Consider the following 144,179-nt stretch of genomic DNA (forward strand, 5'->3'; position numbering starts at 1 on the left):
CAGACGCCCAGCGGCATATTAAGCCGCCCATCTCCCTTTACTCAAAGCCTGCTCAGTGCGCAAGATAGCGTAAACATCGGTAACATCGAGAACCATCGGACCCATTAGCATATTAGTGGTTAACCTGACCTGCTGCAGGATTTTGCCCACTTCCTCTGTAAGGCTTACAGTATGGCTGCATATGCCGCCGCACTGCCGTAATTATGCACGCCCTTGTGATAGGCATCCCAATGCACTGGCACGCCTGCGTTCGCCTGACCACCGCCCTGTCACCACCCACAAATGGCACTTCTTGTCAATCACTCTGCCTTGGGTCTGCATAGCCTCTGCTCATGCAGTTCCCACACACAGACAAAAAATAGGCGCTGGACTATAACCACCTCAGTGGACCAGGATAAATGTAGGGAGTGTGTAGAGGACCAGGGGATTAATTAGTATAAAGCAGCCGTCATAGAGGTGGAGGAATCTGGACCCTCCCAACAATTACCAAGAAATCGAAAGCACAGATAGACAGGCGCTAAAGATACTAATATTTAATAAGAAGACCACAGTAAATAGTAAAATGAAACACTCAAAAAATTAATAAAAATACATATAGGATAGAAAATGCTAAAATGACATATTAATGGGATAATGAAAATAAAATAAAAAATAAAGAGTAAAAATATATATAAATAAATTAGAGAATTACTTCAACTAAGACAATAAAAAATGAATAGGAAAATAAAAGCAATATTTGTTGTAATTGCATACAATCTGCACCAAGCAGAGAATAATAAACCTGCAAGATAAATTGTAAAAATGTAGCAACAATGGCAGTGTATAGTGGCTTGCATATAAACAATCACAAATAACATTAAAGGTGTTAATATTTACATAGCTCTTAGATGGTCCGTGTAGGCATATATATATTAATGTCTCTCACACATCTGAGACTGTAGGAGAATGTTAATTAGTACACCATAATAAAGGTATTCCAGCCTATGTGGCACAACGGATTTTTAGGGGGACTGTTGATGTCCAGTGATATTCTGAAAAAAAGTTGGAATATAAATTGAGCCCTTAGGAGCTGGGTTTATAGATTGTTCATCTAGGAGCATTGGCTGTTTCTAACATTTGAAGCCACTCCTAATACGTGTCAACCGCACAGCTGCAGACAGCTCTGTTCAATATATCAGAGAATAAAAATTAAAAATTTTTTTTTAGAATAGTGCACATTCAAGCATGCATGCTTTATAGGGTTTGTCACTCACAATCCAGTTGTGACCATAAGTCATACCGTACTCCCCACTTATCTTTCACATGCAGTGGCCTCACAGTAATCCACGGAGGAGAGGGATCGGCTCCGGTGCAGTCACCCGTCAGTGTGCAGTGTGCAGCGTTATTGTTCTTCCTCCATGTAAAGTGGTCAGTATAGAGTGGTCAGTGACTCACTTGCCCGGCTTGCGGTCTCACGTCCCGTCCTTCTCTCTACGCGTTTCTCCGCCTTAGAAACATCGGCGGCTTCTTCAGGAGACAGATTATAATCTTGGGCTCTGGTGCAGCCACCTCTAGTCGAATTCTTGACAGCAACTTTGGGTGTGTGACTGTTCAGGAGACCCATGCATTTAGCCTAAAATGGGATTGATTAGAATAAAAGGAAAGAAATCTGGGGAAAGCTTCTGCACCAGTAAATATTTATTTAGAAATAAGTGTGAAACCCCAATACAAAAGAGTAATGGATTCAATATTTATACGACGTCTGGGGCGTGCTGCCAAGGACAAGATACACCATGAAAGAAAAATAAAAAAAGAAGACAGAAATGTCCCTTGGTTGGCGCACTAGCAAGAAATGTGATTAAAATTTTACTTTTATTAAACAATCTTAAAATTATATATATAATAATCTCTCCAGTGAAATATAAAAAGTGAAAAAACGTCTCGGTGTGTTAATTACTGAAATGAATAGTGTTATTGGTACACCTGCGCGTGTAATGGCAACTCAAAAATGGACATTAATAAATAGAAAATCTCTCACAAATAAGTCATAGAATATATGCAAATCCAAAAATAGCAAATCAAAAAATGCATTTAATTGGGACCAATTATATGTGGCATGCTATAACATCCCTATAGATGGGATAATATTCTGCAATGTCCACTGCATGTCAGAATTGCCATGATATGCATATGAAAAGTGGCCACAATATACCCATATACTTGGGTTGCCACCTATAGCTGAAATGCACATGGAATCTCATACATATAAAAAAGGGTTAACTTAACTGCTGCAAAGCAAACAAATGACTTATAACATCTAAGGGGCTGGAGTTATATTCCGTATGGACCGACTAATATGATTGTAATCAGTCAATTGGCTCGATTTGTATAGATTTATATGCTACTCAACTCATATCACAAATGTCATATGGGAGTAGAAGATTGATATCCTATATTGTCACCTTATCCCCTCATATTATCCTACCATATTATTGGGCAATTATTGGCTGTTCATTAGGCTGCGGGTAAACATGCACATATACATATGTTGCATAAAATATGTAAAAACATAGAATCTGTGAATATAATATCAGCTTAATAATTAGTTGAAGTCTGACATTATAGATGCTATGAATATTATATTAATTCCAGCAGCAATAATTATAAGAGCATTACATTAGCTCTACTGCTGTCTGTCTGCAGTGTATTCAACAAATCTCTGGGAAGAGAGCCAAATCCTCAGATATACAAAGTTGCAGTATCACAGCGTATTGTTATAATTTTAGCAGCACATGTAGCCATTTAAATCATAAGGGTATTGCATTAGCTTTGACACTAAGAAAACCTATGCCCATATTAGGAGGTGTTTGGGAAAGAAGCCAAATCCTGAGAGTGCAGTGTTACAGTATTATAGTGTCTCAGTCTAATTTTAACAGCACACGAAGTGTGTATAAATGATTCCAAGCTCTCTGTTGTTCATGCAGCTATGAATAAATAGGATCTAACATAAGTAGTTGGTAACTAAGTGAGTCTAGCAACATCTCTAATCGGTCACATAGTATGCACTATCCGAAAAATGCAATCTCTGTCATGGATTATAAAAACAGTTAAAAATTGTAATTGTTACATATAATAAAAACGCATATATAACAAAATCATATACCTATATATTATAAAGAACTCAGGTAAGTAATGTAAAAAGTGTATATATATGCAAATTGCATAGAGCATCCATCCTGTGTGTACACTATATATGAAAAATAAAAATTTGAAAATATATAAATAAAATAAAAAATAAAATAAGATATATTAATAAAAAATGTGTAAGAGTGCTAATACCAAATCATACTTGTAATAATATACACATGGATCTCATATATACAACACTGAAGATTAATAAATACCTATAATGAGGAGAGGGCAAAAAAACACATATTTTATTTAGTGATATGTGAGCTGATGAGAAAAGTGTGTGCGAAATAATGTAATAATAAAAAAGAAAAATGTGATGAAGAACAAAGTGCTGACAATGTGAAATGGAGATGAAGATAAAAAATCCTCAAATAAAATCGTGCCAAGATAAAACACATGTGAAAAATATGTATATAAGAAAATAAATGTGTATACATGAAAAATTATGGAATATATTAGTGAAAGTGCATAAATGTGTTAAACACATAGATATATGTGAATACTATGAAATGCATTTCAGTGAAAATATTGGGTGAAAAAGAACGTGTGTCCCTGTCCTAAAATATAAATTTCCCAAAATAATTAATAACCAAAAATGATTTGTATAGCTATGTAATAATTAAAGAAATGGTAAATAACTATTCCATTCATTTAAACCTTTGGGATGCATGCTTTTATTCAAAAAAATCATTTTTGTCTCATATTTCAAAAGTTCATTATCCAAGTCTCCTCCTCTTCTTCCCAGTTGAATCTGCTTCATACCAAATGCTCGTAAGCCTTTCAGACTTCCTTCATGAAACTTCAAAAAATGATAAGCTACAGGAGATAATGTCTTGAACTTAAGTTTGTCATTGCTGGCATTTTTAATGCTTTTAACATGTTCAAGAAGTCTAGTTTTAAATGGTCTTATGGTCTTGCCAATATATTTTTTGCCACATGGGCATATTAGTTGGTATACAATCCCTGAGGAATTACAATTGATGTAATTTTCAATTTTCCACTTTTGTCAAAAATTATCAAAAAATTGCTTGGTAGGTGCCATATACTGGCAAGCTTTGCACTGCTTACAACTAAAGGAACCCTGAGTTGGAAAACCAGATTTTTTAGGGGAAGACAAGTGGCTATGTACTAAAAGGTCTTGTAAATTGCTTGACCTTCTCCAACTCATCGGCACTCGACTGGGAATTATTTTTGCCAAATCATGATCAGTATGAAGAATAGGCCAGTGTTGTAAGATGGTATTAATTTCTTGCCATTTTTTATTAAAGGTACCTATAAATCTCACTGGTTCCTCACTTTTAGTTTTAATTTTAGAAATCAATAATGTATCTCTAGCCTGTGTGTGTACATCCTTCTTCACCTTTTTCAGTAATCTATTACTATACCCCCTTGTCATGAGCCTATCACATAATTCACGTTCCCTTACTATATAATCATGATCTTCAGAACAATTTCTCCTGGTCCTAAGTAATTCACCCTTGGGGACTCCTTTAATAGTTGCCGGCAAATGGGAGCTTTTGGAGTGTAAGATGCTATTGGTTGATGTAGGTTTCCTAAAGACATCAGATGCTATTCGACCATTCTCCTCGATCTTGATTGTCAAATCCAGAAAGTTGACAGAATCTTGGCTGACTTCTCACCGTCAATTTTAAATTAAGATCATTCTCATTGAGTATGGTAATAAATAAATAAAGAGATCCCTCTCCCAAAAAATCAGGATATCATCTATGTATCTTAAATAGATGAGGACATGATTAGTATATATCTCATGATTGTCTGTAAAAACTTACTCACGCTCCCACCATCCCAGGTAGAGGCCAGCATATGTTGGGGCACATGCTGTCCCCATAGCTGTGCCTCTAACCTGGAGGTAGAAGTTATCGTTACACGTGAAAAAAAAATTGTGAGTACAAACTCCAACAAAGAAAGTAGGAAGGTTTTTAATGCCTGATCTCTACTCATATTCAGAAAGTATCACACAGCCTCTATACCCTTAGTATGGTTTATACTTGTATAAAGGCTCTCGACGTCATAGGTTGCTATCCATGTATGAGAATTGACCGTCAGATCTTGTATTTTTGTCAAGACGTCCATTGGTAAAGGTAAAGTTATGACGTAGTGTCTAAGATATTGATCAACGATAATACTTGCCTTTTCCATGATGCTGCCTTTACCCGATACAATCGGACATCCCGGTGGTACTAGGGGATCTTTATGGATTTTCGGAAGCCAATATAGAGTAGTTACTCTGGGATTATCTACCTTAAGAAAATTGTAATCTTTTCTAGTAATTGCTCCACCTGATAATCCATCAGCTATCAGCTTCATGTAACTTTGTAGATAATTTTGTGTGGGATTGAAAGTGAGTTTGGTATAACACTTGGTATCTCCCAGTTGTTTTTCTATCTCATCCAAATACATGGATCTAGGCCATAATACCACGTTGCCTCCTTTATCTGAAGGTTTTATTATGGTGTCACACCAGTGGGATATCTGGTACAATGCTGTTCTTTCACCTGGAGTGAGGTTGTCTGAATTACTGACAATACCCTGACTAGAAAAGAGTCTTTCAAAATCTTTTGACACTAGGTCTACAAAAACCTTAACTGGAGGGCAAATTTTGAAGTCTGGAAAAAAACTGGGATTTCGGTAATAAAGTGGATGGATTATTTTTCATATATAGTGTACACACAGGATGGATGCTCTATGCAATTTGCATATATATATACACTTTTTACATTACTTACCTGAGTTCTTTATAATATATAGGTATATGATTTTGTTATATATGCATATTATATGTAACAATTACAATTTTTAACTGTGTTCTTATAATCCATGACAGAGATTGCATTTTTCATCTCACACTGGTTTCAGTTCCACAATTTTCCTCCTTCTCTCTTCTCTCTTCTTTTTCTCTCTTCTTTTATCTATCTCCGTATTTCTTCACTTTTGGACTATAAATGATTTAATTGGCTGTCTAAATACATGTGACCTTTTGTGCAAGATATGATTGGCCTGTGAGCCCTTGCATTTATCATAGGTTCAGGATAACATGTGACCACAGAGGGATGCTATGATAGGCTACCTCTCCTAATAAAGATTAATTACAGAACATGCTCGGGTTGCCTTGAAAAAAACTCTCAATTGTGAAACGTACGTCGGCAGCAGCAGTGATTTTACCACTGCAATGAGCAGATATATCACTGCTCAAACGTCTGTAGTGATGTGATGTAAAAAGAAGATAATACTTCACTTAATATTCACCTGATATATGCGCTGTGTATATGAGACACTTATTTCTACTGAGCTGATGTAATGATCACATATATTATACTAATTAAGTCAAACCTAATATTCATATAAATTATACTGCTGAATTCAATTATCATTAGTGAGCTAGTGTAAGGCTCGGATAGTGCATAATATGTGACTGATTAGAGCTGTTGCTAGACTCACTTAGTTACCAACTACTTATGTTAGATCCTATTAATTCATGGCTGCATGAACAGCAGAGAGCTTGGAATCATTTATACACACTTTGTGTGCTGTTAAAATTAGACCGAGACGCTATAATACTGTAACACTGCACTCTCAGGATTTGGCTTCTTTCCCAGACACTTCCTAATATGGGCATAGGTTTTCTTAGTGTCAAAGCTAATGCAATACCCTTATGATTTAAATGGCTACATGTGCTGCTAACATTATAACAAGACGCTGTGATACTGCAACTTTGTATATCTGAGGATTTGGCTCTTTTCCCAGAGATTTGTTGAATACACTGCAGACAGAACGCAGTAGAGCTAATGTAATGCTCTTATAATTATTGCTGCTGGAATTAATATAATATTCATAGCATCTACAATGTCAGACTTCAACTAATTATTAAGCTGATATTATATTCACAGATTCTATGTTTTTACATATTTTATGCAACATATGCATATGTGCATGTTTACCCGCAGCCTAATGAACAGCCAATAATTGCCCAATAATATGGTAGGATAATATGAGGGGATAAGGTGACAATATAGGATATCAATCTCCTACTCCCATATGACATTTGTGATATTAGTTGAGTAGCATATAAATCTATACAAATTGAGCCAATTGACTGATTACAATCATATTAGTCGGTCCATACGGAATATAACTCCAGCCCCTTAGATGTTATAAGTCATTTGTTTGCTTTGCAGCAGTTAAGTTAACCCTTTTTTATATGTATGAGATTCCATGTGCATTTTAGCTATAGGTGGCAATCCAGGTATATGGGTATATTGTGGCCACTTTTCATATGCATATCATGGCAATTCTGACATGCAGTGGACATTGCAGAATATTATCTCATCTATAGGGATGTTATAGCATGCCACATATAATTGGTCCCAATTAAATGCATTTTTTGATTTGCTATTTTTGGATTAGCATATATTTTATGACTTATTTGTGAGAGATTTTCTATTTATTAATGTCCATTTTTGAGTTGCCATTACACGCGCAGGTGTACCAATAACACTATTCATTTCAGTAATTAACACACCGAGACGTTTTTTCACTTTTTATGTTTCACTGGAGAGATTATTATATATATATATAATTTTAAGATTGTTTAATAAAAGTAAAATTTTAATCACATTTCTTGTTAGTGCGCCAACCAAGGGACATTTCTGTCTTCTTTTTTTATTTTTCTAAAATGGGATTGACAATGTGGAGTAAACTCATACTTGTCTACTTTTGAAAAAGCATTTCAAGGAGATTGTGAAAGCACCACCTATGAGTGCAGCGGTAAAGTGGGCATGTACTGCTACATCTGAGAGGCGTGCCAAAAAAACTAACTTATATTCAAATGTAAATGATCCCCAAAGCAGTTAGTAAGATCCACTTGCTGATGAAAACACACTGATACTTTTCAAAAAATCCATGTAGCCATAGGGATCATTATACCTTATAATCAATGCAGGACATTATACTATTGATCCCATTTGAATGTATATATCTCTGTTTTTTTTTTATATATAACAGCTATGTATAGATTAATAGGCTTTTTAGAGTGTCAGGGAGATTGCTGTTATTTCAGGGAGTCTCCCTGACAATCAGGGAGAGTTGGCAAGTATGACCAAATTCTGCAATCACTTTCACTAGCATTTAATGTGGCTCAGATTGGGACATACCCTCCCCCCCTTGGCACCCCTGGAATTGAATCTGTACCTGCTTGAGATCTCTGATTAGTGACAAGTTATGTATGTGTGTCAGTGAAAGTCCCTCTGTGACTCTGCCATGAACCTTTGCATGTAATGACTTTGTTTTACTCTGCACAATAGCTTGACACCAATTTTCTGTGCTTTTGGTCCTGAAATTTAAAATGTAAATGATATTCATTGCAAAACAGGTTTGCATTTAATATTATTACTGTTTTAAATAACGGGGTTAACATCGCTGAGAATCGGGTTTAGAAAACCTAGCCCCTTGTTTGAGCCTCAATATTCTTGTGTCCATTGCAACAATATTATTATGAGTCAAATGTAATAGGGTGAGAGTTTAGAAAATGTGAGAGTTTAGCAGTAAACTCTCACATTGGTTGAGTTTTATCTGCAAAATGGGAAAACATCTGGAGGAGAGTTTAAAATTTTTTGGGTTCAATCCATTTAGCTGCGAGGGGTGTGAGTTGCCGATGCAACAACGTTAAAATGCAGGCAACGGAACAGCACCTTGCACCCTTTGCGGCCCGTTCTGAGTCCAAATTTACAGAATTTTTCAGTGACTCTAGGCTACCATAAAGTGCAACCATTGCCGCGATGACTCGCGCCGGCGAGATCATTACGGCTAATAGGATTGTCCCCTTTGAGTCTAGAAACATGCGAGTTTGCATGTTCTCGGACTCTATTACATTGGCCGAGTTTAAAAGTGTGAGAGTTTACTGCTAAACTGTCACATTTTCTAAACTCTCACCCTATTACATTTGGCCCTATAAGTCTGCCTAAAGAAAGACCTACTGTATGAAGCACGTATTTGTATGCTTTGCCTTGACCCACTCACTTCACTTTGTATTTTATGACTGTTGGATAGTGTCAAATATTAAAATCTCAATAAATTAGTTAAAAATGTTGCAAGCAGACTTCTTGTATATACCATTATTACCACAGTTGGGGCACATAGTGTAATACAAGCCCTAATTGCTGTAATATTTCCCAGGTTTCTTTCTAATCATCCATTTATAGACAAATGCAGAAAACATTTCATGCATGGAAAGTACAATGAATTTGATTTCTACTAGATTAATTATTTATGTGTATAGAAATGCCTATCTAAGAAATAACAGTATCTCAGACTTATCATACTATTTTATACAGATTGATATCTAATTGGTTTCTCATGGAATCCTCAATCCCAGTATATGTATATTACCCACAGGAAATAACTGAGGACAGTAGTACTGGAAAGTATTTTATTTCTTACATATTTTCAGTTTGCTATATGCATCTCTTTACATGTTTAGTTGGAAGCAACAGTCTGATCCAACCAGGTACGGAGCTCAGTGACACGAGCATAGACACCTGGGATAGAGGTAGAACATGTGCTGCTTCCCCAGGACACAATACCGACCAATGTCCAAGCATCATTACTCTCACAAATAAGGGGTCCACCGGAATCACCCTACATTGAAACAGAGAGAATTATTATTTAAATAAAGAATCTCTGAGATAATAGGAGAATACATATCAAATCTATAAAGAGGGAAGCACCTTCAGTTAGGCAAAGCTATTCAGTTGTCTCAGGCAGTTCTTGATGCAGAAGTATAAATTAGTGGCTAACATTATACATTAATGGTTAGAGAAGGTTATCTATGGGATAAGATGAATGCCTTTCCAGTTGCTAATGTAGGCCACAGCATGACTGAGCTCACCCCTGCATAAGCAGTATAATGTAGAATGTTCTCCAACAACATTGTTTTAGGATACTGTCCCTTTTATCTCTACCAATGTAGAGTGTCCCTACTGTCTGGAATAAATGCGAGTCTTCTGATATCTATTTTTTTTTCCTTAATTAGCACAAAGTCCATTTTTACTACCAAAGCAGAGAGAAAAACAGCTTATGTTTTCTATTGTGTTATTATTGAACTGTATTAAATAATTAATTTCATTAATTTGATTATAATCATTGTTTTGTTAATGACTTTCCTCTTTATTAGCTAATGACTTATTCACAGCCTGTTAGTCTCAGGGATGCAAGATTAATATCATTATATTTCCATAAACACTCCACTACTTCCAGCAAAATATACAGTGTGCAGATAATAACACCGTCCAACATAAAACATAATGCTTCCAAAATGTAAAATTGGGCCTTAATCTCAGATTCCTTGTCCTCATGAGTCCCGTTAGTGGAAACAGAGATGGCGCAGAACAGAAGCAGTCAGTCACCAGCACTTACCAGTACACTGAATAAGCCAATGTATATTTATCAAATTATTTTCACCATTGCCAAAATCATAGGGCCAAGCAGCAGAATTCTGTATTATGTGTAGAAAACAAAGGGCTTCATCATCAGGTAGCTGAGAAATCTTGGGGCTACTGTATGTATGTATATATATATATATATATATATATATATATATTAATATACTTATTTCTCTCCACATCTCTGATACATCTCGGACTCGCCCAACCCCAGTCCCCTCCCTCAGTCTTCAAACACTTTGACTTATCTGGAGTGATTTATAATCAGAAACTGCTATAAATTCTGCACCATATTGTAACTATTAAAGTACCAGTAACCCAAAATATCAACTATATTTTATTGAACCCTCATATCCCATAACAACAATGTCCCTCCTGCCAATACTATATGTACCAGAAGAGGGGCACAGACTTTGGTGCTGCAGCACACCAGGCACAGCCCCTGTTTCCCACCACACTGATCTACAGTATACACTGGAAAATGGAGAAGCACTTTCCCCTATCAGTCAGGTGAGAATATGCTCTAAGACCAAGCATGGGGAGAAGCTACTTGCATTAAGAAACTGGAAAAACATATATAGTCTCATTTCACTAGCGCTGGTCATACTTCTTGCTCTTTTAACAAATAGACTCATTAAAAAATTTTTTTAACTATAATAGATAAAATAGCAATAAAGAACTGTGTGTTATTAAGTACAAACCATGCAAGAAGAGGCTCCAGCAGCTCCAGCACAGATCATGATGTCAGTGATGTTGCTACCCCAATAGCTCATGCACTGAGATTTGGAAATCACAGGCAGAGCAGTCTGCTGCAGTTTGCTGGGGGTAGTCGCAGCTGTTTACAGAGAGAGTGACAACACTTTCAGCCATATAGTGATTTCCAGAAAGCTCAAAGCTGACATTCATCAATATATCATCATTTGGGAAAGACCCCAACCAAGTAGCTGAATAATTAATTTATTAAGAACAGGACAGTGTTTTTGATTATGTGAAGTTGGTCAATAAAATTTGAATGTAACCCATGGCAACAGTTATTCTACATATACTGTATATTTATATATATATATATATATATATATATATATATATATATATGTATATTAAACTGGACACACAATAAAGAGGGGAAGAGCTGCCCATGGAGCACACAACATTTTCCCATTGTATAAGCCATTTGGTAGGCTGCATCCTGACCATTGGGTGGATTTTTTGGCATCTACCTATAAATGACATCTCAGATAGTGTTACACTAGCAGTTTTGTCCCACAGCAAAATAGCCAGAGAAAATAAAATACAATTTATTACAATAACAAAAATGCTGCCGACAAATCTGTGCTTATAATCAGCTTGTGTGCAGCAAGGGCTTGTGTGACAGGTGCTGGAGAATGGCATAGGCTTCTATGAAGTATTTGTGTCAGTGGTGATCCAGTTGGACCTAAATGTTATAGGCTGCATTATTAAACCTGAGAATAAAATACAACATGTGTGACACCATCAAGGAGAGTCCCCTTTATGTCCACAAGAAATGGTCTAATCTCTGCTACATTTACCTGGAATAAAAATCAGTAAAAAGAAAAACCACTCCAGTGACAACAGCAGATGCTTTGAATGAGAGACTGCAGGGACACGGTTCTTTTAAGTCTCTTACAGGTGGTTAATGTAATATGTGACCAACTCTTCATATCCAGATATGTGTTACTGACAAGAGAACTATCACTGCAACTGGGAAAAAGATGTTCCTATCACCAACTTGGGATGGGGTCTCCAGAGTAAAAGGAGTCATCCTGTCAAGGAGAGTGGGGATGGCGGGTTCCCTGATTGGATGTAAAATTTAGTATATTTCTCATGTTGGGTTGTATTTTGCTCTGAAGCATAAGTGTCTATGAACAACATCATTCACTGCCAATATAGAGCTACTAATAGCACAGTGCACATACACCACTGGTTCTCACCATTGTATCTTGTCTTTCCCCATCCACTGGTAACACAGATACGACCATCATCATATATCTCACCAGGGTTGGCAAGGCACACTGGAGATACGGTGCTACCAAAGACAGCAGGAGTGGCCAGTTTAACCAGGGAAATGTCATTGTTGATGGTGTTGGAGTTCCAGTCGGGGTGAGTAAAGACCTTTAATTACAAAAACAAATAAGTCTCCTCATAATAGTGTAAATGAGAAATATTGAACAAGAATACAGCAAAGTAATATATGTGTTGTTTGTAATCACTGTGTATCAAATACTTATTGTTTAGTTTATAGTTTGACATAAGGAAATGGTGGGATCTGTTCCTGCACCATTCTGAATACATTGCAAAGGTTCCTTAGTAATATAATCTCTTATATAATCTCATATCTTTATTCGTAACTAAACTCTAAGGTCAGTTTTTGAAAGTTTAATTTACCACTAGATTTATAGATGCAAACTCTCCTTTAGCATGATTTTAATTGTTGCATACTTAGACATTATCCGCAGGGACCAAACAGTCTGATTAATCTTTAGGCATCTGAGTGCAACCACTGAAACAGTCATGTACTAGTTATACTCACACTTGAAACAGTCAGAGTCTGGATTGCCTCAGCACCTGAGCTTCTGTCATGTTCTCCAAGAATAATAAGGTCAGTGCTCCTATAGGCAAAAGCATAGCACCTCATGTAACAAACTACAACCAATCAACAGGTCATGTATCTCTTCACAATGTATTCTTCTTTCTGATAATTAGCTGAATGACAGTACATTAACAGGGGGATGTAGTCAGCATCCTGCCGTGCGGAATGCCCTGCTGGGATCTCATACCCAACCCCCTGTCAGGGCATAATGGTAGTAGGATCTATTTCAATAAATAGATGTCTTGTCTTAAAGCTAGACTATGATCTTATGTACTTGCACTTCATTAAATATCATATCTTCCCCTAATATTTACCAAGGGAAATTGATATATCCTAATGGAAAATTGATATATCCTAAAACCCTGATCAGCACAAACAATGCCCTCCAATTCGCCTAAACGCACTATAAGCTCTCAGGTCATACTCAGTTTCTGACAAAGACCCATCTTCTTGTCAGTAAATCCCGTCCAAAGAATTTCAGGATCTAGGAAACAGGATTGTGGGTTTGGGAAGGATGTAAAATGTGCTTCACTAAGTAGTTCTAGGGTCCAAGCAGCCTAATTCTTTGTTTCTTCCCCAGATAGTGTCAATTGTTATTCCAAATAAGTGAAGATATGTAAAACAAAACATTATACACATGATATGTTAAGAAACAACCTTTTTTTGTGAAAAGTAAATTGTAGTTAACAGACTGTGATTAGTTCTCCAAACCATTCACAGTGAATTCACATAGCAATAACTTTATTTTCTTTGAAATATTGACTTATGGGTTCTGCTGCATAATTAGCAATAATACCGGTTTAATTAACCTTAGAAAGTAAAACTGATGGCTTGTACACATTGGTAAAATGTATAAAACATTTAATAAAACATACATTGAATCATGAGATAAAATATATCACCGCTCACAATACATTACATCCATGTTATTTGGTTACCTTTGATTTTATCTAATGATTCATTGTATATTTTATTAAACATTTTATACATTTTACCAGTGTACACATGCCATCAGTTTTACCCTCGAATGTTAATTAAACCAGCATTACTGCTAGTTATGCAGTAAAACCCATAAATCAACATTGCATAGAAGCTAAAGTTATTGCTATGTGAATTCACTGTGATCGGTTAAAAGAACTAAACAGTCTGTTAACCACAAACTTCTTTTCACAAAGAAAGGGTTGTTCCTTTCTTTTCTTGTTTTACATATCTTCACTTCTGTGGAAGGACAACCGACACCTTCCAGGAACGAAGTATTGTTTTTTTTAATTATTTACTTTTCATTCTCAGAAATCTTGTGGCTATTAAAGGGAGCACTCATTTTTTCACCATCCTTCACCATATTAGGAATCAAGATAGTCCCTGATAAAATGGGATTATTGGGATGTATGGCATGCATAAATGCTGCATTCTGTATTAGTGCTATGTAGGCAGTTTATAATACAGACAACATCACACACACACACACACACACACACACACACACACACACACACACACACACACATATATATATTCCATAGACAAAAAACCTTACGCCTTAATGAACGTGTTCCTTGCACAATACAGATATGGTATGCCATCACACCATGTGGTTAACTGCAGATTCAGTACTCTCACAGAATAAAATTGCTGTCACTCACAAAATGGTGGAGCTGCTAATTCACAGAATTGTGTACTCATTGGAATACACACATGCAGTCTATGCAACTGAGGCCAAAGCAATTATGTGGCTCCCACATCCCACTCAGTGCCCACAATCTTCCTGGAGGGCGACGGCCTTTAAGCTCTTTTTCATGGCCGTCGCTCATCCATGGCGTCTGCTGCGTCTTCACCTGGATCGCGGCGGCCAGTAAGCTCTTTTGCACAGCCGCCACACATCCAGGGCTTCTGCAGCATCTTCACCTGGAGCGCGGCGGCCAGTAAGCTCTTTGCGTGGCCGCCGCACATCCAGGGCTTCTGCAGCATCTTCACCTGGAGCGCGGTGGCCAGTAAGCGGTGGTCAGTAAGCTCTATTTAAGCCAGCTGAGGGGGCGGGGCGATGACGTCGCAAGCCATGATTGGCTCGCGGTGGCCATCTTTGAATTTCATAAATGGCGCTGAGGTGCCATTTTTGAAAAGGGCACGCTCGGTTCTCACCATTGAATTCAATGGTGAGAACCACTCATTGACTGAGAGGCAGAAGGCTCGCCTCTCTCAGCCAATGAGCGCTCCGCAACGGGTTTTCTGTACTGAAATGCCAGACAGAGTGGTCATTCAGGTAGTAGTCTTCTTATAGAACACTACCAAAGTTCGTGGGTCTGGGTTCCTTGAGGAGGGGGACCCCTTTATTGGAGGGTCCCCAACTCCCCAGGGATCACCAGCCTGGGCTGACTAGCGGTCAGGGGTGATGCTGCGGCTGGGGTGACTGGTGAAAGGGCTTCCCTGGCTGTGGCATCACACCCCCGCTAGACAGAGTCCGGTGCTGGTTCTGGGAAATACAGGGGGAGCCCTGTATTTCCAGGACCAGCTCAGAGCCCTATGCTGGTTGCACTAAATACGGGGGACCCCTACATAATTTGTCCCCTGTATTTTGGCAACCAGGACAGGTTCTGAAAAGCCTGGTGCTGGTTGTGTTTAATACAGGGGACCCCCTACATTGTTTGTCCCCTGTATTTAGCACAACCAGTACTGGGGCTCCAAAGCTGTTTTTTTGGGGGGGCGTGGGGCCAAGCCATTTTTTTTTGTTGTTTTTTTTTTCAAACACAAGCAGCCAGTCCTGGTTGTGCTCAAATGCAGGGGACAAATGACATAAGGGTCCTCCATTATTAAGCACAACCAGCGCCAAGCTAGAACCAGCCCTGTTTGCCAAAATACGGGGGACAAATTAAGTAGGAGTCCCCCGTAAGGTGTGCAACCAGCACTGGGCTCTGATCTGGTCCTGGTTCTGGAAATACAGGGGAACAAATGAGTAGGGTCCCCCTGTATTCTCCAGGACCAGCACCGGACTATTTCTAATGGGGGCTGATGCCACAGTAGGGGAGCCCTTTCACCAGGCACCCCAGCCACAGCATCAGCTCTGACCACTAGTTAGTCCAGGCCGGGGATCCCTGAGGAGCTGGGCACACCCCCCAATAGAGGGGTCCCCCTCCTCAGGGCACCCCAGGCCTAGGCTGATAGCCCAGGGTTATCCCCAGCACCCCTGGGTGGTGGGTGCTGGGTTGATTGAGTGTTGTGGTGCATTTTAAAGAATATTTTATTTTGCAGGTGAACTATAGGTCCCAGCATGCCTCCCTGCATGCTGGTACTTGGAAAACCACAAGTACCAGCATGCTCACTGCCACCTGTAGTCCAACTATAAAAAAAATTAAAATAACACAACACACTTTAATATTGTAATATTTAATTTACAGGTCTTCACCTGAGGGAAGCAGGCTTTAAGCTCTTTAGCATGGCCACCACCACCCCAGGGCTTAGGCCTCTTTGCTTGGTGGGTGCCAAGCCGCCAGGGTATCAGCGACTTTGCCTGGCAGGCGCCAACCCGCCAGGGCTTTGCTGTCTTAGCCTGGTGGGCACCAACCCAATAGGGCTTCGGCATCTTTGCCTGGCAGGTGCCAACCTGCCAGGAATTCGACATCTACACCTAGTGGGCGGCAGCCTGTATCAGCTCTTTTTCATGGCTGCCATCCTCTAGGACTTCAAGTGTCTTCACCTGGCAGGCGCCAACCACCAGGGCTTCGGTGTCTTCACCTAGTGGGTGGCAGCCTGTGATAGCTCTTTTTTGTGGCTGCCTCCCACTAGGACTTCTGGCGTTTTCACCTGACGGATGCCAACCCACCAGGGCTTCGGTGTATTCGCCTGGCGGGCACCAACCCGCCAGGGCTTTGGCGTTTTCACCTAGTGGGCAGCAGCCTGTGACACTTTACTTGGCTGGCACCCACTAGAACTTCTGCGTCTGCACGTGGTGGGCGCCAACCCACCAGGACTTTAGCATCTTTGCCTGGCGGGCACCAACCCGCTAGGGCTTTGGCATCTTCGCCTGGCAGGCGTCAACCCACCAGGGCTTTGATGTCTTCACCAAGTGGGTGGCAGCGTGTGTCATCTCTTTTTCATGGCTGCCACCCACTAGAACTTCCGGCGTCTTCATCTGGTGGGCACCAACCCACCAGGGCTTCGGTATCTTCGCCTAGTGGGCGGCAGCCTGTGATAGCTCTTTTTCATGGCTGCCTCCAACTAGGACTTCCAGCGTCTTCACCTGGCAGGCGCCAACCAGCCAGGGCTTCGGCGTCTTCGCCTAGCGGGCGCCAACCCGCCATGGCTTTGACATCTTCACCTACTGGGCAGCAGCCTGTGTCAGCTCTTTTTCATGGCTGCCACCCACTAGGACTTCCAGCATCTTCACCTGGCAGGTGCCAACCCGCCAGGGCTTCGGCTCCTTCACCTGGTGGGTGGCAGCCTGTGTCATCTCTTTTTCATGGCTGCCGCCCACTAGGACTTCCGGTGTCTTCACCTGGCAGGCGCCAACCCGCCAGGGCTTCGGTGTCTTCACCTAGTGGGTGGCAGCCTGTGATAGCTCTTTTTCATGGCTGTCTCCCACTAGGACTTCCTGTGTCTTCACCTGGCGGGCGCCAACCAGCCAGGGCTTCGGTGTCTTCACCTGTTGGGCACCAACCAGCCAGGGCTTTGACATCTTCACCTAGTGGGCAGCAGCCTGTGTCAGCTCTTTTTCATGGCTTCTGCCCACTAGGACTTCTGGCGTCTTCACCTGGCAGGCGCCAACCCGCCAGGGCTTCGGTGTCTTCATCTACATAGGAAAGCCTTTTGTTAAAATTATCAGACTGTTTGCCAAGGTTTGCTCCACAATTGAGCAGGACAAATTCCATTGTTTGTCATTTTTTAGTTCAGACAGCAGTAATATTACTGTTTGGAGTTATGTGTGTATATATATATATATATATATATTAATATATTGGTATATATACATGTATATATACAGTTAAACGACCACATGGGTATCCACAATGCATGCACACATATATATACAGTTGCAATTATAAATAGAAACACATACAGTGCATGTTTTGCGCTGTAACACAAACCCTGCACACAGTGCACCTTTTACGCTGCATGTAGACACACAACGCATACTGACATATAATCCTAAATATACACACACCCATAAAAGGTTCCTACACATTATGGCTTATATTAAAGTTATTAATTATTATGTAAAATGTATGTATTTGATATTAATGGTATACAACATGATAGACATGGCATGTTTGGTACTAAACTGACACACTGTTTATTTCCAGATATCTGAATCTATCAGCGAGGGACTCGCATCTTGCGTTCGATGGTTATGGAATATAGTAAATTATTGGTTAGAATGTATACACTGTAATGTGGTGTCTCTATCTAGTTTAAATCAATTAAAGAAAGACAATGTAATCTGGAGAATTGGGACATACCCCTAGTGAACTATCTTATGAACTCCAGCATACTACAAAGACCAAGAGTAAGAACCAATGGAATTATGTTTGTCTGTCTACATTGTTGTTATCATGATCTGTAAGGGTATATAGCCTGTGTCCGGGTCCCAGTCAGTAGCCCTTCTTCTTGGATGACTGCAGGCTTCTGGATTGATGACTGTAACTGGGACCGGTGCACATGCATATGTATCGACTGTACCTTATGTATTTAATAATCCTTTGCGCTCATTGTTTAGATCAAAGCGCGTAATACTCTTTTATTGTAATAATAACTTTTTGTGCTTTGGAACCACACTCAAAGTCTGGAAAGCAATTATTTATTGTGCAACGTGCAACGCTAAATAGCGATATTTTTGTATAAAGGTTATTAGGTATTCATAGATGGGGCTCATACAGTGAAATCACGCTACCACAATTCACACGGTAACACACGTTTATCGATCTCTCACCAAAGGGTGGAGGCACCATACGCAGGAAAGAACACACTCCCTTCGAAAACCTGCTACCACTTGATGCTGAGAGACCACTATCCGTTATTGTGTGAGTTAAAGGAGCGCTGATTAGGACCTATGGACAAGGAAGGAAGAGTTGTTTTCTTTCATTGTTAAAATTTTGTGTTAGAGGGTAATTCGCACAATAACGTACGCATATTTCTTGTATTGCTGCCACGTGTTCAAACGGTCATTGTATTCATAGCATGATTACTTGTTAAACCTCTGAATTATACTGCTATACTTAGGGAGAAGGTTTTATTTTTTTTTCTGCACAGAAAAGGTGTATGTAATTGAAACGTGTGATTGTACAGTGGAGGGTACTGTCTAGTTAAGCCTCAGTGGAGGTTACTGTCTGTTAAACCTCAGTTGAAACTCGGTAGGTGCCTGACGTGGGGCCATACAAACTACTTGGCCAGAGTATAAATCAGGTACATTGTGGATATCAAGAAACTAAGGGGTTTCTTGGTCCGGCACCCATTAATCGCAAAGTCCATTGATCAGTTAGGTTCTTTGGGCAATGCAATCGAGCCACATAGTTATATAAACTGTGATTGTAGGTACAGAAACAAACAAATCTCAGGTGCACAACTCCAAATTATTAATAATATATATAAATGCAATAAAATGTTGCAATCAATAGAGGTTTTTAGCATAATCATGGCCAAGGTTATGGGCCTACCCACCATATCCAGGTAACCTCTTTCGGGTAGGTCCCTAACATACTAGGGTTCAAATCCAGAGCGCAGGACCCCCCAAAACTGGCCCAGCCAAGCCGCCCCAGGGCACCACCATAGTAAGAAAAGTGCAGTGTAAAGAGATAGTTAGGAGCAGCTGCAGCTGCATATAAAGAATGAAAATAAAAAAGTGAAGTACATATATATTAAACACACACAGTGAAGGGTTAAAATGTGTTATAAAGGAAAATGTGTTATAATGCGGTCCCCTGAGACAGATTAACCAACGCAATCCAGGGGGACCCACACCCCAAAAATGAACCAAAGTTGCACTACAGTATATAATTTGTAGTACTTATCTAGAATTGTGCCTAATACAGTGTGCATATACATTACCATACTCCATGCTTTTAAACCAAAAAGGAAGGGTGCTAGTCCAGAATGAGGGCGTCTCTTTTCCCTCAGAAGTGCAATAAAGCACATTAAATGGAGCATATGGGAAAGATTTCTGGACTGCACAACCTGACTATATATAAGATGGGAGGTGCTACCTGATAAGACTAATTGCAGGCACAGAAACAGACAAATCTCAGGTGCACAACTCCAAATTATTAATAATATATATAAATGCAATAAAATTTTGCAATCAATAGAGGTTTTTAGCATAATCATGGCCAAGGTTATGGGCCTAACCACCATATCCAGGTAACCTCTTTCTGGTAGGTCCCTAACATACTAGGGTTCAAATCCAGAGCGCAGGACCCCCCAAAACTGGCCCGGCCAAGCCGCCCCAGGGCACCACCATAGTAAGAAAAGTGCAGTGTAAAGAGATAGTTAGGAGCAGCTGCAGCTGCATATAAAGAATTAAAATAAAAAAATGAAGTACATATATATTAAACACACACAGTGAAGGGTTAAAATGTGTTATAAAGGAAAATGTGTTATAATGCGGTGCCCTGCGACAGATTAACCAACGCAATCCAGGGGGACCCACACCCCAAAAATGAACCAAAGTTGCACTACAGTATAAAATTTGTAGGACTTATCTAGAATTGTGCCTAATACAGTGTGCATATACATTACCATACTCCATGCTTTTAAACCAAAAAGGAAGGGTGCTAGTCCAGAATGAGGGTGTCTCTTTTCCCTCAGAAGTGCAATAAAGCACATTAAATGGAGCATATGGGAAAGATTTCTGGACTGCACAACCTGACTATATATATGATGGGAGGTGCTACCTGATGAGACTAATTGCAGGCACAGAAACAGACAAATCTCAGGTGCACAACTCCAAATTATTAATAATATATATAAATGCAATAAAATTTTGCAATCAATAGAGGTTTTTAGCATAATCATAGCCAAGGTTATGGGCCTACCCACCATATCCAGGTAACCTCTTTCGGGTAGGTCCCTAACATACTAGGGTTCAAATCCAGAGCGCAGGACCCCCCAAAACTGGCCCAGCCAAGCCGCCCCAGGGCACCACCATAGTAAGAAAAGTGCAGTGTAAAGAGATAGTTAGGAGCAGCTGCAGCTGCATATAAAGAATGAAAATAAAAAAGTGAAGTACATATATATTAAACACACACAGTGAAGGGTTAAAATGTCCTTTATAACACATTTTAACCCTTCACTGTGTGTGTTTAATATATATGTACTTCACTTTTTTATTTTCATTCTTTATATGCTGGATTTGAACCCTAGTATGTTAGGGACCTACCCGAAAGAGGTTACCTGGATATGGTGTGTAGGCCCAGAACCTTGGCCATGATTATGCTAAAAATCTCTATTGATTGCAAAATTTTATTGCATTTATATATATTATTAATAATTTGGAGTTGTGCATCTGAGATTTGTCTGTTTCTGTGCCTGCAATTAGTCTCATCAGGTAGCACCTCCCATCATATATATAGTCAGGTTGTGCAGTCCAGAAATCTTTCCCATATGCTCCATTTAATGTGCTTTATTGCACTTCTGAGGGAAAAGAGATGCCCTCATTCTGGACTAGCACCCTTCCTTATTGGTTTAAAAGCATGGAGTATGGTAATGTATATGCACACTGTATTAGGCACAATTCTAGATAAGTCCTACAAGTTATATACTGTAGTGCAACTTTGGTTCATTCTTGGGGTGTGGGTCCCCCTGGATTGCGTTGGTTAATCTGTCTCAGGGCACCGCATTATAACACATTTTCCTTTATAACACATTTTAACACTTCACTGTGTGTGTTTAATATATATGTACTTCACTTTTTTATTTTCATTCTTTATATGCAGCTGCAGCTGCTCCTAACTATCTCTTTACACTGCACTTTTCTTACTATGGTGGTGCCCTGGGGCAGCTTGGCTGGGCCAGTTTTGGGGGGTCCTGCGCTCTGGATTTGAACCCTAGTATGTTAGGGACCTACCCGAAAGAGGTTACCTGGATATGGTGGGTAGGCCCATAACCTTGGCCATGATTATGCTAAAAACCTGTAGTGATTGCAAAATGTTATTGCATTTATATATATTATTAATAATTTGGAGTTGTGCACCTGAGAATTGTCTGTTTCTGTGCCTGCAATTAGTCTCATCAGGTAGCACCTCCCATCATATATATAGTCAGGGCCGGATTAAGGTCTGTGGGGGCCCCTGGGCAACAAACATGTGGGGGCCCCATTCAATAAAAGTGTTTTTTTTTCTATTTTATATATATATATATATATATATATATATATACACACACATAAATATACATACATATACATATGTGTGTGTGTGTGTGTGTGTATATATATATGAAAAGTAATACATATTATATATTATAGATATTATAGATATCCGAGTATATCAGAGTGTGTGTGTATATAATAAATAAAAAAGAATCTTGTGTATATATATATATATATATATATATATATATACATATATATATAGATATATATATATATATATATATATGGATATATATATATATAGATATATCTATAGATATAGATATATATATAGATATATATATATATATATAAAATCTCATCTCACCCGTGGATGCTGGCAGCCTGGCATTGAAGCAGCTGGGCAGTGGGTGCAGGGATCCCTGGTGTTGTGTGAGGGAATGAAATAGATCCCCTTCCGTTTGTGAGGCTTCTATGGCCAGATGAAGACGGAGCATTCAGGCTGGAGGCTGGCAGAGGAGGATCTGGAGGCGGAGCCATCAGCGTGACTGCTCCGTGCTCCACAAAGTCTTATGGGTGGAGCTGCTGCGGCTGGGCATGCGATGCAGCTCCCCGTCGGCCATGTTTTTTTTTAACTAGCTGCCCGATCGGAGCTTAATATCCAATCGCGGAAGCCCGGCGAGGGGGGGGTCAGTAAATGAAAGGCTGGCTGTTTGGACACCGGCCACCAAAGGCACATGCCCAGCGGGAACTGGCCCGGGGTCTTGGTGGCTCTGTTAAGAAAAAAAAAGTTGATGTAGTTCGGGGACAGTGTGTGGGGGCCCCTTATGTGTGGGGGCCCCGGGACGATCGCCCCTGTCGCCCCGCCTATAATCCGGCCCTGTATATAGTCAGGTTGTGCAGTCCAGAAATCTTTCCCATAAACTGTGATTGTGAAGTGGGTTGCTGTGGGAGTGAAACTGCTGGCAAGGTTAGGAGTTATTGGAACTCCTAGATGTTACCAGCTGGGAGTAAACTCAAAGTAGGAAGCGAGTGGTGAAGCTAGGTGTTAAATTCATCAAGAAAAATAATTTGCTAGGCGGTTATTTTACTCCTCGTTTATGCACACGGAGCATATCGCCTAGCGGGAAAGTGGTGCATAGCGGGAAGAAGGGAGCGGCTGAAGCTTGGTTTGAATTTGCCGCAGGTAGAATAATTTACAATAGGTGGTTATTCTGCTCCTCATTGTGCAAGCCAACTGAAACGCCTAGCGGGCCAACTGTGCATAATGAAAGGGAGTGCGTGAACGTAGCTCTCTGAAAAGCGTTCACCAATCGAAATTCTCTAGAAATTGCTAAGCGTTTTCTCAGATGGGTGCGAGGCAATCTCTAGTAATGGTCGATGATGTGCTGCTAATGGAAGGGCTGCTTGCGTCGTATGTTATGTTTAAAAAGTATGGTGCGTACGCTACAGCTTACTGTGACGTATGGGTCAAGATGACCAAGAAATGGAGAACACCTTTTCTTAAGATTGGTAGCTTTGATTTGGAGGTTCTGAATAATGTCAGAGACAGTTTATGTTTAGTAAAGTCTCTGAAGAAAATGATAAAATTTAATGATTGCTTAAAGTTGTGGCAGCATGAGGGGAGTATGTGGCTTAGCAGTGTGCAGGCGATGTAACCTAGTGGTGCGCTCACGATGCAAGGAAGCACGTACGCAATGCAAAGTAGTGTTGCCAAAGGGAATGTTAATAGCGCAAGCGCACCACCTCCACCCTATGTGGATGGGGATGAAGGTACAGTCGATCTAAAAAATCATAAAAATGTAACAAGTAACTTGTACCCTCTCCTGAGTAACTATAAGGAACATGTTTATAATGCAGATGATGATGAACCTGTTGTAATGTCAGCTCTTTCCCATGTTGCCCAAATGTTAAATGTATCATCACAGCAAGCACAGGTAGCTGCCCCACCAGGGCCAGTAGTGAAGGTAGCTCCGCCATTGATAGTACAGGAAGTATTAACACCCGCTGTAACAGTAGCGGAGGTTGTTAATACTATACATAGTAGTAGTAGGCTGAACCCTCCACCAGGTAATCAGGCCAAAGGTAGCGGTGTGGCAGGCTTCCATCCCATCTGGACAATAACTGTTCCCACTGGGAATCCAGACACACTTGGTGTAGTAGCCACAAGGAATGTAGCGATGCATTGTCCATGGACGAGAGCAGAGCTACATTCCATAATGACAGATTTCCCTGACACTAGGAAAGAACTAGCAAAGTGCCAGAAATTTGCAAAAGATTTAGGTAATGCTCATGAGCCAACCAACAAAGTTTGTCGAGTGGTATTATGGGCATGTCTTCCACACAAAACTGACGTGAAAAAGTTTATCACGGCCTGTGTATTGGATGGAGACAGTCCCATAACTGATGAAGATAATCAAAACAACATAGCCCGCGTTGTCACCCAGTTGGCTGTATATTTCCCAGTAGTAGTTGACTGGAGTAAGATTTTTACAAATAAATAGAAAGATAGTGAGTCTGCAGCAGATTATTTCACCAGAGTGCTGCAGACTATTAGCTATAAAAGACAACACACACCACAGGGAAATGACAATCACGGTGCTTATGGATGGTCTTAAAGACACTCTAAAGGCCAGGGTTCAGACCTCACTTCCTGGATGGAGGGGAGTTACGGTAGACACACTCAGGGAATCTGCAATTGAACATTGAGAAAAACATTCTTAGGAAGAGAGAAATGCAGAGCAAAACACTAATGGCTGTTAGTATTCAAGCTCTGGAAAGAATGCAAATACCAACGCAACACTCTTATCACACACGGCCAAAATACACTCATCCCACACAACCTCCAAACCCATATCCCCATACACAACCACAATCCCCAACCCTTACAACAACAACCTTTCAATACACATCAACCATGAAGGTGTTATAGATGTAACAAGGAGGGGCACATAAGTAGGTTTTGTAAAGCTAGACAGTGGGAACCACCAAACCAGGGAACACCGAGATACCCACAGAAGGGACACCCACCACAATCAGGACAATTCTAGCCATCACCTGCTCACATTGTAGTAGTGAATGCTTTGCTGAAAGAATATAGTCAACTCTAGGGGCCAGGTCACACCTGTAGTCTACAGCCAGTCAGGTTAAACAGGGTATACTATGGAAGAACCTGTAATGATAGTTGATGTAGCTGGTACCAAACATTCTTTTCTTATAGACACAGGGGCGACCAGGTCAGTGTTAAATTCTTCATCCTGACTGTCAGTACCTATTCGCCTTCACATACAGGGGAGGTACAATACACATGGACATGATTTCCCCAGGGTTTTATAGACAGCCCCAGTATCTTCTCCCAGGCCTTACACAGCTGTTTACAATCTTTTCAACCTGTCAATGGGTCTATTCTAATACAATATGTGGATGATTTGTTGTTGTGCTCTGATTCATTTATGTCATGTTAAATGATACTAAACTTTTATTGCTTCATCTCTTGCAAACAGGGCAGAAGGTTGCAAAGGACTATTGACAGCTATCCAAATGCCTAAGGCAGTGGCCGTCATTAAGTGTAAAGCCCATACATGTGAAGATGATCCGGTGTCACTGGGCAATAACAGGGCAGATGAAGCTGCCAAATGAGCAGCAGGGTGAAAATTAATATACCAATTGATCAGATGATGATGCTTTCATACTATTGATATGCAGAAGTTAATTGAGATGCAAAATTTGTGTTCTATTCAGGAAAAGGCAGTCTGGAGATCCAAGGGATATGGACAGGAGTCCTCTGGACTCTGAAGAGATGAACAAGGTAAGCCGGTGGCACCCAAGGTATACTACCCAAGCTTGGCTGAGGCAGCGCACGGTCTGACTCACCTGGGAAAGCAAGGTTGTCTGACATATCGGTGGGAAGGTCCATATCAAGTGTTGCTGACAAGTACAACTTCCTTGAAAGTAGCATAGAGAGATACCTGGGTCCATTCCACTCACTGCAGGAAGGTCAAAAAACCGTGGGAGATACAAGGCGGAGTCGAGGCAGATAACGTAGACATGTCAATTGCGAGCTTGTTCTGGGAGAGTTAAAAGTTGCAGTGACAAACCTGAGCTAAAGAAATTTGTAGATCACTGTTCCAGCAATGGAGTGGTGTACTGGGGTTACATTTGTGTCGTCTTCCAGAGTTTTCATCATCCTAGTGTGTTTCGGGATTTCTGGTTTCTGTGACGGAAGACAGATGACGGAGAGAGGAGCTGATAGTGATATCGATGGAGTGGAGTCAGAAAAAGGAGTGCTAAACCAATTGAGGGATTATCTGACCAAACCCAGTACAGTAATTGCAAAGAGATCTGTTGTTTTGGGAACTTGGAGACAGTGTGAAGGTCTATCGTCTAAGGACTATTGTATTTGTGAGTTTTGTGGGTCCCTAGTCGATGAGAAATTGCCCTACTGTGCCAGCCTAAGTATAACCCATATTGGAGTGGGTATCCATTAGAGGATTATCATAACATAGTGGGCAAAGTTTTAAACCAAACTGACTATTGGGTGTGCTCTCACGTGCCTCAGGGACAGCATAATGTAGGGTTAGTGCCATTCCCATTGTATGTCTCTGAGGTTTTAGAATTGCAAAGAGGGGATGCACTGGATGGAAAATTTCTTATGTCCAAACCACCCCATTTTAAGCTCCACCAGTACCAGGTAGATAGATCACTTTTATGTTTAAACATCACTAACTCCAACAAACCAGGAAGTTGGGAGATGACTGGGAATAACCAGACGATGACCTTCTCACTAAGAGCTGATAATGAACCTATCAATTTTTAAACTTTTACACTCCTTTAGACTAGGTGGGAGACACTTACAGTATAAATATACACTTAGTTCCACCAAGGAAATGGTTGGTAGGGTACCAGAAGGGTACTGTGCCAGGATTATACAACCAGAAACATGTGTGTTAGTCAAATGGGAAAATCTGAAATAGGATTATTTGCTAGAGAATTACGTTTGACAATAATGATATATTCTATCCCTTATGTACTCCCTTTATATGTGGAAGGAAAGCGTATAAGTGCCTCTCCCCGAGTTCCGAAGGTTTATGTTATTTGGCAAGGATACTTCTAGACATTATGACCCTTACATATGGTGAAATGCTTGGTATCCATAAAAACACACCATCTCCATATCTTCAATCACATTATGAACGCTGGTAATCCCAAGGAGGTGATAGACCGGAAGATGGATGAAATTCTGCAGCTGAAATGGGAATTTCAAAAGAAACATAATGCTTCACTGGTTGAAGTAGAGGAAAAGGTAGAAGAGTGGTTCACTTGGTTGAACCCTGTGAAATGGTTCTCTGGTCTAGGAGAGTAGGTCCAGGAATTGGTTGATACTGTGGGTAAACTCCTGATCTTTATACTGATTGTCATCATAGTAATTGGCTTATGTGTCAGGTGTGTTCCTAATGTATTGAAGTGCAGAAAATGTACCAGGGCGAAATGAGGAAACCGAGATGATGGTGATAAGCAACGATATCATGGATACCAAGGTCAAGGAGGAACTGTATTACAATTCTGAATTAGAGTGTACAATATGATGATATAATCTGGATTTGTTTGGTCATGCAGAGATGTATTGTTGATGTTATTTTTAAAACATTCTAGATAATGCAGTCCCAATCCCCCTTCAAGACTTCCCTTATAGGTTAGGTGCATCCCCACATCTGTCCCATGATGCCTTATAGATCCGTGGTGTGCATATAAGGGCAGTTTTATGTCCCTTCCAGAGGCGCATTATTTAATGGTTCAAATTACCACACTGTGTCATACCATACATAACATTAATCAGTATATTATCATGCATAAGAAAATGATCCTGCGCACTGAGCTCTTTAAAGGAGGTAAGCTGCTAACAACTTATAGGTATCCCCACCTATATATATTAAACATGAATAAAAAGTATGTTGTAGCGCTCAACCTTCTCGTTCCGTCCAATAATATATGAATGGCTAATTGTCAAATGAATGACTAATTATCATTAAATTGTAACAAATAGATTCTGATGGTGTAAATTGAGTACCATGTACCAAGTTATAGTCAATGAAAAAGATAAGATAATGATAACTATCATTATGTTATCTTATCTTTTTCATTGACTATAACTTGGTACATGGTACTCAATTTAAACCATCAGAATCTATTTGTTTCAATTTAATGATAATTAGTCATTCATTTGACAATTAGCCATTCATATATTATTGGACAGAACGAGAAGGTTGAGCGCTACAACATACTTTTATTCATATTATCATGCATGGCTAAATAGATTCAGGACAGGTTGTGATAGCGCTTTATTTGCTATCAAAGGGTGGACTGACGAAGCCGGATGGTTGTCTAAGACAGAATTTGTTAAAATCAAAATCTGCAAGATGCCATTTTGCGAATGGCTACTCAGCGCCATTTTGCGAATCATATACAGTTTACGGTGCTATGTTATTATTTAGCATTGTGCATTTCCTACGCAATAGAACACTGTTAAAAGTCCTTACAAAAACAATACATACATTTATTAATACACATATATCAGTGATGACAGAAAAAGTCTTGTAGACATGTCTGTGACAAATAATTAAGAATACACAAAGATACTGTGAGTGTTTGCTCCACATATAGAAACAGTATGTCTGTGGCAATTGAAGTATAACACAGACACTGATATGCTCAGAGAGAGTGGATTTAGAAACAATTGTCCGATGTTTAGCTATCGTTAGAAATTGTAGGCCTTGTGTCCCATGCTGATGTGGTTAAGAGGGACTGACAATTGTATTCTGTATACACATAGGAAAGCCTTTTGTTAAAAATTATCAGACTGTTTTCCAAGGCTTGCTCCACAAATGAACAGGACAAACTCCATTGACTGTAATTTTTTAGTTCAGACAGAAGTAATATTACTGTTTGGAGTTATGTATGTACATATATATATATATATATATATATATATATATATATATATATATATATATATTGGTATGTATATATTAGGGATGTGCAGGCTCGGATAGGTTCAAGTTTGCACGTTGCGTTCGGATTTTTCCCTCCAAAAAAACGGAACTCAGAAAGAGGCTAAACGTCATCTTACATGGACGAACATCATCATTCCTGGACTTTTGTCAATTAAAGAAAGACAATGTTATCTGGAGAATTGGGACATACCCCTATTGAACTATCCTATGAACTCCAGCGTTCTACAAAGACCAAGAGCAAGAACCAATGGAATTATGTTTGTCTGTCTACATTGTTGTTATCATGATCTGTTAGGGTATATAGCCTGTGTCCCGGTCCCAGTCAGTAGCCATTCTTCTTGGATGACCACAGGCTTCCGTATTGATGACTGTAACTGGGACCGGTGCGCATGCGTACGTATCAACTGTACCTTTTGTATTTAATAACCCTTTGCGCTCATTGTTTACATCAAAGCGCGTAATACTCTTTTATTGTAATAATAACTTTTTGTGCTTTGGAACCACACTCAAAGTCTGGAAAGCAATTATTTCTTGAGCAACTTGCAACGCTAAATAGCGATATTTGGGTATAAAGGTTATTAGGTATTCATACTGTGCTTATAGGTTTTTTCCACCACAAAGTAATTTGGTACTCATAAAACTTACCACACATCACAGTGAGCTGCGGTTACCACCCAGGTGCTGCTAATCAGGGAACCACCGCAGTAATGCCACCCTGTACTGTCCTGCAATACACAAGCATACACACATAAGACTTACAGTAGCCCTTAAATCAGTTACTAGAAGTCAAATTGCAATAATGAATGTATATAATATATATATATATATATATATATATGTGTATATATATACTGTATGTGTATATATATATATATTTATATTTATATATATATATATATATATATATACAGGGTGGCCCAAAAGTAGGTATACAGAATTGTTTGTTGGGCTGAAAGACAACGCATTCAATATTGTCTGTCTTTTTTAGTCTTGTAGATGCTCAAAATATCCTCCATAAACATTGCAACATTCTTGTTTCAATTCTGTTTCAACATTTCAATTCTAACACACAAAAAAAGAATAATGAAAGATCATTACTGCCACAGTAATGATCTGTTATCTTTCATCTAATCATCAATGTTTTTGTTCCGATGGTAGTGTTTTTACCATTTGATTTTGCTTCACTCAATCATCATTGCTCGGCTCCCCTTATCATAGATGAATGGTTCACACACCTAAACCTTCCTTGACCAATGCTGTAAAGAATAGTGAAAACTCCATCAAAATCCATCAAAATCCGTCCAATGGTTCAAGAGATTAGCCCGAACTAACAGGCACAGTCCTAAACTGGGGACTCTATCTATCTATCTATCTATCTATCTATCTATCTATCTATCTATCTATCTATCTAACTATTAGAGATATGTGGTTCAGTTCTACTTAGTACTTCTTGCCAATAAGATGCCTTTTTACAGAGAAAAACAGGATAGAACCAAACCGCTCATCTGTAATAAATATATATATATATATATATATATATATATATATGTATGATAACATAGCATCAGAGGAAATACAGCAGAGAGACATAACTTAGCAGAACATGTCTCCAAGTGAACAATCATTATTAGATAGTGATGTGGCTGTCACTTTCATAACATGTATATTAGGAGCTCAGGTCCAGTGCTGCAATTGCCTGTCTTAATTCACAAAATGGGGCACATTCTGAGTTGCAGTTCACCAAGATGGCAAAGTTACAGAATCAGCCCCAATATATTCGAACTCTTGTACAAATAGTTCTGATTTCAGTGCTCAAAACATATTTCAAGGATCACACAGGCTGCTAATATAGAATGTTTTGTAGCCAAAGAAGAGAACATGTAAATCACTTTAATGAAATAAATGCTGTCAGCACTGTCTGTGAATCCAGCTGCTTTCCATCCTTTGTGAAACCTCTTATGCCTGAGACAACTTCTAAGACCCACTATAACATCAAGGTTGAGCATGTCTTTTACCCATTCCCTTTCTGTAACTTGTGTATCTATTGCTGTGAATGTAAGTGGGAATATTGTAACTTGCTGTATGAGCATGGACACATTACCTGCAGGGAGACTTGCCAGGGCCAAGATCCAGGGACGGCTTCCTCACCATTCACAATCCTGGCATAACCCGACACCACAGGAGGAATAGCTGGAACTCCGCAGCCTTGGGAAAACAGTAACTTTGCTATTAGACATTGCAGCATTTTATGTTATTTTTTTTTCATTGATAACACAGATAAATATAAATGCATACATTCACAAATGTGGATTTACATACAAATGTAATGTAACCTTAAAAGTGAAAGCTGTTTAATGGTAAAATCATCATTTCACACTTGAATATGATATTTATTCAGTAAAAAAAATAAATGTTTAAAAATTATCATTAATTGATATACCTGTACTATTAGATTACATTTTGTTATAACATTACAAAGTATTACAATATATTTGGTAAACACAAATGTCACAAAGGATGATTCCCAGTGTTTGATTATAGTTTAGACCATGCATAGGGTACAAACTCATTAAATGCAACACTGTTGAGAGGTTGTATTATTTTGGGGGCTAATATCTTATATCTGCATAATGTCCCCTGTGCTCTATGTGACTTGTAGACTTCAACCTGGCCTAGCAAGCAACAAAGTGTCTTTGATAATGACATTAATATGTTGGCCATCTATGTGTTAAATAGGCAATGTGTTAGTTGTTTGTAAAAAAAAATGGTATGGTTGTTGTAGAGAAACACCATGGGGTAAATGTAATAGTCTGCATCTTGCAGGCTTCGGCAACTCTGCCTGATGTTTTAAAGGAGCCATCATTTAATAGGCAAAACAAGTTAGTTTTGCATTTTAAGTGATTGCCCTTTAAAACACCAGGCGGACTCACTATGAACACGTTAATGCCTGAAAGCCATATGCTTTTACATTTACCCCTATGTCATTACTTTTTAAGCAGATTATTATTATCAATCTTATAGTTTATATTTTGGGTACCACAATATTATGTAGCATTGTAGCGTGAGCTACTCTGCATATAATATAGTTGAACAACAGCAAAACATAGAACTAAATAAATAAATATAAAAATACTGAACAGACATAAAAATTAATACAGGAAATACAAGAAGGAAATAACAAGGATGCACACTATGACAAGATGGTTATTATAATGTTACAACAAGTTACATATTATAGGTACAGTATTAGAGTGTTGTTTGAAAAAAAATATTGAAGTCTTTCAGTTAAACTTACCATAGGCTGCACTGACAAAAGCCAGACAGGAGACAAGCCACAGAAAAGCCATAACTGCCAGTGGATGGTTGTTGCTACTGGTAAAGAACTTATATAGGAAAGGAACTAGAGGTGATAAAGTGGTAATTTGCTTAGTGATTGGATGAAATGCATCAGTTCAAGGAGAACAAATATCCTCTATATTTAACATTTTACGTGTTAGAAATCCAATAAGCTGATAACCTTTGGCTCCATTATAGGTTATCTGCTATTGAGTAATACAAACTACCAACAGCAAGTATTAAATGTTCAAAAAATTCAATATATTTGTAGCAACTATAAATTAATGGAAGTTACTCTGGTAAAAATGAAGCCACAGGACATGCATCTATTTCCCTATGGACAATGTTTTACTAATGTGTATGTTAACTTTGTGATTTATATGCACTTCTTTTCAGTGTGTATAGGAGTGGGCCAATTCCATACTATAAACAATAGTTAGTTAATTATATGCTAACATAATAGTAACACAATTGTTAATTATACATTACGAAAAAGAAATATACAGTTGATTAGGGTGACAGTCAGGGAGCATTTGGAGGAAGCCCTTAGTGAATGATTTTGGAGAACATAACTGCAGCTAAACTGGGACCTGTAATGAATCCCAGGGACATTCACTTCAGAAGGAGGCAATAGTTCTGAAGATTATTGGGGTGATGGGATCAACCGAAGGATAGTGCAGTTGTAGCCCAAGGCTGGAGAAGTTTGACAAGGTGGAGACCTTGAGGGCAAGTCGCACCCTTGAGGGCTGGAGATTCTTGGCAAGATGGTGACCTATGGTCACGTTGCAGCCTTAAGGGCTGAGAACACTAGACAAGGAGGTGACCAGGTGGTCATGTAGCAGCCTTGAGGGCTGGAGACTCTTGACTAGATGGTGGCCTGATGGTCACTTTGCAGCTTTAAGGGCTAGAGACTCTTGGCTGGATGGTAAAATGATGGTCACGTTCCAGCCTTGAGGGCTGGAGACTCTTGGGTAGATGGTGACCAGATGGTCACGTTGCAGTCTTAAAGGTTTGAGACTCTTGGCTAGATGGTGACCTGGTGCTCACGTTGCAGCCTTGATGGCTGGAGACTTTTGGCTAGATGGTGACCTGATGGTCATGTTACAGTCTAGAAGGCAGGAGATGTTTTGAGATGCAGAGCAGCAGAGATAGCCATGTCCACTCAGACACTGCTGTGCGGTAAATGCCTCCGGGTAGTGGTGCGGCCACTGTGGTGACTGGAGACGCAGAGCAGCGGAGATAGTCATGATGTTTTGGGCTGAGTCCACTCTGATGCTGCTGTGCAATGAATGCTGCCAGGTAGTGGTGCAATAACTGGAGATGACAAGAACACCATGCAGCGGAAGCTGTTGTGGTGTAACGCTGATTTCCTCAGGCGCTGCAGTGCTGACTCAGCCGCTGGGATCACACATGATACAAGGCAGTACATGATCAGGACTGGAGATGCTGGAATACACAAGGTGAGATACCAACTCTATGGAACCGGAAACACGTGTAAGACGCTATCACCGGCATCCGAACAACACAACAGCAGGAAAGAAAAAGGAGGAGGAACCAATACAGTCCAGGCAGAGAAGACGTAACAGTCGAATGGGTGGACTTTATGAATTGACAGCGTGGCATCTCCATCTCCCAGCAACAGGCCTAAAGGAACTGCCAGGAGCACCATTGTCCAACAAGACGCAGTGGCAGCTTTTGACATGACCATTGTATGTCCTTTTGCCAATATATTTTTACACATATTTGATAAGGTCAAGTGCTCTTATCATGTTTTTTGACTTTATTATATTTGACTGGCTCATCTGATAAAATAAAAAAAGGCTTGGTTTAGTGTCCTGTCTGCTTACAAACTATTATAATACCTATTTAGTAACAAACCTCTACTAGGAGTATAAGTCCTGGGGGCATCGGAATGTAAGTGAAAGTGTTTTCTGCTTTAAGGGAACGGTGGCAGCGACTGTAAGTGAAGACCTCTTCCGGTAGTGTTTAAGCCCAACATTTAAAAGGCCAGTGATTTAAATAGCAAAACACCTCATGTTTTGCTATTAAAAGCACTGACCTTGATGCAGCTTAAAAACAATTGGAAGTTGCGGCTTAAATAAGTCGTCGCACAGTAAATAAACCTAGTTCTTGAGGTTTTTATTTTTTCTTCATGTATTATTCTTAAGTTCATAACATTAGGAATCTGTAGCGGTATACAAGTGCTTCAGTATGTGTAGCTATCTGCATATACAGAATCTTCCCATAAAAAATTCCAAGCTAACATCACTTCAGGATCAGGTGTATAGCATTGTCCGGGTTACCAGAAAGTCTCAAAAGTCCTACAACAAAGCTCATAATATTCCTACAATACAATACATATCATGTACTAAACTACTGTGCCTCAAAATAGTGCTGTGAGTGATTAAACTACATTGCACTGCAGAAGTGTTTAACTATTGATAATATCACCAGGTATACCAAGAAAAAGGCTCCCAAGCAGTATAAAGGTATTGATATAGTGCTGATAAATGTGCTACATATAATTGCTGAGAAATATTTCACTTGCAGTGTCATTGTAATAAAGGGGCACCCATAATTCAAATCAGTAACATTTTCTGAATGATGCCTGTTGCTGCCCCCAAACAGCGGCTATCTGTAAATCAGACTGCAGTGGCCAGGGTAGTGAGAGCGATCTCGCAGAAGGAGAGCTGCACATATGCAGTATAGATCTTGTGCATGTGCAGATCTCCAAACATCGGCCTTGTATGTACATCATTAGGTTTGTTTACAGCTCTGAATCAGGCTGTAAATAGAGTAGACTGACAGGGAGAGGAGGAGGAGGGGTAGAAATGGGAATGGGGGGAGTTCATGTATTGGTCAGGAGCGTACGGTCCTCCTGGGAGTCTTTAATATCTAGTTAGTAAAACATCATTGATATAAATTCCAAATATCTATGTGAGGTGGAGATGTATCAAGCATTGGAGAGAGATAAAGTTGAGTAGTTGCCCAAAGCAACCAATCAGCTTCTGTCATGTCACAGACTGTACTAGATAAATGACAGTTAGAAACTGGTTGCTTTCAGCACCTTCTCCACTTTATCTCTCTCCAAAACTTGATACACATCCCCTTAAAGCAGAAAGGATGATGTCTTCCATATCCATATACTGGGCAATGCGATTATACCAATACTGCTTTATTATTTAAATGTTTAAGCATAGATTTATATTTTCAAATTGGGATAGATGAAAGGTTAAATAACTAGAATTGGAAATATGTAGGAATATCTGGGCTACAAATTGTTTTTAGAATGAAATAACCGTTTGCCAAAAGGTGGTGATCCCTGTGCATGTCCACCAAATATGGAATGGCGTACCAGGGTGAGTGCCATAGCACCAGCAAACATAGGGAACAGAGGGAAACATACTACTGTATGTACTGTAGGACATTAGGACTATGGTGTATTTGGGTAGGAATTTGTAATGAATTTTGATAACTGATGTGCTCTTGGAACTAGCATGGGTAGATTAAAACAGTTTCTCCCATTGGTAGTCGTCTAGAGAAAATTGGTAATCCCTCTGCCAGACCTTAGTAAATCGAGGAGATCGGGATTTGTACACTTCTGAGACTAAATGATGAATAGGTGTTTTAGAGGAGCTAAAGGTTACAATGGTGGTCAGGGACTGATGCAGAGGTAATCAGCGGGAGGTGGTCTGAAGGTTGTGTCTAATTTGAATTTTAGACCAAATTTCAGTCAGATAAGCCTAGTTGCTTCTGTAAAGCAGCAAAAGAACTAGGTCCATCCAGGCCCAACAGTTGTTGACCCATAACAAGTCATCCCTAGTCCAAGGAGCTAATTAGCCCTTAGGACTGGCAGGTGGAAACTGGGAAGTAAACATAAGGGAAGTAAGGGGAGAGACTAGGTTGGATATGGAAAGTAGACCTCTGAGTTTAGGCCAAAATGCCAAAGTGGGACCTACCATAGGATAAAACAAGAAAAGGAAAGAAACTCTCATAGTGGGGACACTCCTAACTACTTGCCTTGCGTGGTTGCAATGTTTGCAACCACACCAGGCAGTGCATTAACTGACTTGGTCACAAAGTATAAAACTTGTCTGTAATGCCCAGTGGTCAGCTGCCAGCAGATAATCTTCCAGCAGCCGCCAAAAGCAGAGGCACCTTCCAGCCCCTGTGCATCCCTGCAACCTCCCCCTTGACTGCCTATATATATATATATATATATATATATATATATTAGGGGTGTGCACCGGCCACTTTTCGTGTTTTGTGTTTTGGTTTTCGATCTGGATCTTTCTTCGTGTTTTGGATCTGGATTGGTTTTGCCGAAACCACCCTTCCGTGTTTTGGGTTCTGGGTTTTGTGTTTTGGATCTGTATTTTTTTTTTAAAAAAGCATAAAAACAGCTAAAATCACAGAATTTGTGTGTTTTTCTGCTCCTATGCTATTATTAACCTCAATAACCTTAATTTCCACTCATTTCCAGTCTATTCTGAACACCTCACACCTCACAATAGTGTTTTTATATCCAAAAGGTTGCACCGAGGTAGCTGGATAACTATGCTAAGAGATACGAGTGGGCGGCACAAACACGTGGTCCATCTAGGAGTGACACTGCAGTGGCAGACATGATGGCAGTTTGAAAAACTAGGCCCCAAACAGTACATAATTCAAAGAAAAAAAAGAGGTGCAAGATGGAATTGTCCTCCCACCCACCCTTATGTTGTATAAACAGGACATGCACACTTTAACAAACCAAACATTTCAGCGCCAGGGTCTGCCACACGACTGTGGCTGAAATGATTGGTTCGTTTGGGCCCCCACAAAACAAGCTGGCAATTAATCTGTCCCTGCACAAACTGGCTCTATGGAGGCAAGATGTCGTCCTCATCCTCCGATTCCTCACCCTCTTCAGTGTTGTGTACATCCTCATCCTCACAGAGTATTAATTCGTCCCCGCTGGAATCCACAACCACAGGTCCCTCTGTACGTTCTGGAGGCTGGTCTCCCTGGAAGAGTTGATAATTCATTTTATGAACATCATCTTCTCCACATTTTGTGGAAGCAACCTCCTACGCCTTTTACTGACAAGGTTCCCGGCTGCACTAAACACTCTTTCGGAGTACACTGGAGGGGGGGCAACTCAGGTAAAATAGAGCAAGTTTGTACAGGGACCTCCAAATTGCTTCTTTTTCCTGCCAGTACAGGTACGGACTGTCTGACATGCCTACTTGGATGCTGTCACTGATGTAATCCTTTAACAGACAGACGCACGCTTGTCGCTGCTGCTTTAAGGAAGCAGGTGTGGCTACAGCCCACACATTTCACAAAGACAGAAAAAAAAAAGAAGAATATTTTTACTGTTTGTGGAGCGCACTTTGAGGGTTACACCACCCTTTAACAGACAGACGCACGCTTGTCGCTGCTGCTTTAAGGATGCAGGTGCAGCTACAGCCCACACATTTCACAAAGACAGAAAAAAAAAGAAGAATATTTTTACTGTTTGTGGAGCGCACTTTGAGGGTTACACCACCCTTTAACAGACAGACGCATGCTTGTCGCTGCTGCTTTAAGGATGCAGGTGCGGCTACATCCCACACATTTCACAAAGACAGAAAAAAAAATAAGAATTTTTTATTGTTTGTGGAGCGCACTTTGGGGGTTACACCACCCTTTAACTGACAGATGCACGCTTGTCGCTGCTGCTTTAAGGATGCAGGTGCGACTACAGCCCACACATTTCACAAAGAGAAAAAAAATAAGAATTTTTTAATTGTTTGTGGAGCGCACTTTGAGGGTTACACCACCCTTTAACAGACAGATGCACGCTTGTCGCTTCTGCTTTGAGGACAGTATCATATGCAGTGACAGTAGACTTGTCAGAAATTGTTGGCACGTCCTTCAGTCCGGACCAGATGTCCAAACCGGCCCTTGACTTATGACACAGGCAGACGCTTGGCGCTGCTACTGTGTTGCTGCACGTGTGGCTACATCACACACAAGTCACAAACACATAAAAAAAATATTTTTTATTTTTTGGTGCACTTTGAGGGTTACACCACTTTTTAACAGACAGACGCACGCTTGTCGCTGCTGCTTTGAGGATGCAAGTGCGGCTACAGCCCACACAATTCACAAAGACAGAAAAAAAAATAAGAATTTTTTAATTGTTTGTGGAGCGCACTTTGAGGGTTACACCACCCTATAACAGACAGACGCACACTTGTCGCTGCTGCTTTGAATACAGTATCATATGCAGTGACAGTAGACTTGTCAGAAATTGTTGGCACGTCCTTCAGTCCGGACCAGATGTCCAAACCGGCCCTTGACTTATGACACAGGCACACGCTTGGCGCTGCGACTGTGTTGCTGCATGTGCGGCTACATCGCACACAAGTCACAAACACATAAAAAAAATATTTTTTATTTTTTGGAGCACTTTGAGGGTTACACCACCCTTTAACAGACAGACGCACGCTTGTCGCTGCTGCTTTGAGGATGCAAGTGCGGCTACAGCCCACAGAATTCACAAAGACAGAAAAAAAAGAAGAATATTTTTATTGTTTGTGGAGCGCACTTTGAGGTTACACCACCCTTTAACAGACAGACGCACGCTTGTCGCTGCTGCTTTAAGGATGCGGGTGCGTCTACAGCCCACACATTTCACAAAGACAGAAAAAAAAGAATATTTTTATTGTTTGTGGAGCACACTTTGAGGGTTACACCACCCTTTAACAGACAGACGCATGCTTGTCGCTGCTGCTTTAAGGATGCAGGTGCGGCTACATCCCACACATTTCACAAAGACAGAAAAAAAAATAAGAATTTTTTATTGTTTGTGGAGCGCACTTTGGGGGTTACACCACCCTTTAACTGACAGATGCACGCTTGTCGCTGCTGCTTTGAGGATGCAAGTGCGGCTACAGCCCACACAATTCACAATGACAGAAAAAAAAATAAGAATTTTTTAATTGTTTGTGGAGCGCACTTTGAGGGTTACACCACCCTTTAACAGACAGACGCATGCTTGTCGCTGCTGCTTTGAGGATGCAGGTGGAATCTAGACGGGATTTGGAACCGGGGACACACTACCTCCATCAATTGTCTAAATCCCACTGCACTAATGGCGGATACCGGACCCACGTCTAACACCAACATAGCAGTCAAGGCCTCAGTTATACATTTTGCTTCAGGATGACCGCTGTCGTACTTCATCCTCATCGCTAGGGACTGTTGGACGGTCAATTGTTTAGTAAAAGTGGTGGTGTTCCTACTTCCTCTCTGGGATGATGAACAACTCCCAGCAGCAGCAACAGCACTAGGAGGAAGTGGTTCTTGATCTTTCTCTATTTTATTTTTATCAGAGAAAGTTTGGTCCTCCATTTATGTTATATTGATATATACGTGCGGCTAAAGCGCACACAAACACAGAAAATATTTTTTTATTTTTGCTGGAGAATAGTGCACTTTGTGGGTTACACCACCCTTTAAGAAATGAGCCAGCCGGCTCTTTACTTATGGGACACAGGCGCACGCTTGGCGCTGCTCCTTTGTTGATGCACGTGCAGCCACAGTGCACACAATTCACAAACACAGAAAATATATATTTTTTTAGTTTGGACTGGAGTGTACTTTGGGGGTTACAGCACCCTTTAACGGTCAAGCCAGCCGGGCCCTTTACTTATGACACAGGCGCACGCTTGGCACTACTTTGTTGATGCACGTGCGGCTACTGCGCACACAATTCACAAACACAGAAAATATTTTGTTATTTGGTTTGGAGTGTACTTTGGGGGTTACAGCACCCTTTAACGGTCAAGCCAGCCGGCCCTTTACTTATGACACAGGCGCACGCTTGGCACTACTTTGTTGATGCTCGTGCGGCTACTGCGCACACAATTCACAAACACAGAAAAAATATTTTGTTATTTGGTTTGGAGTGTACTTTGGGGGTTGCAGCACCCTTTAACGGTCAAGCCAGCCGGCCCTTTACTTATGACACAGGCGCACGCTTGGCACTACTTTGTTGATGCACGTGCGGCTACTGCGCACACAATTCACAAACACAGAAAATATTTTTTTATTTGGTTTGGACTGGAGTGTACTTTGGGGGTTACAGCACCCTTTAACGGTCAAGCCAGCCGGCCCTTTTCTTATGACACAGGCGCACGCTTGGCACTACTTTGTTGATGCACGTGCGGCTACTGCGCACACAATTCACAAACACAGAAAATATTTTGTTATTTGGTTTAGAGTGTACTTTGGGGGTTACAGCACCCTTTAACGGTCAAGCCAGCTGGCCCTTTACTTATGACACAGGCGCACGCTTGGCACTACTTTGTTGATGCACGTGCGGCTACTGCGCACACAATTCACAAACACAGAAAATATTTTTTTGGGGGGTTTGGACTGGAGTGTACTTTGGGGGTTACAGCACCCTTTAACGGTCAAGCCAGCCGGCCCTTTACTTATGACACAGGCGCACGCTTGGCACTACTTTGTTGATGCACGTGCGGCTACTGCGCACACAATTCACAAACACAGAAAATATTTTTTTTTTGGGTTTGGACTGGAGTGTACTTTGGGGGTTACAGCACCCTTTAATGGTCAAGCCAGCCGGCCCTTTACTTATGACACAGGCGCACGCTTGGCACTACTTTGTTGATGCACGTGCGGCTACTGCGCACACAATTCACAAACACAGAAAATATTTTTTTTGGGGGTTTGGACTGGAGTGTACTTTGGGGGTTACAGCACCCTTTAACGATCAAGCCAGCCGGCCCTTTACTTATGACACAGGCGCACGCTTGGCACTACTTTGTTGATGCCCGGCTACTGCGCACACAATTCACAAACACAGAAAATATTTTTTTGGGGGGTTTGGACTGGAGTGTACTTTGGGGGTTACAACACCCTTTAATGGTCAAGCCAGCTGGCCCTTTACTTATGACACAGGCACACGCTTGGCACTACTTTGTTGATGCACGTGCGGCTACTGCGCACACAATTCAGCATCAGCACCCCTTTAGGACTGGGACACTGCACAGGACTTTGGAGTGGACACAGCCCCTATGGAGAACTGACTGCACAACACAGTCCAGCCAGCCCCTATGGACTTTGAAGTAGTGGACACAGCCCCTATTAACAACAGCAGCACAGCACAACACAGCCAGCCCCTATGGACTTTGAAGTAGTGGACAACAGCAGCACAGCGCAGCACAGCACAACACTACTCTGCACTACACTACAGTACACTACACAGCCCAGCCAGCCCTAACTCCCACCCTCCCTCTTCACTGTCCACAGCCAAGTGAGAAAATGGCGCCAACGCGGGTACCTTATATAGGATCCAAAACCCGCGAGACCCGGAAAGGCGGGATGATGACGTTTTACCTCGATTTCAGATCCGAGTCAGGCGGGAAAAGTCGAGCCTGACTCGGATCTGACTCGATCGGGGGGGCTCGGGGGGGGTTCGGATTTCAGAAATCCGAACCCGCTCACCCCTAATATATATATATATATATATATGTATATAAACAAAAATGATGGACGGAATTCCGGGGCTAGTAATGCAAATAATCACAGCAAGCTGTATAGGTAGATGTCCAGGACATCTACCTATACAGCTTGCTGTGATTATTTGCATTACTAGCTCTGGAGTTCCGTCCATCATTTTTGTTTATCTATGAGTTTATCTCTGGAGAGGGGGAGAGGCACCCGGGCCCATTGCAGTGTTATATTTCCCAGAGCGCCGGTCCTCGGTTGTTCTATATATATATATATATATATATATATATATATATATATATATATATATATATATATATATTTATTTATTAGAATTATGTGCAGACCCCAGTGTTTTGGTCCTAAATCATTGTTGTGTTTTGGTAAAACTACTTTCAATTGTTTTGCTTTAAGATTTCTTTTTAAAAATTTATAAAAACAGCTAAAATCATATAGTTTGGTCTTGCTTTTGTATCTATATTATTATTATCTTTGATAAAATAATTTCCATTCATTATTGACCACATCACAGCTCACAATATTGTTTTCACCAATATTGGCCAAAGGCTGCAGCGAGCTGATTGGCTAAACTAAGCAACAGAGCAGTGGCACAAACACATGACAGTTTAAAAGAATAGGATAGTAGAATGGTTTTATTAATCAAAAGCTAATAACCTCAAAGTAAAAGCCTAAAAGAAAATAAAAAATATATTTCCAATATACTTCTAGAAACAGCAAATCACAGGTCTCAGGCTAGTATAGGTGATTGCTGCCAGTGTAACATCTAGTAGAAAACAAGATCACCATCAAACTTACTCCAAACAGCAAATCACAGGCCCAAGGCAAGTACAGGTGATTGAAGGTTGATTACTATTTAATGGAAGTTAAATAGGTTTGGCTGAGATAATCCTCTGACTTCTTTATCATCCATAGTTTACACATATTCATACTGTCACCATCACTATTCACATACAGGAGCATAGTGGTGATAAGCACGTGGAGACTTGTAATCTTGTTTTCATGCAGTCAGAATTTTGCTTTGTATTAATATAATTTTGATTCTGCGTAAAAACACCCAGTATGTACAGTATTATACATTGCCTGTCAAGTACACACAATCTTGGCGAAGCCCATAATGAAAAGTGGTGTACGATAGGCTTATGTTGTATATTAAAAAGGAAATGCACAGTTTAACAAACAATGCACACAGTACTAGGAACTGCAACTTCTGTAGCTGAAGTGCTTGGTTAGTTTAGACTCCCCACATCTACAAGTTCAACATACTTAGCGGAGTTGCTTTGTTTTTTTCTCCTCCATCAGCTTTTCTAGCTGCTTTTCTAGTATTTTAATTATTGGCCTGACTTAGGCTGGCAGTGTCTGATCTCACTTCAGAGTTTATAATTTCAAGTGGTTTTAGTAGCTTGCATAAAACTGAGAGTATGCTGCAGTGTGCTTCAGTAGGGTGGTAACATATCCCCTCTCTCACTATCTTATGGCTTAATGTGTTCATCATGATGGCTTGTTGCTGTTCCTCCTGTCCATGAAGAATATAACAGGAGGAATTTCACCTGCTTACTACCTCTTGCTTCAGTTGGTGGCATGGCATATTATCCTTTTCTTGCAGCTGCTGCAATGTTGTACCTGACTTATTTCTACATAAACAACAGCCTCCTCCTGAATTTTATCAACTTGTTCTTGTCAAACACATTCATCATCATCCTCTTTAGTGTCAGATACACAATTATAATAAAATATATGCTGTCTAAATTGAATTAAAAGACTTGAGAATTTTTTTTAAACAAGAAAACTCTGCCCTAAATAGAAATTTCAAATAGACTACCTCCTGAGCTGCATGTTTGGCAGAAACATATACAGATCAGTGTGATCTGTCTATGTTTCTTCCTGTAGTTAGAAAAAAAGGGCTACATTTAAAGAAAAAAATATGTGCCCCCCCCCAAAAGCATAACCAGCCGCCAGCTCCTGAGCCAGTCCTGGTTCTAAAAATATGGGGGACAAAATGTGTAGAGTTCCCCTGTCTTTTAGAAACCAGAACTGGGCTCTGTGAACTAGTCCTGGTTATAAAAATACAGGGAAAAATGAAGTGGGGGTCCTTGTATGTTTAAAACCACCACCAGACTCAAACTATCCGGGGTGTAATGCTGCAGCCAGGTGACCCTTTTTACCGTGTCACCCTGGCCAAAGTATTAACACCTCAAGCTAGTCAGTCCTGGCTGGGGATCTTAGATTTCTATCCTGTGGCTGGGTTAGGTACAGGATGCCAGCAGTCAGTATCCCGACACCGGCATCTCGAGAAGGTTAGGATACCAACTTCTGCCAGTAAGTATCCTAAACCTACCCCTAACCCTCACTCCCCACACCCTAAACCTAACCTCCCTCCTAGTGCCTAACCCTAACTCTCCCTGGGCTTTCATAACAGATTTTAGTTCAATATAAAAAAGATTCAAGATCAAGCGCTTGTAATGTAATGCCATTACATTCCTTAATATGCGTTTTTGTATGAATATGACTCTCTTTAATAAATATTTCAAGATCCAGAAACACTACCATTTCCTTACTAAAAACTGTAGTAAACTCCAGATTCATTTTATTTTCATTCAAATAAATGAGGAATTTCTCAAGGTCCTCCATCGGGCCGCTCCACACAAAGAAAAGATCGTCTATATATCTTCTCCAACATTTGATATACTTTAGAAAAATGTTGTTTCTCCATATATGTTGGTTCTCCCACCATGCCATGATCACCGCAGGTAACCCCGGAGGGAGAAACCCAGCACTGGCAATAAGGTAGGGACAGTTAAGGGCTGCTTGCATGGACTATTATCATCGGGACATTGTTGCTATAATTCCCATCCCTCCAATCAGTCTGAAAAGACTATAAACATCATATGCATATGTTTATTCCACGTATACTGTGGTAGAATTATGTTTAATTATTATTTTTTTACAAAAGTCGGTCTTTTCTAGAGTTTATTTAGAAACGCTTGATCTTGAATCTTTTTTATATTGCATATATAATATCAAGCAGCTTTTCTACAATTATAGGATTTCAAGCGCATAGCACATACATATTATTTTTTCAGATTTTAGTTCAAAACATAAACTTTTAGAAAAGTATCTTAGAAAATAAACTACAATTTTGGCTTTTTCTTCCCTGACCTATAAGATCATCTTTCAGTTTTCTTCTATAAGTATTAGGCCACCCCATACGGCACCATATAAATAATGATTATTATTAATAATTATTATTATTATCTATCTGGGATAACCGGCATTGCCGGAGTTGAAGAATAGACCTTGAAGTACATCTGCAGCCTTCATTTTTTACATTGCAGACCAACATTGGAGACAATGGTATATAAAAATGTGCTTAGGAACTGTCAATGCAGGTGCAGTTGATCATCCAACTCACTGCTCTTCCATTGGAGCTCTGCCTTACCCCACTAGTAAATATCAGCCTGTGCTTTCAGATCAGTGCAGTTTTATACAATGGAAGGTTGAATGGTTGAATGGTAAGGTGGTATTTGTGGAACATGCACATTTGAAAAGGGGACACGGCCTCGCGGAAAATGGGTGAGGCCTCATGGCATCCCCGTTTCATTACTCTAGGGGTGTGCACAGCACTCCTGGAGGTGCTGCACAATAATATCAGCACCTGGCTGCCATTCACTAGGGAGGAGCTGACATTTTGATATCACCCCCTCAGGGATAGCACCCAGTGTGGTCCGCAAACCCCGCACTCCCCTAATGATGCCACTGAACCTGCTGCTGTTTTCCTTTCTAGATTTTCATGAAGAAACTTTTTATTAGATTATGCATCCTGCATAGTTGGTGCTTCAGGAACTATTTAAAAGTGTCTGTGTCATGTTTATATTTTTTTGCCATATTTTACAAAACCCTAATTTTTCTTTTCAGGGTTGTGTTTTTGTTGTATTTTTTATGTTTATCGCAAAATTTTCAGCAAAAATATATAATTCCTGTGGGAATGCTCATTATCTTTGATCACATGTATTTTACTGTACAATATATTGTGAATAATTGTGATTCAAAAAAGACATCATGACATCTGACATCATGTCTCATCCAGGATAAGATGTCCTTTGTTTTCTTGGAACTCAAGTAACAGACTATGAAGCCTTCCTGTTTGATATGAGGGCAGGGCCACTGATTATAATCTTGGGTTCTGGTGCAGCCACCTCTAGTCCAAATCTTGACAGCAACTTTGGGTGTGTGACTGTTCAGGAGCCCCATGCATTTAGCCTAAAATGGGATTCACAATGTGGACCAAACTCATACTTGCCTACTTTTGAAAAAGCATTTCAAGGAGATTGTGAAAGCAACACCTATGAGTGCAGTGGTAAAGTGGGCGTGTACTGCTACATCTGAGAGGTGTGCCATAAAACTAACTTATATTAAAATGAGCCCCAAAGCAGTTAGTAAGATCCACTTGCTGATGAAAACACACTGATACTTTTCAAAAAAATCCATGTAGCCATAGGGATCATTATGCCTTATAATCAATGCAGGACATTATACAATTGATCTCATTTGAATGTATATATCTTTGGGTTTTTTTATATAACAGCTATATATAGATTAATAGGCTTTTTAGAGTGTCAGGGAGATTGCTGCTATTTCAGGGAGTCTCCCTGACAATCAGGGAGAGTTGGCAAGTATGACCAAATTCTGCAATCACTTTCACTAGCATTTAATGTGGCTCAGATTCAACTCCTTGGCACCCCTGGAGTTGAATCTGTACCTGCTTGAGTTTTCTGATTAGTGACAAGTTACAGTCAGGTGCATAAATATTGGGACATTGACAGAATTTTCATATTTTGGCCTCTATTCACCACCACAATGGCTTTGAAATGAAACAAACAAGATGTGCTTTAACTGCAGACTTTCAGATTTAATTTGAGGGTAATTACATCCAAATCAGGTGAATGGTGTAGGAATTACAATGGTTTCTATATGTGCCTCCCACTTTTTAAGGGGCCAAAAGTAATGGGACTATCAACTCAAAAGCTATTTCATGGACAGGTGTGGGCTATTCCCTCGTTATTTCATTATCAATTAAGCAGGTAAAAGGTCTGGAGTTGATTCTAGGTGTGACATTTGCATTTGGAATCAGTTGCTGTCGACTCTCAATATGAGATCCAAAGAGCTGTCACTATCAGTGAAGCAAGCCATCATTAGGCTGAAAAATCAAAACATACCCATCAGAATGATAGCAAAAACATTAGGTGTGGCCAAATCAACTGTTTGGAACATTCTTAAAAAGAAAGAATGCACCGGAGAGCTCAGCAACACCAAAAGACCCGGAAGACCACGGAAAACAACTGTGGTGGATGACAGAAGAATTATTTCCCTGGTGAAGAAAAACCCCTTCACAACAGTTGGCCAAATCAAGAACACTCTCCAGGAGGTAGGTGTATATGTGTCAAAGTCAACAATCAAGGGGAGACTTCACAAGAGTGAATATAGAGGGTTCACCACAAGATGTAAACCATTGGTGAGCCACAAAAACAGGAAGACCAGATTAGAGTTTGCCAAACAACATCTAAAAAAGCCATTACAGTTCTGGAACAACATCCTATGGACAGATGAGACAAAGATCAACTTGTACCAGAGTGATGGGAAGAGAAGAGTATGGAGAAGGAAAGGAACAAACAGCTCATGATCCAAAACATACCACCTCATCAGTGAAGCATGGTGGTGGTAGTGTCATGGCGTGGGCATGTATGGCTGCCAATGGAACTTTTTTCACTTGTATTTATTGATGATGTGACTGCTGACAAAAGCAGCAGAATGAATTCTGAAGTGTTTCGGGCAATATTATATGCTCATATTCAGTCAAATGCTTCAGAACTCATTGGACGGCACTTCACAGTGCAGATGGACAATGACCCGAAGCATACTGCAAAAGCAAGCAAAGAGTTTATTAAGGCTAAAACAGAACAAGCAGGAACTGAAGACATTTGCAGTAGAGGCCTGGCAGAGCATCACCAGGGATGAAACCCAGCGTCTGGTGATGTCTATGCGTTCCAGACTTCAGGCTGTAATTGCCTGCAAAGGATTTGCAACAAAGTAGTAAAAAGTGAAAGTTAGATATAGGATTGTTTAGTTTGTCCCATTACTTTTGGCCCCTTAAAAAGTGGGAGGCACATATAGAAACCGTTGTAATTCCTACACCGTTCACCTGATTTGGATGCAATTACCCTCACATTAAATCTCAAAGTCTGCAGTTAAAACACATCTTGTTTGTTTCATTTCAAAGCCATTGTGGTGGTGAATAGAGGCCAAAATATGAAAATTCTGTCAATGTCCCAATATTTATGCACCTGACTGTATGTATGTATGTCAGTGAAAGTCCCTCTGTGACTCTGCCATGAACCTTTGCATGTAATGACTTTGTTTTACTCTGCACAATAGCTTGACACCAATTTTCTGTGCTTTTGGTCCGGAAATTTAAAATGTCAATGATATTCATTGCAAAACATTTAATATTATTTAATATTATTACTGTTTTAAATAACGGGGTTAACATCGCTGAGAATCGGGTTTAGAAAACCTAGCCCCTTGTTTGATCCTCAATATTCTTGTGTCAATTGCAACAATAATATTATGAGCCAAATGTAATAGGGTGAGAGTTTAGAAAATGTGAGAGTTTAGCAGTAAACTCTCACATTGGTTGAGTTTTATCTGCTAAATGGGAAAACATCTGGATGAGCGTTTCAAATTTTTTGGGTTCAATCCATTTAGCCGTGAAGGGTGCGAGTTGCCGATGCAACAACGTTAAAACGCAGGCAACGGAACAGCACCTCGCACCCTTCACAGCCCGCCCTGAGTCCAAATTCACAGAATTTTGCTTGCAGCCCTATGGGGCTGCGAACAAAATTCAGTGAATCTAGGCTGCCATAAAGTGCGGCCATTGCCGCGATGACTCGCGCCGGCGAGATCATTGCTGCTAATAGGATTGTCCCCTTTGAGTCTAGAAACATGCGAGTTTGCATGTTCTCGGACTCTATTACATTGGCCGAGTTTAAAAGTGTGAGAGTTTACTGCTAAACTGTCACATTTTCTAAACTCTCACCCTATTACATTTGGCCCTATAAGTCTGCCTAAAGAAAGACCTACTGTATGAAGCACGTATTTGTATGCTTTGCCTTGACCCACTCACTTCACTTTGTATTTTATGACTGTTGGATAGTGTCAAATATTAAAATCTCAATAAAGTAGTTAAAAATGTTGCAAAATGACTTCTTGTATATACCATTATTACCACAGTTGGGGCACATAGTGTAATACAAGCCCTAATTGCTGTAATATTTCCCAGGTTTCTTTATAATCATCCATTTATAGATAAATGCAGAAAACATTTCATGCATGGAAAGTACAATGAATTTGAATTCTACTAGATTAATTATTTATGTGTATAGAAATGCCTATCTAAGAAATAACAGTATCTCAGACTTATCATACTATTTTATACAGACTGCTATCTAATTGGTTTCTCATGGAATCCTCAATCCCAGTATATGTATATTACCCACAGGAAGTAACTGATGACAGTAGTACTGGAAAGTATTTTATTTCTTACATATTTTCAGTTTGCTATATGCATCTCTTTACATGTTTAGTTGGAAGCAACAGTCTGATCCAACCAGGCACGGAGCTCAGTGACACGAGCATAGACACCTGGGATAGAGGTAGAACATGTGCTACTTCCCCAGGACACAATACCGACCAATGTCCAAGCATCATTACTCTCACAAATAAGGGGTCCACCGGAATCACCCTACATTGAAACAGAGAGAATTATTATTATTTAAACAAAGAATCTCTGAGATAATAGGAGATTACATATCAAATCTATAAAGAGGGAAGCACCTTCAGTTAGGCAAAGCTATTCAGTTGTCTCAGGCAGTTCTTGATGCAGAAGTATAAATTAGTGGCTAACATTATACATTAATGGTTAGAGAAGGTTATCTATGGGATAAGATGAATGCCTTTCCAGTTGCTAATGTAGGCCACAGCATGACTGAGCTCACCCCTGCATAAGCAGCAATATGTAGAATGTTCTCCAACAACATTGTTTTAGGGTACTGTCCCTTTTATCTCTACCAATGTAGAGTGTCCCTACTGTCTGGAATAAATGCTAGACTTCTGATATCTATTCTTTTTTCCTTAATTAGCACAAAGTCCATTTTTACTACCAAAGCAGAGAGAAAATCAGCTTATGTTTTCTATTGTGTTATTATTGAACTGTATTAAATAATTAATTTCATTAATTTGATTATAATCATTGTTTTGTTAATGACTTTCCTCTTTATTAGCTAATGACTTATTCACAGCCGGTTAGTCTCAGGGATGCAAGATTAATATCATTATATTTCCATAAACACTCCACTACTTCCAGCAAAATATACAGTGTGCAGATAATAACACCGTCCAACATAAAACATAATGCTTCCAAAATGTAAAACTGGGCCTTAATCTCAGATTCCTTGTCCTCATGAGTCCCGTTAGTGGAAACAGAGATGGCACAGAACAGAAGCAGTCAGTCACCAGCACTTTCCAGTACATTGAATTAGCCAATCTATATTTATCAAATTACTTTTACCATTGCCAAAATCATAGGGCCAAGCAGCAGAATTCTGTATTATGTGTGGAAAGGAAAGGGCTTCATCATCAGGTAGCTAAGAAATTTTGGCTGCTGTATGTGTATATATATATATATATATATATATATATATAAATATATACACACACTTATTTCTCTCCACATCTCTGATACATCTTGGACTCGCCCAACCCCAGTCCCCTCCCTCAGTCTTCAAACACTTTGACTTATCTGGAGTGATTTATAATCAGAAACTGCTATAAATTCTGCACCCTATTATAACTATTAAAGTACCAGTAACCCAAAATATCAACTATATTTTATTGAACCCTCATATCCCATAACAACAATGTCCCTCCTGCCAATACTATATGTACCAGAAGAGGGGCACAGACTTTGGCGCTGCAGCACACCAGGCACAGCCCCTGTTTCCCACCACACTGATCTACAGTATACACTGGAAAATGGAGAAGCACTTTCCCCTATCAGTCAGGTGAGACTATGCTGTAAGACCAAGCATGGGGAGAAGCTACTTGCATTAAGAAACTGGAAAAACATATATAGTCTCATTTCACTAGCGCTGGTCATACTCCTTGCTCTTTTAACAAATAGACTCATTAAAAATTTTTTTTAACTATAATAGATAAAATAGCAATAAAGAACTGTTTGTTATTAAGTACAAACCATGCAAGAAGAGGCTCCAGCAGCTCCTGCACAGATCATGATGTCAGTGATGTTGCTACCCAATAGCTCATGCACTGAGATTTGGAAATCACAGGCAGAGCAGTCTGCTGCAGTTTGCTGGGGGTGGTCGCAGCTGTTTACAGAGAGAGTGACAACACTTTCAGCCATATAGTGATTTTCAGAAAGCTCAAAGCTGACATTCATCAATATATCATCATTTGGGAAAGACCCCAACCAAGTAGCTGAATAATTAATTTATTAAGAACAGGACAGTGTTTTTGATTATGTGAAGTTGGTCAATAAAATTTGAATGTAACCCATAGCAACAGTTATTCTACATATACTGTATATATATATATACATATATATATATATATATATATATATGTATATTAAACTGGACACACAATAAAGAGGGGAAGAGCTGCCCATGGAGCACACAACATTTTCCCATTGTATAAGCCATTTGGTAGGCTGCATCATGACCATTGGGTGGATTTTTTGGCATCTGCCTATAAATGACATCTCAGATAGTGTTACACTAGCAGTTTTGTCCCACAGCAAAGTAGCCAGAGAAAATAAAATACAATTTATTACAATAACAAAAATGCTGCCGACAAATCTGTGCTTATAATCAGCTTGTGTGCAGCAAGGGCTTGTGTGACAGGTGCTGGAGAATGGCATAGGCTTCTATGAAGTATTTGTGTCAGTGGTGATCCAGTTGGACCTAAATGTTATAGGCTGCATTATTAAACCTGAGAATAAAATACAACATGTGTGACACCATCAAGGAGAGTCCCCTTTATGTCCACAAGAAATGGTCTAATCTCTGCTACATTTACCTGGAATAAAAATCAGTAAAAAGAAAAACCACTCCAGTGACAACAGCAGATGCTTTGAATGTGAGACTGCAGGGACACGGTTCTTTTAAGTCTCTTACAGGTGGTTAATGTAATATGTGACCAACTCTTCATATCCAGATATGTGTTACTGACAAGAGAACTATCACTGCAACTGGGAAAAAGATGTTCCTATCACCAACTTGGGATGGGGTCTCCAGAGTAAAAGGAGTCATCCTGTCAAGGAGAGTGGGGATGGCGGGTTCCCTGATTGGATGTAAAATTTAGTATATTTCTCATGTCGGGTTGTATTTTGCTCTGAAGCATAAGTGTCTATGAACAACATAATTCACTGCCAATATAGAGCTACTAATAGCACAGTGCACATACATCACTGGTTCTCACCATTATATCTTGTCTTTCCCCATCCACTGGTAACACAGAGACGACCATCATCATATATCTCACCAGGGTTGGCAAGGCACACTGGAGATACGGTGCTACCAAAGACAGCAGGAGTGGCCAGTTTAACCAGGGAAATGTCATTGTTGATGGTGTTGGAGTTCCACTCGGGGTGAGTAAAGACCTTTAATTACAAAAACAAATAAGTCTCCTTATAATAGTGTAAATGAGAAATATTGAACAAGAATACAGCAATGTAATATATGTGTTGTTTGTAATCACTGTGTATCAAATACTTATTGTTTAGTTTATAGCTTGACATTAGGAAATGGTGGGATCTGTTCCTGCACCATTCAGAATACATTGCAAAGATTCCTTAGTAATATAATCTCTTATATAATCTCATATCTTTATTCGTAACTAAACTCTAAGGTCAGTTTTTGAAAGTTTAATTTACCACTAGATTTATAGATGCAAACTCTCCTTTAGCATGATTTTAATTGTTGCATACTTAGACATTATTCGCAAGGGACCAAACAGTCTGATTAATCTTTAGGCATCTGAGTGCAACCACTGAAATAGTCATGTACTAGTTATACTCACACTTGAAACAGTCAGAGTCTGGATTGCCTCAGCACCTGAGCTTCTGTCATGTTCTCCAAGAATAATAAGGTCAGTGCTCCTATATACAAAAGCACAGAACCTCATGTAACAAACTACAACCAATCAACAGGTCATGTATCTCTTCACAATGTATTCTTCTTTCTGATAATTAGCTGAATGACAGTACATTAACAGGGGGATGTAGTCAGCATCCTGTCGTGCGGAATGCCCCGCTGGGATCTCATACCCAACCCCCTGTCAGGGCATAATGGTAGTAGGATCTATTTCAATAAATAGATGTCTTGTCTTAAAGCTAGACTATGATCTTATGTACTTGCACTTCATTAAATATCATATCTTCCCCTAATATTTATCAAGGGAAATTGATATATCCTAATGGAAAATTGATATATCCTAAAACCCTGATCAGCACAAACAATGCCCTCCAATTCGCCTAAACGCACTATAAGCTCTCAGGTCATACTCAGTTTCTGACAAAGACCCATCTTCTTGTCAGTAAATCCCGTCCAAAGAATTTCAGGATCTAGGAAACAGGATTGTGGGTTTGGGAAGGATGTAAAATGTGCTTCACTAAGTAGTTCTAGGGTCCAAGCAGCCTAATTCTTTGTTTCTTCCCCAGATAGTGTCAATTGTTATTCCAAATAAGTGAAGATATGTAAAACAAAACATTATACACATGATATGTTAAGAAACAACCTTTTTTTGTGAAAAGTAAATTGTAGTTAACAGACTGTGATTAGTTCTCCAAACCATTCACAGTGAATTCACATAGCAATAACTTTATTTTCTTTGAAATATTGACTTATGGGTTCTGCTGCATAATTAGCAATAATACCGGTTTAATTAACCTTAGAAAGTAAAACTGATGGCTTGTACACATTGGTAAAATGTATAAAACATTTAATAAAACATACATTGAATCATGAGATAAAATATATCACCGCTCACAATACATTACATCCATGTTATTTGGTTACCTTTGATTTTATCTAATGATTCATTGTATATTTTATTAAACATTTTATACATTTTACCAGTGTACACATGCCATCAGTTTTACCCTCGAATGTTAATTAAACCAGCATTACTGCTAGTTATGCAGTAAAACCCATAAATCAACATTGCATAGAAGCTAAAGTTATTGCTATGTGAATTCACTGTGATCGGTTAAAAGAACTAAACAGTCTGTTAACCACAAACTTCTTTTCACAAAGAAAGGGTTGTTCCTTTCTTTTCTTGATTTACATATCTTCACTTCTGTGGAAGGACAACCGACACCTTCCAGGAACGAAGTATTGTTTTTTTTAATTATTTATTTTTCATTCTCAGAAATCTTGTGGCTATTAAAGGGAGCACTCATTTTTGCACCATCCTTCACCATATTAGGGCTCAAGATAGTCCCTGATAAAATGGGACTATTGGGATGTATGGCATGCATAAATGCTGCATTCTGTATTAGTGCTATGTAGGCAGTTTATAATACAGACAACATCACACACACACACATATATATATATATATAAACTGTATATATATATAAACTGTATATATATATATACTGTATATATATATATATATATATATATTCCATAGACAAAAAACCTTACGCCTTAATGAACGTGTTCCTTGCACAATACAGATATGGTATGCCATCACAGCATGTGGTTAACTGCAGATTCAGTACTCTCACAGAATAAAATTGCTGTCACTCACAAAATGGTGGAGCTGCTAATTCACAGAATTGTGTACTCATTGGAATACACACATGCAGTCTATGCAACTGAGGCCAAAGCAGTTATGTGGCTCCCACATCCCACTCAGTGCCCACAATCTTCCTGGAGGGCGACGGCCTTTAAGCTCTTTTTCATGGCCGTCGCTCATCCATGGTGTCTGCAGCGTCTTCACCTGGATCGCGGCGGCCAGTAAGCTCTTTGCGTGGCCGCCGCACATCCAGGGCTTCTGCGGCATCTTCACCTGGAGCGCGGTGGCCAGTAAGCGGTGGCCAGTAAGCTCTATTTAAGCCAGCTGAGGGGGCGGGGCGATGACGTCGCAAGCCATGATTGGCTCGCGGTGGCCATTTTTGAATTTCATAAATGGCGCTGAGGTGCCATTTTTGAAAAGGGCACGCTCGGTTCTCACCATTGAATTCAATGGTGAGAACCGCTCATTGACTGAGAGGCAGAAGGCTCGCCTCTCTCAGCCAATGAGCGCTCCGCAATGGGATTTCTGTACTGAAATGCCAGACGGAGTGGTCATTCGGGTAGTAGTCTTCTTATAGAACACTACCAAAGTTCGTGGGTCTGGGTTCCTTGAGGAGGGGGACCCCTTTATTGGGGGGTCCCCAACTCCCCAGGGATCACCAGCCTGGGCTGAATAGCGGTCAGGGGTGATGCTGAATGGGGTAACTGGTGAAAGGGCTTCCCTGGCTTTGGCATCACACCCCCGCTAGACGGAGTCCGGTGCTGGTTCTGGGAAATACAGGGGGAGCCCTGTATTTCCAGGACCAGCTCAGAGCCCTATGCTGGTTGCACTAAATACGGGGGACCCCTACATAATTTGTCCCCTGTATTTTGGCAACCAGGACAGGTTCTGAAAAGCCTGGTGCTGGTTGTGCTTAATACAGGGGACCCCCTACATTGTTTGTCCCCTGTATTTAGCACAACCAGTACTGGGGCTCCAAAGCTGTTTTTTGGGGGGGGCGTGGGGCCAAGCCATTTTTTTGGTTTTTTTTTTTTTCAAACACAAGCAGCCAGTCCTGGTTGTGCTGAAATGCAGGGGACAAATGACATAAGGGTCCTCCATTATTAAGCACAACCAGCACCAAGCTAGAACCAGCCCTGTTTGCCAAAATACGGGGGACAAATTAAGTAGGAGTTCCCCGTAAGTTGTGCAACCAGCACTGGGCTCTGATCTGGTCCTGGTTCTGGAAATACAGGGAAACAAATGAGTAGGGTCCCCCTGTATTCTCCAGGACCAGCACCGGACTATTTCTAATGGGGCCTGATGCCACAGTAGGGGAGCCCTTTCACCAGGCACCCCAGCCACAGCATCAGCTCTGACCACTAGTTAGTCCAGGCCGGGGATCCCTGAGGAGCTGGGCACACCCCCCAATAGAGGGGTCCCCCTCCTCAGGGCACCCCAGGCCTAGGCTGATAGCCCAGGGTTATCCCCAGCACCCCTGGGTGGTGGGCGCTGGGTTGATTGTGTGTTGTGGTGCATTTTAAAGAATATTTTATTTTGCAGGTGAACTATAGGTCCCAGCACGCCTCCCTGCATGCTGGTACTTGGAAAACCACAAGTACCAGCATGCTCACTGCCACCTGTAGTCCAACTGTAAAAAAAATTAAAATAATACAACACACTTTAATATTGTAATATTTAATTTACAGGTCTCCACCTGAGGGAAGCAGGCTTTAAGCTCTTTAGCATGGCCACCACCACCCCAGGGGTTAGGCCTCTTTGCTTGGGTGGTGCCAAGCCGCCAGGGTATCAGCGACTTTGCCTGGCAGGCGCCAACCCGCCAGGGCTTTGCTGTCTTAGCCTGGTGGGCACCAACCCAATAGGGCTTCGGCACCTTTGCCTGGCGGGTGCCAACCTGCCAGGAATTCGACATCTACACCTAGTGGGCGGCAGCCTGTATCAGCTCTTTTTCATGGCTGCCATCCTCTAGGACTTCAAGCGTCTTCACCTGGCAAGCGCCAACCACCAGGGCTTCGGTGTCTTCGCCTAGTGGGTGTCAGCCTGTGATAGCTCTTTTTTGTGGCTGCCTCCCACTAGGACTTCTGGCGTTTTCACCTGACGGATGCCAACCCACCAGGGCTTCGGTGTATTCGCCTGGCGGGCACCAACCCGCCAGGGCTTTGGCGTCTTCACCTAGTGGGCAGCAGCCTGTGACACTTTACTTGGCTGGCACCCACTAGAACTTCTGCGTCTGCACGTGGTGGGCGCCAACCCACCAGGGCTTCAGCATCTTTGCCTGGCGGGCACCAACCCGCTAGGGCTTTGGCGTCTTCGCCTGGCAGGCGCCAACCCACCAGGGCTTTGATGTCTTCACCTAGTGGGTGGCAGCCTGTGTCATCTCTTTTTCATGGCTGCCACCCACTAGAACTTCCGGCGTCTTCATCTGGTGGGCACCAACCCACCAGGGCTTCGGTATCTTCGCCTAGTGGGCGACAGCCTGTGATAGCTCTTTTTCATGGCTGCCTCCAACTAGGACTTCTGGCATCTTCACCTGGCAGGCGCCAACCAGCCAGGGCTTCTGCGTCTTCGCCTAGCGGGCGCCAACCCGCCATGGCTTTGACGTTTTCACCTACTGGGCAGCAGCCTGTGTCAGCTCTTTTTCATGGCTGCCACCCACTAGGACTTCCAGCATCTTCACCTGGCAGGCGCCAACCCGCCAGGGCTTCGGCTCCTTCACCTGGTGGGTGGCAGCCTGTGTCATCTCTTTTTCATGGCTGCCGCCCACTTGGATTTCCGGTGTCTTCACCAGGCAGGCGCCAACCCGCCAGGGCTTCGGTGTCTTCGCCTAGTGGGTGGCAGCCTGTGATAGCTCTTTTTCATGGCTGTCTCCCACTAGGACTTCCTGTGTCTTCACCTGGCGGGCGCCAACCAGCCAGGGCTTCGGTGTCTTCACCTGTTGGGCACCAACCAGCCAGGGCTTTGACGTCTTCACCTAGTGGGCAGCAGCCTGTGTCAGCTCTTTTTCATGGCTTCTGCCCACTAGGACTTCTGGCGTCTTCACCTGGCGGGCGCCAACCCGCCAGGGCTTCGGTGTCTTCATCTACATAGGAAAGCCTTTTGTTAAAATTATCAGACTGTTTGCCAAGGTTTGCTCCACAATTGAGCAGGACAAACTCCATTGTTTGTCATTTTTTAGTTCAGACAGCAGTAATATTACTGTTTGGAGTTATGTGTATATATATATATATATATATATATATTAATATATTGGTATATATACATGTATATATACACTTAATCGACCACATGGGTATCCACAATGCATGCACACATATATATACAGTTGCAATTATAAATAGAAACACATACAGTGCATGTTTGGCGCTGTAACACAAACCCTGCACACAGTGCACCTTTTACGCTGCATGTAGACACACAACGCATACTGACATATAATCATAAATATACACACACCATAAAAGGTTCCTACAGATTATGGTTTATATTAAAGTTATTAATTATTATGTAAAATGTATGTATTTGATATTAATGGTATACAACATGATAGACATGGCATGTTTGGTACTAAACTGACACACTCTTTATTTCCAGATATCTGAATCTATCAGCGAGGGAGTCGCATCTTGCGTTTGATGGTTATGGAATATAGTAAATTATTGGTTAGAATGTATACACTGTAATGTGGTGTCTCTATCTAGTTTAAATCAATTAAAGAAAGACAATGTAATCTGGAGAATTGGGACATACCCCTAGTGAACTATCTTATGAACTCCAGCGTACTACAAAGACCAAGAGTAAGAACCAATGGAATTATGTTTGTCTGTCTACATTGTTGTTATCATGATCTGTAAGGGTATAGAGCCTGTGTCCCGGTCCCAGTCAGTAGCCCTTCTTCTTGGATGACTGCAGGCTTCTGGATTGATGACTGTAACTGGGACCGGTGCACATGCATATGTATCGACTGTACCATATGTATTTAATAATCCTTTGCGCTCATTGTTTAGATCAAAACGCATAATACTCTTTTATTGTAATAATAACTTTTTGTGCTTTGGAACCACACTCAAAGTCTGGAAAGCAATTATTTATTGTGCAACTTGCAACGCTAAATAGCGATATTTGGGTATAAAGGTTATTAGGTATTCATAGATGGGGCTCATACAGTGAAATCATGCTACCACAATTCACACGGTAACACACGTTTATTGATCTCTCACCAAAGGGTGGAGGCGCCATACGCAGGAAAGAACGCACTGCCTTCGAAAACCTGCTACCACTTGATGCTGAGAGACCACTATCCGTTATTGTTTGAGTTAAAGGAGCGCTGATTAGGACCTATGGACAAGGAAGGAAGAGTTGTTTTCTTTCATTGTTAAAATTTTGTGTTAGAGGGTAATTCACACAATAACGTACGCATATTTCTTGTATTGCTGCCACGTGTTCAAACGGTCATTGTATTCATAGCATGATTACTTGTTAAACCTCTGAATTATACTGCTATACTTAGGGAGAAGGTTTTATTTTTTTTTCTGCACAGAAAAGGTGTATGTAATTGAAACGTGTAATTGTACAGTGGAGGGTACTGTCTAGTTAAGCCTCAGTGGAGGTTACTGTCTGTTAAACCTCAGTTGAAACTCGGTAGGGGCCTGACGTGGGGCCATACAAACTACTTGGACAGTGTACAAATCAGGTACATTGTGGATATCAAGAAACTAAGGGGTTTCTTGGTCCGGCACCCATTAATCGCAAAGTCCATTGATCAGTTAGGTTCTTTGGGCAATGCAATCGAGCCACATAGTTATATAAACTGTGATTGTAGGCACAGAAACAGACAAATCTCAGGTGCACAACTCCAAATTATTAATAATATATATAAATGCAATACAATTTTGCAATCAATAGAGGTTTTTAGCATAATCATGGCCAAGGTTATGGGCCTACCCACCATATCCAGGTAACCTCTTTCGGGTAGGTCCCTAACATACTAGGGTTCAAATCCAGAGCGCAGGAACCCCCAAAACTGGCCCAGCCAAGCTGCCCCAGGGCACCACCATAGTAAGAAAAGTGCAGTGTAAAGAGATAGTTAGGAGCAGCTGCAGCTGCATATAAAGAATGAAAATAAAAAAGTGAAGTACATATATATTAAACACACACAGTGAAGGGTTAAAATGTGTTATAAAGGAAAATGTGTTATAATGCGGTGCCCTGAGACAGATTAACCAATGCAATCCAGGGGGACCCACACCCCAAAAATGAACCAAAGTTGCACTACAGTATATAATTTGTATGATTTATCTAGAATTGTGCCTAATACTGTGTGCATATACATTACCATACTCCATGCTTTTAAACCAATAAGGAAGGGTGCTAGTCCAGAATGAGGGCATCTCTTTTCCCTCAGAAGTGCAATAAAGCACATTATATAGATATATATATATAAAATCTCATCTCACCAGTGGACGCTGGCAGCCTGGCATTGAAGCAGCTGGGCAGTGGGTGCAGGGATCCCTGGTGTTGTGTGAGGGAATGAAATAGAGGCTTCTATGGTCAGATGAAGATGGAGCATTCAGGCTGGAGGCTGGCAGAGGAGGATCTGGAGGTGGAGCCATCAGCGTGACTGCTCCGTGCTCCGTGCTCCACAAAGTCTTATGGGTGGAGCTGCTGCGGCTGGGCATGCGATGCAGCTCCCCGTCGGCCATGTTTTTTTTTAACTAGCTGCCCGATCGGAGCTTAATTTCCGATCGCGGAAGCCCGGCGAGGGGGGGGTCAGTAAATGAAAGGCTGGCTGTTTGGACACCAGCCACCAAAGGCACATGCCCAGCGGGAACTGGCCCGGGGTCTTGGTGGCTCTGTTTAGAAAAAAAAAGTTGATGTAGTTCGGGAACAGTGTGTGGGGGCCCCTTATGTGTGGGGGCACCGGGACGATCGCCCCTGTCGCCCCGCCTATAATCCGGCCCTGTATATAGTCAGGTTGTGCAGTCCAGAAATCTTTCCCATAAACTGTGATTGTGAAGTGGGTTGCTGTGGGAGTGAAACTGCTGGCAAGGTTAGGAGTTATTGGAACTCCTAGATGTTACCAGCTGGGAGTAAACTCAAAGTAGGAAGCGAGTGGTGAAGCTAGGCGTTAAATTCATCAAGTAAAATAATTTGCTAGGCGGTTATTTTACTCCTCGTTTATGCACACGGAGCATATCGCCTAGCGGGAAAGTGGTGCATAGCGGGAAGAAGCGAGCGGCTGAAGCTTGGTTTGAATTTGCCGCAGGTAGAATAATTTACAATAGGTGGTTATTCTGCTCCTCATTGTGCAAGCCAACTGTAATGCCCAGCGGGCCAACTGTGCATAATGAAAGGGAGTGCGTGAACGTAGCTCTCTGAAAAGTGTTCACCAATCGAAATCCTCTAGAAATTGCTAAGCGTTTTCTCAGATGGGTGCGAGGCAATCTCTAGTAATGGTCGATGATGTGCTGCTGATGGAAGGGCTGCTTGGGTCGTATGTTATGTTTAAAAAGTATGGTGCGTACGCTACAGCTTACTGTGACGTATGGGTCAAGATGACCAAGAAATGGAGAACACCTTTTCTTAAGATTGGTAGCTTTGATTTGGAGGTTCTGAATAATGTCAGAGACAGTTTATGTTTAGTGAAGTCTCTGAAGAAAATGATAAAATTTAATGATTGCTTAAAGTTGTGGCAGCATGAGGGGAGTATGTGGCTTAGCGGTGTGCAGGCGATGTAACCTAGTGGTGCGCTCACGATGCAAGGAAGCACGTACGCAATGCAAAGTAGTGTTGCCAAAGGGAATGTTAATAGCGCACCACCTCCACCTCCACCCTGTGTGGATGGGGATGAAGGTACAGTCGATCTAAAAAATCATAAAAATGTAACAAGTAACTTGTACCCTCTCCTGAGTAACTATAAGGAACATGTTTATAATGCAGATGATGATGAACCTGTTGTAATGTCAGCTCTTTCCCATGTTGCCCAAATGTTATATGTATCATCACAGCAAGCACAGGTAGCTGCCCCACCAGGGCCAGTAGTGAAGGTAGCTCCGCCATTGATAGTACAGGAAGTATTAACACCCGCTGTAACAGTAGCGGAGGTTGTTAATACTATACATAGTAGTAGTAGGCTGAACCCTCCACCAGGTAATCAGGCCAAAGGTAGCGGTGTGGCAGGCTTCCATCCCATCTGGACAATAACTGTTCCCACTGGGAATCCAGACACACTTGGTGTAGTAGCCACAAGGAATGTAGCGATGCATTGTCCATGGACGAGAGCAGAGCTACATTCCATAATGACAGATTTCCCTGACACTAGGAAAGAACTAGCAAAGTGCCAGAAATTTGTAAAAGATTTAGGTAATGCTCATGAGCCAACCAACAAAGTTTGTTGAGTGGTATTATGGGCATGTCTTCCACACAAAACTGATGTGAAAAAAATTATCACGGCCTGTGTATTGGATGGAGACAGTCCCATAACTGATGAAGATAATCAAGACAACATAGCCCGCATTGTCACCCAGTTGGCCGTATATTTCCCAGTAGTAGTTGACTGGAGTAAGATTTTTACAAATAAATACAAAGATAGTGAGTCTGCAGCAGATTATTTCACCAGAGTGCTGCAGACTATTAGATATAAAAGACAACACACACCACAGGGAAATGACAATCACGGTGCTTATGGATGGTCTTAAAGACACTCTAAAGGCCAGGGTTCAGACCTCACTTCCTGGATGGAGGGGAGTTACGGTAGACACACTCAGGGAATCTGCAATTGAACATTGAGAAAAACATTCTTAGGAAGAGAGAAATGCAGAGCAAAACACTAATGGCTGTTAGTATTCAAGCTCTGGAAAGAATGCAAATACCAACGCAACACTCTTATCACACACGGCCAAAATACACTCACCCCACACAACCTCCAAACCCATATCCCCATACACAACCACAATCCCCAATCCTTACAACAACAACCTTTCAATACACATCAACCATGAAGGTGTTATAGATGTAACAAGGAGGGGCACATAAGTAGGTTTTGTAAAGCTAGACAGTGGGAACCACCAAACCAGGGAACACCGAGATACCCACAGAAGGGACACCCACCACAATCAGGACAATTCCAGCCATCACCTGCTCACATCGTAGCAGTGAATGCTTTGCTGAAAGAAGATAGTCAACTCTAGGGGCCAGGTCACACCTGTAGTCTACAGCCAGTCAGGTTAACTGGGGATACTATGGAAGAACCTGTAATGATAGTTGATGTAGCTGGTACCAGGGGCGACCAGGTAAGTGTTAAATTCTTCATACTGACTGTCAGTACCTATTCGCCTTCACATACAGGGGGGGCTACAATACACATGGACATGATTGCCCCAGGGTTTTATAGACAGCCCCAGTATCTTCTCCCAGGCCTTACACAGCTGTTTACAATCTTTTCAACCTGTCAATGGGTCTATTCTAATACAATATGTGGATGATTTGTTGTTGTGCTCTGATTCATTTATGTCATGTTAAATGATACTAAACTTTTATTGCTTCATCTCTTGCAAACAGGGCACAAGGTTGCAAAGGACTATTGACAGCTATCCAAATGCCTAAGGCAGTGGCCGTCATTAAGTGTAAAGCCCATACATGTGAAGACGATCCGGTGTCACTGGGCAATAACAGGGCAGATGAAGCTGCCAAATGAGCAGCAGGGTTGAAAATTAATATACCAATTGATCAGATGATGATGCTTTCATACTATTGATATGCAGAAGTTAATTGAGATGCAAAATTTGTGTTCTATTCAGGAAAAGGCAGTCTGGAGATCCAAGGGATATGGACAGGAGTCCTCTGGACTCTGAAGAGATGAACAAGGTAAGCCGGTGGCACCCAAGGCATACTACCCAAGCTTGGCTGAGGCAGCGCATGGTCTGACTCACCTGGGAAAGCAAGGTTGTCTGACATATCGGTGGGAAGGTCCATATCAAGTGTTGCTGACAAGTACAACTTCCTTGAAAGTAGCATAGAGAGATACCTGGGTCCATTCCACTCACTGCAGGAAGGTCAACCAACCATTGGAGATACAAGGCGGAGTCGAGGCAGATAACGTAGACATGTCAATTGCGAGCTTGTTCTGGGAGAGTTAAAAGTTGCAGTGACAAACCTGAGCTAAAGAAATTTGTAGATCACTGTTCCAGCAATGGAGTGGTGTACTGGGGTTACATTTGTGTTGTCTTCCAGAGTTTTCATCATCCTAGTGTGTTTCGGGATTTCTGGTTTCTGTGACGGAAGACAGATGACGGAGAGAGGAGCTGATAGTGATATCGATGGAGTGGAGTCAGAAAAAGGAGTGCTAAACCAATCGGGGGAGTATCTGACCAAACCCAGTACAGTAATTGCTAAGAGATCTGTTGTTTTGGGAACTTGGAGACAGTGTGAAGGTCTATCGTCTAAGGACTATTGTATTTGGAGTTTTGTGGGTCCCTAGCCGATGAGAAATTGCCCAATGGTGCCAGCCTAAGTATAACCCATATTGGAGTGGGTATCCATTAGAGGATTATCATAACATAGTGGGCAAAGTTTTAAACCAAACTGACTGTTGGGTGTGCTCTCACGTGCCTCAGGGACAGCATAATGTAGGGTTAGTGCCATTCCCATTGTATGTCTCTGAGGTTTTAGAATTGCAAAGAGGGGATGCACTGGATGGAAAATTTCTTACGTCCAAACCACCCCATTTTAAGCTCCACCAGTACCAGGTAGATAGATCACTTTTATGTTTAAACATCACTAACTCCAACAAACCAGGAAGTTGGGAGGTGACTGGGAATAGCCAGACGATGACCTTCTCACTAAGAGCTGATAATGAACCTATCAATTTTTAAACTTTTACACTCCTTTAGACTAGGTGGGAGACACTTACAGTATAAATATACACTTAGTTCCACCAAGGAAATGGTTGGTAGGGTACAAGAAGGGTACTGTGCCAGGATTATACAACCAGAAACGTGTGTGTTAGTCAAATGGGAAAATCTGAAATAGGATTATTTGCTAGAGAATTACATTTGACAATAATGATATATTCTATCCCTTATGTACTCCCTTTATATGTGGAAGGAAAGCGTATAAGTGCCTCTCCCCGAGTTCCGAAGGTTTATGTTATTTGGGAAGGATACTTCTAGACATTATGACCCTTAGATATGGTGAAATGCTTGGTATCCATAAAAACACACCATCTCCATATCTTCATACGCATTATGAACGCTGGTAATCCCAAGGAGGTGATAGACCGGAAGATGGATGAAATTCTGCAGCTGAAATGGGAATTTCGAAAGAAACATAATGCTTCACTGGTTGAAGTAGAGGAAAAGGTAGAAGAGTGGTTCACTTGGTTGAACCCTGTGAAATGGTTCTCTGGTCTAGGAGAGTAGGTCCAGGATCTGGGTGATACTGTGGGTAAACTCCTGATCTTTATACTGATTGTCATCATAGTAATTGGCTTATGTGTCAGGTGTGTTCCTAATGTATTGAAGTGCGGAAAATGTACCAGGCCGAAATGAGGAAACTGAGATGATGGTGATAAGCAACGATATCATGGATACCAAGGTCAAGGAGGAACTGTATTACAATTCTGAATTAGAGTGTACAATATGATGATATAATCTGGATTTGTTTGGTCATGCAGAGATGTATTGTTGATGTTATTTTTAAAACATCCTAGATAATGCAGTCCCAATCCCCCTTCAAGACTTCCCTTATAGGTTAGGTGCATCCCCACATCTGTCCCATGATGCCTTATAGATCCGCGGTGTGCATATAAGGGCAGTTTTATGTCCCTTCCAGAGGCGCATTATTTAATGGTTCAAATTACCACACTGTGTCATACCATACATAACATTAAACAGTATATTATCATTCATAACAAAATGATCCTGCGCACTGAGCTCTTTAAAGGAGGTAAGCTGCTAACAACTTATAGGTATCCCCACCTATATATATTAAACATGAATAAAAAGTATGTTGTAGCGCTCAACCTTCTCGTTCCGTCCAATAATATATGAATGGCTAATTGTCAAATGAATGACTAATTATCATTAAATTGAAACAAATAGATTCTGATGGTGTAAATTGAGTACCATGTACCAAGTTATAGTCAATGAAAAAGATAAGATAATGATAACTATCATTATGTTATCTTATCTTTTTCATTGACTATAACTTGGTACATGGTACTCAATTTACACCATCAGAATCTATTTGTTTCAATTTATTGATAATTAGTCATTCATTTGACAATTAGCCATTCATATATTATTGGACAGAACGAGAAGGTTGAGCGCTACAACATACTTTTTATTCATATTATCATGCATGGCTAAATAGATTCAGGACAGGTTGTGATAGCGCTTTATTTGCTATCAAAGGGTGGACTGACGAAGCCGGATGGTTGTCTAAGACAGAATTTGTTCAAATCAAAATCTGCAAGATGCCATTTTGCGAATGGCTACTCAGCGCCATTTTGCGAATCCTATACAGTTTACAGTGCTATGTTATTATTTAGCATCGTGCATTTCCTATGCAATAGAACACTGTTAAAAGTCCTTACAAAAACAATACATACATTTATTAATACACATATATCAGTGATTACAGAAAAAGTCTTGTAGACATGTCTGTGACAAATAATTAAGAATACACAAAGATACTGTGAGTGTTTGCTCCACATATAGAAACAGTATGTCTGTGGCAATTGAAGTATAACACAGACACTGATATGCTCAGAGAGAGTGGATTTAGAAACAATTCTCCGATGTTTAGCTATCGTTAGAAATTGTAGGCCTTGTGTCCCATGCTGATGTGGTTAAGAGGGACTGACAATTGTATTCTGTATACACATAGGAAAGCCTTTTGTTAAAAATTATCAGACTGTTTGCCAAGGCTTGCTCCACAAATGAACAGGACAAACTCCATTGACTGTAATTTTTTAGTTCAGACAGAAGTAATATTACTGTTTGGAGTTATGTATGTATATATATATATATATATATATATATCCAGACGTAGAGGCGGCACTCAGAGATCAATCACCAGACTTGAGACAGAGTAATATTTCAACGTTTCGAGACCATTTATTATCTCGTCTTCAGGAGATAATAAATGGTCTCGAAACGTTGAAATATTACTCTGTCTCAAGTCTGGTGATTGATCTCTGAGTGCCGCCTCTACGTCTGGATATGTTGGATCCTGTGTGGGATACCTACGAGGGCACCAGAACATTATCGATTCAAGGTGGGAGTGCTGCCCTATGTGGATTTATATATATATATATATATATATATATATATTAGGGATGTGCAGGCTCGGATAGGTTCGAGTTTGCACGTTGAGTTCGGATTTTTCCCTCCAAAAAAACGGAACTCAGAAAGAGGCTAAACGTCATCTTACATGGACGAACATCATCATTCCTGGATTTTTGTCAATTAAAGAAAGACAATGTAATCTGGAGAATTGGGACATACCCCTAGTGAACTATCCTATGAACTCCAGCGTACTACAAAGACCAAGAGCAAGAACCAATGGAATTATGTTTGTCTGTCTACATTGTTGTTATCATGATCTGTTAGGGTATATAGCCTGTGTCCCGGCCCCAGTCAGTAGCCATTCTTCTTGGATGACCACAGGCTTCTGGATTGATGACTGTAACTGGGACCGGTGCGCATGCGTACGTATCAACTGTACCTTTTGTATTTAATAACCCTTTGCGCTCATTGTTTAGATCAAAGCGCGTAATACTCTTTTATTGTAATAATAACTTTTTGTGCTTTGGAACCACACTCAAAGTCTGGAAAGCAATTATTTCTTGAGCAACTTGCAACGCTAAATAGCGATATTTGGGTATAAAGGTTATTAGGTATTCATACTGTGCTTATAGGTTTTTCCATCACAAAGTAATTTGGTACTCATAAAACTTACCACACATCACAGTGAGCTGCGGTTACCACTCAGGTGCTGCTAATCAGGGAACCACCGCAGTAATGCCACCCTGTACTGTCCTGCAATACACAAGCATACACACATAAGACTTACAGTAGCCCTTAAATCAGTTACTAGAAGTCAAATTGCAATAATGAATGTATATAATATATATATATATATATATATATGTGTATATATATACTGTATGTGTATATATATATATATTTATATTTATATATATATATATATATATATATATATATATATATACAGGGTGGCCCAAAAGTAGGTATACAGAATTGTTTGTTGGGCTGAAAGACAACGCATTCAATATTGTCTGTCTTTTTTAGTCTTGTAGATGCTCAAAATATCCTCCATAAACATTGCAACATTCTTGTTTCAATTCTGTTTCAACATTTCAATTCTAACACACAAAAAAAGAATAATGAAAGATTACTGCCACAGTAATGATCTGTTATCTTTCATCTAGTCATCAATGTTTTTGTTCCGATGGTAGTGTTTTTACCATTTGATTTTGCTTTACTCAATCGTCATTGCTTGGCTCCCCTTATTATAGATGAATGGTTCACACACCTAAACCTTCCTTGACCAATGCTGTATAGAATAGTGAAAACTCCATCAAAATCCATCAAAATCCGTCCAATGGTTCAAGAGATTAGCCCGAACTAACAGGCACAGTCCTAAACTGGGGACTCTATCTATCTATCTATCTATCTATCTATCTATCTATCTATCTAACTATTAGAGATATGTGGTTCAGTTCTACTTAGTACTTCTTGCCAATAAGATGCCTTTTTACAGAGAAAAACAGGGTAGAACCAAACCGCTCATCTGTAATAAATATATATATATATACATATATATATATATATATATATAATAACATAGAATCAGAGGAAATACAGCAGAGAGACATAACTAAGCAGAACATGTCTCTAAGTGAACAATCATTATTAGATAGTGATGTGGCTGTCACTTTCATAACATGTATATTAGGAGCTCAGGTCCAGTGCTGCAATTGCCTGTCTTAATTCACAAAATAGGGCACATTCTGAGTTGCAGTTCACCAAGATGGCAAAGTTACAGAATCAGCCCCAATATATTCGAACTCTTGTACAAATAGTTCTGATTTCAGTGCTCAAAACATATTTCAAGGATCACACAGGCTGCTAATATAGAATGTTTTGTAGCCAAAGAAGAGAACATGTAAATCACTTTAATGAAATAAATGCTGTCAGCACTGTCTGTGAATCCAGCTGCTTTCCATCCTTTGTGAAACCTCTTATGCCTGAGACAACTTCTAAGACCCACTATAACATCAAGGTTGAGCATGTCTTTTACCCATTCACTTTCTGTAACTTGTGTATCTATTGCTGTGACTGTAAGTGGGAATATTGTAACTTGCTGTATGAGCATGGACACATTACCTGCAGGGAGACTTGCCAGGGCCAAGATCCAGGGACGGCTTCCTCACCTTTCACAATCCTGGCATAACCCGACACCACAGGAGGAATAGCTGGAACTCCGCAGCCTTGGGAAAACAGTAACTTTACTATTAGACATTACAGCATTTTATGTTATTTTTTTTTCATTGATAACACAGATAAAAATGAATGCATACATTCACAAATGTGGATTTACATACAAATGTAATGTAACCTTAAAAGTGAAAGCTGTTTAATGGTAAAATCATCATTTCACACTTGAATATGATATTTATTCAGTAAAAAAAATAAATGTTTAAAAATTATCATTAATTGATATACCTGTACTATTAGATTACATTTTGTTATAACATTACAAAGTATTACAATATATTTGGTAAACACAAATGTCACAAAGGATGATTCCCAGTGTTTGATTATAGTTTAGACCATGCATAGGGTACAAACTCATTAAATGCAACACTGTTGAGAGGTTGTATTATTTTGGGGGCTAATATCTTATATCTGCATAATGTCCCCTGTGCTCTATGTGACTTGTAGACTTCAACCTGGCCTAGCAAGCAACAAAGTGTCTTTGATAATGACATTAATATGTTGGCCATCTATGTGTTAAATAGGCAATGTGTTAGTTGTTTGTAAAAAAAAATGGTATGGTTGTTGTAGAGAAACACCATGGGGTAAATGTAATAGTCTGCATCTTGCAGGCTTCGGCGACTCTGCCTGATGTTTTAAAGGAGCAATCATTTAATAGGCAAAACAAGTTAGTTTTGCATTTTAAGTGATTGCCCTTTAAAACACCAGGCGGACTCACTATGACCACACTAATGCCTGAAAGCCATATGCTTTTACATTTACCCCTATGTCATTACTTTTTAAGCAGATTATTATTATCAGTCTTATAGTTTATATTTTGCGTACCACAATATTATGTAGCATTGTAGCGTGAGCTACTCTGCATATAATATAGTTGAACAACAGCAAAACATAGAACTAAATAAATAAATAAATATAAAAATACTGAACAGACATAAAAATTAATACAGGAAGTACAAGAAGGAAATAACAAGGATGCACACTATGACAAGATGGTTATTATAATGTTACAACAAGTTACATATTATAGGTACAGTATTAGAGTGTTGTTTGAAAAAAAATATTGAAGTCTTTCAGTTAAACTTACCATAGGCTGCACTGACAAAAGCCAGACAGGAGACAAGCCACAGAAAAGCCATAACTGCCAGTGGATGGTTGTTGCTACTGGTAAAGAACTTATATAGGAAAAGAACTAGAGGTGATAAAGTGGTAATTTGCTTAGTGATTGGATGAAATGCATCAGTTCAAGGAGAACAAATATCCTCTATATTTAACATTTTACGTGTTAGAAATCCAATAAGCTGATAACCTTTGGCTCCATTATAGGTTATCTGCTATTGAGTAATACAAATTACCAACAGCAAGTATTAAATGTTCAAAAAATTCAATATATTTGTAGCAACTATAAATTAATGGAAGTTACTCTGGTAAAAATGAAGCCACAGGACATGCATCTATTTCCCAATATTATTGTTAATGTGAAATAGATGGTTTTCTCTTTTTTGTTTTATAACCTACTTTACCAGAGCACTAATAGATAACTATTTTACTAAACCATAATTTTGTAATTAATTACCAGGGAAGCTATGGACAATGTTTTACTAATGTGTATGTTAACTTTGTGATTTATATGCACTTCTTTTCAGTGTGTATAGGAGTGGGCCAATTCCATACTATAAACAATAGTTAGTTAATTATATGCTAACATAATAGTAACACAATTGTTAATTATACATTACAAAAAAGAAATATACAGTTGATTAGGGTGACAGTCAGGGAGCATTTGGAGGAAGCCCTTAGTGAATGATTTTGGAGAACATAACTGCAGCTAAACTCGGACCTGTAATGAATCCCAGGGAGATTCACTTCAGAAGGAGGCAATAGTTCTGATGATTATTGGAGTGATGGGATCAACCGAAGGATAGTGCAGTTGTAGCCCAAGGCTGGAGAAGTTTGACAAGGTGGAGACCTTGAGGGCAAGTCGCACCCTTGAGGGCTGGAGATTCTTGGCGAGATGGTGACCTATGGTCACGTTGCAGCCTTAAGGGCTGAGAACACTAGACAAGGAGGTGACCAGGTGGTCATGTAGCAGCCTTGAGGGCTGGAGACTCTTGACTAGATGGTGGCCCGATTGTCACTTTGCAGCCTTAAGGGCTAGAGACTCTTGGCTGGATGGTAAAATGAGGGTCACGTTCCAGCCTTGAGGGCTGGAGACTCTTGGGTAGATGGTGACCAGATGGTCACATTGCAATCTTAAAGGTTTGAGACTCTTGGCTATATGGTGACCTGGTGCTCATGTTGCAGCCTTGAGTGCTGGAGACTCTTGGTTAGATGGTGACCTGATGGTCATGTTACAGTCTTAAGTGCTGGAGACTCTTGGCTTGATGGTGACCTGGTTCGTCATGTTGCAGCCTAGAAGGCAGAAGATGTTTTGAGATGCAGAGCAGCAGAGATAGCCATGTCCACTCAGACACTGCTGTGCGGTAAATGCCTCCGGGTAGTGGTGCGGCCACTGTGGTGACTGGAGACGCAGAGCAGCGGAGATAGTCATGATGTTTTGGGCTGAGTCCACTCTGATGCTGCTGTGCAATGAATGCTGCCAGGCAGTGGTGCAATAACTGGAGATGACAAGAACACCATGCAGCGGAAGCTGTTGTGGTGTAACGCTGATTTCCTCAGGCGCTGCAGTGCTGACTCAGCCGCTGGGATCACACATGATACAAGGCAGTACATGATCAGGACTGGAGATGCTGGAATACACAAGGTGAGATACCAACTCTATGGAACCGGAAACACGTGTAAGACGCTATCACCGGCATCCGAACAACACAACAGCAGGAAAGAAAAAGGAGGAGGAACCAATACAGTCCAGGCAGAGAAGACGTAACAGTCGAATGGGTGGACTTTATGAATTGACAGCGTGGCGTCTCCATCTCCCAGCAACAGGCCTAAAGGAACTGCCAGGAGCACCATTGTCCAACAAGACGCAATGGCAGCTTTTGACATGACCATTGTATGTCCTTTTGCCAATATATTTTTACACATATTTGATAAGGTCAAGTGCTCTTATCATGTTTTTTGACTTTATTATATTTGACTGGCTCATCTGATAAAATAAAAAAAGGCTTGGTTTAGTGTCCTGTCTGCTTACAAACTATTATAATACCTATTTAGTAACAAATCTCTACTAGGAAAATAAGTCCTGGGGGCATCGGAATGTAAGTGAAAGTGTTTTCTGCTTTAAGGGAACGGTGGCTGCGACTGTAAGTGAAGACCTCTTCCGGTAGTGTTTAAGCCCAACATTTAAAAGGCCAGTGATTTAAATAGCAAAACACCTCATGTTTTGCTATTAAAAGCACTGACCTTGATGCAGCTTAAAAACAATTGGAAGTTGCGGCTTAAATAAGTCGTCGCACAGTAAATAAACCTAGTTCTTGAGGTTTTTATTTTTTCTCCATGTATTATTCATAAGTTCATAACATTAGGAATCTGTAGCGGTATACAAGTGCTTCAGTATGTGTAGCTATCTGCATATACAGAATCTTCCCATAAAAAATTCCAAGCTAACATCACTTCAGGATCAGGTGTAAAACATTGTCCGGGTTACCAGAAAGTCTCAAAAGTCCTACAACAAAGCTCATAATATGCCTACAATACAATACATATCATGTACTAAACTACTGTGCCTCAAAATAGTGCTGTGTGTGATTAAACTACATTGCACTGCAGAAGTGTTTAACTATTGATAATATCACCAGGTATACCAAGAAAAAGGCTCCCAAGCAGTATAAAGGTATTGATATAGTGCTGATAAATGTGCTACATATAATTGCTGAGAAATATTTCACTTGCAGTGTCATTGTAATAAAGGGGCACCCATAATTCTAATCAGTAACATTTTCTGAATGATGCCTGTTGCTGCCCCCAAACAGCGGCTATCTGTAAATCAGACTGCAGCGGCCAGGGTAGTGAGAGCGTAAACATTTAAATAATAAGGCAGTATTGGTATAATCGCATTGCCCAGTATATGGATATGGAAGACATCACCCTTTCTGCTTTAAGGGGATGTGTATCAAGTTTTGGAGAGAGATAAAGTGGAGAAGATGCCGAAAGCAACCAGTTTCTAACTGTCATTTATCTAGTACAGTCTGTGACATGACAGAAGCTGATTGGTTGCTTTGGGCAACTACTCTACTTTATCTCTCTCCAATGCTTGATACATCTCCACCTCAGATAGATATTTGGAATTTATATCAATGATGTTTTACTAACTAGATATTAAAGACTCCCAGGAGTACCGTACGCTCCTGACCAATACATGAACTCCCCCCATTCCCATTTCTACCCCTCCTCCTCCTCTCCCTGTCAGTCTACTCTATTTACAGCCTGATTCAGAGCTGTAAACAAACCTAATGATGTACATACAAGGCCGATGTTTGGAGATCTGCACATGCACAAGATCTATACTGCATATGTGCAGCTCTCCTTCTGCGAGAGATTTATATTTTCAAATTGGGATAGATGAAAGGTTAAATAACTAGAATTGGAAATATGTAGGAATATCTGAGCTACAGATTGTTTTTAGAATGAAATAACCGTTTGCCAAAAGGCGGTGATCCCTGTGCATGTCCACCAAATATGGCTTGGCGTACCAGGGTGAGTGCAACAGCACCAGCAAACACTGGGAACAGAGGGAAACATATTACTGTATGTACTGTAGGACATTAGGACTATGGTGCATTTTGATAGGAATTTGTAATGAATTTTGATAACTGATGTGCTCTTGGAACTAGCATGGGTAGATTAAAACAATTTCTCCCATTGGTAGTCATCTAGAGAAAATTAGTAATCCATCTGCCAGACCTTAGTAAATCCAGGAGATCAGGATTTGTACACTTCTGAGACTGATTGATGAATAGGTGTTTTAGAGCAGCTAAAGGTTACAATGGTGGTCAGTGACTGATGCAGAGGTAATCAGCGGGAGGTGGTCTGAAGGTTTTGTCTAATTTGAATTTTAGACCAAATTTCAGTCAGATAAGCATAGTTGTTTCTGTAAAGCAGCAAAAGAAATAGGTCCATCCCAGCCCAACAGTTGCTGACCCATAGCAAGTCATCCCTAGTCCAAGGAGCTAAATAGCCCTTAGGACTGGCAGGTGGAAACTGGGAAGTAAACATAAGGGAAGTAAGGGGAGAGACTAGGTTGGACATGGAAGGTAGACCTCTGAGTTTAGGCCAAAATGCCAAAGTGGGACCTACCATAGGATAAAACAAGAAAAGGAAAGAAACTCTCATAGTGGGGACACTCCTAACTACTTGCCTCCACGATTGGGACCGAAACGTTGATCCTGTATTTACTTTTAAATGTTGGAATAAAGGACTTTTTTTTAGAAGACTGGTGAGTGCACCCCTTTTTTCAAAGGTTATATATATATATATTTATATATATATATATATATAATATATATATATGTGTCTATTTATTTATTAGAATTATGTGCAGACCCCTGTGTTTTGGTCCTAAATCATTGTTGTGTTTTGGTAAAACTACTTTCAATTGTTTTGCTTTAGGATTTCTTTAAAAATTTATAAAAACAGCTAAAATCATATAGTTTGGACTTGCTTTTGTTTCTATATTATTATTATCTTTGATAAAATCACTTCCAGTCATTATTGACCACATCACAGCTCACAATATTGTTTTCACCAATATTGGCCAAAGGCTGCAGCGAGCTGATTGGCTAAACTAAGCAACAGAGCAGTGGCACAAACACATGACAGTTTAAAAGAATATAGCACATCTATGAAACATAATGGCACAGCAGTGGCAGACAGGATAGCAGAATGGTTTTATTAATCAAAAGCTAATTACCTCAAAGTAAAAGCCTAGAAGAAAATAAAAAATATATTTCCAATACACTTCTCCAAACAGCAAATCACAGGTCTCAGGCTAGTATAGGTGATTGCTGCCAGTGTAACATCTAGTAGAAAACAAGATCACCATCAAACTTACTCCAAACAGCAAATCACAGGCCCAAGGTAAGTACAGGTGATTGAAGGTTGATTACTATTTAATGGAAGTTAAATAGGTTTGGCTGAGATAATCCTCTGACTTCTTTATCATCCATAGTTTACACATATTCATACTGTCACCATCACTATTCACATACAGGAGCATAGTGGTGATAATCGCGTGGAGACTTGTAATCTTGTTTTCATGCAGTCAGAATTGTGCTTTGTATTAATATAATTTTGATTCTGGGTAAAAACACCCAGTATGTACAGTATTATACATTGCCTGGCAAATACACATAATTCTGGCGAAGCCCATAATGAAAAGTGGTGTATGATAGGCTTGTCCTGCAGCCTATGAACCTACCCTTATCTTGTATATTAAAAAGGAAATGCACAGTTTAACAAAAGCAAACAGTGATAGGAACTGCTGCTTCTGTAGCTGAAGTGCTTGGTTAGTTTGGACTCCCCACATCTACAAGTTCAACATACTTAGCGGAATTGCTTTGTTTTTTCTCCTCCATCAGCTTTTCTAGTTGCTTTTCTAGTATTTTAATTATTGGCCTGACTTAGGCTGGCAGTGTCTGATTTCACTTCAGAATTTATCATTTCAAGTGGTTTTAGTAGCTTGCATAAAACTGAGAGTATGCTGCAGTGTGCTTCAGTAGGGTGGTAACATATCCCCCCTCTCACTATCTTATGGCTTAATGTGTACATCATGATGGCTTGTTGCTGTTCCTCCTGTCCATGAAGAATATAACAGGAGGAATTTCACCTGCTTACTACCTCTTGCTTCAGTTGGTGGCATGGCATATTAAACTTTTCTTGCAGCTGCTGCAATGTTGTACCTGACTTATTTCTACACAAACAACAGCCTCCTCCTGAATTTTATCAACTTGTTCTTGTCAAACACATTCACCATCATCCTCTTTAGAGTCAGATACACAATTATAATAAAATATATGCTGTCTAAATTGAATTAAAAGACTTGAAAATAATTTTTAAACAAGAAAACTCTGCCCTAAATAGAAATTTCAAATAGACTACCTCCTGAGCTGCATGTTTGGCAGAAACATATACAGATCAGTGTGATCTGTGTATGTTTCTGCCTGTAGTTAGAAAAAAAGGGGGGTTACATTTAAAGAAAAAAATATGTGCCCCCCCAAAGCATAACCAGCCGCCAGCTCCTGAGTCAGTCCTGGTTCTAAAAATATGGGGGACAAAATGTGTAGGGTTCCCCTGTCTTTTTGAAACCAGAACTGGGCTCTGTGAACTAGTCCTGGTTATAAAAATACAGGGAAAAATGAAGTGGGGGTCCTTGTATGTTTAAAACCACCACCAGACTCAAACTATCCGGGGTGTAATGCTGCAGCCAGGTGACCCTTTTTACCGGGTCACCCTGGCCAAAGCATTAACACCTCAAGCTAGTCAGTCCAGGCTGGGGATCTTAGATTTCTATCCTGTGGCTGGGTTAGGTACAGGATGCCGGCAGTCAGTATCCCGACACCGGCATCTCGACAAGGTTAGGATACCAACTTCTGCCAGTAAGTATCCTAAACCTACCCCTAACCCTCAATCCCCATACCCTAAACCTAACCTCCCTCCTAGTGCCTAACCCTAACTCTCCCTGGGCTTTCTTAACAGATTTTAGTTCAAAACATAAACTTTTAGAAAAGTCTCTTAGAAAATAAACTACAGTTTTGGCTTTTTCTTCCCTGACCTATAAGATCATCTTTCAGTTTTCTTCTATAAGTCTTAGGCTACCCCATATGGCACCATATAAATAATGATTATTATTAATAATTATTATTATCTATCTGGGATACCCAGCATTGCCGGAGTTGAAGAATAGACCTTGAAGTACATCTGCAGCCTTCATTTTTTACATTGCAGACCAACATTGGAGACAATGGTATATGAAAATGTGCTTAGGAACTGTCAATGCAGGTGCAGTTGATCATCCAACTCACTGCTCTTCCATTGGAGCTCTGACTTACCCCACTAGTAAATATCAGCCTGTGCTTTCAGATCAGTGCAGTTTTAACAATGGAAGACATCCTGAGCAAACTTGCAGATATCATTGTCGAGAAAAATTCTCTGCATACCAACATTGAACACCATGGCATATGAAAATGTGCTTAGAGGAAATTAATAACTGTCAGTGCAAGCTCAGTGTGGCAGTTGCTCCTCCAACTAACTGCAATTCCGTTGGAGCTCTGTCTGCCCCCCACTGATACATATCGGCCTGTGCCTTCATATCAGTGCAGTTTTCGGCACTGGAAGACATCCTGAGTAAACTTGCTTAAACTGAAATTTCAAATCAGAGACTCCATGGTCTTCTTGGTTGTCACCATGTAGACCTCTATGGCCCTTACGAACTCCAAACACAAGCCATAATCCTAATCCTGGTCAAACTACACCACCATGCCAAATTTGGTAGAGCTAGGTACAAAATTCTGGCCATACATAAAAGACAAACAAACAGACAGACACACAAACTTTCTCGCTTATTATATAGATAAAAATACTAATAATACAACTACTGCTACTACTACTACTACTACTACTAATAATAATAATAAAAATAATAATAGTTATAATAATAATATACAGTAATGGTGGTTACACACTGGGCGATATTACTGAGCGACTGCACGATTACGACATCGTAATGGTGCAATCGCTCAGTAATCGTGCACCTTTATGTCGGAAACGACCAGCGATGCGCACTCCCGCTGGTCGTTTCCGACATTATCCATTGCCTGTGCATGCAGCACAACCTGACGACCTCGTCAGGTTGCTGCATGTCAGGGAATGGGGGAGAGAGCCCGGCGCTGAACGATATCGTTAATGATATCGTTCAGCGGCTGTGCTCAATGTCATGAACGACATTGAGCACAGCCTGCCATGGACACACTACACGATATCGCTCAGGGAACATATCGTGTAGTGTGTACGCACCTTAAGTCATGATTTGGAATAATGTACACAACTGCTTGTACTGGTCACACATCAAATGGTCAACATCGTCGGAGGCATGGTCTGCCCACTCCCACTTTTTTTTAAACGTTCAATGTTCAGTGCCGCTGGAAGGGGGGGGGCGGATCAGTCCCCCTTGGCCAGGTGACAGATCCAGGGGGGTGGGTGAACAGTGTGATCGGCCACCCCCTGTAACACTTACAGTGAGAAAAAAGAGGATGCTGCTGATTATCAAGGCAGCAACCACCCTGAACCCTCCCCCTTCCTTTTTAGTTCTAAAATATGGTTTGGATTTGAATGAGAGATTTGAAATCTGTCTGTTTAAATATACAGTTAACCTGACAATCTTGTTGAAATAGAAATAGCTCTGCAATGGATGACAAAGTATCCCCCATGTCTTCAAGATTGGGTACTCTTAATAAATATTAATGGCACTTGGATGATGATGCTGATGATGTCCTTGAGAACTTGTTCTATAGATCATTGCTCAGAGACTCACTGGTAGTACTGTTTTATTATTGCTCTCTCCATGATAAGGTGGTATTTGTGGACCATGCAATTTGGGGAGCATGCACATTTGTGGGCCATGCACATTTGTGGACCATGCACATTTGTGGACCATGCACATTTGTGGAGCATGCACATTTGAAAATACTGCTTTATTATTGCTCTCTCCATGGTAAGGTGGTATTTGTGGAATATGCACATTTGAAAAGGGCACACGGCCTCGCGGAAAATGGGTGAGGCCTCATGGCATCCCCGTTTCATTACTCTAGGGGTGTGCACAGCACTCCTGGAGGTGCTGCACAATAATATCAGCACCAGGCTGCCAGTCACTAAGGAGGAGCTGACATTTTGATATCACCCCCTCAGGGATAACACCCAATGTGGTCTGCAAACCCCGAACTCCCCTAGTGATGCCACTTAACCTGCTACTGTTTTCCTTTCTAGATTTTCATGAAGAACCTTTTTATTAGATTATGCATAGTTGGTGCTTCAGGAACTATTTAAAAGTGTCTGTGTCATGTTTATATTTTTTTGCCATATTTTACAAAACCCTAATTTTTCTTATTTTTCTTTTCAGGGTTGTGCTTTTGTTGTATTTTTTATGTTTACCGCAACATTTTCAGTAGAAATATGTAATTCCTGTGTGCAATGCTCATTATCTTTGATCACATGTATTTTACTGTACAATATATTGTGAATAATTGTGATTCAAAAAAGACATCATGACATCTGACATCATGTCTCATCCAGGATAAGATGTCCTTTGTTTTCTTGGAACTCAAGTAACAGACTATGAAGCCTTCCTGTTTGATATGAGGGCAGGGCCACTGATTATAATCTTGGGCCACCTCTAGTCCAAATCTTGACAGCAACTTTGGGTGTGTGACTGTTCAGGAGCCCCATGCATTTAGCCTAAAATGGGATTGACAATGTGGAGTAAACTCATACTTGCCTACTTTTGAAAAAGCATTTCAAGGAGATTGTGAAAGCACCACCTATGAGTGCAGCGGTAAAGTGGGCATGTACTGCTACATCTGAGAGGTGTGCCATAAAACTAACTTATATTAAAATGAGCCCCAAAGCAGTTAGTAAGATCCACTTGCTGATGAAAACACACTGATACTTTTCAAAAAATCCATGTAGCCATAGGGATCATTATGCCTTATAATCAATGCAGGACATTATACTATTGATCCCATTTGAATGTATATATCTCTGTTTTTTTTTATATAACAGCTATATATAGATTAATAGGCTTTTTAGAGTGTCAGGGAGATTGCTGCTATTTCAGGGAGTCTCCCTGACAATCAGGGAGAGTTGGCAAGTATGACCAAATTCTGCAATCACTTTCACTAGCATTTAATGTGGCTCAGATTGGGACATACCCTCCCCCCCTTGGCACCCCTGGAATTGAATCTGTACCTGTTTGAGATCTCTGATTAGTGACAAGTTATGTATGTGTGTCAGTGAAAGTCCCTCTGTGACTCTGCCATGAACCTTTGCATGTAATGACTTTGTTTTACTCTGCACAATAGCTTGACACCAATTTTCTGTGCTTTTGGTCCTGAAATTAAAAATGTCAATGATATTCATTGCAAAACAGGTTTGTTTTAATATTATTACTGTTTTAAATAACGGGGTTAACATCGCTGAGAATCGGGTTTAGAAAACCTAGCCCCTTGTTTGATCCTCAATATTCTTGTGTCCATTGCAACAATATTATTATGAGTCAAATGTAATAGGGTGAGAGTTTAGAAAATGTGAGAGTTTAGCAGTAAACTCTCACATTGGTTGAGTTTTATCTGCTAAATGGGAAAACATCTGGATGAGCGTTTCAAATTTTTTGGGTTCAATCCATTTAGCCGTGAAGGGTGCGAGTTGCCGATGCAACAACGTTAAAACGCAGGCAACGGAACAGCACCTCGCACCCTTCACAGCCCGCCCTGAGTCCAAATTCACAGAATTTTGCTTGCAGCCCTATGGGGCTGCGAACAAAATTCAGTGAATCTAGGCTGCCATAAAGTGCGGCCATTGCCGCGATGACTTGCGCCGGCGAGATCATAGAGGCTAATAGGATTGTCCCCTTTGAGTCTAAAAACATGCGAGTTTGCATGTTCTCGGACTCTATTACATTGGCCGAGTTTAAAAGTGTGAGAGTTTACTGCTAAACTGTCACATTTTCTAAACTCTCACCCTATTACATTTGGCCCTATAAGTCTGCCTAAAGAAAGACCTACTGTATGAAGCACGTATTTGTATGCTTTGCCTTGACCCACTCACTTCACTTTGTATTTTATGACTGTTGGATAGTGTCAAACATTAAAATCTCAATAAAGTAGTTGAAAATGTTGCAAACAGACTTCTTGTATATACCATTATTACCACAGTTGGGGCACATAGTGTAATACAAGCCCTAATTGCTGTAATATTTCCCAGGTGTCTTTTAATAATCCATTTATAGATAAATGCAGAAAACATTTCATGCATGGAAAGTACAATGAATTTGAATTCTACTAGATTAATTATTTATGTGTATAGAAATACCTGTCTCAGAAATAACAGTATCTCAGACTTATACTATTTTATACAGACTGATATCTAAGTGGTTTCTCATGTAATCCTCAATCCCAGTATATGTATATTACCCACAGGAAGTAACTGATGACAGTAGTACTGGAAAGTATTTTATTTCTTACAGATTTTCAGTTTGCTATATGCATCTCTTTACATATTTAGTTGGAAGCAACAGTCTGATCCAACCAGGCACGGAGCTCAGTGACACGAGCATAGACAGCTGGGATAGAGGTAGAACATGTGCTACTTCCCCAGGACACAATACCGACCAATGTCCAAGCATCATTACTCTCGCAAACAAGGGGTCCACCGGAATCACCCTACATTGAAACAGAGAGAATTATTATTATTTAAACAAAGAATCTCTGAGATAATAGGAGATTACATATCAAATCTATAAAGAGGGAAGCACCTTCAGTTAGGCAAAGCTATTCAGTTGTCTCAGGCAGTTCTTGATGCAGAAGTATAAATTAGTGGCTAACATTATACATTAATGGTTAGAGAAGGTTATCTATGGGATAAGATGAATGCCTTTCCAGTTGCTAATGTAGGCCACAGCATGACTGAGCTCACCCCTGCATAAGCAGTATAATGTAGAATGTTCTAAAAACAACATTGTTTTAGGATACTGTCCCTGTTATCTCTACCAATGTAGAGTGTCCCTACTGTCTGGAATAAATGCTAGACTTCTGATATCTATTCTTTTTTCCTTAATTAGCACAAAGTCCATTTTTACCACCAAAGCAGAGAGAAGAACAGCTTATGTTTTCTATTGTGCATTTCATTGTTAATGACTTTCCTCTTTATTAGCTAATGACTTATTCACAGCCGGTTAGTCTCATGGATGCAAGATTAATGTCATTATATTTCCATAAACACTCCATTACTTCCAGCAAAATATACAGTGTGCAGATAATAACACCGTCCAACATAAAACATAATGCTTCCAAAATGTAAAACTGGGCCTTAATCTCAGATTCCTTGTCCTCATGAGTCCCGTTAGTGGAAACAGAGATGACGCAGAACAGAAGCAGTCAGTCACCAGCACTTACCAGTACATTGAATAAGCCAATCTATATTTATCAAATTATTTTCACCATTGCAAACATCATAGGGCCAAGCAGCAGAATTCTGTATATGTGTGGAAAGCAAAGGGCATCATCATCATCATCAGGTAGCTAAGAAATTTTGGCTGCTGTATGTGTATGTGTGTATATATATATATATATATATATATATATACATTTATATATATATTAGGGGTGAGCGGGTTCGGATTTCTGAAATCCGAACCCCCCCGAGCCCCCCCGATCCGAGGCCGATCCGAGTCAGGCTCGACTTTTCCCGCCTGACTCGGATCTGAAATCGAGGCAAAACGTCATCATCCCACCTTCCGGGTCTCGCAGGTTTTGGATCCTATATAAGGTACCCGCGTCGGCGCCATTTTCTCACTCGGCTGTTGACAGTGAAGAGGGAGGGTGGGAGTTAGGGCTGGCTGGGCTTTGTAGTGTAGTGTAGTGAAGAGTAGTGTTGTGTTGTGCTGTGCTATGCTGCTGTTGTCCACTATTTCAAAGTCCATAGGGGCTGGCTGTGTTGTGCTGTGCTGCTGTTGTTAATAGGTGTTGTGCAGTCAGTTCTCCATAGGGGCTGTGTCTACTCCAAAGTCCTGTGCAGTGTCCCAGTCCTAAAGGGGTGCTGTAGTGTTGTCCAGGGGGTGCTCTGTCCATCAGGGGTGCTCCCCCCAAGTGCTAAAAAAATAATATTTTTTCTGTGTTTGTGAATTGTGTGCGCAGTAGCCGCACGTGCATCAACAAAGTAGTGCCAAGCGTGCGCCTGTGTCATAAGTAAAGGGCCGGCTGGCTTGACCGTTAAAGGGTGCTGTAACCCCCAAAGTACACTCCAAACAAAAAAAATATATATTTTCTGTGTTTGTGAATTGTGTGCTATGTTGGTGTTAGACGTGGGTCCGGTATCCGCCATTAGTGCAGTGAGATTTAGACAATTGATGGAGGTAGTGTGTCCCCGGTTCCAAATCCCGTCTAGATTCCACCTGCATCCTCAAAGCAGCAGCGACAAGCGTGCGTCTGTCTGTTAAAGGGTGGTGTAACCCTCAAAGTGCGCTCCACAAACAATTAAAAAATTCTTATTTTTTTTTCTGTCTTTGTGAAATGTGTGGGCTGTAGCCACACCTGCATCCTTAAAGCAGCAGCGACAAGCATGCGTCTGTCTGTTAAAGGGTGGTGTAACCCTCAAAGTGCGCTCCACAAACAATAAAAAAATTCTTTTTTTTCTGTCTTTGTGAAATGTGTGGGCTGTAGCCGCACCTGCATCCTTAAAGCAGCAGCGACAAGCGTGCGTTTGTCTGTTAAAGGATTACATCGGTGACAGCATCCAAGTAGGCATGTCAGACAGTCCGTACCTGTACTGGCAGGAAAAAGAAGCAATTTGGAGGTCCCTGTACAAACTGGCTCTATTTTACCTGAGTTGCCCCCCCTCCAGTGTGTACTCCGAAAGAGTGTTTAGTGCAGCCAGGAACCTTGTCAGCAAAACGTAGGAGGTTGCTTCCACAAAATGTGGAGAAGATGATGTTCATAAAATGAATTATCAACTCTTCCAGGGAGACCAGCCTCCAGAACGTACATAGGGACCTGTGGTTGTGGATTCCAGCTGGGACGAATTAATACTCTGTGAGGATGAGGATGTACACAACACTGAAGAGGGTGAGGAATCGGAGGATGAGGACGACATCTTGCCTCCGTAGAGCCAGTTTGTGCAGGGACAGATTAATTGCCAGCTTGTTTTGTGGGGGCCCAAATGAACCAATCATTTCAGCCACAGTCGTGTGGCAGACCCTGGCGCTGAAATGTTTGGTTTGTTAAAGTGTGCATGTCCTGTTTATACAACATAAGGGTGGGTGGGAGGACAATTCCATCTTGCACCTCTTTTTTTTCTTTGAATTATGTACTGTTTGGGGCCTAGTTTTTCAAACTGCCATCCTGTCTGCCACTGCAGTGTCACTCCTAGATGGACCACGTGTTTGTGCCGCCCACTTGTATCTCTTAGCATAGTCATCCAGCTACCTCGGTGCAACCTTTTGGATATAAAAACACTATTGTGAGGTGTGAGGTGTTCAGAATAGACTGGAAATGAGTGGAAATTAAGGTTATTGAGGTTAATAATAGCATAGGAGCAGAAAAACACACAAATTCTGTGATTTTAGCTGTTTTTATGCTTTTTTAAAAAAAAATACAGATCCAAAACACAAAACCCAGAACCCAAAACACGGAAGGGTGGTTTTGGCAAAACCAATCCAGATCCAAAACACGAAGAAAGATCCAGATCCAAAACCAAAACACGAAAAGTGGCCGGTGCACACCCCTAATATATATATATATATATATATATATATATATATATATATATATACTTATTTCTCTCCACATCTCTGATACATCTTGGACTCGCCCAACCCCAGTCCCCTCCCTCAGTCTTCAAACACTTTGACTTATCTGGAGTGATTTATAATCAGAAACTGCTATAAATTCTGCATAATATTGTAACTATTAAAGTACCAGTAACCCAAAATATCAACTATATTTTATTGAACCCTCATATCCCATAACAACAATGTCCCTCCTGCCAATACTATATGTACCAGAAGAGGGGCACAGACTTTGGTGCTGCAGCACACCAGGCAGAGCCCCTGTTTCCCACCACACTGATCTACAGTATACACTGGAAAATGGAGAAGCACTTTCCCTTATCAGTCAGGTGAGACTATGCTGTAAGACCAAGCATGGGGAGAAGCTACTTGCATTAAGAAACTGGTAGGACATAATTTATATAGTCTCACTTCACTAGTGCTAGTCATACTCGATGTTCTTTTAACAAATAGACTCATTAAAACATTTTTTAACTATAAATAGATAAAATAGCAATAAATAACTGTTTGTTATTAAGTACAAACCATGCAAGAAGAGGCTCCAGCAGCTCCTGCACAGATCATGATGTCAGTGATGTTGCTACCCCAATAGCTCATGCACTGAGATTTGGAAATCACAGGCAGAGCAGTCTGCTGCAGTTTGCTGGGGGTGGTCGCAGCTGTTTACAGAGAGAGTGACAACACTTTCAGCCATATAGTGATTTTCAGAAAGCTCAAAGCTGACATTCATCAATATATCATCATTTGGGAAAGACCCCAACCAAGTAGCTGAATAATTAATTTATTAAGAACAGGACAATGTTTTTGATGGTGTGAAGTTGGTCAATAAAATTTGAATGTAACCCATAGCAACAGTTATTCTACATATACTGTGTATGTATATATATATATATATATATATGTGTATATTAAACTGGACACACGATAAAGAGGGGAAGAGCTGCCCATGGAGCACACAACATTTTCCCATTGTATAAGCCATTTGGTAGGCTGCATCCTGACCATTGGGTGGATTTTTTGGCATCTACCTATAAATGACATCTCAGATAGTGTTACACTAGCAGTTTTGTCCCAAAGCAAAATAGCCAGAGAAAATAAAATACAATTTATTACAATAACAAAAATGCTGCCTACAATTCTGTGCTTATATTTTATTAGCTTGTGTGCAGCAAGGGCTTGTGTGACAGGTGCTGGAGAATGGCATAGGCTTCTATGAAGTATTTGTGTCAGTGGTGATCCAGTTGGACCTAAATGTTATAGGCTGCATTATTAAACCTGAGAATAAAATACAACATGTGTGACACCATCAAGGAGAGTCCCCTTTATGTCCACAAAAAATGGTCTAATCTCTGCTACATTTACCTGGAATAAAAATCAGTAAAAAGAAAAACCACTCCAGTGACAACAGCAGATGCTTTGAATGAGAGACTGCAGGGACACGGTTCTTTTAAGTGTCTTACAGGTGGCTAATGTAATATGTGACCAACTCTTCATATCCAGATATGTGTTACTGACAAGAGAACTATCACTGCAACTGGGAAAAAGATGTTCCTATCACCAACTTGGGATGGGGTCTCCAGAGTAAAAGGAGTCATCCTGTCAAGGAGAGTGGGGATGGCGGGTTCCCTGATTGGATGTAAAATGTAGTATTTTTCTCATGTTGGGTTGTATTTTGCTTTGAAGCATAAGTGTCTATGAACAACATCATTCACTGCCAATATAGAGCTACTAATAGCACAGTGCACATACATCACTGGTTCTCACCATTGTATCTTGTCTTTCCCCATCCACTGGTAACACAGAGACGACCATCATCATATATTTCACCAGGGTTGGCAAGGCACACTGGAGATACGGTGCTACCAAAGACAGCAGGAGTGGCCAGTTTAACCAGGGAAATGTCATTGTTGATGGTGTTGGAGTTCCAGTCGGGGTGAGTAAAGACCTTTAATTACAAAAACAAATAAGTCTCCTCATAATAGTGTAAATGAGAAATACTGAGCATCAATACAGCAATGTAATATATGCGTTGTTTGTAATCACTGTGTCTAATATGAATATCAAATACTTATTGTTTAGTTTATAGTTTGATATAAGGAAATGGTGGGATCTGTTCCTGCACCATTCTGAATACATTGCAAAGTTTCCTTATTAATATAATCTCTTATATAATCTCATATCTTTATTCTTAACTAAACTCTAAGGTCAATTTTTGGAAAGTTGTAATTTACCACTAGATTTATAGATGTAAACTCGCCTTTAGCATGATTTAAACCTGCATGGTATTCAGTATTAGTTGTGTGCAATTTATAAAGATTACATAATTAGATGAATGCTATATGCATGTATTGTTAGCCTTTAATTGTTGCATACATACACATTATCCGCAGGGACCAAAACAGTCTGATTAATTTTCAGGCATCTGAGTTTAACCACTGAAATAGTCATGTACTAGTTATACTCACACTTGAAACAGTCAGAGTCTGGATTGCCTCAGCACCTGAGCTTCTGTCATGTTCTCCAAGAATAATAAGGTCAGTGCTCCTATAGGCAAAAGCATAGCACCTCATGTAACAAACTACAACCAATCAACAGGTCATGTATCTCTTCACAATGTATTCTTCTTTCTGATAATTAGCTGAATGACAGTACATTAACAGGGGGATGTAGTCAGCATCCCGCCGTGCGGAATGCCCCGCTGGGATCTCATACCCAACCCCCTGTCAGGGCATAATGGTAGTAGGATCTATTTCAATAAATAGATGTCTTGTCTTAAAGCTAGACTATGATCTTATGTACTTGCACTTCATTAAATATCATATCTCCTCCTAATATTTATCAAAGGAAATTGATATATCCTAATGGATAATTGATATATCCTAAAACCCTGATCAGCACAAACAATGCCCTCCAATTCGCCCAAACACACCATAAACTGTCAGGTCATACCCAGTTTCTGACAAAGACTCATCTTCTTGTCAGTAAATCCCATCCAAAGAATTTCAGGATCTAGGAAACAGGATTGTGGGTTTGGGAGGGATGTAAAATGTGCTTCACTAAGTAGTTCTAGGGTCCAAGCAGCCTAATTCTTTGTTTCTTCCCCAGATAGTGTCAATTGCTATTCCAAATAAGTGAAGATATGTAAAACAGAACATTATACACGTGATATGTTAAGAAACAACCTTTTTTTGTGAAAAGTAAATTGTAGTTAACAGACTGTGCTTAGTTCTCCAAACCAGTCACAGTGAATTCACATAGCAATAACTTTATTTTCTTTGAAATATTGACTTATGGGTTCTGCTGCATAATTAGCAATAATACCGGTTTAATTAACCTTAGAAAGTAAAACTGATGGCTTGTACACATTGGTAAAATGTATAAAACATTTAATAAAACATAATAAAACATACATTGAATCATGAGATAAAATATATCACTGCTCACAAAACATTACATCCATGTTATTTGGTTACCTTTGATTTTATCTAATGATTCATTGTATATTTTATTAAACATTTTATACATTTTACCAGTGTACACATGCCATCAGTTTTACCCTCGAATGTTAATTAAACCAGCATTACTGCTAATTATGCAGTAGAACACATAAGTCAACATTGCATAGAAGCTAAAGTTATTGCTATGTGAATTCACTGTGATCGATTAAAAGAACTAAACAGTCTGTTAACCACAAACTTATTTTCACAAAGAAAGGGTTGTTCCTTTCTTTTCTTGTTTTACATATCTTCACTTCTGTGGGACAACCGACACCTTCCAGGAACGAAGTGTTGTTTTTTTTAATTATTTATTTTTCATTCTCAGAAGTCTTGTGGCTATTAAAGGGAGCACTCATTTTTGCACCATCCTTCACCATATTAGGAATCAAGATAGTCCCTGATAAATGGGACTATTGGGATGTATGGCATGCATAAATGCTGCATTCTGTATTAGTGCTATGTAGGCAGTTTATAATACAGACACCATCACACACACACACACATATATATATATATATATATATATATATATATATATATATATATATTATAACTGCTATTATTGTTTACATATCCATTTTTATAAGTATAGTTGATAACCGTAATCTCAGGTTTGAAAAATGTGCTCTTGGAATCGTCCCAATTTTGCAATATTAACCAATTGCTCAACATGATTGTTTTTTTTCTACCTGTTGAAAGTATCTTTTACAATCCATTGTTATCTGTTATTATATATATTATATGTTGAAGAGTATTAAAATGCAAAATATAATAGAATTACCAAATGCCAATGTTCAAAACACACATTATTGACATTCCATATAGTATTTTACAATAAGATCTGAGTTAGACTTTTCCTCCATAGGCCATTTCTAGTGCTACTTTTGTCCCTTTATAACAGCAATCTTAAATGATTGTTTAATCTTATATTTTGGTTGCTGAAAAAAATCGTAATGTAAAAATCTTTTAACTTGTTGAAACAAGAAGCAGACAGCCATTCTGCCATTCTGACATTGGAAGGCCAGGCATATGTGGACTTTTCACTGGTCTGTGCATGTTTAGAATAAAATATTTTACCATGGTTTTTACTGTAATTGATAATTTTATACTTTGTATATAATAATATATAGTGTTTTTAGGTTTTCATTATATACTTTTTTGAGAATTCTGTGTTATTTCTGTATTTTAATCTGAAAAAAATCTGTGTTAATCTGTGATAATGAAATAAATATTCCTCTTATAATTCAATGTTTTTCTTGGTTTCCTATGAAATACTATATATCAGGGAAGATATGAGAAGGTACAAGCTAGCAAAGGGAAAAGGGTCCCAGGGAAGAATAAACTTGGAGTAGGTGTAATGGGACTTGATCCCAGATGAGAAGGTGACCGAGTAACCTATACTTACCTATAACCTATACTTACCTCTCGCCAACGCCGAAAACATGGCATGGTTGCCATTTTCCCTAAGATTTGCACATGCGCAGTATAAAAATCACCCGGTAGATGGCGCCAGCACCATTTATCTGGAGTTTTGCACATGCACAATATACTCAGTATATATTTCAGTCATGCCCCAGTGGAGCGCACAATTTATATTCCCTATCACATGTACACATATATACACACCAGTGTTCACTTTATTGTCAGTAGCCAATGAACCCACCCATGTGGAAATGGGGAGTACATACACACTCTATACAGATAATGCCCCATGCTGTATAACACATAAATCTGATGCTGTATTAAAAAAACTATTTTGTAATAATAATTTTGGATTAAATGATTGTTGCAATAGATATAAATTATATTTGATGTAAACATAAACTTATTTTTGCGACTTTAAAGTACAGTTTTGCTACGAAATTAATTTGTAACACAGTGGATAAAATGACTTATTATTAGCACCCCATATGCCCATGTCAGTACTCATACATTTATGTTTACTTATATAGCTAAATTTAAGAGTTTGCTTAAACAACTGCATATTACAGCATATGTTGCAACACCTAAAATTCAAAAGTGACGCTAACTACACAAACCTGAAGATCTGCATGCATGTGACTAATACTGGTCGGTGTACCCTAGGTCCTAAATGTGTTACATAAGGCCTTTACATTAGCTGTGCTTATAGGTTTTTTCCACCACAAAGTAATTTGGTACTCATAAAACTTACCACACGTCACAGTGAGCTGCGGTTACCACCCAGGTGCTGCTAATCAGGGAACCACCGCAGTAATGCCACCCTGTGCTGTCCTGCAATACACAAGCATACACACATAAGACATACAGTAGCCCTTCAATCAGTTGCTAGAAGTCAAATTGCAATAATGAATGTATATATATTTATATATATATATATATATATATAAATAATTAAATATATATATATACAGGGTGGCCCAAAAGTAGGTATCCAGAATTGTTTGTCGGGCTGAAAGACAACGCATTCAATATTGTCTGTCTTTTTTAGTCTTGTAGATGCTCAAAATATCCTCCATCAACATTGCAACATTCTTGTTTCAATTCTGTTTCAACATTTCAATTTTGACACAAAAAAAGAATAATGAAAGATCATTACTGCCACAGTAATGATCTGTTATCTTTCATCTAATCATCAATGTTTTTGTTCCGATGGTAGTGTTTTTACCATTTGATTTTGCTTCACTCAATCATCATTGCTCGGCTCCCCTTATTATAGATGAATGGTTCACACACCTAAACCTTCCTTGACCAATGCTGTATAGAATAGTGAAAACCCCATCAAAATCCATCAAAATCCGTCCAATGGTTCAAGAGATTAGCCCGAACTAACAGGCACAGTCCTAAACTGGGGACTCTATCTCAGTGGCGTAACTAGGGTATTTGGAGCCCAGGGCAAATTTGAAAAGGGAGCCCCCCCCAACATCCAGAGATGTGCGCGCGCCTTCATCGCGCACGGGAAAAAAAATGGGCGTGGTCACTTAAAAATGGGGCGTGTCAACATGACACACCCCTTTATTTTCACGCTGAACATTCCTATCCATATGCACCTTAACCCCAGTAGTACCCCTTATACAGTACCCCCAGTATGCAGTTGTGGTCCCTCTTATGCAGGCCCATAGTAGTGCCCCTTATACAGTATCCCCAGTAGTGGTCCCCCTTATACAGCCCCCAATTAGTTCCCCTTACTCAGTACCCCCAGTAGTGGCCCCCCCAAATGCAGTGCCCCACGTAGTGTTCCCCCTTATGCAGTGCCCCCAGTAGCAGTCCCCACAATGCAGTGTGCCCAGTAGCGGTATCCCCTTATGCAGTGCCCTTTATATGGTGCCCCCAGTAGTAGTCCCCCCCCCTATGCAGTGCCCTTTATATAGTGCCCCCAGCAGTAGTCCCCCCCATGCAGTTTTCCCAGTAGTGGTCCCTTTATGCAGGCACCCTGTAGTGATCCCCCCTATCCAGTGCCCCCTGTAGTGGCCCTTCCTATTATTGCCCCCATTAGTGGTCCCCCGAGTGCAGTGCCTCTAGTAGTAGGCCCCTTTTATAATGCCCCCAGTGGTAGTTCCCCCCCAAGTAGTAGTCCCCAGTAGAGTAGGTCCTCCCAATGGTGCCCCCAGTAGTAGCCACCCCTCCCCCAGTAGAGGTCCCCCCAGTAGTAGCCACCCCTCCCCCAGTAGAGATCCCCCAGTAGTAGCCACCCCTCCCCCAGTAGAGGTCCCCCCAGTAGTAGCCACCCCCCTCCCCCGTTGTGCAGATAGGTTAAAAAAAAAAAAATATATATATATATATATATAAATATACTTACCTGAATCTCTGCTCCTGGTCCTGGTCCTGCTCGCGATGCCGCTCCCACCCGGGCTGGCACGCTCAGCATTATGGGACAGACGTCATGATGTCAGTCCCATTACCCACTGCAGGAGCCGGACGAAAGTCCGGCTCTTGCAGTGGGTGCTGCAGCAGTCAATGAGAGTCTATCTGAATCTCACTGGCTGCTGTTTAACACTCGCATCGCCGCCAGCGCTGGCAGCGATGCGTGTGTTATGCACAGCCTGAGCCCGCCTCCTGGCGCTATTGGGCAAGCGCTCAGGGGGAGGGAACGGGCTCAGGCGTGCAGCACAGGATCAGCGCTGGAAGCCTAGCGCCGGTCCTGTGTAAATGTGTAGCGCTGACCGCACTCATTGCGGTCGGCGCTACACTGGCTAACTAGGGCGGGCGGCCGGTACCGGCACGCACCCCGCTCGCCCTTCCCTAGTTACGCCACTGCTCTGTCTATCTATCTATCTATCTATTAGAGAAATGCGGTTCAATTCTACTTAGTTCTTTTTGCCAATAAGATGCATTTTTTCAGAGCAACACAAGGTAGAACCAAACCGCTCATCTCTAATATATATATATATATATATATATATATATATATAAGAATATCCAAGAAGGAGGCACTCACAGGCTGAATGGACTTGAAAAAGAAACTAATGCTTTATTGCATTAGCGCATCTACGTTTCGGGGTACATTCCCTGTCATCAGGACACCAGGTGTCCTGATGACGGGTAATGTACCCCGAAACGTAGATGCGCTAATACAATAAAGCATTAGTTTCTTTTTCAAGTCTATTCAGCCTGTGAGTGCCTCCTTCTTGGAAATTCTTATATACAGGGGACGTCCATCCTCAGGGTGAGCACCGCAGCAAGGAAATTGTTTGCTCTTACAACAGGAGTGCCGGTAATTTGGACTGTATATATATATATATATATATATATATATACATATATATATATATATATATTAACATAGAATCAGAGGAAATACAGCAGAGAGACATAACTTAACAGAACATGTCTCTGAGTGAACAATCATTATTAGATAGTGATGTGGCTGTCACTTTCATAACATGTATATTAGGAGCTCAGGTCCAGTGCTGCAATTGCCTGTCTTAAATCACAAAATGGGGCACATTCTGAGTTGCACTTCACCAAGGTGGCAAAGTTACAGAATCAGACCCGATATGTTCAAATTCTTGTACAAATAGTTCTGATTTCAGTGCTCAAAACATATTTCAATGATCACACAGGCTGCTAATGTAGAATGTTTTGTAGCCAAAGAAGAGAACATGTAAATCACTTTAATGAAATAAATGCTGTCAGCACTGTCTGTGAATCCAGCTGCTTTCCATCCTTTGTGAAAACTCTTATGCCTCAGACAACTTCTAAGACCCACTATAACGTCAAGGTTGAGCATGTCTTTTACCCATTCACTTTCTGTAACTTGTGTATCTATTGCTGTGAATGTAAGTGGGAATATTGTAACTTGCTGTATGAGCATGGACACATTACCTGCAGGGAGACTTGCCAGGGCCAAGATCCAGGGACGGCTTCCTCACCATTCACAATCCTGGCATAACCCGACACCACAGGAGGAATAGCTGGAACTCCGCAGCCTTGGGAAAACAGTAACTTTGCTATTAGACATTGCAGCATTTTATGTTATTTTTTTTTTCATTGATAACACAGATAAATATAAATGCATACATTCACAAATGTGGATTTACATACAAATGTAATGTAACCTTAAAAGTGAAAGCTGTTTAATGGTAAAATCATCATTTCACACTTGAATATGATATTTATTCAGTAAAAAAAATAAATGTTTAAATATTATCATTAATTGATATACCTGTACTATTAGATTACATTTTGTTATAACATTACAAAGTATTACAATATATTTGGTAAACCTTTATACAAATGTCACAAAGGATGATTCCCAGTTTTTGTTTATAGTTTAGACCATGCATAGGGTACAAACTCATTAAATGCAACACTGTTGAGAGGTTGTATTATTTTGGGGGCTAATATCTTATATCTGCATAATGTCCCCTGTGCTCTATGTGACTTGTAGACTTCAACCTGGCCTAGGAAGCAACAAAGTGTCTTTGATAATGACGTTAATATGTTGGCCATCTATGTGTTAAATAGGCAATGTGTTAGTTGTTTGTAAAAAAAAAAAAGGTATGGTTGTTGTAGAGCAGGGGTGGGGAAACTTTTTTCTGCTGAGGGCCATTTTGATATATATAAAATTATTTGCGGGCCTGGTGCAGGCCATGCCCCCTCCATGTGAAGTCACACTGGGCAGGGCCACAATTGCCGGTGATTACAGCAATGCCTGGAGCATGCTGAGGATGCTCCGGGGAGCTGTAAGGGCAGCAGTGTGACCATCTGAAGCGTCCTAAGGACACTCCAGGCGGCACTGCTGCATAGATTCTGGCTTCAGGGTGCCATTATAGACACCCTGATAGCCAGATGAGGCTAGCAGAAAAAAGCTCAGAGGGCCAGACCAAATGAATCCGCGTGGGCCTTATACGGCCCCCGGGCCTGAGGTTCCCCATCCCTGTTGTAGAGAAACACCATGGGGTAAATGTAATAGTCTGCATCTTGCAGGCTTCGGCGACTCTGCCTGATGTTTTAAAGGAGCCATCATTTAATAGGCAAAACAAATTTGTTTTGCATTTTAAGTGATTGCCCTTTAAAACACCAAGCGGACTCACCATGAACACGCTAATGCCTGAGCCATAGGCTTTTACATTTACTCCTATGTCATTACTTTTTAAACAGATTATTATTATCAATCTTATAGTTTATTTTTTGGGTACCACAATATTATGTAGCATTGTAGCGTGAGCTACTCTGCATATAATATAGTTGAACAACAGCAAAACATAGAACTAAATAAATAAATATAAAAATACTGAACAGACATAAAAATGAATACAGGAAATACAAGAAGGAAATAACAAGGATGCACACTATGACAAGATGGTTATTATAATGTTACAACAAGTTACATATTATAGGTACAGTATTAGAGTGTTGTTTGAAAAAAAATATTGAAGTCTTTCAGTTAAACTTACCATAGGCTGCACTGACAAAAGCCAGACAGGAGACAAGCCACAGAAAAGCCATAACTGCCAGTGAATGGTTGTTGCTACTGGTAAAGAACTTATATAGGAAAGTAACTAGAGGTGATAAAGTGGTAATTTGCTTAGTGATTGGATGAAATGCATCAGTTCAAGGAGAACAAATATCCTCTATATTTAACATTTTACGTGTTAGAAATCCAATACGCTGATAACCTTTGGCTCTATTATAGGTTATCTGCTATTGAGTAATACAAATTACCAACAGCAAGTATTAAATGTTAAAAAAATTCAACCTTTTTTTTTTTTTTAACCTTCTAGTTAAAGCTACTTTACCAGAGCACTAATAGTTAACTATTTTACTAAACCATAATTTTGTAATTAATTTGCAAGGAAGCTATGGACAATGTTTTACTAATGTGTATGTTAACTTTGTGATTTATCTGCACTTCTTTTCAGTGTGTATAGGAGTGGGCCAACTCCATACTATAAACTAGGGATAGGGAACCTCAGGCTGAGGGGCCATATAAGGCCCATGGAATCATTTGGTCTGGCCCTCAGAGTTTTTTTCTGCTAGCCTCATCTGGCTAGCAGGGTGCATGGAATGGCACCCTGCAGCCAGAATCTATGCAGCAGTGCCGCCTGGAGCCTCCTTAGGATGCTTCAGATGGTCACACTGCTGCATTGCTGTATTCACCGCCAATTGTAACCCCACCCCTGTATGATGTCACATGGAGGGGGCGTGGCCTGCACCCGGTCCGCGAATAATGTTGTATATATCAAAATGGCCCTCAGCAGAAAAAAGGTTCCCCACCCCTGCTATAAACAATAGTTAGTTAATTATATGCTAACATAATAGTAACACAATTGTTAATTATTCATTACAAAAAAGAAATATACAGTTGAGTAGGGTGTAGCCTTGCTATTTAAGGGGAAGATTTGTGCAAGTTGTGTATTTTGAGGCATGAAATATACAAATTTTCCAATCAGGAGATAGAAGGGTCAGTGATCTCACTGCTGTAAAAGCCAGAGCTTTGCAACAGACACCAGTGCATTGCACGCTGACATTATTTCTCTTCCAACATTAGCACAGGCTGTTAAGGAAACCTCACTAGCATCATGGCCATGACAAAAGGCGAAGGCACTAAGGGTGGCACCTTAGCTCCCCCATGACCCCTGAATCTGGCTAGTAGGGTATCTAGAACAGAACCCTGCAGCCAGCATCACTGCTGCAGTGTCTGCGAGAAGAATCCTCAGGATGCTTCAGGCAGTGCTGTACTTCCCAGAGATGATGGTTCCAGCCCCTTGCTGCCATGTCATGATATTATACAATCAGGGTGTGGGGCTGGAATAGGGCGCATGGCCGCCTTGTTATTGTACTGACAAGCATCCTCCTCTGGTGCTGGACTGAAAAACAGCTTGCCTGACAGTTTGGTATAGCGGCTTGTGTTCCTGTGATTTACTCGTTGTTGCTGATCTGGTTTCATATCCTTTTGCTGTTTTCCATTATCCTGATGTTTGCTTTTCTTATGACCTCTATTTGTCTGCTGCTTGCCCTGACCCTAAGAAAATGAACTTTATTCTATCTTTCTCCATCCCTTGACTTTGGAATGTACTATTGGCTTTCATGGTTTTTTATCAGTTTGAAGTCTGAGATTTCACCCCAATCTTTGTTTAGCCATTTATATACGTATTATTGTTTATATGCAATCACCAGTGGGTGTTCTCTTTTACTTGCCCACAGTATGATTGACAGTCAGGGAGCATTTGGAGGAAGCCCTTAGTGAATGATTTTGGAGAACATAACTGCAGCTAAACTCGGACCTGTAATGAATCCCAGGGAGATTCACTTCAGAAGGAGGCAATAGTTCTGAGGATTATTGGAGCGATGGGATCAACCGAGGGATAGTGCAGTTGTAGACCAAGGCTGGAGAAGTTTGACAAGGTGGAGACCTTGACGGCAAGTCGCACCCTTGAGGGCTGGAGATTCTTGGCGAGATGGTGACCTGTGGTCATGTTGCAGCCTTAAGGGCTGAGAACACTAGACAGGGAGGTGACTAGGTGGTCACGTAGCAACCTTGAGGGCTGGAGACTCTTGGCTAGATGGTGACCTGATGGTCACATTGCAGCCTTAAGGGCTAGAGACTCTTGGCTAGATGGTGAAATGAAGGTCACGTTGCAGCCTTGAGGGCTGGAGACTCTTGGCTAGGTGGTGACCAGGTGGTCACATTGCAGCCTAGAAGGCTGGAAATGTTTTGAGATGCAGAGCGTCAGATATAGCCATGTCCACTCAGACACTGCTGTGCGGTAAATGCTGCCGGGTAGTGGTGCGGCCACGTGATGACTGTAAATGCAGAGCAGCAGATATAGTCATTATGTTTTGGGCTGAGTGCACTCTGACGCTGCTGTGCAATGAATGCTGCCAGGTAGTGGTGCGGCAACTGGAGATGACAAGAACACCATGCAGCAGAAGCTGTCATGGTGTAAAACTGATATCCTCAGGGACTGCAGTGTGGACTCAGTCACTGGGATCACACATGATACAAGGCAGTACATGATCAGGACTGGAGATGCTGGAATACACAAGGTGAGATACCAACTCTATGGAACCGGAAACACGTGTAAGACGCTATCACCGGCATCCAAACAACACACCGGCAGGAAAGAAAAAGGAGGAGGAACCAATCCAGTTCAGGCAGAGATGACGTAACAGTCGAATGGGTGGACTTCATGAAATGACAGCGTGGCGTCTCCGTCTCCCAGCAACAGGCCTAAAGGAACTGCCAGGAGCACCATTGTCCAACAAGATGCGGTGGCAACTTGTGACATGACCATTGTATGTCCTTTTGCCAATATATTTTTACACATATTTGATAAGGTCAAGTGCTCTTATCATGTTTATTGACTTTTATTATATTTGACTGGCTCATCTGATAATATAAAAAAAGGCTTTTTTTAGTGTCCTGTCTGCTTACAAACTATAATAATACCTATTTAGTAACAAATCTCTTCTAGGACTATAAGTCCTGGGGGCATCAGAATGTAAGTGAAAGTGTTTTCTGCTTTAAGGGAACGGTGGCTGCTACTGTAGGTGAAGACCTCTTCCGGTAGTGTTTAAGCCCAACATTTAAAAGGCCAGTGATTTAAATAGCAAAACACCTTGTTTTGCTATTAAAAGCAATGACCTTGATGTCAGCTTAAAAACAATTGGAAGTTGTGGGTTAAATAAGTCGTCGCACAGTAAATAAACCTAGTTCTTGAGGTCTTTTATCTTTTCTTCATGTATTATTCATAAGTTTACAACTTTAGGAATCTGTAGCAGTATTCAAGTGCTACTGTATGTGTAGCTAGGAAAGGAAAGGTGTTAGGGCGCTAGTTAACAAGTGGTATATTTAATAACACATAATCATGACACATGTAATGATCAAATCATCGCTAAAAATCAGGAGACATCGCACAATGAAAAAAATGTATAAAATAAGAAGTACCTAAATAATAACTAAAATAATAAATAATACATAAAAACAGAGTATGGATATAGACTACCTAATAAATAGACACAAAAATCAGTATGCACCACACAGAATGAATATAATATTAAATGGCATAGAGAATATGATGACTCCTATAAAGCATAATTCAGTGCTGCTTGGCAACATAGAAACAGGAGAAAATAAAATTGTCACAATTGTAACCTACAGCCACACCTCACTGGACATGCCTAATCTCATCTGATCTTGGAAGCTGTGCAGTGTTGGGCCTGGTTAGTACTTGGATGGGAGACCACCTGGGAATACCATGTGCTGTAGCTGACAATTTTATTTTCTCCTGTTTCTATGTTACCAAGCAGCACTGAATTATGCTTTATAAGAGTCAGCATATCCTCTATGCCATTTAACATTATATTCATTCTGTGTAGTGCATACTGATTTTTGTGTCTATTTATTAGGTAGTCTATATCCATACTCTGTTTTTATGTATTATTTATTATTTTAGTTATTATTTAGGTACTTTTTATTTTATTAATTTTTTTCATTTTGCGATGTCTCCTGATTTTTAGCGATGATTTGATAATTACATGTGTCATGATTATGTGTTATTAAATATACCACTTGTTGACTAGCGCCCTAACACCTTTCCTTTCCTGGTATCTCTTCCTTGGGAATTATCCAGTTTTTCCCATATTCATAGGGCAGGCTGTTAAATAGGTGGAGTGTGTTATACAGCAGGCCCCTGTTATCTTCATAAGTATTAGCGCCTTGGGTTTCTTTTTATACAGTATGTGTAGCTATCTGCATATACAGAATCTTCCCATAAAAAATTCCAAGCTAACATCACTTCAGGATCAGGTGTAAAACATTGTCCGGGTTACCAGAAAGTCTCAAAAGTCCTGCAACAAAGCTCATAATATTCCTACAATACAATACATATCATGTACTAAACTACTGTGCCTCAAAATAGTGCTGTGAGTGATTAAACTACATTGCACTGCAGAAGTGTTTAATTATTGATAATATCACCAGGTATACCAAGAAAAAGGCTCCCAAGCAGTATAAAGGTATTGATATAGTGCTGATAAATGTGCTACATATAATTGCTGAGAAATATTGCACTTGCAGTGTCATTGTAATAAAGGGGCACCCATAATTCTAATCAGTAACATTTTCTGAATGATGCCTGTTGCTGCCCCCAAACAGCGGCTATCTGTAAATCAGACTGCAGTGGCCAGGGTAGTGAGAGCGATCTCGCAGAAGGAGAGCTGCACATATGCAGTATAGATCTTGTGCATGTGCAGATCTCCAAGCATCGGCCTTGTATGTACATCATTAGGTTTGTTTACAGCTCTGAATCAGGCTGTAAATAGAGTAGACTGACAGGGAGAGGAGGAGGAGGGGTAGAAATGGGAATGGGGGGAGTTCATGTATTGGTCAGGAGCGTACGGTACTCCTGGGAGTCTTTAATATCTAGTTAGTAAAACATCATTGATATAAATTCCAAATATCTATCTGAGGTGGAGATGTATCAAGCATTGGAGAGAGATAAAGTAGAGTAGTTGCCCAAAGCAACCAATCAGCTTCTGTCATGTCACAGACTGTACTAGATAAATGACAGTTAGAAACTGGTTGCTTTCAGCACCTTCTCCACTTTACCTCTCTCCAAAACATGATACACATCCCCTTAAAGCAGAAAGGGTGATGTCTTCCATATCCATATACTGGGCAATGCGATTAAACCAATACTGCTTTATTATTTAAATGTTTAAGCATAGATTTATATTTTCAAATTGGGATAGATGAAAGGTTAAATAACCAGAATTGGAAATATGTAGGAATATCTGGGCTACAGATTGTTTATAGAATGAAATAACCATTTGCCAAAAGGTGGTGATCCCTGTGCATGTCCACCAAATATGGAATGGCGTACCAGGGTGAGTGCCACAGCACCAGCAAACACTGGGAACAGAGGGAAACATATTACTGTATGTACTGTAGGACATTAGGACTATGGTGCATTTGGGTAGGAATTTGTAATGAATTTTGATAACTAATATGCTCTTGGAACTAGCATGGGTAGATTAAAACAATTTCTCCCATTGGTAGTCATCTAGAGAAAATTGGTAATCGCTCTGCCAGACCTTAGTAAATCCAGGAGATCGGGATGCAGGGACACATCTAACAATTTGTACACTTCTGAGACTAAATGATGAACAGGTGTTTTAGAGGAGCAAAAGGTTTCAATGGTGGTCAGAGACTGATGCAGTGGTAATCAGCGGGAGGTGGTCCGAAGGTTGTGTCTAATTTTAATTTTAGACAAAATTTCAGTCAGATAAGCCTGTGCACCTGCCCTTATTTTGTATATTAAAAAGGAAATGCACAGTTTAACAAACAAAGCACACAGTGATAGGAACTACTACTTCTGTAGCTGAAGTGCTTGGTTAGTTTGTACTCCCCACATCTACAAGTCCAACATACTTAGTGGAATCGCTTTGTTTTTTCTCCTCCATCAGCTTTTCTAGCTGCTTTTCTAGTATTCTAATTAATGGCCTGACTTAGGCTGGCAGTGTCTGATCTCACTTCATAGTTTATCATTTCAAGTGGTTTTAGTAGCTTGCATAAAACTGAGAGTATGCTGCAGTGTGCTTCAGTAGGGTGGTAACATATTCCCCCTCTCACTGTCTTATGGCTTAATGTGTTCGTCATGATGGCTTGTTGCTGTTCCTCCTGTCCATGAAGAATATAACAGGAGGAATTTCACCTGCTTACTACCTCTTGCTTCAGTTGGTGGCATGGCATATTAAACTTTTCTTGCAGCTGCTGCAATGGTATACATGTGGTTGCTGGCACTGGTGGATGACTTATTTCTACACAAACAACATCCTCCTCCTGAATTTGATCAACTTGTTCTTGTCAAACACATTCATCATCATCCTCTTTAGTGTCAGATACACAATTATAATAAAATATATGCTGTCTAAATTGAATTAAAAGACTTGAGAATTTTTTTTAAACAAGAAAACCCTGCGCTAAATAGAAGTTTCAAATAGACTACCTCCAGAGCTGCATGTTTGGCAGAAACATATACAGATCAGTGTGATCTGTATATGTTTCTGCCTGTAATTAGAAAAAAAAGGGTTACATTTAAAAAAAATGATGTGGGGTCCCCCCCCCCAAAGCATAACCAGCCCCCAGCTCCTGAGCCAGTCCTGGTACTAAAAATATGGGGGACAAAATGTGTAGAGTTCCCCTGTATTTTAGCAACCAGAACTGGGCTCTGTGAAATAGTCCTGGTTTTAAAAATACAGGGAAAAATGAAGTGAGGGTACTTGTATGTTTAAAACCAGCACCAGACTCAAACTATCTGGGGTGTAATGGTGCCTTTTTAACGGGTCACACTGGCCAAAGCATTAACACCTCAAGCTAGTCAGTCCAGGCTGGGGATCTTAGATTTCTATCCTCTGGCTGGGTTAGGTACAGGATGCCGGCAGTCAGAATCCTGACACCATCATCTCGTCAAGGTTAGGATACCAACTTCTGCCAGTAAGTATCCTAAACCTACCCCTAACCCTCACTCCCCACACCCTAAACCTAACCTCCCTCCTAGTGCCTAACCCTAACTCGCCCCGGGCTGTCATAACAGATTTTAGTTCAAAACATAAACTTTTAGAAAAGTCTCTTAGAAAATATTGGCTGATACTCCACAGAAACCTTCAGTAATCAAGAATCCCTCAGAATCTGACATGTATATATATAGAAAAGCACCTAACCTCAATTATCACATTATATTATTAAAGAGCTAACTACATCAACAGGGTTTTTACAGGTGCGGTACCTGTGTGGGATACAGGGGAGTTAAAATGACCAACATATGTAAAATAGACAAATTTGAATGGAAAGCAGTGTAAAACTAAATACTTTATCACATGTAATTCTAAAAGTGTCATTTACACAATTGAATGTACATGTGGAAAAAGTTATATAGGTCGGACATCAAGGGCTCAATGCAATAGGGTGTGATTATAGCGCTATACTCGCACTTCTTTAGAACTCACCCAATGTAATAGGATGCAAGAACATGCAAACTTTGCTATGTCGAAACTCGCATCCTGATGTTTTCCCATGGAAAATATACATCTCAGCCAATGTAATAGAGTGCAAGTTCTTAACACACATAATATTACTTACAGTACCTAAAATTCACAAAATAATTGACCTACTTAAGGCTAGCGACTATAGCCTGAGCATGTGCAAGTTAGAAAGGAGCCTTCACAGATCAATGAGATCCATGAAGACTTCTGTATGAATTATGCTATAAAAGTGTTAGTATAAAGTAATAACATGATGTGGGGTCCCCCCCATAAAAGCACAACCAGCACCAGGCTTTTTTGAGCTGGTCCTGGTTGTGAAATAAAGGGGGGAAAAATATATAGGGGTTCCCCATATTTTCAACAACCAGCACCAGTCCTTGTTGTAGAAATACAGGGGACAAGATGAGTAGGGGGTCACCCGTATTATCCATAACCAGCACCGGACTCTTTCTAGTGGGGGTGTAAGTTCACAGCTATGGGACCCACTTCCCAGGGTCCCTCAGCCAAAGTATTTGCAACCCATGCTAGTCAGTTCAGCCTGGGGATCCCTGGGGATGTGGGGACTCCCCCCAAAAAAAGGTTCCCCTTCTCCAGGGCACCCCAGGCCAAGGGTGATAGCCCGGGGCTATCCCTGGAACCCCTAAGTGGAGGGTGCCAGGTTGATTGTGTAAAAAATAGAGTAAATAATATTGTCCTTTACAGGAGAACTGTCACAGCACATTGGATCCCAGCGTCTGCTTACTGGGTCTGGCAGCGCTGATGTCAGGGGATACCTGTAGGACACCGGACGGGAGATCCCTGGCACCCGCTGCTGTGAGTGTTGTCCGGCTCTCCCTTCCTTCAGCCAGCCGGGGCATGCTGCAGCTATTCCCCAGGGGCTTGCGGGCTGCGGCTGTGGCTCTCATAGACCGCCCAGCATAAGTTTTAAAGGACCAAGCACACCCCTAGGTGTTGTCACAGGAGGTGCCAAATTCAAGCCTCCTGTTATATAAGTATGTCCCTGAGTGCTCTCCTGTGCCAGAGTATAGGCTCCCAACCATGCTCCAGCATTCCTAGCAATCCCTACTGCTCATTGGCTTTCTTGGTTTTCCAGTTTTGACCTTGGCTATTCTCCAGGACCTGTTTCAGTCCTTTGTGTGTGTGTTCAACAAGAAAGATGCTGAAACACTGCCATCTCATTGGGAGTTGGACTGCAGTATAGACCTATCACCTGGAAAAATGCCTCCACATGGAAGAATCTTCCCTCTCTCACTTCCCGAAACCCAGGCTGTGTCCAAATGCATCAAGTAGAACCTGAAACGCAGGTTTATAAGAGAGGCCAAATCACCTGCAGGAGCTGGTCTTTTCTTCGTTAAGAAGTGAGATGGAGGAACTTGCATCGATTACTGGGGTTTAAACACCATCACCATCAAAGACCAAATCCCATTATCCTTGATCTCAGAATTCTTTGACCGCATAAAAGGGGCAAAGATGTTTTCCGAGTTGGATCTTCGTGGGGCTTACAACTTAATCAGGATTCAATATTGGGATAAATGGAAGACTGCCTACAACACTAAAAATTGTATTACCAGTACATGGTTATGCCTTGTGGATAAGCAATGCCCCAGCTGTTTTCCAAAAGTACATGAATAATTTATTCCGATACCTGGTAGTGTATCTGGATGACATCCTGATATTTTTCAAAGATGTAGTGAGTCATCGCAAACATGTATGTGAAGTGCTGTCACAACTCAGAGCTAACCAGTCCTTCTGCAAGCTAGAGAAGTGCTCTTTTGAGCAAAAGGACCTGGCATTCCTGGGGTATATCATTTTGAGTTCTTGTCTTCAGATTTACCTAAAAAAACCTCTCTGCCACTGTCTATTGGTGGGGTTGAAGGTGATAAAATGCTTCCTGGGATTTTGTAGCTTTTACCGGCAGATTATCTGGAACTACTCATCTGTTGCAGCTCCCATCACCACTCTTAAGCATCAAGATACCAGAGTATGGCCTCTTGAAGTGGAAGAAGTGTTTACTTCTCTAAAGCAGTGTTTCATCTCAGCACCCATTTTAAGGCAACCCATCTGTGATCAGCCTTTTTTCTTGGAGGTGGACACTTACACAGTTAGGGTTGGGGTGGTACTCTTGTGGCTTCTTATTGCATAAATTCTCAGCTCTGGAGATGAACTATGCCATTGGAGATAAGGAACTATTAGCCATCAAGCTGGATCTGGAAAACCTGTTGGAGTGCGCAAAATTCCCTGTGATGGTTTATACTGACCACAAGTATCAAGCTTGAAATGCCATTAGTCCAGATGGTTCTTATTTCTTGATCGCTTCAACCTGGTTATCACATACTGCCTAGGTAACAAAATTACCAAAGTTAACACCATATACTGAGCATTCAGTTCCGCCGAATAGCAAGAAGTTTGAGAGGATTAGCCCATTCTTAATCCTGTTTGCTTTGTAGCAGTAACTAGCAATATCAAGGTTCCTCCGGGGAAAATGTTTATAGCACCGAACTCCATGCAAAGCTTCTTCATTCATTATGCTTCAGTGGTCATGCAGGTGTTAAAAGATCCTTGGAGATAATCATCAGGGGCTATTGGTGGCCAACGGTGCATCAAGATGTCAAAGATTTCGTGGCAGCCTGTCATATCTGTTCTCAACACAAGGTTCCACCACACTATCCATAAGGTTTCCTGCATCCACTACCAGTGCCTGATCGTCTATGGACCCATGTTTCCATGGACTTTGTGATGGATCTACCTCCCTGCCAAGGGTTCAATACTATCTGGGTGGTGATGGACAGATTTTTGAAGGATGCTCACTACATACCTTTAAGAGGTCTACTCTCAGCACCAAAATTGGCAGAAACATTCATAAGATAAATCTTCTGGTTGCATGGGTTTCTCAAAGACATTGTCTCTGACCAAGGTCTGCAATTCACCTCCAGATTCTGGAGAGCATTATGTAAGTGCTTTGATGTCAATCTGAGCTTTTCTTCAGCTTACCACCTTCAGAGTAATGGTCAGAAAGTGAATCTAGATTTGGAGAAATTTATTTGGACTTATTTTTCCGGCAATCAAGATGATTGGGTCTCTCTGTTACCATAGGCTGATATCGCTCATAATAATTTGTTTAATGAAACGTCGGGTCACTTTCCATTTTTTATTCATATGGTCTGCACTCTGTTACCGGAGTTACCAGTCTATCAATCAATATCACTTCCAGCTGTTCATAGTACATTGAATCACTGCCTCAACATCTGGAAAGAGGTAAAGAAGAATCTGATCAAAGTTTCATCATGGTACACATTTTCTGCTGACAAAAAGAGGAGGAAGGTTCTTTTGTTGAGTCCTGGTGAGAGTCGGGTTAGCAACCATCTGCACCTAAAAGTACACACTATGAAATTCGCTCCCAGGTTCATTGGTCCCTTTCATCCTCCAAGTGACACTTCCTGGCATGTTTCTCTTCACAAACCACTGGTCATCAATCGGTTTTTGACACCTGGTAATCCTCCTGCTGCTATTCCAGTAGACCACCTTGAGGAATATGAATTAAAACAGCTCTTGGATTCAAGAGTGTAGTGGGGCACAGTGCAATTCCTAGTGGATTGGGAAGGTTATTGAGCAGAGGAGCGTTGTTGGATTAAGGTGTTGGATATTCATGCTCCTCAACTCCTTCGGAAATTTTCTCAGAAATTCCCTAACAAGCCATTTGTGGGGTATTCTGTGTCCACCTCTAGAGGAGGTAATGTCACAGTACATTGGATCCCAGCATCTATTTACCGGGTCTGGCAGCGCTGGTGTCAGGAGATGCCTACGGGACAGTGGACAGGAGGTCCCTGGTGCCAGATGCTGTGAGGGTTATCCGGCTCTCCCTTCCTTCAGCCAGCCTGGGCATGTTGCAGCTATTGTATTCCCTGGTGACTTCCAGCTTAAAGCCGTGGCTCTCATAGGACCATACAGGCTGGCCAGCTTAAGTTTTAAAGGGCCAAGCACACCCCTAGGTGCACTCCTGTGCACTGCTGTGCCAGAGTATAGGCTACCAACCATACTTCAGCATTCCTAGTGATCCCTACTGCTTGTTCCTGACCTTCCCTTGCTCATGACCTGATTCAGTCTCCTCCCTGGTAATGCGTTTGGAATTCTGGTTTTGACCTTGGCTATCCTCCATGATCTGCGTTTGTCTGATCCATGGTACGATCTTGTCCGTTTGGTTCTGAACTGGCTTATTGACCACATTTGTACACCTTTATTATACTCTGCTACAATCCAGAGTACACCAGCACATGTTCTAGGGAACCAAGTCAGATGCAGCTAAGTCCAAACACCCTTGTGGGGGTCCCTGGTGAATACCGCTGACATGTTAGACTCCACACCTCAGTACTGGGTCTCACCAATCCCAAAGTACAGGCTAGCATCTACTATCCATCTGTGAGTTGAGACAAGAACTAGAGGTCCCAGCAAGCTTCCACCACATGCTGGTACTTTCAAAATCACAAATACCAGCATGAGAGGCATTTAGGGCCCGCTGGTACCTCTAGTTCACCTGCAAAATAAATATTTTTAAAAAGCCAGGACACACAAACAATGCAGGTTTGAATCTATTATTACATATGCACTCATTCATTCACATTCACCTGCACTCACACTACATACTGACCTTGTCCCTAGCACTGGCCTGTCCCCTTGTCCAGTAGAATCAACATCAGTACCTGTAAAAAACATACTCACCTACCTTGGTTCCAGTTCTCTTTTTCCATGTAGGCACCCACCATCTTCTTAAAAATGAAAAAACACTAAGACCGGACTCAGCGGACATAGTAACGTCCTCTAAGGATGGCACTTCATGAATGATACTACAGCCATTGCATTTCCCATAGAAATGCATTGGCTGAATTTACATTGGCTGACTTTAGTAACCCAGCATTTCCCACCATTGAAGTCACTGCGTTGAAGCGTATATGTACGCAACCACTTCAGCTATATTCCCACAACACTCCCATAATATCCTCATGAGACTAACCATTTTCATTTCTAAATAGACACCTCCTGTTACCATCCAGGAACACCCTGCCATTTCCAATACATTTCTAATACTGTGTGTCTCAATTGCAACTGTGAAGGTGTAATGTATGCGCCGTACAAGTTTTTAGGGATTTTTGCACAAATGCAGTAACAAAAAATTGCTCAACTCCATGAACAACCGTATTGCATAGGACTCAGAATCAGGACCACTGACTGCAGCCTTGTCAGCTGCAAGGTGATTGCAGCAAACTCTACTTCTACTCCATCATCTGTGAAATGGATCTACCTATTTACAGCTAGGAAGATTTTGTAGCAGAACTCACTAACTAATGGAAATTTCCTCAATAAGACATAACAGCTCATCTATCAAGTACCCCAAAAGTTCAATTTATTCTCACTTTGTAGAATGTTCTCTTTTTAATCTGGCCCAAAGGCAGTAAAAAAGGGTGCCCCCAGGACCTCTTACATGGTAGAAGCTGTCACTAGTAAGTTGTGATGTGTGTTGGCAATATAGGGTCAGTCCATCCATCAGTCCCTCTCCCAGTAAAATAAAACATTTGAATTTGCTCTTTGTGGTATAGAGATTGATACACTCTTTCTCTCAGTGCAGTAAGTACAGAGCAAGATTGTCTTAAAGGCTTCTGGATTCACAGGAGATTGGTTCCTTGCTACATGTATAGGAGAGACCAGAAAGACATATTTATTATAGAGATGTGTGCTGACCCCCATATTTTGGTTTTGGTTTTGGATCTGGATCTCCCCTGGTTTTGGATCTGAATCTGGTTTTGGATTTTTTCCTCTGTGTTTTGTTTTCGTGTTTTGGTTTTGGATCTGGATTTTTTGCAAAAAATCATAAAAACAGCTAAAATCACATAATTTGGGCCTATTTTTGTTCCTACAGTATTATTAACCTTAATAACAATAATTTTCAGGTATTTCTAGGCATGTTTAACCACCTCACAGCTCACAATATTGATTTCACTATTTTTCACCAATATAGGCCAAAGGCTGCAGCGAGCTGGCTGGCTAAAGTAAGCAACAGTGCAGCGGCACAAATGCACGGCAGTTTAAAAAAATATCAGACATCTATGAAACATTGCCACACCGCAGTGGCAGACAGGATGGCAGTTTAATAAACTATAATAATGTCAGTCGGCAATGCCCCAAATTGTGCCAAATGTCAAGGAAAGAGGTGCAAGATGGAATTGTCCCTTCCACCCACTCTTATGTGGGATATTAAAAAGCACATGCACAGTTTAACAAACCAAGCACTTTAGCCACTAGGACTGACACTTTTGTGGCTGAACTCCTTGGTTTGTTTGGGCCCCACAAAACATTTTTTGGAAGGGCTACCTTCAATTATTAAGGAGGAGGTTGATGATGAGGGTGTTGGTGGTGGAGATTGCATGTTATGGTCCAAACTGAAGGTAGCTGATACTGGACTGCTTGTTATTAATTTACAAATTATAATTTTGTTAAACAAATTGCATGAACTCGCTGCAAATGACGTAACAGGGAGGAGGTGCCTAGATGGTTAACGTCCTTTCCTCTGCTAACGTTGGCTTTACAAATGGAACAGATGCCTTCACAACTGTTGTCAAAATTTAGATTAAAATTATTCCACACCCAAGACGTTGCTTTTCTGGCTTTCTTTTTATCATTAGCAAGAACTGCTGCCACTGGTGGCTGATTTACGCAAACCACATCCTTATCATCAACATCCACATTAGCGTCAGATAGGACACAAATTTCCCCCTCATCCTCCTTTTGCACTTCCTCCACACTATCAGCCTCATTTTTTATTATTTCACCATCTAATACTAGCACAGCCGTCATGGCGTCAGTGATCCGCTATGAAACTGGATGACAGCTGTTATACTTACTTCCTCTATCAAAGGACTGTTTAATAGTCAATTGTTTTTTTAAATTACTTCCGATCACGAATGAGGATGTAGATGATGATGCAGGTGTTGGTGTTGGAGATCGAAGGTGCTTGGATCTCACAGAGAGGGAGCAGGTAGGTGACACTGGACTTGTTACGTTTTGAGTTTTGGAACTTGGCGACGTACACTTTGATATTTGATGAATGCGCTCCAAGTGACGTAACAAGGAGGAGGTTCCTAGTTGGTTTAGGTCCCTCCCTCTACTCACTCTTGCATGGCAACGGCCACATATGGCTTGACAACTGTTGTCCGCATCGGGATGGAAATAATTCCACACGTGAGAAGTAGATTTTTTTTGTCTTTTGTCACGGCATGACAACAATGGGCTTTGGCTTATTCAAACCATGGGCAACAGCTGTTGCCTTACTTACACAAAGGACATCCTCGGCATGAACATTCTCATCACCAACACCAACATCTTCATCATCAACATCCTCATCATCCTTAGCGCCTTCATCCACCAAAATATCCTCCTCCTCAATGTGCAATTCCACAGAAGCATCCTCAATGACTACGTGTGCAAGATGTTGACTGTCCTTCCCCACATTTACAGAGGGCACACAAATGTTGGAACTTGGGGGATCCTCCAGTACACTAGTATTTAGGTCGGGCTCACACATGGCAACCGCGGACACACTTGCACTCTCCTCGGGAATTAGTGATTTTGATTTCTCAGGGCACACAGTTGGTTTTTCCGGAGCTGTCTTAACAACTTCACATTTTTAATTGGACCACCACCACTACTACTACTACAAGCAGAAGGGCTATCAGAATCAGCAGTCTTCTTCATAAAGTAAGAAGGCCAAGGCCTTATCCTTTCCTTGCCACTTCGTGTAGTGGCAATTTTTTATTATCTAAAGTCAAATATCCTTTCAATTTTTTTTCTTAATTTCAGTAAAACCTGCTTTACCATATTGATGGCGTGACTTAAGCCCTGGGGCATGGGCCTTACTAGAGGTCGAGGAAGTTGACGGCCTTGCACTGCTGTCGGCAGCTAAAACATGTGGTTCTTGGCCTTGCTCTCCTGTCATGTGACAGCCCTCCATATTTTTTCTGCAGTCTACAAGCAGTGTCACAATCACCAATAGTGTAGCCAAGGTGCAGTTACAAAATTCACACACGTGCAGTCGTGCGCACACACAAAAATATTAGAAAAAACGACAAATGATGATTTATATTTTTTGTCAGCTTCAGAAGAACTTGGGCCCAGAGCACCGGTTGATCATGACTGGAGCCGGGCTTCACAAGGTTGCAACTTGCGTTGCTGGCTGGATCTTGTGCGCTACTGTGGTTCAGCCTAACACCCACGCACACACAGAAGAAACAAATATAAGACATTGACACTTGTATTGTTTTTTTTAAATTGAACACGACTGTAGTCGCTTGATCTTGTGCGCTAATGTGGTTAAGCCTAACACCCACTCACACACAGAAGAAACAAATATATAAGACAGTGACACTTGTATTGTTTTTTTTTTTATGGAACACGACTGTAGTCATTTGATCTTGTGCGCTACTGTTGTAACACCCACTCACACACAGAAAAAAAAATATGTAAGACAGTGACACTTTTATTATTTTTATTTTTTTTAAGAACGACTGGATTCGGGAAGCACAAGGTTTCTAGTGTAACGTACGTTGCTGGCTGGCTCTTGTGTGCGCTACTGTGGTTAAGCCTAACACGCATGCACACACAGAAAATATAAAAAGACACTTTGATTTTTTTTTTTTACTTTTTTTTTTTTGGAGTCCAGCACTTGGGCCCAGAGGGTGGACACAGCACAAGCCCAGGACACAGCAGACAGCCCAGATGCATCACCAGACAGCACAGTGACAGTGACAGCACCGTGACCAGAAACCAGAATGGATCAGCACAGTGATAGTGATTAGTGACAGCACCATGACCAGAGACCAGAATGGATCAGCAGACCGCACAATGACAGTGACAGCACCGTGACCAGAAACCAGAATGGATCAGCACAGTGATAGTGATTAGTGACAGCACCGTGACCAGAGACCAGAATGGATCAGCAGACCGCACAATGACATTGACAGCACCATGACCAGAGACCAGAATGGATCAGCAGACCGCACAATGACAGTGACAGCACCGTGACCAGAGACCAGAATGGATCAGCAGTCACCAGCCCAGGACACAGCAGACAGCACCAGCACCTCTCCCAGCCCTACATTACCCACCCTCCTTGTCCACTTTACACAGCCGGAGTGGAAATGGCGTCCGTCGCGTGGTCCCTTATATACTACATTGATCATAGAGATGAAAGCTTGCGAACCGCAAGATTTCTGGCTCTATGGTTTTGCCTCGGTTTCGAGTACCGAGTAAGACGGGAACCTCCGAGCTGCTTGGATTCGACTCGGATATGCTAAATTCGGGTGGGTTCGGTTCTCTGGGAACCGAACCTGCTCATCTCTAATTTATAATAGTGTACAAAATTAACTGTGTTTTCTGTTACATTATGATTTCTTCATATAATTGATTTTATTTATTAAACTAATCAAAATATATTGTTGATAAATGGCATCTCATTCTGAACAGGTTATTTTCTATAGTTTGTGTTTGTTTATATGAAATCCATCCTGTAAAATACCTGCCTAGTGTCATCCTGCATGGAAGATAAATAAACCTACTTGTATGGAAAATATGTTTATTGAGACTTCAAAAGATACATGTTTTTCTTGGGACTGCTGTATGCAAACTATGTTTTCCAAGGGATGGTGATCCCACTGATCTCACAAGTCCCAGTCAATGCCACAAGGGGCGTGGCCACTGAAAAATGGGGGCATGTCAACATGACACACCACCATTCCTCATCACTCTGGAAATATTCCTTTCCATTCCATATGCTCCTTAATGCCCCCAGTAGTAGTGCCCCTTATGCAATGTCACCAGTAGTAGTGCCCCTTATGCAAGGCCCCTAGTAGCAGTGCCCCTTATGCATTATCCCCAGTAGCAGTGCCCCTTATGCAATGCCCCCTGTAGTAATGCCCCTTATGCAGTGCCCCAATAGTAGTGCCCCTTATGCGGTGCACCCAGTAATAATGTAACTTATGCAATGCCCCCTATTGTAGTGCACATTATGTAGTGTCCCCTATGCAGTGCCCCTTATACAGTGCCCCCAGTAGTGCCTCTTATGCAGTGCCTCCTGTAGTGCCCAATATATATTGTCCCTTATGCACTGTCCCCAGTAGTGTCCCTTATGCAGTTCCCCTTATACAGTGCCCCCAGTAGTACCCCATATACAGTGCCCCCAGTAGTGCCCCTTATACAGTGCCCCCAGTAGTGCACCTTATATAGTGCACCTTATACAGTGCCCCAGTAGTGCCCCTTATGCAGTGCCCAATATACAGTACCCCCAGTAGTGCCCCCTATGCAGTGTCCCCAGTAGTGCTCAATTATTAGCAGGGGCGCCGAGAGGGGGGGGGACTGGTACAAATTACCTGGGCCCAGGCTTACTGGAGGGGCCCGGTGGGGGCCCAGGTCTGGAACCGCCCCTCCACTTACATCACAGCAGCCAAGCACATGCTGCTGTGTGCTGGGCTGCACTGGGTACTTTAAATCAGCAAATAATGTCTTCCCATCCTTGGAGGGTCAACCTGGCCTGGTGGTGGGGTAAATTCCTGGTGGCCCCCCAGCTTTGGAGCACACTCACTACAATTAAGGACCGGAGCCAATGCAGGGATGGGCTGGTCCCTATAGGTCTGCCTTGGGCCATACTAGCTTGGCCACCAGTTTTAAAATATATTTAATTAAAATGCAGGTGTTCACTACATCTGCCATCTCTGTTTACATACTGCTGCAGATGCTGTTGTAGTGATGAAAGGTTTCCTAATCTGGTATAAGAACTGAGCTGCCCTGTGACTGTGTCCCAGTGATTACCGCTGGGAGATGCAGAATTAATTTGGACACAAGAACCCTGAATTTCAATGGGCATTCCTGGGAGGTAACAGGGGGGTGGTTAGGCAGACGCGGACGTGTCGTGGTCAATGACTGCAACTTTTGCCGTAGTTACACTGACAACAATTGACAACAACCATGTTCAGATGAAGATTCTGTGCCTCCATAGAGCTAGTGCAATGTTTACTGGTGTGACTGATGGTTACATATTAATATGCACAGCTGCAGATTAGTGCCGCACCTGGTGGGTAGGATGCCCACTACGGCATTATCATAAAGATGCAGCTGTGCTGTGTAACAAGACGCAACAGTGTGCACCTCTGAATGAAGACCTAAATGTGCCACAGTTTATTGTTATTCTACGAAAGAATGATGATGATGATTATTATTATTAGATGAAATGGGGCACAGATAAAATGTATCAGACTAAATTAGACATAGCCTTGTCCCACAACCTGGCGATCTCACCCCTTCAGCAGGCTCCTGCCATTACATTTTCCTGGTGGGCCCTTAATGCCCCAGTCCGACACTGCACCCATGCCATGCCCATATATTACCTCAAGTTAGACCCCCAGAAAGCATATATTATCTCTAATGATACCTGACATGATATAGATTAGTCTGACCAAGCTACAGTGTAAGGTGAAATATATTCTCAAACCTCTTGCAAAATGTAATTGTGTTTCAAATATAAACCCTTGTTGTGTACTCTACCAAGTATTGTGCTATGTGTTTGTGTGAGAATGCTAATCAGGTCAGCAGGTGATAAACAAGCTGTGAAAGGTCACTAACAAAGTTAAACACTGTCAAGGTTTTTAATGTTCTGATGGAAAAACAGTTTAAGCCTGATGCAAAAATAATAAGTAATCCTTCAGTTTATCATTCATTTACAGTACACACATTGCAAAAGCTTATTATAACACTTGCCACATATCTACTGTATGTAGATTAACATATGTTCTTCAAGTTTAACCTTCAACTTATATATTAGTGATTCAACTGATCCAAGCAACATAAAAAAAAAAACGCAAACAGGCATGTAATTATATTTAAAATTGCTTGAGAAGTGGAAAGAAATACTTTCTAACTCCATACTGGAATCTGACCAATCTCTTAATCAACACTCAAATATACCTTATGTGTTTATTAATCACAGTTGTCCTTTAATTTACTATTTTGCTACAGAGATATCCAATACTCAATACTAGACGTGAGTTAAATTTTGCATGACATAGGAGAGTCCAGTAGCACAGTGGTAAGCGTTGCTGTCTCACAGGATGTGGTTAACAGTTTGATTCCCATCCAGAGTCCTATCTGTGTGGAATTAATATGTTCTCCCCAAAAGCATGCTAGTATGTTAATTGTCTGCTGACTAAAAATAGACCTGTATGTCTATTGTGAGCACATGTGTGAGCTTAGGGAATGTAGGCTGTAAGTCTAAACTTTACTTAGGTAGCAACAGCACTGCAGGATGGGAAACTGTCAGGCCTAGCCTGATAGATAATATATTAATTGTGGTACATTAGATGAATCTCTAGTACCAGATGTACTGAGATCCTCACCTAAATCAAGCCGCAATATCAGTTAGCAAGCACTTGGATGCCCGCAGGACGTTAGGCTCAGAGGAGAAGATTTTATCTAAGCTTGAGGTAGCATAGTAATATCTAGACTAGCAAGGTACTAAGAAGGATTGTAGTTTGAGAAGTACACTTAGTGGTGGAAAATAAGGTTCATGGAAATATGTCTAATATCTTTTTGGTAACAGATTGAGGTATGAGTTGACCTCTAGGTACATTACTGTGATTTACAGTATATTTTTATTACATACTTCACAGGAAATAATTTTTTGACATCCTTTAATGAGAACCACCATACTGGGATAAGTACTGTAGAAGCTTAAGGTACTGTGGTGACTGGCGGTTTGAGGAGTATGGACAGAACATCTTTCTTAAAGTTTCTGGTACAATTAACAAATATGCAGAAGTTCCAGCAGGGGCTCAGTCTTGAATCCATAATAATTTAAACTAAAAATCCTATGTAAGAAGAACAGATATGTGTATCAATTGACGACTGCAATTAAAACTTCATTATGAGTTGGAAGGACACTTATGGATAAGATATTGGGCCTCATTCAGACCCGGTCGTAAGCGCTGAGTGCTCGCAACCGGGTCGATGTTTGCCCACTGGGAATGCGCATGTCGGAGCCGGCTCTGACGTGCGCATGCGCGAGAAATGGCTAGCGACGGCCGCTATGTCGCTCCGGGTCTCGCACCAAAGGGGGCGAGCTGTCGATGTTGATTGACAGCTCGCCCCGTTTGGAAGGCGGGGACGGTGGGGTGCCCGGCCAAACAGAGGCGTACCCGACGGAATGCTTGCCATTTGGGGGTGGCCCCACTGACATCAGCAATGATGTCAGCGCGGAGCTTCCTGCTCGATCAGAGCAGGAAGCTCCCTGAGGGGAGACCTTAGGGTCTCGTTGCAAGCCCCGATGGTCGCAATGGTCCTGACCATCGCGGCCATCACCCTGGTCGGTCGCTAAGCTGTGGGTGGTAACCCACAGCTTAGCTAGCGACCAGGAGGCCGCACTTCAAGATGCAAGCGGCCGCACTCAATCAGAGCGACCGCTTGCATCTAACGACCGGGTCTTAATGAGACCCATTGACTTTGAATCTAGAGTTTAAAATTTTGGCAGGATCACTCTATTGTTAATGTTTGTAATCCACAAACACTGTGAATACATTGTTGGCTCCCTGCAACCAATAGCTCCACTCCCCAAATGCTAATTTTCCAGCCAGAACCTTTAAATCTCCAACATCAAAATTGGATTCAGCCGTGGGAAAAAAATGCAGAGTAGTAAAGCTTTTTGTCAACTGGAACTGTTAAAGAGAGGATAGCAACCACATCTTGGTAACAAAATGTAAATGTATATTAGGATGGCAGTGCACCAGTGCAGTAATGAAGACTTGCTTCATAGCAGCAAATGCTTTCAAGGTCTGATGCACCATGCAATTAATATGGCTGCCTCCTTTGTCATGGCAGTAATATGGGCATTCAAACAGCAAAGGTACAAATAAATTCCTATATTGATTGTCAACCTTTGACGTACCTTAAGGTTGAACCCAGTCAATAATAGTGCGGAGCTTGTTTGGATCCATAGAGAACTCCTCAGTGCAGATTATGTAACCCCAACATTTTGGACACCTCAAATTTAAATTTTTTCAAGCATAGTGACTAATAGCCAGCTCCCTGAGTTTTAGTAGCACCAACTTAAGATGAAAACCATGTTGTTCCAAAGAGGAGTAATTAATGATAATGTTGTCAAGATAAACTTCAGCAAATTTGCCAAGGAATTCACTGAATATGTCATTGATCAGGAATTGAAAAACTGCAGGGCTGTTGCATAAATCAAATAGCTTGATAAAGTACTTTCATGTGTAAATTTACTAAAGGACAGTTTTTTTTTTAAGCCGCTGGTTTTTGGTGTTTTTCCCAGCAACTTAGTGCACCATCAATTTAGTAAAGGGCAAACCACCCTATTAATTACCTATTAACATGTAATAGTTCCCACCCACTACTAGAGATTTACGCAGACACCTGTGTTTAGGTTCTAACAGTGGTGTAATTTCATCCCAGTTGCCCGGAGGCAAGATAGATGTTGGCTCACCCCCATGCTGACTCTTCAACTTCGTAAAACAAATGACACACCCTTGACATCCCTATGAAAATAAGTTGTATAATGTGACTCAGTACTCCCCATCCAGTTACAGCCCATTTCCCGTTAACCTATTACTGCTCGCGTTCACAGATTAATGCAGAACCATGTGATTTTGGACTGCTAATCTGATGCATGCTCAGAGTGACATCTCAGAAAATGAGGCATATGCAGTAGTGTAAAAATCGCTCATTCCTCCTGCAATCTTTGTGACTGCCAGACAATACGGAGAGCATTTTAGTGATGCTAGACAATACAGAGAGCATTTTAGTGACTGCCAGACATTACAGAGAGCATATTAGTGGGAATCAGTATGATTTACTGCCGGCCCCATGGCCGGCGGTTCAAATACCGACAGCGGAAGCCCAGCAGTGTATTTTTTCTATTTACTAACTTAACCTCTCCCCTAACCCTCCCTTAGGGGTGCCTAACCCTAACACCCCTCTAAGTGCCTAAACCTAACCCCCCCTTCCCCGCAGCCTAACCCTAAGTCTCCCAGGGGGGTGCCTAACGCTAACCTCCCCCCGGGGGCACCTAACCCTAACCCCCCCTTCCCCTAGCCTAACCCTAACCCTAACAGATCCATATGCAGCTTTGCAGGTTACAATAAATATAAATGGTGCTTTACTGACAGCATATCAGTGACAAAATAATAAACAGCCTAGCCCCCATGCAGGGCACTACTTCACTGCTTGAACCCTAACAACAGTGGGCAGCTAGTGTAACAGTCTAAGTCCTTTAATCCTGTCTTTCACAGGTAGCAATACCGGCCTCCTGGCCTTCACACAAAAGGTGCTATTTACTACAATCCGCATTAGTAAACCAGATTGTAGTGTGATATTACCGACTGAATTTGCATTGCTAATTCAGGCAATATCACAGGGATTTACTGCAAATCCCTTGCAGGGACAGAGCTTGCGAGAAAGCTCTGTCCCTGCGAATCCCCTCCGCACACTAGTCACGGTATTTTTGCCAAAAAATACTGTGACCAGTGCCCCGTGCATGCGCCGACCACAAGCCGCTGCTAACCCCCTGGCGCTAAGCCCCGCCACCGTCATTAACCCCGCCCCCCATGATCACAGACCCCCGTGACTCCCCCTCCTCCCCCGCGACCCCTCCTCTCCCTTAATTACACTTACCTGCATGATACGGCCTCCGGTTGATGTCTTCCATGTCCTCTGGTCAGCTGATCTCTCATCCTGCACCATGACCCGGTCAGCTGATGACCGGGCCGCAGTGCAGCATGGAAGACCAGCTGACCAGAGGGGAGTCATCACTGGAGCCTGCCCCGACCACCGGTCCATGTAGTCAGGTAAGTTAATTTTTTTTTTTACTTTTTTTTACAGTGTATCAGCTTGCGGTCTGTTTAGACCACACAGCTGATCACTGGGGCCAGCTCCTGGCTCTGCTCTGCATTTTAGAGCAGAGTAGGAGCCCGGTAACCGGGGGATACCCTGGATAACGCTACCTCCAGGTGGCGTTATTATCACAGGGCTTTCCCTGGTATTTTTTTCCACTTTATTTTTAGTAACTTTGGTCGGATCACATTTCCCATTACAATTATGGGAAATGCGATCTGATTACTAAAAATATGTGATACTTAGGGGTTGGAGTAGAATTTTACAAATTCTACTCCAATTGCCCTAGAGTAACTGTAGGTGATGCTAAAATAATGTGAAAAGGGTGTGAAAACACCCTTTTTCACTTTATTTTAGTAAAAATAATGTTAATAAATAGAGCCCAAAGTCTCTCTTGTGGTCCTCCCTGCCTCCTACAGGTATGGACACTGGCTTCCTTAGCCTGCAGCTTAGCTGCCTTAACAGCACACGTACAGTCTGAGTTTTGAAATCCTCCCTGCCTCCTGCAGGTCTGGACTCAGGCCCCCTGGCCCCCAATGGCCTCCAGGCACACTGGGCTCTGTAGCTACCAGTCCTCCATGGACTGATTCAACATGCAGCCTGACTGTACTGTAGGTCGGCCTCATTAGCCCTCACCTGAGCCCTCTCCACAAGGCAGCCCCTAGGTGTGACAAAACTTTTTTCTACCCTGTGTGGACGGATCTATACAGCCCCACACAGAAACCATCTTTGGTGACACTGTCACAGTATTTATTTATTTGCATTTATTATTTTTTCATGTATTTTTCAATTTTATGGTCATTTCTTTACTTTATTTATTTTTTGTATTGAATATTTATTGTGCACAAAAATTGTCTTAATCATATGTACACACCTGTTACAATTTATTTTTATATATTACCGTTTATTTGAAATGATGCTATAAGTCAAAAAATATAGATATCTAATTAACTAGAATTATGCTCTGCTCTTCTCTGCCACATTAATTTACAAAAAATATCTCCCTTAGCGGAGATCCCATTTTGGCGTGTTGTTTCTATTGGTACATTATTGGGGGTATTTTTTTTACACGGGCCCCCTGGGATCTTTGCAGTTAATTCACATTAGTGATTTCAATTTGTATTTTTGAAATTATATAAAATACAGTACCATACAGTACCTGATTTTTGTCTGGAATCTTTTGCAATATTCTCCCATAACCTGTCTTAGAATCTGGTAGCTCTCAAGAGTCATATAATTCTGTCTACTTCTTCAGCTAGAAGTCATGATATGAGCTAAGGGTAGCATTCTATAGACTTGCAGAATTGTTTAATGTCCTGGGAGCTATAGACTACAGACACTAGAGATGTGCATGGGGAATCAGTATGTATTACCATCCCTAGCCTAAACCTAAGTCTCTTGGGGGAATGCCTAACCCTAACCTCCCCCCGGGGGTGCCTAACCCTAACCCTCCCTTCCCCTGGCCTAACCCTAACCCTCCCTGGGGGGTGCCTAACCCTAAGTCCCCACCAGGAGCCCCTAAGCTAACCCTCTCACCCCCACAGATGTCAGTGCCTGCCGCCCAGCTTACCTTTGTTAGGTGTGCCGGGCGTCGGGCTTCCGGGGTAGGAATAATGATAGGCGTCGGGATCTCAATGCCTATCATTAGACCCCTGCCGGAATTAGACAGTCGGGAAGCTGGCGGGCGGCATTTCGACCGTCGGCTTCCTGACTGCTTCCCATGCATGGACCCTTTTTGCTTTGAAAAAACCACCCTCAAATGTTTTGGTTTGGTTTTGAATTTCTTTACAATTGATAAAAACAGCTTAAATAATATTATTTGGTCTGTTCCTACTTTGTTATTAACATGAATAACATTAATATTCACCTCACAGCTTACAATATTGTTTTTACCCATACTGGCCAAAGGCTGCAGCGAGCTAGCTATACTAAGTGACAGAGCAGCAATGCAGATTGATGTAGTCGGCATCCCCGCGTACTGGATGCTGACAGTCTAAATATTGGTGCCAAAATCCCGACAGGTCGGGATCCGGGCACCAGTTTCCCGACCATCGGCATCCCAAAGGTAAGTATCGGGGTGTTAGGGCGAGGTTAGCGTTAGCTAGCGGTGTTAGGGTTAGGCACTAGGGGGAGGGTTAGGGTTATGCACCAGGGAGGGAGGGTTAGGATTAGGGGCGGGGGGGGTTACATTTAGGCACTAGGGGGATGATTAGGTTTAGGATCGAGGAGGAGGTGTTAGGATTAAAGTGCAGGGAGGGGGAGGTTAGGTTTATTCACTAGAGGGGTAGGTTAAGGTTAGGCACAGGGGAGGGAGGGTTAGGGTAGGAGTTAGGGTAGGGGGTAGGAAACTACTTACCATTTGTTCCTATAGGTGTTGGGATTCTGGCTGTCGGATGCCACTGTTGGTATTCTGACAAGCGGCATCTCAACACTACACACACATGGCAGTTTAAAAGTATATAGCACACGTATGAAACATAGTGGCACAGCAGTTGCAGACAGATGACAGTTTAATAAACTATATGATCCTATAGAATGTTTTCATTAATCAAGAACTAGATCAGAAGCCCAAGGCCCTCACTGGCAAATGGAGGTGGAGTACTTAGTGGAAGACAGAGAAAGGATTGATTGAGTGATTGTTTATAGTACTTCTTCCTGCTTTCTCCATTTCTGCTATCTCCATTGACTCTGCTAAGCATTGCTTTTTATTTATTATTTATTACATTTATTAATTTATTCATTCCTCTAACACTTACGTTTTCCATATAGGGAATAGCTGCACAACCTAATATTATCAGGTCTTTATTTATAAAGAATAATGTCACTCTTCACTTTGCGTTCACAATAGCATGGCGTTGTACATATAAATTGCTTGCACATATAGATGTGACTGTTAATATAGTCTGCACTGTTAATGTACAATTAAATGTTAGTGCAGGTATAACAACTAATTAATTAATTATTTATTTATGAGGGAGTTAGAAATATATTTATTAATGTTCTTTATAAACAATCTCTGTTTAAATTAGGGGTGAGCGGGTTCGGATTTCTGAAATCCGAACCCCCCCGAGCAACCCCGATCCGAGTCAGGCTCGACTTTTCTCGCTTGACTCGGATCTGAAATCGAGGCAAAACGTCATCATCCCGCCTTCCGGGTCTCGCGGGTTTTGGATCCTATATAAGGTACCCGCGTCGGCACCATTTTCTCATTCGGCTGTGGACAGTGAAGAGGGAGAGTGGGAGTTAGGGCTGGCTGGGCTGTGTAGTGTAGTATAGTATAGTGCAGAGTAGTGTTGTGCTGTGCTGTGCTGTGCTGCGCTGTGCTGCTGTTGTCCATAGGGGCTGTGTCCACTACTTCTAAGTCCATAGGGGCTGGATGTGTTGTGCTGTGCTGCTGTTGTCCATAGGGGCTGTGTCCACTACTTCAAAGTCCATAGGGGCTGGCTGGACTGTGTTGTGCAGTCAGTTGTCCATAGGGGCTGTGTCCACTCCAAAGGCCTGTGCAGTGCCCCAGTCCTAAAGGGGTGCTGTAGTGTTGTCCAGGGGGTGCTCTGTCCGTCGGGGGTGCTCCCCCCAAGTGCTAAAAAAATATATATTTTTTCTGTGTTTGTGAATTGTGTGCGCAGTAGCCGCACGTGCATCAACAAAGTAGTGCCAAGCGTGCGCCTCTGTCATAAGTAAAGGGCCGGCTGGCTTGACCGTTAAAGGGTGCTGTAACCCCCAAAGTACACTCCAAACCAAATAGAAAAATATTTTCTGTGTTTGTGAATTGTGTGCGCAGTAGCCGCACGTGCATCAACAAAGTAGTGCCAAGCGTGCGCCTGTGTCATAAGTAAAGGGCCGGCTGGATTGACCGTTAAAGGGTGCTGTAACCCCCAAAGTACACTCCAAACCAAATAAAAGAATATTTTCTGTGTTTGTGAATTGTGTGCGCAGTAGCCACACGTACATTAACAAAGTAGTGCCAAACGTGCGCCTGTGTCATAAGTAAAGGGCCGGCTGGCTTGACCGTTAAAGGGTGCTGTAACCCCCAAAGTACACTCCAAACCAAATAAAAAAATATTTTCTGTGTTTGTGAATTGTGTGCGCAGTAGCCACACGTACATCAACAAAGTAGTGCCAAACGTGCGCCTGTGTCATAAGTAAAGGGCCGGCTGGCTTGACCGTTAAAGGGTGCTGTAACCCCCAAAGTACACTCCAAACCAAATAAAAAAATATTTTCTGTGTTTGTGAATTGTGTGCGCAGTAGCCGCACGTGCATCAACAAAGTAGTGCCAAGCGTGCGCCTGTGTCATAAGTAAAGGGCCGGCAGGCTTGACCATTAAAGGGTGCTGTAATCCCCAAAGTACACTCCAAACAAAATAAAAAAATATTTTCTGTGTTTGTGAATTGTGTGCACTGTGGCTGCACGTGCATCAACAAAGGAGCAGCGCCAAGCGTGTGCCTGTGTCCCATAAGTAAAGAGCCAGCTGGCTCATTTCTTAAAGGGTGGTGTAACCCACAAAGTGCACTACTCTCCAGCAAAAATAAAAAAATATTTTCTGTGTTTGTGTGCGCCTTAGCCGCACATATATATCAATATAACATAAATGGAGGACCAAACTTTCTCCGATAAAAATAAAATAGGGAAAGATCAAGAACCACTTCCTCCTAGTGCTGTTGCTGCTGCTGCTGGGAGTTGTTCATCATCCCAGAGAGGAAGTAGGAACTCCACTACTTTTACTAAACAATTGACCCTCCAACAGTCCCTAGCGATGAGGATGAAGTACGACAGCAGTCATCCTGAAGCAAAATGTATAACTGAGGCCTTGACTGCTATGTTGGTGTTAGACGTGCATCCGGTATCCGCCATTAGTGCAGTGGGATTTAGACAATTGATGGAGGTAGTGTGTCCCCGGTTGCAAATCCCGTCTAGATTCCACCTGCATCCTCAAAGCAGTAGCGACAAGCGTGCGTCTGTCTGTTAAAGGGTGGTGTAACCCTCAAAGTGCGCTCCACAAACAATAAAAAAATTCTTCTTTTTTTCTGTCTTTGTGAATTGTGTGGGCTGTAGCCGCACTTGCATCCTCAAAGCAGCAGCGACAAGCGTGCATCTATCTGTTAAAGGGTGGTGTAACCCTCAAAGTGCTCCAAAAAATAAAAAACTATTTTTTTTTATGTGTTTGTGACTTGTGTGCGATGTAGCCGCACGTGCATCAACACAGTAGCAGCGCCAAGCGTGCGCCTGTGTCATAAGTCAATGGCCGGTTTGGACATCTGGTCCGGAATGAAGGACGTGCCAACAATTTCTGACAAGTCTACTGTCACTGCATATGATACTGTCCTCAAAGCAGCAGCGACAAGCGTGCGTCTGTCTGTTAAAGGGTGGTGTAACCCTCAAAGTGCGCTCCACAAACAATAAAAAAATTCTTATTTTTTTCTGTCTTTGTGAAATGTGTGGGCTGTAGCCGCACCTGCATCCTTAAAGCAGCAGCGACAAGCGTGTGTCTGTCTGTTAATGGGTGGTGACACCCTCAAAGTGCTCTCCACAAACAATAAAAAAATTCTTATTTTTTTTCTGTCGTTGCGAATTGTGTGGGCTGTAGCCACACTTGCATCCTCAAAGCAGCAGCAACAAGAGTGCGTCTGTTTGTTAAAGGTGGTGTAACCCTCAAAGTGCGCTGCACAAACAATAAAAAAATTCTTCTTTTTTTTTCTGTCTTTGTGAAATGTGTGGGCTGTAGCCACACTTGCATCCTCAAAGCAGCAGCGACAAGCGTGCATCTGTCTGTTAAAGGGTGGTGACACCCTCAAAGTGTGCTCCACAAACAATAAAAATATTCTTCTTTTTTTTTCTGTCTTTGTGAAATGTGTGGGCTGTAGCCGCACCTGCATCCTTAAAGCAGCAGCGACAAGAATGCGTCTGTCTGTTAAAGGGTGGCGTAACCCTCAAAGTGCGCTCCACAAACAATAAAAAAATTCTTTTTTTTCTGTCTTTGTGAAATGTGAGGGCTGTAGCCGCACCTGCATCCTTAAAGCAGCAGTGACAAGCGTGCATCTGTCTGTTAAAGGGTGGTGTAACCCTCAAAGTGCGCTCCACAAACAATAAAAAAAATCTTTTTTTTCCTGTCTTTGTGAATTGTGTAGGCTGTAGCCGCACCTGCATCAACAAAGCAGCAGCACCAAGCGTGCGCCTGTGTCCCATAAGTAAAGAGCCGGCTGGCTCATTTCTTAAAGGGTGGGGTAACCCACAAAGTGCACTACTCTCCAGCAAAAATAAAAAAATATTTTCTGTGTTTGTGTGTGCCTTAGCCGCACGTATATATCAATATAACATAAATGGAGGACCAAACTTTCTCCAACAAAAATAAAATAGGGAAAGATCAAGAACCACTTCCTCCTAGTGCTGTTGCTGCTGCTGGGAGTTGTTCATCATCTCAGGGAGGAAGTAGGAACACCACTACTTTTACTAAACAATTGACCCTCCAACAGTCCCTAGCGATGAGGATGAAGTACGACAGCAGTCATCCTGAAGCAAAACGTATAACTGAGGCCTTGACTGCTATGTTGGTGTTAGACGTGCGTCCGGTATCCGCCATTAGTGCAGTGGGATTTAGACAATTGATGGAGGTAGTGTGTCCCCGGATCCAAATCCCATATAGATTCCACCTGCATCCTCAAAGCAGCAGCGACAAGCGTGCGTCTGTCTGTTAAAGGGTGGTGTAACCCTCAAAGTGCGCTCCACAAACAATAAAAAAATTCTTCTTTTTTTTCTGTCCTTGTGAAATGTGTGGGCTGTAGCCGCACCTGCATTTTATAGCAGCAGCGACAAGCGTGCGTCTGTCTGTTAAAGGGTGGCATGACCCTCAAAGTGCGCTCCACAAACAATAAAAAAATTCTTTTTTTTTCTGTCTTTGTGAAATGTGAGGGCTGTTGCCGCACCTGCATCCTTAAGGCAGCAGCGACAAGCGTGCGTCTGTCTGTTAAAGGGTGGTGTAACCCTCAAAGTGCGCTCCACAAACAATAAAAAAATTCTTCTTTTTTTTCCTGTCTTTGTGAATTGTGTGGGCTGTAGCCACACCTGCATCCTCAAAGCAGCAGCGCCAAGCGTGCGCCTGTGTCCCATAAGTAAAGAGCCGGCTGGCTCATTTCTTAAAGGGTGGGGTAACCCACAAAGTGCACTACTCTCCAGCAAAAATAAAAAAATATTTTCTGTGTTTGTGTGCGCCTTAGCCGCACGTATATATCAATATATCATAAATGGAGGACCAAACTTTCTCCAACAAAAATAAAATAGGGAAAGATCAAGAACATCTTCCTCCTAGTGCTGTTGCTGCTGCTGGGAGTTGTTCATCATCCCAGAGAGGAAGTAGGAACACCACTACTTTTACTAAACAATTGACCCTCCAACAGTCCCTAGCGATGAGGATGAAGTACGACAGCAGTCATCCTGAAGCAAAACGTATAACTGAGGCCTTGACTACTATGTTGGTGTTAGACGTGCGTCCGGTATCCGCCATTAGTGCAGTGGGATTTAGACAATTGATGGAGGTAGTGTGTCCCCGGTTCCAAATCCCGTCTAGATTCCACCTGCATCCTCAAAGCAGCAGCGACAATCGTGCGTCTGTCTGTTAAAGGGTGGTGTAACCCTCAAAGTGCGCTCCACAAACAATAAAAAAATTCTTCTTTTTTTTTCTGTCTTTGTGAATTGTGTGGGCTGTAGCCGCACCTGCATCCTCAAAGCAGCAGCGACAAGTGTGTGTCTGTCTGTTAAAGGATTACATCGGTGACAGCATCCAAGTAGGCATGTCAGACAGTCCGTACATGTACTGGCAGGAAAAAGAGGCAATTTGGAGGCCCCTGTACAAACTGGCTCTATTTTACCTGAGTTGCCCCCCCTCCAGTGTGCACTCCGAAAGAGTGTTTAGTGCAGCCGGGAACCTTGTCAGCAAAAGGCGTAGGAGGTTGCTTCCACAAAATGTGGAGAAGATGATGTTCATAAAATGAATTATCAACTCTTCCAGGGAGACCAGCCTCCAGAACGTACAGAGGGACCTGTGGTTGTGGATTCCAGCGGGGACGAATTAATACTCTGTGAGGATGAGGATGTACACAACGCTGAAGAGGGTGAGGAATCGGTGGATGAGGAGGATGAGGATGACATCTTGCCTCCGTAGAGCCAGTTTGTGCAGGGACAGATTAATTGCCAGCTTGTTTTGTGGGGGCCCAAACGAACCAATCATTTCAGCCACAGTCGTGTGGCAGACCCTGGCGCTGAAATGTTTGGTTTGTTAATGTGTGCATGTCCTGTTTATACAACATAAGGGTGGGTGGGAGGGCCCAAGGACAATTCCATCTTGCACCTCTTTTTTTTCTTTGAATTATGTACTGTTTGGGGCCTAGTTTTTAAAACTGCCATCCTGTCTGCCACTGCAGTGTCACTCCTAGATGGACCACATGTTTGTGCCGCCCACTCGTATCTCTTAGCATAGTCATCCAGCTACCTCGGTGCAACCTTTTGGATATAAAAACACTATTGTGAGGTGTGAGGTGTTCAGAATAGACTGGAAATGAGTGGAAATTAAGGTTATTGAGGTTAATAATAGCATAGGAGCAGAAAAACACAAATTCTGTGATTTTAGCTGTTTTTATGCTTTTTTAAAAAAAAATACAGATCCAAAACACAAAACCCAGAACCCAAAACACGGAAGGGTGGTTTTGGCAAAACCAATCCAGATCCAAAACACGAAGAAAGATCCAGATCCAAAACCAAAACACAAAACACGAAAAGTGTCCGGTGCACACCCCTAGTTTAAATCAATATGGTATGAACGACTTTCTTCCCTGTATTCTCTTATGTATACAGTACATATGCATAAAGAATGCATTGTTTATTGTACTCACTATAACTAAAATCATGATACCAGTCTGAACTCTGAAGTCTGCAGAAAGACTTGTGGTCATTTACTTTTTATATAATTTATTTTATTTTATACTTTTATATTATAAGGGTACAGTCGTGCCCTTATATTAAGGCTGCATCTAACCAAACTGATTTCTCCATAAAGAATTCTGAAAGGGGGGGCAGGGTGTTTAAGGGGCTACACCTCAAAAGCTATAGGAGGTATGGATCTGAAATTTGTCATGGCCAGGTAGAACTGTCACTGGGTGCTGCATGCCAAATTTCAGGGCAAACACATAAAAAATGAGGATTTGGGAGTAATCTAAAGCTCCAACTGTCAGTTTTTTCTGACATTTTCAATTAGGAACCTTTTTCTGCTGTAGCCTATGGGGATATTTGGGAAGGCAAAACTCAGGGTAGGGGTGGAATTTAATCTTGCGGTTTGTTTTATTAGGTAGCTATTGTGCCAGGGTACGTGCTTTTGGGGTTCAGGTAAATTAGAAAGATTCAGTTTTTAAACTATTACCTCAATGCGCCATTATAAAGATAGGACTTTTCAACTTGTTGCGCAGCCGGGGGCGTAAACAACGTTGGCTCAGACCAGTAAGTAAGGCAGCAGCAGCTGAGTGACAGGTCGTGCAGCTAGTCAGAGAGCGCTGTCCTGACATCTTTCCTGAAGTCGCAGCTGGGAATCCATCTGACTGCATCTGCGAGAGGTACAGTCCAGTTACGGACCCCGTAGCGCACAGCACTGCAGGAGGTCCCCTCCAGAGACAGGCAGTGCTGCTGTCACTATATGCCATGCTGCTGGGGCACTAGGAGCAAGGTTCCCGGGCCCCAGTGTCAGCGCACCATCTAGCGCTGCACAGGGAGCCAGCTAGCCCGTTCCCCCTGTGTACCCGCTATCCTGGCCAGCCCTGCTGCCGTGCTGCACTGGGAGCCGGCTTCTCTGGTCTCCCAGTGTGTGGCATTCATGCTGGGGTATAGGGAGCAAATGCTCCCAACCCCCAGCGTGCAGCTATCACAGTTCTCCTGGCCCCCAGCATCGTCGCACAGTTAAACAGCGCCACGTAGGGTGCCGGCTAGCCCAGTCCCCCCTACATGTGGCACTTAGACCTGCAGTCCAGGATACCTGTCCCGGCTGCAGCGGCTTCTTGCTGCCCTGGGGTGCCGGGAGTGGTGCTCCTGGTCCCCAGCAGCCAGCACAAAGTCGCGCCATCTCTGGAGGTGGCCCAGGGGCTGTAGCGCAAGACACAGCCCTCCGGGCGCATACCTGCTTGGGTACCGGGAGCTGAGCTCCCAGCATTCAGCATCCAGCCCAGCCCTCCGTGCCCTTTTTAAAAATGGCGCCTCAGCGCCATTTTTGAAATTCAAAGATGGCCGCCATGAGCCAATCAAGGCTTGTGACATCATCGCCCCGCCCCCTCGGCTGGCTTAAATAGAGCCGGGAAGCCATGGATGGGTGACGGCCACGTAAAAGAGCTTAAAGGCCGTCGCCCTCCAGGTGAAGGTGCAGCATAATAAAATACTTTTAAAAACGGTGTCTGTTTGTTTTATTTTAATATTTCTTTTGCAGGGGTACTATAGGTGCCAGCAGGCCCTTAATGCCCTGCCTGCTGGTACTTGTGGTTCTCCAAATACCAGTATGCAGGGGAGGCTTGCTGGGACCTGTAGTACTACTGCAAAAGACAATATTTATATTTTCTTATGCACCACACTATACATAATCAACTCGGCACCCACCGCCCAGGGGTGCCGGGGATAGCCCCGGGCTATCAGCCTGGGCCTGGGGTGCCCTGAGGAGGGGGACCCCTTTATTGGAGGGGTCCCCAACTCCCCAGGGATCCCTGGCCTGGGCTGACTAGTGGTCAGGGGTGATGCTGTGGCTGGGGGGCCCGGTGAAAGGGCTCTCCTGGCTGTGGCATCACCCCCCCCACTAGACGGTTTCTGGTGCTGATTCTGGGTAATGCAACGGGAAGCCCTATGCATTTTTTCCCCCTGTATTTCCAGAACCAGCATTGGCTCAGAGCTCTGTGTCTTCCTACCCATCCACATTAATCTGTCTTCCCCAATCCCTACTGTTGTGTGTTCTCCTATTTGTGCTAGTCTGTATTCCCTTATCCGCACCAATCTGTCTTTACCCATCTGCACTGCTCTGTCTTCCCATGTCCATGCCACTCTCTTCCCCCATCTATGTCGCTGTCCCCCCAAACCGTGACACTCTGTTTCCCCCCATCCGCACCACTGTTTTCCACCCATCTGCATTACTTTGGCAACCCCCCCCCCTGTACTGCATAACCGTCCCTCCTCTACGCGCCTTTGTGCCTCACCTATCCACGCTGCTGTGTCTCACCATCCACGCCACTTTTATCCCATCTGCACAGCTCTATTCTCTGCTTTGACCTCAGTTGCATAGACTGCATGTGTGTATTCCAATGAGCACACAATTCTGTGAATTAGCAGCTCCACCATTTTGTGAGTGACAGCAATCTCCTTCTGTGAGAGTACTGAATCTGCCGTTAACCACAGGGTGTGATGGCATACCATATCTGTATTGCGCAAGGAACATGTCCATTTAGGCGTCAGCCTTAATGATCGTCATTTCATTGCTTTTTGAAGTTTGAGTAGCAGAAAATCAATAGGTTTTGTTCATTTTCAGATCATGTCTAAGCAGCCTTAATGGGACATATATATATATAATTTTTGTGAGCATATACATTTTTTATGCGCATGTCTATTTATTAAGTGCCATCCATTTATTGCTGGCACATATAAATTGTATAATCATTACCACATAAGCATTTGTCAGCATATAGATGTCTGTTAGAAATGGAATCAGCTGAAACCCTCTGGGTTAAATGTTCAAAACATCTCAGATGAACACTAAAACACTAATTAAGAAGAACCAATAATGTGAGAGATCATGCTACTTAAAGTACCTGAATGAGACAGGAACACAACTTGAAAAAGGTCACAGGAGTGACAGAAATGCATTGTTGTTCTTGATATCACCTTCCGAAACACCACGATTTTCTTACCTCCCAACTGAAGACTTTAGCTGACGACAAGCTGCGCTGACTAGAGTGACAAGCGAGACCCAGGAGCGGCCTTGTGAACAAGATCTACTGCCATCAAGAGAGGTTCAGCACTTCTCCTCACCAAGCCAGACACAGAGATAGGTACTAGTGACCCATGAGGGGGGCGCCCCTTAATCTGATTGTGACCCTGAAAACGGTATCGGGACTCTCGGTTCCTGTGATCTGCGGGACTTACATTTATCAGTTCTTATACCGGAGGTAATATTGCAGGGATTTTAAATTGACCAGGGTTTATCATATGTGCACTCAAGAAACATTACAAATCACGAGTGGGATCAAAAAATCCGCATACACTGGACGTTTTAACTTTCTTTGAACTTTTCAAGCTATTGAATCAGATTTTTTTTAGGCGCTTTTTGATACATTTGTATCTACAGTATGTAGCTTCCTGCTACAGTATGTAGCTTCCTGCTATGCTAATTTACACACACAATGTTTGGATATGTTTCAGCAATTATAATTGCCATATGACAACTTGCATTAGCCATTTGTTTTTATACAACTGCATTCCTATTTTTATTTTGTATTCTTTTTAATATATGTATAGGCTAGCATGTGTTTGTACTATTAAAATAATGTCTTAAGTATACTAGACACCCCCCGGGGGACTTAGGTTTAGGCAGCGGGGAAGGGGGGGTTAGGTTTAGGCACTTAGAGGGGGGGTTAGGGTTAGGCATTTGGAGGGGAGGTTAGGGTTAGGCACCCCTAAGGGATGGTTAGGGTTAGGGGGGTAGGTTAGGTTAGTTAGTACTTACCTGGGGACGATTGGGATTTCCAGCGCTGTCGGGCTGACGATGCCAGGATCTCTTCCTCTGTCAACCTGACGCTGCCGGGATTCGAACTGCCGGCCATGTGGCCGGCGGTATTATATACCGATTCCGTATGAAACAGAGGGGTCTATTTACTAAGCGGTGTTAGGAGAAGTGAAAAGTTAAGAGTGAAAAGTGATAAGGTGCCAGCCAATCAGCTCCCAACTGTCATTTTTCAAACACAGCCTGTGAGATGGCAAGCAGTTGCAGACAGGATGACAGTTTAATAAACTATATGATCCTATAGAATGTTTTCATTAATCAAGAACTAGATCAGAAGCCCAAGGCCCGCACTGGTAAATGGAGGTGGAGTACTTAGTGAAAGACAGGTAAAGGATTGATTGAGTGATTGATTATAGTATTAATATAACTATCAAGAAAAAAAAATCAGAGACATGGAAAACTCTCTTAAAAACAAGCTTCCGAAATTCCATTGAGCTTTTTTAAAGTGGAAACTGAATCCAAAAAGCAAATCACATGCCTCAAGACAATACAAGAGATTCAAGGCCTAGTAGAAGAAGATGATTATATGGTTATATGATTTGATGATACTACTTGGTATCTGAGCAGAAGCTGCAGGAAACAGGGTCTATATTCCGGAATGAGAAGCTGGTAAAAAATAGCATAAACTAGAACATAAATGCCCCAGTAAAGTACAGTAATATACACTGCCTGTCAAACACACACAATCTTGGCAAAGTCCATAATGAAAAGTGGTGCATGATGGAATTGTTCTTTGGACCTACAACCCATTGTATATTAAAAAGGACATGCACAGTTTAACAAATCAAAGACTTCAGTGACAGGGACTGCTACTTTTGTGATTGAAGTGTTTGGTTATTTTGGGTCCCCACAACCCGAGTTGCCAATGGGCTAACACTGTTGTCAATCATTGTCACAGTTGGAAGATGTCGTTATCTTCCTCATCCTCACCCTCATCAGTGTTAATATCATCATCACATAATATTATCTCATTGCCACTGGAATCCCATTACAGAAGCCTCTTTAGTTTGCTGTAATTGGCGGCAAAGGTCCTCTCCATAGAATTTGTAATTTATTTTTATGAACATCAGTATTTCCACATTTTTTGTAAGTAGCCTCCTACTGCGATTGCTCACAAGGTTCTCGGCTGTGCTAAACAGTCTTGCTGAGTACACACTCACTGGAGGGTGCACAGCTTAAGTAAAGCCAAGCTAGTTTGTACTAGGGGCTCCAAATTGCCTTTTTTTTCCTCCCAGTAATCAAAAGGACTGTGGAGCTGATTCAGACCCGCTCATTAGGATGCGTTCTGTCTTAGCTGACTGATATTTGCAATCTGCGCATTCATATGCATCGCAATGCACGTGCGCAAACCAACTGCGAAAGATCGGCAAGCGTTCGCTCACCCAGCATAGACAGCCCAGCTGAATGAGTGACAGGAAAGGCCGTTTGTGGGTGGTAACAGGTGCAGGCCACTATAAATGGGGGAGAGGATGTGTGAATGCAGGTGTGCCTGTCTCAATGCCGTTTCAGAGGTGTGCATAATTAAGAGGCAGCATCATAGTACACGTCATGGTTGTATTTGTCATGGTTGTATTTATCATGGTTGTATTTGTCATGGTATTGTATCACACTTGATAGAGAAGGTGGGGGTTGGAAAGTGCGCTCGCCCTGTGGGTACAGTGGTTGTGTGGGTGTCTTGGATTATATGTGTAGTTGCTAGCGTGCTAGGTGTGGTTGTGTGGGGAGGGGTGAGATGTGAGAAAGAGAGAGGCAGACACAGATGAGGAGATCAAATGATTTATTGGAGTAGTCACAATGCTTCTCCTGTATGGTCCCGGGCACAGGGATGGTGTGGTGGTGGGTGGGGGAGAGAAACTGGGGAGGTGGGTTGACCCTATCAGGGGGCTCCTTTCGGTATGGTTCAATAGACTGGCATGTTACCTCTGCTGGATCTTTGGTCAACAGTCTTGTGGAGTCTCAGGCGGTGGGAGGGTGGAGATGAGGGGGCAGCAGCAGGTGTAGTGGGTGGGGGTGATCACCCTGGCAGCGTCCCGCGTGTTAGAGTCTCGAAGTCTGATACCTACCGGTAGGATTTGGCCTGTGGTTGGTGTGGCCGTGGAGGTGTGATGTTGCTGCAGATCTGTGCTGTATAGATGGAGCTGCTGCGGTTGCTGAGATGGGTTGCTACTGATCAGGGAGAACACCATGTCTGTGGAGGTCAGCGACCGGGTGGTGTTAGTGGATTGTTGAAGTGGCTGCGGATTCTGCTGCTGTTGCTGGCCCACTGAAGCGGGGTGTGGGTGCTGCTGTGGGAGCTAGAGGTTGGGTAGTGACCACCCCTGTGGCAGGGGTGGACTACCCGGGACGGGCTGGATGAGTAGCACTCTTTGGGGTGCTCTGCAAATTTCAGAGCTGGTCAGGGTAGTGTGACAGTGCTTTCACCAGAAAGTGTGGGGGCAGAGGACTTGGGATGGCTGTGGCCACCGGAGGTCCCTGTGGGGATGAGGAGTGTCGGTGGAGGCAAGCTGTGTAGTGGAGTGTGGGGTGTAGGGGTCTCCAATGTGTTTCGGCAGGGATTCTGCCTTCTTCAAGACAGTAAGGAGAGTGGTAATGCATCCGCGGGATTTAAGTAGTGTGCTTCCGGGTGTGCCGGCGATCATGTGATGTGGGCGGCCAATGGGGAGGTTGGGGTTGGGTGCGTGTGTGGATTGGTTACAGTTGCTGCTGTGTTGTGGGGGTTGGTGAGGCTGGGCTGCATCTGGTCACTGTGCATCGGGTCCCATGGATTGGTTGGAGCGTCATGGGAGGTCTGGGAGGGGCTGTGGCTAATGACGTATGCGATGGTCCCGTTGTGTGGTTATTGTGCATGGAGAAGGGCTGCAGCCATGTCAGGTGGCTGTGTTGTGGACGTGGTGGTCATGTAGTGCGGGCGGCCAATGAGGAGTCGGGCTGGGTGGGTGTGTGTTGGGGGACTCTGTATGGATGGGTAGTGGAGGCGGTTATTATATGAGACGTTCTAGGTCCTGTGTGATTGGTTGGGTGGCGGTTGTCATGGTAACCACGCAGGGATGTGCTCTGATGTGACAGGGGGCAGATGTGTGGGTCGGGTCTCGCGGTAAAGTGTACGGACGTGAAGAGGAGGGGTTGGTGATCACCTGGTATTGTTGTGATCATGTGTGCGGGGGAAGGGTGGGTGTCATGGTTAGTATTGTTGACATGGATCATGTGTAAAAGGCGGTGGGTGTGTTCTGCGGTAGTGTGTTAAGGCAGGGATGGTGTTGTAAGGAGCTGATAGGGGTGTGTGGCTGTGTGTGGCGAGGAGGGTTGTGTTGGTGTATTTTGGGGGTTGGTTAGGTATTGGTGTCCAGTGGTGGTATGTGTGTTGGGCCGGGTTTGGGGGTGAAGTGGGGTGTGTTTTGGTTTATTTTGGGAGTTGGGGAGGTGTTGGTGTCCAGTAGTAGTATGTGCGTGGGGCTGGGTTTGGGGGTGAAGTGGGGTTTTAGTGGGGTCTGTGTTGTCTGGTTGTGGGGTGGTGTATACTGGTGGTGGCGGGGGGAGGTAGTGGACTGCAGGGCAGGAGGGGTGGATGCAGGGGATGGGGAGGACCACAGGGTAGTCTGTGCTGTTCATGTTGGCTGGATATGATAGGGTGGTGATGGAATGGGGAGGGTGGCTGAAAAGTGTGGGAGGGTGTCTGGTGGGGTTGGGGGTGGTATTGTGGTGATGCTCTGTTGGGAGGGTCCATAAAGGATCGGGCCCTGGTGTATAGTCAGTCTGACTGGGGCGAGGTGGTGTTGTGTGGGAGTGGGGGGGGCCTGGTTTCAATTTGAGGAGCCTATTGAAGAGGTGAGGGTGACTGGTGTAAATCTGCATTTGGGCTGAGTTGCTAGGCTTGTGATAGGGTGAGAGTATGTGGTGTTTATCTGCATCTGGGCTGAGTTTGGTGGGCTTATTTGGTGATGACTGATTTTACTTGTATCATGGTTGTATTTCACACTGAAGTGATCATAGTGCTTGTGGCAAGGTATAGTCAACCTCAAGTGCTGCGATCGCATCCGATGGTGCTCGATGTACCAATGTTTTCATGCACCTCCAGGAGATGATGTGCACACATGGGCATCTTATGAATGGCTGGTAGGCGTCTGCATATACAAAGTGATCACATGCCAAGACATAGTGGGCATGCTAATTCCTTGCCATGCAATCTCCTACCTTGCTGGGCATGTGCTGGATTTGCATATGCAGGGTGTGAGCGAATGTATCTAGTGAGCGAGTCTGAATGAGCTCCTATTTGAGATGCTAATTTGTACATTTTCATTAAAATAAACCTCCACCAGTCTATTGCTGCTTAATATATCAAATTGAGTCAGGATGGAAGTGTCAATACTTATGGGCAATTCTTTTAAACCTGACCAGATGTCGTAATGTTTCACTCTGGTGCTCTGAGTTGACTCCTAATCACCAGTGGGTCTTATGGAAAAAGCATTTTTTTCCTGGCAGCAACATTTGCAGGAGAAACTAATGCAAGAGACTTTGTCTTGTCATGTGCCATTTGAGATGACAACTTGCTTGCAAGGTGCATCTCTTAAGATCTGTGTCAGTGGGAAAGAAAGACATTATGTACTTCTTAAACCTAGGATCAAGCATGGTTGCCAGAATGTAGTGATCCAATTGCAAGATGCTGCAAACCTTTAGTCCTGGTAAAGCAAATAAATTACTACATCTACAAGTCCAACATACTTAGTGAATTCACTTCATTTCATCTCCTCCATTTGCTTATCTAGTTGCTTTTCCAGTAGTTTAATGAAGGGAATCACCTGAATCTGGCTGGCAGTGTCTGTACTTATTTAATTGGTTACAATTTGAAATGGTTTCAGTAGCTTGCATAAAATGGAGAGTATTGTCCACTGTGCTGGACTAACGTATATTGACAAACAAAAAAGAAGAGCCATAAATATGGTGCACTTTGAGACCTTGTAATGTATATATGCTATTAAATGATTATTTTTTATATTGATATGCAATGACATGTGTTTAATTGGAATTCTCATGCATTAGCAAAATGTGAAAAAAAAAGAATGTTCAAAAGTATTGAAACAAAGTGTAATAAAAATATATTATTAAAATCGTGTAGTCACTGTTTTTATTATTTGTTGTACGATATTAAGGGATTACTAGTCCTAAATTCTGATTGTTATCACATATTCATATGATGTAGTCAGGAAGCTGGTGGTCAAAATGCTGATCGCCAGCTTCCTGACAGTGGAAGCCAGGCATGGGACTAATGAAAGGTGTCTAAATACCAGCGCCTATCATTAGCCCCACACCGAAATCCTGATGCCCGGCAAACCAAATGTGGGTAAGCCGGGCACCTGGTGCTCATAGTCGCGGAGGGGGGAGGGAGGTTTAGAGTTAGGCACCCACCTAGGAGGGTTAGGGATAGGCTAGGGGAAGGGGGGGTTAGGGTCAGTCACCACCGGGGGAAAGTTAGGGATAGACCCACCCCCTGGGAGGATTAGGTTTAGGGTACAGGGAGGGGGGTTTAGGTTTAGGCACCCTTGGGGAGGTTAGGGTTAGGCACTAGGGGGGATGTTAGGGTTAGGCACCCCTAAGAGAGGGTTTGGGTTAGGGGGGAGGGGGTAGGGTTAGGGCACTTACTTACCTTAGTCGGGATTTTCATCTGCCAGCCTTCCAGCATCAGGATTTCATCCGCCGGTCTTAGGTCCGGCCGTAATACATACCGATTCCATTCATATATATTCTTTCCCAAATATTCAAATATGAGTAATTAAAATGACCACTGAATTACCGCTGATATTACCACTGAAATTACCACTGAAAGATATACATTTTTATGCCCTTAAAGTTGTTGGTGTAGGTAATTGTGGGTATTAGGAGAGTTGTGCAGCAGAAATAAAATTATACTGCCATTATTTTTTCTATGAGCATTAAGTATTATTCAGAATAATTAGGCTTTTAATCTTGATAGTAACGTCTACACATATCTCAGTGTTAGACAACCAGTCTCTATTTGTTTTGTTACAGATTTAATCTCATCTAACAGTATTTTGTGTTATTAGGGAAAGAAGTACAGATAAAATGTTATTAGGCTGACATTATTTATATATTTCCTGTAAGGAGTTCCTGTGGTAAGAAGTAGTCATGTTACTAGTCTTGATATTTTATCCACTCACCCTTTAATTAACAACCAGTCTGTTGTTAGGGTGTTGTAGGGTATATTTCAAAATGATGTATTAGAATTCTCATCTACACAGGACTGTTGCATTGATTAGAGGAGAAAATTATCAGTATTGCCTCATTAATGTTATTTATATTCCTAATATATTAGTTAGTGTCCAGTTACCAGTGTATAGTAATACTAATCACTGCCTCTCACGGGATACGGTCAGAATCCCGATGACTGGGATTCTGGTGTTCAGAATGCAGACGCCGGAATCCCAAAATATATCAGAATACTGGTGCCAGGATCACGAAGGTAAGTACTAGGGTTAGGGGGAGGGTTAGGGTTAGACACTAGGGGGAGGGTTAGGGTTAGGCTCTATGGGAGGGAGGGTTAGGTTTAGGGTGCGGAGAGGGAGAGGTAGGTTTAGGCTGCGGGGAGGGAGGGTTAGGAGTAGGGTTAGGTTAGGTTTTCTTACCTGTAGGTGTTGGGATTGTAACCTGGTCGGGATGCCGGCATCGTGATTCTGAACACAGGGTTCCGAGCGCCGGTATGCCGTACCCATCCCCTTCTCACAAATGAATCATCTCTCTACAAATAGTAACTGTTTCTTATATTAGATACATTTTCAGAAACTTTATAGCGGGGGTGGGGAACTTTTTTTCTACTGCAGGCCATTCTGATATATATAACATTATTTGCGGGGCCAGTACAGGCCACTCCCCCTTTGCGTGATGTCACTCGGGGCGGGGACACAATCGCCGATGATTACAGCAATGCACGGAGCATCTTGAGGATGCTCCAGGTGGCACTGCTGCATAGATACTGGCTGCAGGGTGCCATTCTAGGCACCCTGCTAACCAGATGAGGCTAGCAGGGTGTATAGCATTCAATATAAATATCTAGGAACATGTATATGTTACTATTTGGGTCAGTGATTAATGTCTCCACTCAATGTAATTTCAGCTCCATTCTCAATTTAATGCAGCTGGTCTAACAATTGCTATATTGCTGTGTCTCTCAAACACTATTGTTATTAAGACTGCCTGTAATGAAAAGCAGAAGTCAATGTTCCTTTCTGCAGTGCAACAGAGTCTATAGCCCCCGCTTCTTGCCTCTTTGTAATGCTCTGCTAGTAACCTAGGTTTGATGGCATTACACCCAATTACAATATTGGAAACATAATTTACAACATTTGAAATAACAGTGGCCACAGAAACGCCGGTGCGCATTTCACCTAGGCCGCTTTGTCAAAGCATCAGCCAGGCTTCCATTTGTTAAATCCCCTGGACTTGCAATTCATTGGTTTCTCATCAAGCTTTCATATTAAATCACTGTGGAGGTGTGTACTCTGACCCCATATATTCACATAGGTTGTGTGATCCCATATATTTTTATAGCTCAGTTTATTAGTTTAGCTGCATACACACACAACGATTTTTTTAATGATTATCGTTAAACGATATCGTTTAACGATAATCGTTTGAAAAAATCATTCACTTTCTGAGTCAAATGATGAACGATTATCGTTCATGCGCGTTCACGTTTGTAGTTCAGTCAGACTTGTCAACTGAACGATTTTCATTGAGGGAATATGCAAAAATCGTTGTAGTTCATAAAAATCGTTCATTACACTAAAAAATCTGACAGATAATCTGACAGAAAATCATTCATAAAATCGTTCATAAAATCATTGGTAACAAAATCGTTGTGTGTGTATGCAGCTTTAGAATTAAATAATAGTTACTGCACTCAGCCTAAATGAAGTAACATGAATGTATTGAAACAGAAACTAAAATAGTGTATTCTATCCAATTATTTACTCAAGAAAAAATTATATGATATATACAAGTGCACAAGCCCAATAACTCTCATGTATAAATGTCAAAGTATCATATCACATGTACCAAACAAATATAAAACATGAAAAAACAAATAGATTAATACTTTGTCCTTTTGAATGGTGCTTAGATGGTATAATGCAGGGTTTAATCCTAGTACCCAGCTGCCTGCAAGATTGTGATTGAGTGGTAATGTCTATATATTGCCACAGATGAGTATTATGGTGCCAATCCTTAATGTTTATAAAACCAGCGGCATCCCGCTGGTGGATTTGGTGCTAATGTACTTAGATGCTTATGTTTAGCAATCTCCATGGTTACTGATGCGGGGCAATGATGTCACATGTGAGCGCCATATCTCTGGAAGCCAGGAGCTGCGTTGCACGTTGTGGGGTGAAGGTGTTATAAAGTAAGTGTATCTATGTATTGTATCTTATTGAACCTTGGAAATGGAGTAGTAAATAACTGTGAAACGTTGGAGCATACTTACCTGCTTGTGATTTTATATATGCACCTGAGTGTCGCCGTCCACGCTATATATTTATATATATATATATATATATATATATATATATATAGAAACAGGAGAAAAAATCGCACACACTTATAAGGTAAGCCCAGGTGCTGTAGTCACATAATAGATACATATAATGCACTCATGTCCACATCAGGATAGGAAGGAGACCAGCACACCATTGATTTGATGAAAAAATACAAATATATTAGAAATCCAAAATAGTTGAATAGCCTTGCTCAACAATGTGTCTTGATACATAAAGCACAACACATAAAGCGCTGTAAGTCACAGAACAGGAGCCAGTAAAACTGGAATACTCATCGTACGCCTGGTGACCAGAATATGGCAGCCCTAGGCCCGAAGGCCATTTCGGTGGTTACCACCTTAATCATGAGCACAAGGGAATAGTAACAGCAGGCTATTAAATAGCAAGAGAAAGGCGCCAAATCAGACATTCGGATACATCTCACCTGTATCTCTGTAACTGTGAAGCCGCGTCCGCATGGACATCCTGACATCCCGCTACATAGCCGGATGTTGATGCGGCCCCACGTCATCCGTGTGGCACCATGGCAACAGGAACGCTGATAGCTACAACTTTATTAGAACATGAAGAATGTAGTAAAATACACACACACACCTTCAGTAATGTCCCCAAAATTTAAGAATTTAAGATGCACCGGAAATTAAGAGTCATTTTAAAAAAAAACCAAAATGGCTACAGAGTAAAAAAAAAAACCACCAGACCATAAACTTACAAAATGGCAGCAGACCTTAAATAAACAAAATGGCAGCAGACCTTATTTAAAAAAAATGGCAGCAGACCTTAAAAAAAAAAAAAACATACAAAACACTAAGCAATTGCAGATGCACACATACTTCCACACACACACACAGGCATACACAACCCAAAATAACTTACATCACAAATTAATGGCCTGCAAGTGGACCTGAAGGTCCAGGGTCTGCCGCCGGAGGTTGGACCAGCACCTCTCCAGCTGGACAATTGTCTGTCTACAGCCTATGCAGCGTAATCTGCACCTCCACAGATGCCCGCAGTTTCTGTCTGTTGGTTTAAGGTTACATATGGGGCCACGGGCTCCAGCCGCCGGATCATGACCTCTGTCATGATCTGCAGCTCCCTGCAGGTAAAACTAGCGGCTCTCATGATGGCAATGACACATATTACAGTGTGCATACTTTATATAAACTATGGTGCAATCTGATTGGCTGTCCACACAAAAATGACTGATCAGCATAAGACAGAAGTTATTGTTATCATCTATTAATACCAAACTGTATTAGTAATTACTTTCAAACACACAGAAGGTATCTTACCTAGTGCCTGAGCATGCATAAGTATGTGCGGCATATAGGTGCCCGTGACACACAGCTCCTACTGAAAGTGGTTCTGATTTTGAAGCCTGGTTTTAGAAACATCTGTTGCGTACTTGTGCGACTTAGTAACATATGCATACGCATATGCCTTGTATTAGCTTCATTTGATTTTTTTTGTGCTTTTGCAGTCTTTAGCTGACTGCTATCATGATATATGTTTTTCAGCACAAATTTGGAATGGGCCAAACTGTCTGTGGACACACTTGCAGATGTGGATGTTGAAAGTCTGCCTGTGGCAACAACAGATGTTCCTCCTTTCATCTGCAAACTTGCCTAAGACTCCACAAGATAACCATCACTTCGGGTCCTTGGAAGGGAGGTTTCTTGCAGAAGCCAATTTGTTACATCTGTTGGCTGACAAAAATGGACCACTTGCTGTGTCTGAAAAATATTTGCTAACACTTGTATCTGTATCTGTCACTTTATGTGTCAAGTCGTAAAATCAATATAACAAAATAGGTTATTAAAGACCTGTTGGGGCTGAAAGGCTGCCATCGGATGGGTGAAAGGCACAACCTCCATCCTCTGTGTCAGCCCCATCCACCACTACATCCTTGGCAAAGTCATTGTTGGCCTTAGGATGGCAGTGCATCAACAAACTGCAGCCATTGCTGTCTTGTATCATACAGTCCAGACCAGCATGGGGGAGCAAGAACCAAAACACAAATTTATTAAGAGGGGTACTCCAACTGCTGTGGAACTACACATCCAAGCATGGGCTTCAACAGTATTGCTATTAAGGCATGGAATTACTGTGGCATGGCATGCTGGGATGTGCAGTTCAACAGCAGCATGTATTTCATAAGGCAATGGTAGTGTTGAGATCAAATACATTAGGCTAAACACAAATCATATATTTTGTAGCATCATGGTGCTTTTTAAACAGTGTGTGCTTATGCATTGCCTTTTTGCATACGCATAATCAATAAACATACATACATACATACATACATACATACATAGAAACAAACCAACACAGAAATATCCTAATACTCACAGACACCTAGATATTGTCCTGGATGTGTAAGTACTAGGGGTGAGCGGGTTCGGATTTCTGAAATCCGAACCCCCCCGAGCCCCCCTGATCCGAGGCCGATCCGAGTCAGGCTCGACTTTTCCCGCCTGACTCGGATCTGAAATCGAGGCAAAACTTCATCATCCCGCCTTCCGGGTCTCGCGGGTTTTGGATCCTATATAAGGTACCCGCGTCGGCGCCATTTTCTCACTCGGCTGTGGACAGTGAAGAGGGAGGGTGGGAGTTAGGGCAGGCTGGGCTGTGTAGTGTAGTGTAGTGCAGAGTAGTGTTGTGCTGTGCTGTGCTGCGCTGTGCTGCTGTTGTCCATAGGGGCTGTGTCCACTACTTCAAAGTCCATAGTGGCTGGCTGTGTTGTGCTGTGCTGCGCTGTGCTGCTGTTGTCCATAGGGGCTGTGTCCGCTACTTCAAAGTCCATAGGGGCTGGCTGGACTGTGTTGTGCAGTCAGTTCTCAATAGGGGCTGTGTCCACTCCAAAGTCCTGTGCAGTGTCCCAGTCCTAAAGGGGTGCTGTAGTGTTGTCCAGGCGGTGCTCTGTCCGTCAGGGGTGCTCCCCCCAAGTGCTAAAAAAATATATTTTTTTTCTGTGTTTGTGAATTGTGTGCATTGTGGCTGCACGTGCATCAACAAAGGAGCAGCGCCAAGCGTGCGCCTGTGTCCCATTAGTAAAGGGCCGGCTGGCTTGTCCATTAAAGGGTGTTGTAACCCCCAAAGTACACTCCAAACCAAATAAAAAAATATTTTCTGTGTTTGTGAATTGTGTGCGCAGTAGCCGCATCAACAAAGTAGTGCCAAGCGTGCGCCTGTGTCATAAGTAAAGGGCCGGCTGGCTTGACCGTTAAAGGGTGCTGTAACCCCCAAAGTACACTCCAAACCAAATAAAAAAATATTTTCTGTGTTTGTGAATTGTGTGCGCAGTAGCCGCATCAACAAAGTAGTGCCAAGCGTGCGCCTGTATCATAAGTAAAGGGCCGGCTGGCTTGACCGTTAAAGGGTGCTGTAACCCCCAAAGTACACTCCAAACCAAATAAAAAAATATTTTCTGTTTGTGAATTGTGTGAGCAGTAGCCGCACGTGCATCAACAAAGTAGTGCCAAGCGTGCGCCTGTGTCATAAGTAAAGGGCCGGCTGGCTTGACCGTTAAAGGGTGCTGTAACCCCCAAAGTACACTCCAAACAAAATAAAAAAATATTTTCTGTGTTTGTGAATTGTGTGCACTGTGGCTGCAC

At 41.6% G+C, this 144,179-nt stretch overlaps 2 protein-coding genes and 2 pseudogenes across 2 annotated transcripts; 1 reads left to right on the forward strand and 3 right to left on the reverse strand.

Annotated features, from left to right (window-relative positions):
- Positions 1-9,663: 9,663 nt before the first annotated feature.
- Positions 9,664-32,891, reverse strand: LOC148477416 (chymotrypsinogen B-like). The gene is made up of 7 exons (XM_088456772.1): positions 32,840-32,891; positions 31,646-31,749; positions 30,190-30,269; positions 13,180-13,258; positions 12,581-12,761; positions 11,330-11,463; positions 9,664-9,825 (listed from the first exon to the last, which is right to left on the reverse strand). The coding sequence occupies exons 1-7, from the start codon at positions 32,889-32,891 to the stop codon at positions 9,664-9,666; spliced, it is 792 nt and encodes a 263-aa protein (XP_088312898.1).
- A 17,147-nt stretch (positions 32,892-50,038) lies between these two features.
- Positions 50,039-70,933, reverse strand: LOC148477417 (chymotrypsinogen 2-like; annotated as a pseudogene).
- Positions 70,934-82,021: 11,088 nt separating this feature from the next.
- Positions 82,022-95,732, reverse strand: LOC148477418 (chymotrypsinogen B-like). The gene is made up of 7 exons (XM_088456773.1): positions 95,681-95,732; positions 94,107-94,210; positions 90,976-91,055; positions 87,771-87,849; positions 87,070-87,250; positions 85,831-85,964; positions 82,022-82,183 (listed from the first exon to the last, which is right to left on the reverse strand). Exons 1-7 carry the CDS (start codon positions 95,730-95,732, stop codon positions 82,022-82,024), a joined length of 792 nt encoding a protein of 263 aa, XP_088312899.1.
- A 3,647-nt stretch (positions 95,733-99,379) lies between these two features.
- On the forward strand, positions 99,380-99,498 carry LOC148477419 (5S ribosomal RNA; annotated as a pseudogene).
- Positions 99,499-144,179: the final 44,681 nt, after the last annotated feature.

This window comes from Taudactylus pleione, unplaced genomic scaffold (genome assembly GCF_031769625.1).
Source record: "Taudactylus pleione unplaced genomic scaffold, aTauple2 ptg000717l, whole genome shotgun sequence".
Classification (NCBI taxonomy): Eukaryota; Metazoa; Chordata; class Amphibia; order Anura; family Myobatrachidae; genus Taudactylus; species Taudactylus pleione.

Excerpts from the sequence above, each read along its gene's own strand:
- LOC148477416 (XM_088456772.1), bottom strand. The coding sequence starts at position 32,891 with ATGGCTTTTCTGTGGCTTGTCTCCTGTCTGGCTTTTGTCAGTGCAGCC. Across the intron at positions 31,750-32,839 it reads TTTTGTCAGTGCAGCCTATG|GCTGCGGAGTTCCAGCTATT; the intron begins GTAAGTTTAACT and ends TGTTTTCCCAAG. Across the intron at positions 13,259-30,189 it reads GCAGCTCACTGTGATGTGTG|GAGCACTGACCTTATTATTC; the intron begins GTAAGTTTTATG and ends TTTTGCCTATAG.
- LOC148477418 (XM_088456773.1), bottom strand. The coding sequence starts at position 95,732 with ATGGCTTTTCTGTGGCTTGTCTCCTGTCTGGCTTTTGTCAGTGCAGCC. Across the intron at positions 94,211-95,680 it reads TTTTGTCAGTGCAGCCTATG|GCTGCGGAGTTCCAGCTATT; the intron begins GTAAGTTTAACT and ends TGTTTTCCCAAG. Across the intron at positions 87,251-87,770 it reads AGACTCTGACTGTTTCAAGT|GTCTTTACTCACCCCGACTG; the intron begins GTGAGTATAACT and ends TTGTAATTAAAG.